This window comes from Coregonus clupeaformis, chromosome 23 (assembly GCF_020615455.1).
Source record: "Coregonus clupeaformis isolate EN_2021a chromosome 23, ASM2061545v1, whole genome shotgun sequence".
NCBI lineage: Eukaryota > Metazoa > Chordata > Actinopteri > Salmoniformes > Salmonidae > Coregonus > Coregonus clupeaformis.
Window position 1 is genome coordinate 2,493,798 of NC_059214.1, and position 144,179 is coordinate 2,637,976.

A 144,179-nucleotide genomic window follows, 5' to 3' on the forward strand; every position below is an offset into this window, starting at 1 on the left:
TAGTTCTTCCAAGGCGGTTGTCATGTTGACAGGACAGGAGGAACCTTTACTGTGCAGGAGTTGACTCTGAATTAGGTGGTCCTTACTGTCTCTGATGGTCTCTCAACGGCCTCAGTTGACACGTACTTAACCCCCAACTTCCAGCTCCCCTCGAACAGCAACACTTTCCTCACTGCAGCCTGCCTGGGTTGTTATGTAGGGATTTAGCTGGCTCGGAATTCAGCGACCAGGATGTGGAAGCCGGACATCTGAGCAGCAATCTCAGCGGAGCCTCCAAAATGTTACACCCCTGAAAAAGGGGGAGAAATAATCACGAACGTGACGCAGTTATGTTTCCTCACTGACAAATTTAGTGTAATGATTTTACAAAAATACCACATTTTACAGAACAACAGATCTACAGGAACCAGAGATTTGTAGGGTACAAAGCTTATTCAAGTCACAACAGCATAAACTGTAATTCACTAAAACATATACAAATGTTTCAATATAACTGTCAAACACAAAGTAGCTTTAGCTCAGTAACCCATAACTACATTTATCAACCATGTCAACAAAGTATTCGAAACACATTATACAAATAACCCCAAATATTATATTAACAACGCACATATTCATTCACAATTAGCATAAAATGGCAGCTACTCTCAGTACGAAGCTATCGCTGCAACCAAGCAGATTACAGTCACACACGCACCTAATAACTCTCTTCAACTTAACTCTAACTTCCTCAAGATGTTACTAACACATACCTTAAACTCTCTTCACAGGTTAGCAAGTTATTACATTCAAATTAACTCGTTTCATATCAATAACGTACCTGAAAAAGGGGAGAAATAATCACGAACGTGACGCAGTTATGTTTCCTCACTGACAAATTTAGTGTAATGAGAAAAAGACCGCGATTCCCCCAGGAAGTTGGGTGGAGACCAGAGCAATCGATCTCAGGCTCATAGATTAAGAGCATTTAGTAGATCACAGATGAACACTTTTACCCTTAAATTAGGCACCACAAACTAAAGTAGTCAATATAACATTTACACATTCCTCTTACAATATTAACCCTTTGACTCTTGACGGATTTTAAACACATTTATGCATTTTATCAATCTCTATGAACTAGTACTGGATGCATAATCTTTTTAACCTTAGATATTTTAAGATCCTTACATACCATGAACTTACTAATACTTTTTAGTGTATAACAGGCTATGAATATGTCCTTTAACCTGTCACACCTACTGCCATTATCAGTTTCATTTCGAATTATTAATGTGCATGTAAACGTATTTGCAAACAATCTCGCAATGTTAGACAACTGCGGGGGTTCAGCCACAAATTTGGTTTGTTTACAAATCGAATGCATATAATGTGGTCCTCTGTAGCTCAGCTGGTAGAGCACGGCGCTTGTAACGCCAAGGTAGTGGGTTCGATCCCCGGGACCACCCATACACAAAAATGTATGCACGCATGACTGTAAGTCGCTTTGGATAAAAGCGTCTGCTAAATGGCATATAATTATATAATGTTAACATTATCCATCTGTAAACTTTGACACACAGGCAGTAGGCTACTGTGTATAGCCTAAGGTGTGTAGCCTACCTACGCTGTCTTTTCTGTAGCTTTGTTTATAACTAAATGCATCGATTTAGTGCGTGTTTATGGGCCTAATGGCCCCCAGTTCACATGCTAGTCCAAACTAGGAAACTCTGACATTTCCGATTTGTTGAACACTGCACGTGTATAACTACAAAAGAGTTCCATTAGCAGGTGTGATGAGAACTCGATCCGGTGGAAAACACGATCCGAGCGCATATTTCAGAGAGCGCTCCGTAAGCCACGCCCCAGCGGGCAGAGCTAATATGATATAAAAGCCACTCATTTTACAGTTTGTCCGCCATGGTTCTGTGTAGCCTAGTTATGCTAATATATTTGAGACCAGTGTATTGCAGGTCATTTCGTCTTTGACTTAATAAGTAAAATATATTTGAGTAGTAAACAGGGAAACAATAACGAGTCCCAGACAGTTCGCAAAATAGAACATACCAGAGGCATTGTTTACTAGGCTACCTAAATTATTGGGATCATCTGGTTGCCACTAGTCTTTGGAATACATTGAGCGCGTTGACAAAACAGTCCATAGAACGCCTTTTCACACGAAGGGTCCGCGGTGGTTCTGTGTAAATTATGCGATTTGTGAGTTGAGGGGGAGAGCGAGAGTTGTTCCCCTTCTCAAAAAACCAACACTCGACCCCACTGATGTCAACAACTACAGACCAGTATCCCTTCTTTCTTTTCTTTCCAAAACTATTGAGCGTGCCGTCTTTAGCCAACTCTCTTGCTATCTCTCTCAGAATGACCTTCTTGATCCAAACCAATCAGGTTTCAGGACTGGTCATTCAACTGAGACTGCTCTTCTCTGTGTCACGGAGACTCTCCGCACTGCTAAAGCTAACTCTCTCTCCTCTGCTCTTGTCCTTCTAGACCTGTCTGCTGCCTTTGACACTGTGAACCATCAGATCCTCCTCTCCACCCTCTCCGAGCTGGGCATCTCCGGCGCGGCTCACTCCTGGATTGCGTCCTACCTGACCGGTCGCTCCTACCAAGTGGCGTGGCGAGAAGCTGTCTCCGCACCACGTGCTCTCACCACTGGTGTCCCCCAAGGCTCAGTTCTAGGCCCTCTCCTTTTCTCCCTATACACCAAGTCACTTGGCTCTGTCATATCCTCACATGGTCTCTCCTATCATTGCTACGCTGACGATACACAACTAATCTTCTCCTTTCCCCCTTCTGATAACCAGGTGGCGAATCGCATCTCTGCATGTCTGGCAGACATATCAGTATGGATGACGGATCACCACCTCAAGCTGAACCCTGGCAAGACGGAGCTGCTCTTCCTCCCGGGGAAGGACTGCCCGTTCCATGATCTCGCCATCACGGTTGACAACTCCGCTGTGTCCTCCTCCCAGAGTGCGAAGAGCCTAGGCGTGACCCTGGACAACACCCTGTCGTTCTCCGCCAACATCAAGGCGGTGACCCGCTCCTGCAGGTTCATGCTCTACAACATTCGGAGAGTACGACCCTGCCTTACACAGGAAGCGGCACAGGTCCTAATCCAGGCACTTGTCATCTCCCGTCTGAACTACTGCAACTCGCTGTTGGCTGGCCTCCCTGCCTGTGCCATTAAACCCCTACAACTCATCCAGAATGCCGCAGCCCGTCTGGTGTTCAACCTTCCCAAGTTCTCTCACGTCACCCCCTCCTCCGCACACTCCACTGGCTTCCAGTTGAAGCTCGCATCCGCTACAAGACCATGGTGCTTGCCTATGGAGCAGTGAGGGGAACGGCACCTCTGTACCTTCAGGCTCTGATCAGTCCCTTCACCCAAACGAGGGCATTGCGCTCATCCACCTCTGGCCTGCTGGCTCCCTTCCTCTGCGGAAGCATAGTTCCCGCTCAGCCCAGTCAAAACTGTTCGCTGCCCTGGCACCCCAATGGTGGAACAAGCTCCCTCACGACGCCAGGACAGCGGAGTCACTCACCACCTTCCGGAGACATTTGAAACCCCACCTCTTTAAGGAATACCTGGGATAGGATAAAGGAATCCTTCTACCCCCCCCCAATTGTAAAGTGGTTATCCCACTGGCTATAGGGTGAACGCACCAATTTGTGAGTCGCTCTGGCTAAGAGCGTCTGCTAAATGACGTTAATGTGCCCTTGAGCAAGGCACTTAACCCTAATTGCTCCTGTAAGTCGCTCTGGATAAGAGCGTCTGCTAAATGACTAAAATGTAAATGTAATGTAAATGGGGAGCAACAGGCAGGTGGCAAGTAGAGTGGGGCCAGGCACATCCAGGTGTAAGTAAAAATAGCCTATAAAGCCAAAAATAAAAACACAGTAGAAAATACGATGAAAATTCTGGTTCTTGATTCACATTCATGTCTCTACACAGCATGTCTTCCTCCATTTCTATCGGTCTTGATTTGAGTTATCACTAGTGAAGTGCAACATTGTATCAAATCAATCAACTGGATCTGTTCGGAAACTGTCTTTAGCGAACAGGCAACATTGTATCAACTTGCCTATTCCTGGCCCAGAGCGTGAGTGAGTTCGGTACAGACTGCTGTTTTTGTGCAAGGGAAAGGAAGGTATTTTGTTTTCACTGTGTGAGGTGAATAAAAAAATTACTGATAAGCTCAGCATATTAGTGGTGGACGTGGTGACTAAGACAATCAGAAATCATTAAAAATATATATATCTCAAACATTTTTTAAAAAGTGAAATGCGGCCGCAGTAAAAAGACCAAAAAACCTGCCTCCCGCGACCAATACATTTTCACCCGCAAACATCGTTTAAGTAGCCCAACTTGTTTGTGAAACCGCGAACATGGCAACCCTGCTCGAGTCACGTTACCACGGTAACCTCCAGCACTTAAAGCGCAGGTGAGCATTTTTGTGAAACGTGATATTTTGGTTAAGACTCAGGTCACAAAAAATGAAATGAAACAACATACCACTACTTCTTACTAGTTATATATTTGTTTTAGAAACATTACAAAGCATGCTGGAGTAATTTGTGAATAAAAGTATTATGGCTGGTAAAACATCTAAGTGGCTGGTAAAAATGTTTATCTACCTGACTGGTGGACCAGAAATGTAATTTTAGGCCCTGAATCCAAAATTGCCAAAGTTTCACAGACAACGTTTGTTAGGAAGGGTCAATGCTGTTGGTGGCTAGCTGACCATCTTGCTCAATATCCTAGAGGCATGTTAGCTAAAACTATTTAAAAATATTAGCCTAGCTAGCTAAGGTTATAACCACTCCCCACTGAATAAGCTTAATCTTCAATTTGGCCCATCTGTAATGTTCAGTAAAAAAGTAAATAAGCTTAATTCCGAAACACCTCTTTAGTTGTTCACTTGTAACACACATACATTAAATAGATATTTGAAATCGAACAAGGTTATCAGTTATAAAGCAACTTTCTTTCTAAAAGACAGTCTCCAGCATCTTCAATTTATTTATTGACAATAATAATTGTTAACCCCCTATTGTGAATTCTCAACAGAATACCATAGAGGGTGCTTATACAACCATAAAATATAATATTTATTATCTGTCGCCTCTCCCAAATTGTCAGACTTAATAGTTCTTCATATTTGTACCGTTTAGTTTAAGATGGACAAGTGTAGTCTCAATAATTTACACATTATGAAATCAATGTATAGCCTACACACAAAAAACACACCTAAAAGTATACACAGGCAGCAGGAACGCTGTCCCAAACGAACTGAGGTTGGTTTTTAAACAAGGTCTCAATAATCTTAATTAAAGACTTAATTACACAAAACAATGGAGTTCAGGCGCTTATGAAGGAACCAGCGCTGTCAACTCTTATTGGAACACATGCACAAAAAAAAAAGACCAAAAGAAAGTAGTCCATGTACATTATACACACAAATAAACGGTCTGGGGATTCACACAGGGACGTGCAGCCCTCCGGGTGCAGCAGGGAAGCAAGTGCAACACTGATCAGGAGACTCTGGCCCTGTCTCAAATGAAACCCTATTCCCCCCGTAGTGCACTACCAAAGCACTTAGTGCACTCCACTTGGGGCTCGGATCAAAAAGAGTGCACTATATGGAGAATAGGGATTAATTTGATATTTGCCTACTATAATTGTGCGCAGTTTGAAATCCTATTACTGTTCAGTCCATGACCAGAGAGAAGGCCCATAGCCGTCCAATCAGTGACCAAATCTCAGCCCTATAGTTGAGTTGTCCAGTCAGTGACCTGAGCTCAAGCTCTATAGTTGTCCACATTCAGTGATGACAATCTTCTTGCTGGGTTTGCCAGTCTTGGTGCCCAGCTCTCCCATGCTGCGGACCACATCCATGCCCTCTCTGACGAAGCCAAAGGCCACGTGTTTGAAGTCCAGGTGCTCAGCCTTCTTCAGTGTGATGAAGAACTGGGAGTTGTTGGTGTCTCGGCCGCGATTGGCCATGGACAGCAGCCCTGGGCCCGTGTGGCGCACATCAAAGTTCTCGTCCTCAAACTTGTCCCCGTAGATGGACTTCCCTCCTGTCCCGTCCTGGTTGGTGAGGTCTCCACCCTGAGTACAGAGGAGACAGACGTTAGGAAAGACTTATCTGGTGTCCCCACCATGACACATAAAAAAGCTAAGTTAGACAGAGCTGTGGTTTACAAACTGTTTTTGTGTTCCAAGAGGCACTGACTGACCTATTTGGGAAACATGGCATTGAAGGTTATGAACTCACTTTTTTGTGGGTCTGAGAATTGTCTGGTTTGAGTCCAACCTGGTCATCACTAGTTAACACAGCCACAAAGTCATAAACCCCACCTATTTCTACAATTTATCTTCTTAAAATCTGATTTTAAACCCAACCACACTGCTAATCTTATGCCTAACCGTAAATTAAGACCAAAAAGCACATTTAGGTTTTCATGAATTAGCCAATTTTGACTTTGTGGCTGTGTTATTTAGTGGAAACAGTCCAACCCCACACAGGCACTCCCCTCTCCTCACCTGACACATGAAGTCCGGAACGATCCTGTGGAAGACAGAGTTGCGCAGCCCGAAGCCTTTCTGTCCTGTACACAGCGCTCTGAAGTTCTCAGCAGTCTTGGGGACAATGTGAGAGAACAGTTCTATGGTGACCATTCCCAGGGGCTCGTCGTCAGCGGTGATCGAGAGGTACACCTGGGGGCAGAGTTTCATATAGATTATTTTACAAGCCATCATTTTAGTAAAATTTCAACAAATATTTTAGGTGGAGTGGACAAAAGTCGTAGGCTAGGCGCCCCACCTATACAATAGCAGGCTGGGGAAACACTGACCTGGGGGTTGGAGTCTCTAGAATGTTCCTGGACCCTGGACATCTGGGGGGAGGCCTCTGACTGGCTCATACGGCTCTGACACTCACAGAAGGTTTTCCTGAAACACTCAGCCAGCTCTGCTGTCTTGAACTTGGCTGCCAACTGCTCCACCTTACCCTCACCCTCTTGAGAGAGAAATCAGGATCAATACATCAACTATATAAGAATCAACATTTCTACATAGCGCTGTGTGTGTGTGTGTATATATGTGGGGGAGCTGTGTGTAGAACTACCTGCAAAGTCAGTAGCGGTCCAGACAAGGGCTTGGTTGGAGGTGTTCATGGGTTTGAGCTCCATGCTCTGGCAGATGGTGTGATTGGCACACACCTTCAGCACCTGCTCCCTCCTCATCAGCACCCGGTAGAACCTCTTATCAGGGTGGAAGAGGATCTTGATGTCGCCCACACCCCTCTCCTTCCACTGGCCCAGGGCTCTCTCCCAGCGGTACAGCTTGGTACGCTCCTTAAACAGGATCTCCTCATCCTCCTCCCCTGACTTAGTCTCCACCTAGATAACACAATTACAAGCAGGTTAATCAGGAGGGTGTAAGTTTACAGAACTCGTATAGAAATGTATCAAGTAGAACAGGCAAGATTCTCTGTCATAGATAGAATGTGGAGTCATGACAGCCTCCAACTAAAACACATTTACAGTCAGTTATAATGATGATGTGGAGTCTTCTTGGCACTCAGCATTAAGAAGATAGATTGGGGGTAAGGACCTGAAATAGACTAGCGTCCTGTTGAGGGGGTGTACTTGTACATCAAGCTGCCTCACGCTTCAGAAACAGGTGATAGGCTCCTGGTCCTATGAGCTGTTTCGGCTCGCACAAGCCATGGCTACTTTACTTTATAATGACGTTCCCAGTAAGGTTAAGTGGAGTTAGATTAATAAATACCTCTGGTAGGGAGACTATGGGTTCAAAGTCAATGTCCAGATTATTAGCGTCCTCTTCATCGCTCCCCTCCTCCCCTCCCTCAGCTTTGGGTGGGGCTGCAGCTCCAAACAACGTAGCACCGGCATTCGCCCACGAGAAGTTAGAATCTAACAAGGAAACATTTTAAAAGTTAACTGATATGTTTGTATTCACTGAAACATAGCTCACAGTTGTGTCATGTTAACTTGTAAAACCTTAAAATTAAGCACACATATTGAATTTCCTTCAGTCAATTGTATTCAGAAAACGTAGAAGTGCCAACCTTGTTTTCCGAAGGAGAATTCACCCCCGGTGTTCTGTGCCAGTTCAGCGAAGGAGAACCCTTCCCCTCCCAGATCACTCAAGCCCAAGGAGCCAAATGTGTTAGGAGCATCTGTAAAGGAGAAATAAAGGATGAGAAGGCAGGTTGCTGTACTGGTGTTAGAAGTGGGATTGTGCTGCTGTGAGGACATCGAGTGTATGCCCAAGAGGGACATGCTCTTCCTGATCAGTGTAGAATGCAAATGGTCTGCAATGATAAATATCTCATACCATGAGTAATGGTTGTAGTAAATGTCGACGTGGAGTCAGAGGTCTTCTTGGTAGACAGGTCTATGGGGCTGCTGCTGGTAGCTGCAGGAATAGAGTCTGACTGATCTGGATCCTGCTCACCACTGCTGGCTGCAGGGTTTGGAGTTTGACAAGAAACACAACTGCTTGCAGACTCCTCATTTCTAACAAGACATGTGTCACACTCCCACTGCCCTGGCTTTTTGCCAAACTGTGCACCAAATCCAAATAAGGGGGTCACCAAAGCTGGGGCACTAGCAGCAGGTTTTGCTGAAAGGTTTGGAGTTTGAGCCTGCTCCCCACTGCTAGAGACTGCAGTCTGAGTTGGAGTGGAGTGTGACTGATCAGGAGTCTGCTGCTCCTCTGTAGTGGTCTGGACCTCTGCCTCCTGGATGGTTACCGACTGAGCTGGGAACTCAGCCTCTGCAGTAGAGGACTGAACCTCTGCCTCAGACTGATCTGCAGCCTGTTCTTGGCTGCTGGGGGACTGGTCTGGGAACTGTTGTTCTGGCACTGTGTCGCCGGTGCTGGAGGACACAGCCTCAGATGAAACTGGGTGTGAGCTTCTCTCTGCGTCCTGAAACACAATAACCAAAACATCAACATTTTCTTGAGAGAACTATAGTAGTTTAAATTTCTTATATCCTAATGCCACATAAGATGTTTATCTACGTGTGCAAACAAATTTATATATTATAGAAATCTCAACAGGGACTCCTGTGCTTTACAGACCTCTGTCTCAAAGTCCTCTGTCTCAAAGTCCTCTGTCTCAAAGTCCTCTGGCTTAAAGTCCTCTGGCTTAAAGTCCTCTGGCTTAAAGTCCTCTGGCTTAAAGTCCTCTGGCTTAAAGTCCTCTGGCTTAAAGTCCTCTGCCTCGCCGCCTACACCACAAAAAGTTGGATGCAGCTGCAGGGTCTTGGCTTTCTGCTCCTCATCTGGAGTAGGCCTCTTCTCCCACACCACCTCAACCGCCGGGTACAAACCCTCAGCACCTGCCTCAGGCTCAACACCAATCTCCGCCTGAGCTGCTGAGAGGAGAAGGTTATTGGAGAGGTAACTTTTGAGGAGAAATTTCACCAACCTATCGATGGCTATTCATACATCTCTCTATAGCCACTATGGCCTTGAAACTTACCAGAACCTGCACTTGCAGCCTTTCTCTCAGGAGGATCCTGGTACAGTTTTCCATTCAGGGCTTTAACTGCTGTCTCAAAGTCCTCATCTGCAACACAAACTAACATTAGCAACACAGTCAACTACGATTAGTAAACCTTTGCTCATACAGTTAGAAAAGGTTTGCAAGAGAGCGTTGGTGTCATTTCTCACCGTCTGTCTGGTCGTCGCTAGTGTTTCCTGGTTCATTCTGGTAGCAGAAGAAGGTGAGAGGCAGCAGGAGTTCCCTGGCCAGAAGAGCCTGCTCCGCAGTCGGCTGCCTCTCATACACCACCTCCACCTCACCGTCATCATCAGCCTTCACCTGGGGGGGTGCTATAACAACACAAAGAGTGAGACAACTCACTCGGGCGACCCACCTTCCTACAGAACAGTCTACAGAACAGAGACATTGAAGGCAGTAACAGAATTATACAACTTTATTAACCTCCAAGGTGAATTTGTATAATATAATTGCAAAATACTGTACAATAATTGGATCTACAGAACATTTTATGACTTGACTGAATTATGCTGCAAGGTTATTGTTTGGTACTGTAGGGCAGTACATTTAACTTACTATCCTAAAATTGTTCACCTGCTAAAAAGTCACAACCATTTCACTAAAGAGGTAGTTGCATGTCTAGGGTTAGTTCCACACCGAAACACATGCATCTCAAAAATTGACATCATGCATTTCACCACACCGAGCAAGCAGTTTCCTATATCTGAGAATGCTATAACTATTGAGGAAGTGAATCTCAAAGGCATCATAAACATTAGAACCATGGATCTACAGTGTACTGTACATGAGGCCAACCATAGAAGATTCCAGTTTAACCATTTCCTACTGGTTCTCTAAAACCAATTAATATGCCAATTAGCATAATAAAAAATCCCCATAAAAATCTGTCAGTTTAAGCTAGAGACACACTCCATGGCCAAAAGTACATGGACACCCTTTCAAATGAGTGGATTCTGCTATTTTAGCCACACCCGTTGCTGACAGGTGTATAAACACAGCCATGCAATCTTCATAGACAAATATTGGCAGTAGAATGGCCCGTACTGAAGAGCTCAGTGACTTCATAAGATGCCACCTTTCCAACAAGTCAGTTCGTCAAATTTCTGCCATGCTAGAGCTGCCCCGGTCAACTGTAAGCGCTGTTACTGTGAAGTGGAAACGTCTAGGAGCAACAACGGCTAAGCCGCGAAGTGTAAAGTTTGGTGGAGGAGGAATAATGGTCTGGGGCTGTTTTTCATGGTTCCTTCCAGTGAAGGGGAATCTTAATCCTACAGCATACAATGACATTCTAGACGATTCTGTGCTTCCATCTTTGTGGCAACAGTTTGGCCCTTTCCTGTTTCAGCATGACAATGCCCCCGTGCACAAAGCAAGGCCCACACAAATGTTTTGTTGAACTCTGTGTGGAAGAACTTGACTGGCCTGCACAGAGCCCTGACCTCAACCCAATCAAACACCTTTGGGATGAATTGGAATGCCGACAGAGCTAAGCCTAATCGCCCAACATCACTAACGCTCGTGGCTGAATGGAAGCAAGTCCCCGCAGCAATGTTCCAACATCTAGTGGAAAGCCTTCCCAGAAGAGTGGAGGCTGTTATAGCAGCAAAGGGGGGACGAACTCCATATTAATGCCCATGATTTTGGAATGAGATGTTCGACGAGCAGGGGTCCACATACACTACATGGCCAAAAGTATGTTTTCTTGCATTGGATGCGTCTCAATGCACCTGCCTATGTGTCTCAATCAACTGCATCCGCTTATGTTGCACTTCCGCATCTGCGGTGAAAGGTGACAGAGCTAGAGTGATGTTTAGCCCACAAACTATTAAAACCCCTCTATGGAAAGATGACTCTCACGAACACGATGGTGTTCTCCATTTTGCTCTACGACCCCCACAAGCATCTTGGGACTCGTCTGAAGTAGGTACAGCCGATCTGCCAACTTCTGTCTGTAGTGTCCGAACAGTTTGGGCTACACACTAATATGACCCATCTGTGGAAAGGTGAGACACGAACATGTCGGCTGTTTTGCTCTAGGACGCCCACAGGCCTTATAAGACTTGTCTGAATGTCCCTGGGTACCAGTTGAAAAAAGAATCTCAGATATAGGACAGACCCTTCATAAACTTCATTTCAATTATTTTTTTGGGGGGGGGCTATCTGTTATTCAATGCTTTTGTATGTGGCTAATAGCACTAAGGCCAAATACATTTAAAATATATATATATATATATATATATATATATATATATATTTTACACACACTTCAAGGGTGCTTATAATTCCAAATCAAATTATCCTTGGTATGACCTTCTAAATAGATTACCATCCAGTGGTAGAACACAAACGCTTGTAACATACAGCAGCACATTCTACCTGGGTTTGAACTCTGGGACATACTGTAAATCTCTGGAACGAAACGGAACAGACGTTGCCTTTCACACTGTTGCTACCCATCCTGGACTAAAAATGTTTGTGACGTTGGAGTGTGTGTGACAGTACATTCCTGTCAGGAAGCATGGCTGGAATCTCCCAGTGTCTCCTTTCAACAGAGGGAGAAGAACTCTATCATCGTCAACACTCCATTGGCCGCTACCAGGAACTTAGTCCTTTCACCTTTCTATTAGCTAAACAGCTAGCCTAACATTCATTCGTAGTAAGCCTAACAAGCAAAGTTTGAAATGTGTTCTACCCTCTTGTGGCTTTGAGTCTCTAGTGATTTGTCAAGGAGTGCCCTCAAACTCAACTCTGGACCTCAAAGCCAGTTACACTGCATTTTTTCATTGTTCCCCTCTAATCAGGAACTGATTTAGACCTGGGACACCAGGTGTGTGCAATCAATTATCAGGTAGAACAAAAAAAACAGCAGTCTCCGGACCTTGTAAGGTAAGAGCTGACTACACCTGCTCTAGAGTAATAGTAACTGTTGAGTATAGATGGGCATGCAGCTCGGTAGGTTGTTGTACTAAAGGTTTGTATGTTCCACTCGTTGCGTGCGGGTTAAGACTGGCTACAAAGCAGGCCCAGCCGTGTAGGTGACGTGTCACAGCACACACACAGTGCAGTGTCAGAATACCTGGGGGCTCAAATTGGGTGGATGAGGCGCTGGTCCAAAAAGCCATTGGGTTATCTTTGAAAAGCCTAAAATCCAATCCTACAAAATAATGGTTGGCAGGTGAGAACCTAGAATTGGGGGTGGTTGGATTAAGAAATGAAAATGTGTTGAAATGAGTCTTCAGTGAGATTCAAGTTGCTGAACGTCATTACATTATCTAAGTGTAATGGATTATACAATCTTTCTATATTCTGTCCTGTCCCCATCTCTGCCTTCATGAAGATGTAGCTGCTATACCTCTTTGAAAATGGAGTGACTGCATTATCCTTAGGGGATTCGATTACTAGGCGAAGTGTACTGGATTATATAATTGGGATTACATCTGCTATCATATCAAACAACCTATATCAAAATACCAGGTGTGAGGAAGTGGATGTAAATTAGGCTAATGGGAATGACTGGGTTAAGTTAAGTGGTCCTCTGTAGCTCAATTGGTAGAGCATGGCGCTTGTAACACCAGGGTAGTGGGTTCGATCCCCGGGACCACCTATACGTAAAAATGTATGCGCACATGACTGTAAGTCGCTTTGGATAAAAGCGTCTGCTAAATGGCATATTATATTATTATTATTATAAATTCTGTTCTGCTAACCTAACACTGGGTGTGGGCTGGTGGAAGAAGCAATGAGATGAACCAATGGGACATGAATGGAATCACAACGGGGTCAAATTGTGTGAAAACTCCATCATTGGGGGGGTCACCATTCAAAAACAAGCAGTTCGCAGTTCACACTGAACCACAAGAACAACAAAATCAACCGAGAAAGGAAAACAATAAAAGGCTTACCCTTTTCTGGGATTTTGAATGCAGGTGAGGGCTGGGCGATCCGACCGCTGTCTTTAGCCTTCGAGCTCTCTGAAGAAACATCCTCCTTGGACGACGGGAGGCTGCTGCCGAAGATCTTCTGGAGAGAGTCGGTTCCGAAGAGGAACTTGGGAGGAGACACCACCATCTTAGAGGGGTTGAGAGGGCTGTGTGGTGTGGAAGTGGAGGCCTTGCTGTCAGGGGTGTGGAAAGTCTCAGAAGACAGCTCAGTCCGTTCTCTGGTGGTCTCCTCCAGGATGGCCACAGCAGCCTGTCCACACACTGTCGTCCCTGTGGCTGGAGCTGTTGCTACCTCCTGAGGGGCCTCACAGGAGGCTATGGGAGTGACCAGAATCTCATTCTCCTGGGCGGTTTTAGCTTTGTCAAAGATGTCTCTGAAGGAGTTGGCTACATCCTGCAGTTTGAACCTCACCGCTAACTGTTCCACATTTCCCTCCGCTACCTCAGCAAAGTCAACAGCACTCCAGACCCAGGCCTTCTCAGCACCCTTCATGGGCTCCAACTTCATAGAAGATGTGACCCAGTGGTTGGCGCAGATCTTCAGGACTTGGTCCCGCCTCATGAGGAGTCTGACTTGTTTGGTGTCGTAGTTCTGCAGTATCTTGAGGTCTCCGATGCCCCTCTCCTTCCACTGGTTCAGGTCTTTGTCATAGCGGTACAGCTTTGCTCTGTGGCTGAAACATACGTTTTCATTCTCCTCTCCAGTGGAGATCTCCACCAGGTCTGGCAGGGGAACCACAGGCTCAAAGTACAAGCCATCCCTCTCCTCCTCCTCCAGGGTCGCGTCCTGCTCCTCGTCCACAGACACCCCGCTCTGGTTCAGCTTGGCCGCCGACTTGGCAGGACTGATGACAGGCTGGAAGCTGAAGTTAAAGCCAGCTGTGGATTCTCCAAAGCAGAAGAGGTTCTTCCTGATTGGGCTGCTTGCTAGGGGTGAGGCGTAGACAGATGTGTCAGCACTGTCGTCCAGAGCCTCCTCTCTCAGGTCATAGTTGTCCCATTCTAAGGTAGGGCCAGTGCTCTCCGCGTGGGGCTTGATGATCAGACCTGAGGTGTTACTGGCTGTCGTGTTGTTAGCTTGGCTGTCGTCCTCCTTGATCTTTGTTTTGTCATCAGTCAGGAAGGATTTAAGGTCTTTCAGACCAGACTTCATCTCCTCTGCCTTCTGGATGAGATGTGCAGTTCTGCCTGTGTCGACAAGCTTGTGAGGAGTCTGCAGTGGGATGTCCAACAGGAGCCTCTGACACTCCTCAAATTTCAGCTTGAACTCCTCAGCCAGCTCTGGGGTTTTAAACTTGGCGGCGAGTTGCTCCAGTCTGGCATCTCCTTCTGAGAAGTCATTAGCCAGCCACATCCAGGCTTTGTTGGAGCCAGCCAAGGGCTTCAGGTTCATGGTGGTGGTGATCCAGTGGTTGGCACACACCTTCAGGACCTGCTCTCTCCTCATCAGCACCCTCAACCTGCCGTTGGTGGCGTTCTTCAGGAACTTGAGGACCCCAACACCCCTCTCCTTCCACTGGCTGATGTCTCCGTCAAACCTGAAGAGCTTTACTCTCTGTGAGTAAAGGGCCTGTTCATCCTCCTCTCCTGTGACCAGGTCCACTTTCTCAGGCATCTGGACCACAGGCTCAAACTGGATATCGTCATTCTCCTCTGTTTTGTATATGTCCTCTTCATCCTGGTCAGCAGATGTGTCTGCCCACTGGTTTGACTGAAGGGATGTGAACAGCTGCTCGCCAGCATGGGTGAAGCCTTTGAAATTGGAGTCGGTCGGTTTAAACTTGAAGTCTCCTTGTGAGTTCTTAGCCAAATCTGCAAAACTGAAGTCATTGGGTTTGCCAGTGAAGAGGAGATTCTCATCCTGATTGGTGTTGTCCACCGACAGCACTGATGCAGATACACTGACGCCAGATTCCTTCTCTTTCCCTCTGTGCTGCTCTGCGATATTCTTCAGGAACATGGACGCAGACCCTGAAGCAGGAGTCTGAGTTTCAGCTGGTGGGGTTTCCTTTGCAGTTTCCTGAGTGCCAAACTTAAAGCCACCTGCTGGGACGGGCATGGTGAAAGAGAAGCCTGCAGCATTGGGGCCACTGCTTTCAGCCTGAGGGGTCTCAAACTTGAAGGATGCAGTGCCTGCGGGCTGAGTAGATGTACTTTGACTTTCAAAGCTAAAGCTGAAGGATGAGCTGGAGGGGGTGGCTGTGCTCTTAGCATTGGGTGCCTGACAGGAGACACATTGACTAGCAGAGCCGTCGTTTCTGACTAGACATGTGTCACAGTCCCACTGTCCCCCCTGTTTGGAAAACATGGCCCCAAGAGAGGGGGTGCTGCTAGCATTGGGTGTCTGGCAGGAAATACACTTAGAGGCTGATGCATCATTCCTCACTAGACAGGTATCACAGTCCCATTGTCTGTCCTTCTTAGAAAAAAGATCACCAAAGCCCGACACTGTTGGCTTTGGTGGTGGTGCTACCTCTACTGTTGATTTTGCAGTGGGATTTGGAGTTTGACAAGAAACACAACTGCTTGCAAATTCCTCATTTCTAACAAGACATGTGTCACACTCCCACTGCCCTGGCTTTTTGCCAAACTGCACTCCAAATCCAGAACTAAATGGAATGGTTGAGGGCATTGATGCTGCTGCTCCATCTACAACAGTTTTGTCTGCTTGGTTTGGAGTTTGACAAGAAACACAACTGCTTGCAAATTCCTCATTTCTAACAAGACATGTGTCACACTCCCACTGCCCTGGCTTTTTGCCAAACTGCACTCCAAATCCAGAACTAAATGGAATGGTTGAGGGCTTTGATTCTGCTGCTACTTCTGCTGTGGTTTCTTTCTTCTTACCAGACTGGGCTCCAAAACCAGCAGCAGGTATAGAAGTGGTGCCACTCGTTCCAAAAGTAAAGGAGGAGGGTATTTGAGCTCCAAAAGCCCCAAATCCCTTTCCAATAGATCCTGCGCTGCTGGTGTCTTTTGGCGAGTCAGGTCCAAATCCAAAAGTAAATCCTCTCACTGAAGCTGCCCCACTAGTCAAGCCTTTGGTTTCAGTAGCCGGTTTGCTGTTGGTCTCTGACGGGGAATTAGGGTTGGCTGTCTGACAGGCAACACACTGCATAATTGTAGCAGCATTTCTTACACAGCACACGTCGCAATCCCACTCCCCGTCCTTCTTTGCAAACTGGGCAGCAAAGTTTGTCGCCTGAGGAGGAGATGAATTAGGAGAAGTTTCTTTCCTACCTGGCTGATCTTGCCGCTTTTCTGGAAATTTGGGAACGATCTTCTGAGCCTCTTCAAACTTTGTTTTGAAGAGCAATGCCTCGTCTGCCGTTTTGTACCGGATGGCCAGTTGCTCAGGCCTTGGTTCCTCATCTGCATAATCAATGGCATTCCAGACCCAGGACTTGTCAGAGCCAGCATTTGGTTTAAGGAGCATATCTGGCGTGATGTAGTGGTTAGCACAGATCTTCAGAACCTGCTCCCTCCTCATTAGCAGACGCACTTTCCCTGATGTATTGTGCTTTAGGATTTTGACTATGCCGATGCCCCTCTCCTTCCACTCTTTAGTCTCTGCATCAAATCTGAACAGCTTGGCCCTGTTACAGAACATCTCCTCTTCTTCCTCCTCTCCAGTCTTCACATCTACCTTGTCAGGGAGGGGCACAATGGGCTCAAAGTGAGGCCCATCCTCATCCTCCTCCACATGAGTGCTGTCGTTATCGCTCTCCGGTCCTTTCTCCACCGCTGTGTTTTCCAGCCCAAATACCGGCTTGGTCAGATCAGTGAAACTATTTGGCTGTTCAATTTTTTCAAACAGGTTTGGTTTGTCCCGACTCTGGGCTGCATCAGTGAAGGAGAAGCCTACTGCGCTTTTAGTGCCAAAGCTAAATATCCCTCCCTGGCTAGGAGGCTTCACCTCTGAAGGGCCCTCAAATTTAGTGGGAATGTCTGACGTCAGAAGCCCCAACAGGTTCTCACTGTTTTTGGCCTTGAAGGTGAAGTCCCCATCATTGGATTTGAAGTTGGAGTTGAATTTAAAGGCAGCAGATGATGGAGTGGACTGGGCAACTACTCCAGCACCAAAGCTAGGCACCGTAAGAGGCTCAGCAGGGACATGCTGGCCAAAGGAGATCTTCCCAAAGTCCACAGGCTTCCCCTCAATGCTCTTTGGTGGTTGAACAGGTACAACTGAGGGCTTGGTGAAGTAGCCAGGCTCAGGGAGGGGAGGGTTGGTGGTGGGCTGAGAGTGGCCGTAGAATTCCTCACTGTATGGGGAGAGTAGACTGGTTGCTGGTGACTCGAAGCGGAGGGGGACACCAAAGACCTGGTCTTGAGGAGGGTAGATGCAGGCTGGTGTTGACTGCAGGGGAGGTGTGTTAGTGGGCTGCTGGTACGCATACATGTGCTGCTGGGGTGGCAGGCGGTTGATTCCATACACAGGAGGCTGAGACAAAAGAGAAAGAAAATTTCATTGAAACTAAAACCTGTTCATTTCATATTTGCCACCGAAAAGACTCTCCCACTTCAAGTATCTAAACCATTCTGAATTCTCAAAGAAAAAGAAGATTCCCATGGTATAAACACCTACCTTTATTGGGGTAACATTGGCTGCAGGACGAAGGAGATACTGTCCGGAGTTATAAGCAGGGGATTGATTGAAATACATAGAAGGGGCCTGTGTGGTGGCAACTGTAAACATAAAGAGAAGAGGAAAGGTTATAATCAACGGTCATAATTTCATATTCTAGCAACATTGCTATTTCAGTATTCCTAATAATACAGCCTGAAACGACACAACCCAGTTGTGTACCGTGTTCCTACCGGTGAGGGGTGCTCCATGGAAGGTCTGTGTTGGGGGGTAGCCCTCCTGCATGTCAGGCCCATACCCATCTCCAAACATCCTTTGGTGGGGTGACGCCATGCTGTCTGACGAGTTATGTCTCAGGTCATGGACCTCATTCTGCAACACAACCACACAGCACAACACTTAACAGAAACCATGCATGGACATCTATAATTGAATTAATAGGCACACTTGACATGGGCAACATCTCCCATATCCTCAGACAACGAAGCTAGGGGCTGACCTTAAGGGCTTCCACCTGCTGGCAGAGCATCTGCAGGAGGGACTTCTGGTCCTCCGCCCAATGAGGTGGCGTCTTGGGGGAAATCTGGAAACAGAGGAGAAAAATAATGTTTCATTATGTCAAGTTATTTATATTATTTAGGTGAGAAAAACAACCTGTACAATAAATCAAAAAACTGAAGTACATAAATGACCAAAAATAGGAAGAGCATCAGTGTCTCACATACAGTGTACAAAATATTAGGAACACCAGCACTTTCCATGACAGTCTGACCAGGTGAAAGCTATGATCCCTTATTGATGTCACCTGTTAAATCCACTTCAAATCAGTGTAGATGAAGGGGAGGAGACAGGTTAAAGAAGGATTTTTAAACCTTGAGAGAATTGAGACATGGATTGTGTATGTGTGCCATTCAGAGGGTGAATTGGCAAGAAAATATTTAAGTGCCTTTGAATGGGGTATGGTTTTAAGTGCCAGGCGCACCGGTTTGAGTGTGTCAAGAACTGCAACGCTGCAGGGTTTTTCATTCAGTTTCCCGTCTATCAAAAATGGTCCACCACCCAAGGACATCCAGCCAACTTGACAACTGTGGAAAGTATTGGAATCAACATGGGCCAGCATCCTTGTGGAACGCTGTCGACACCTTGTAGAGTACATGCCCCAACGAATTGAGGCTGTTCTAAAGGCAAAATGGGGTGCAACTCAATATTAGGAAGGTGTTCCTAATGGTTTTGTACACTCAGTGTAAGTTTACAAGTTAACATTTATCGTACCAGGTGTCTTTTGGAGGGAGGGACAAAGCTGTTGCTGGGGGAGGGGGTTAAAGGGGCGAATTTGATGTGAGAGACTGAGGCAGCAGGCTCAGTAAACTGTGGGCTGAAGTGGACCGTTCTGCCCTCTTCCTCCTCTTCATCCATTGCTTCTCCACTCTCCCCTAGCTGCTGGTTCACATCGTTCAGGAGATCCATCACCTCTTCCATTGAAACGGGCAGCTGGAACAACACACAGTGAATATGGTTGAATGTCATGTCATGCTTCCAACTCTTAAATCTTTGATTAGATATTTGTCAAATATTCATGTGTATATATGCCGTATATTGACGTGTGTGTGTGTCTAACCTTGTCCATGTCGTCAGCGTTGGCGTTGTAGATCTTGGACAGGTAAGTTCTAAACTTCCTGAGGAACATGATGCACCTGTCCTGAGTCTCCTCCACCCCGCTACCGGCCTCCTCAGACAGACGCTGGAAGATCTACAAACAGAGATATATCAAATACACAATTCATAACAAATGCATTTTGTATGGTAAGACATTAAAAAATATACAAATTCTGCCTGTACACTATCAAAAATATATACAGTACCAGTCAAAAGTTTGGACACCTACTTATTCCAGGGTTTCTGTATTTGTACTATTTTCTACATTGTAGAATAATAGTGAAGACATCAAAACTATGAAATAACACATGGAATCATGTAGTAACCAAAAAAAGTGTTAAATCAAAATATTTTATATTTGAGATTCTTCAAAGTAGCCACCATTTGCCTTGACAGCTTTGCACACTGATGACAGCTTCATGAGGTAGTCACCTGGAATGCATTTCAATTCATACGTGTGCCTTGTTAAAAGTTAATTTGTGGAATTTATTTTGTTCTTAAAGCGTTTGAGCCAATCACTTGTGTCGTGACAAGTTAGGGGTGGTATACATAAGATGGCCTTTTACCAAATAGGGCTAAGTCCATATTATGGCATGAAGGTCAGGCAATCCGGAGAATTAAGAACTTTGAAAGTTTCTTCAAGTGCAGTCGCAAAAACAATCAAGCGCTATGATGAAACTGGCTCTCATGAGGACCTCCACAGAAATGAAAGAACCAGAGTTACCTCTGCTGCAGAGGATAAGTTCATTAGAGTTAACTGCACCTCAGATTGCAGCCCAAATAAATGCTTCAGAGTTCAAGTAACAGACACATCTCAACATCAACTGTTCAGAGGAGACTGCGTGACTCAGGCCTTCATGGTCAAATTGCTGCAAATAAACCACTACTAAAGGACACCAATAAGAAGAGACTTGCTTGGGCCAAGACACACGAGCAATGGACATTAGACCGGTGGATATTTGTCCTTTGGTCTGATGAGTCCAAATTTGAGATTTGTGGTTCCAACCGCCGTGTCTTTGTGAGACAGAGTAGGTGAACGGATGATCTCCGCATGTGTGGTTCCCACCGTGAAGCATGGAGGTGTGATGGTGCTTTGCTGGTGACACGGTCAGTGATTTATTTAGAATTCAAGGCACACTTAACCAGCATGGCTATCACAACATTCTGCAGCGATATGCCATCCCATCTGGTTTGCGCTTAGTGGGACTATCATTTGTTTTTCAACAGGACAATGACCCAACACACCTCCAGGCTGTGTAAGGGCTATTTGACCAAGAAGGAGAGTGATGAGTGCTGCATCAGATGACCTGGCCTCCACAATCACACGACCTCAACCCAATTGAGATGGTTTGGGATGAGTTGGAGTGCAGAGTGAAGGAAAAGCAGCCAACAAGTGCTCAGCATATATGGGAACTCCTTCAAGACTGTTGGAAAAGCATTCCTCATGAAGCTGATTGAGAGAATGCCAAGTGTGCAAAGCTGTCATCAAGGCAAAGGGTGGCTATTTGAAGAATCTCAAATATAAAATATATTTTGATTTGTTTAACACTTTTTTGGTTACTACTTGATTCCATATGTGTTATTTCATAGTTTTGATGTCTTCACTATTATTCTACAATGTAGATAATAGTATAAATAAAGAAAACCCCTTGAGTAGGTGTCCAAACTTGACTGGTACTGTATTTTTTTGTTTTTTACTGGCAGCTGCACTAGAAGGCATGGCGCTAAAGTGCAGAGTGGGAAAAGTGCAGGGGGGACTCCCAGAGCAAGGTAGAGCAGTGAACCCCTCACTACATACCCTAGCTAGGTGCCAGTTAGATGAGATGTTGTTGATTGTCTCCAGGGTAGTGACAGCCTCCTCTGTCCTCCCCTCGACGTCCAAGAGGGTCGCAAACGCTATCATGGCCTCCTCCTCAAAGCCCTTCACTGATGGGATCTGAGATGAACACGCAAACACAAACTCACTAACCAATGAAACTAGAGCAATGCATACATTAAGCCTGGACTCGTCAATTTTCACAATTGGCATCAGTGATATTAAAAGTCTACACGTGTCACACATGCAAATGTTTTAACTCAGCAGACTAACAAGTCTTGTGGAACGCTAGGTTCTAACCCAGTTGGTCAGAAAAGCAGCTGTGGTGGTAGCTCACCTGTATGTCTCTAGAGGGGAAGTGTATGAAGAGGGGGTCCAGGGGTTCAGGGATGCTGCGTCTCCGCTTGATCTTGTCCAGCAGGGGGAGCACCACCTTCCAGTAGTGGACACTACGCCCTATGTACTCCTTCTGGTCATAGTAGGAGTTCACACCAACCCCCTGTGAACAGCACAGCAGGTGTTAAATCTAAATGCAGAAATGGCATTACTTCAAATCAGCCATTATAAGTAAGGACTCATCGTTCTGAGTCGCATTCTCAGATTTAGTTTAATATAGACATAATTTACTGTACCAAAGGGAAATTGCTGATGTGGAATATTCTGACTAGACCAAGAGTTATAAATAATGACCATACACTAATTGGAAGTTATAAATACTATTGAGTAAATGGCAGAGGTAATCATTTCAGACAGACACCTAGTATATCATGTTGACTTATGGTAGTGTGTGATAGAAAAAGGCAGGTGTGCCATCTGGCCGAGGTGTGTACCGTTGAGCTGAGGTGCTGGGCCCAGTGTATGGGCAGGGCTGGTTGAAGGCCATGTTTCTCTCCAGCTCGCAGGGTGCTTAGTCCATGTTGAACAGTCATCCTTAGTTTGGCTGACATGCCAGGCCTAAAAAAAAAAAAACAGAGTATTATACATACTAGGACTGCAGACAGAACCAGAACCATAGTCATGTTAACCACAGAGCCATCAGTCAGCTTGACTTCTCCATCTTGGGCCTTTACATTTTAACACTCAACATATTATATCAGTGATCAGTTCATGTGAGGGATTGGGGAATAGTGCCTGGGTAACTTTTACAGAGCTTGTTTGGGTAGTAAAACACTTGATTTCAGCCATCTATCATACAAGTATAGAGATGAACCCGTAGTGACTCACGCAGCTCGTTTATGTATGAGGCTGTAGACGGCGTCCCACCAGTCCCTCTGTCTGTCTGTGGAAAGGAAGCGGAGGAGGGGCAGGGGCAGGCAGCGGGGCTCATTGAGTTGCTGTTGACCAGTAGAACTGATCCTGGCCCTCTCCTGGAGCTGGGTGTGACTGCACCACACCACCCCACACAGGAACACCTAGAGAGGAGAGAATCACACCAGTGTATTGCATTAGTTCTTAGAGCATTCAAGGTCATTGTATGAATGAAAAATTAAGCAAAAAGACAATCAACGATATCATTCGAAGGACAGTATTACAAGATTGTTATACAGTTGAAGTCAGAAGTTTAAAACTTGTTTTTCAACCACTCCACAAATTTCTTGTTAACAATCTACAGTTTTGGCAAGTTGGTTAGGACATCTACTTTGTGCATGACACAAGTAATTTTTCCAACAATTGTTTACAGAGATTATTTCACTGTATCACAATTCCAGTGGGTCAGAAGTTTACATACACTAAGTTGACTGTGCCTTTAAACAGCTTGGTAAATTCCAGAAAATGTCATGGCTTTATAAGATTCTGATAGGCTAATTGACATCATTTGAGTAAATTGGAGGTGTACCTGTTGATGTATTTCAAGGCCTACCTTCAAACTCAGTGCCTCTTTGCTTGACATCATGGGAAAATCAAAAGAAATCAGCCAAGACCTCAGAAAAAAATGTGTAGACCTCCACAAGTCTGGTTCATCCTTGGGAGAAATTTCCAAACGCCTGAAGGTACCACGTTCATCTGTACAAACAATAGTACGCAAGTATAAACACCATGGGACAACGCAGCTGTCATACCGCTCAGGAAGGAGACGCGTTCTGTCTCCTAGAGATGGACGTACTTTGATGCGAAAAGTGCAAATCAATCCCAGAACAACAGCAAAGGACCTTATAATAATAATAATAATACGCCATTTAGCAGACGCTTTTATCCAAAGCGACTTACAGTCATGCGTGCATACATTTTTGTGTATGGGTGGTCCCGGGGATCGAACCCACTACCTTGGCGTTACAAGCGCCGTGCTCTACCAGCTGAGCTACAGAGGACCACCTTGTGAAGATGCTGGAGGAAACGGGTACAAAAGTATCTATATCCACAGTAAAACGAGTCCTATATCGACATAACCTGAAAGGCCGCTCATTAAGGAAGAAGCCACTGCTCCAAAACCGCCATAAAAAGCCAGACTACGGTTTGCAACTGCACATGGGGATAAAGATCGTACTTTTTGGAGAAATGTCATCTGGTCTGATGAAACAAAAATAGAACTGTTCGGCCATAATGACCATCGTTATGTTTGGAGGAAAAAGGGGATGGCTTGCAAGCCGAAGAACACCAACCCAACCGTGAAGCACGGGGGTGGCAGCATCATGCTGTGGGGGTGCTTTGCTGCAGGAGGGACTGGTGCACTTCACAAAATAGATGGCATCATGAGGAAGGAAAATTATGTGGATATATTGAAGCAACATCTCAAGACATCAGTCAGGAAGTTAAAACTTGGTCGCAAATGGGTCTTCCAAGTGGACAATGACCCCAAGCATACTTCCAAAGTTGTGGCAAAAAGGGCTTAAGGACAACAAAGTCAAGGTATTGGAGTGGCCATCACAAAGCCCTGACCACAAAGCCCTGACCGCAATCCTATAAAAAAACGTGTGGGCAGAACTGAAAGTGTGTGCGAGCAAGGAGGCCTACAAACCTGACTCAGTTACACCAGCTCTGTCAGGAGGAATGGGCCAAAATTCACCCAACTTATTGTGGAAAGCTTGTGGAAGGCTACCGGAAAACGTTTGACCCAAGTTAAACAATGCTACCAAATACTAATTGAGTGTATATAAACTTCTGACCCACTGGGAATGTGATGAAAGAAATAAGCTGAAATAAATCACTATTATTCTGACATTTCACATTCTTAAAATAAAGTGGTGATCCTAACTGACCTAAAACAGGAAATATTTTACTAGGATTAAATGTCAGGAATTGTGAAAAACTGAGTTTAAATGTATTTGGCTAAGGTGTATGTAAACTTCCGACTTCAACTGTAAGTCTGTAACAGAGCTGCATAGATATTGTAGAGCAACCCCGGCCACACCCACCTCCAGGTCTAGCAGGCAGATGGACTCAGGTGTGTTGGTGTCCAGTTTGGAGGTCTCCAGGATGAGCCTGGGGAACAGCTGTTTGAGCCAGTCCCTCAGAGCAGGCCTCTGGGCCAGGAGAGACCACTGGAGGCCCAGCCAACACAGCTGCTGGAGGTCCCCTCCTTGGAGCTGGATGGAGCCTAGAGACAGGAGAGGAACAGGGTTACACAGGGAACTTGTGTGAGATCAGCTCATCTCCTCTTGTGTAGAGCCACACACATCATACCGTTGTCCCATTTGATGAGGTCAGATATTGCTGGAGCCTGTGTGTTGATGGAGCGGATGTCGTCGTTGCCAATGAAGGAAGTCCCAGCCGGAGCCTGAAGCCCAAACAAAAGCTCAAACAAAGAGCCCTGACCACTACGGTTACCAAACGCCTCCACCACCTCTCTGACAAAGGTATGTGTGTCAGGGTTGAGGTTAAGCAGCATGTGTCCAGCCTGGCTCTGTCTGTCACTGGCTAGCAGCTCCAGATGCTGAGGAGGAGACTGGTCCCCTTTAGTCACCTTGCTCTTCGGCCTGGGGACCTAAATAGGAAGAATGAAAAGAAGTTGGATACAACATGAAAGACAGTCATTTGCTAAATACAAAGCTTCTAGTTTGTGTGCGTTACCTGGTAAGCCAGTAAATAGCAGAGAGCAGCCAGGTCAATGACAGCCCTCCACTGCTCTTTTCTTTCCTGAGCCATCTTCAGCAGCAGAGTGCCAGCATGCAGGTACAGATGTCCCCTCATCTCCACATAGACCCCAGACAGATCATCGGTTACACTGCACGCTGTCTTCTTCAGGCCCTGCATCGCACAGTCAAAACTACACAGAGAGAGACAGGTGTTAAATAAGGTACAAACACTGCTACTAATCTAGTAGGACTCTACAGAGTGATGCTCTAATGCAGGAGCTCTGTTGGTAGGCTAAGAATGGATTAACTACAGCCAAGTGTCCAGCAGTCACGTTTCACTGCCTAGCCTGGTTCTGACAAACACGCACCTCCCGAGGGCCTTGATGCTAGGCTGCAGTCCTTTTCCCGACAGGGTCAGTCTCAGCAGGCTGCAGTGGGCCAAAAGTAGCTCTCTCTGCAAAGGTCTACTCGTCTTCTCATTGGATGAAACACTGGGCTGGGCTAGGAACTCCTGAGAAACACACCAAATTAAGCACTTTACCATTGTACATTCTTACATTCCATAAGTGTATATTGTATTGTGTGAGCATCCTGCTGACCTGTAGAGTGTGTACTACAGTAGAGTACCAGTCCAAGCTGGATTTAAGCAGGCCTCTCTTCTCTGTGGCCAGACAGTGTTTGACAGCCTCCTCCAGCCTGCCATCAGAAGAGAACAGCTGAACCAGCTTTACATTGATATGGGCATCGCCAGGTCGCATAGCCAGCTCTGCCTGCAGCAGGTCAAACAACTGGTTCCATCCCTGCTGGCCCTGTCGATTCAGTAGACGCTCCTATAGGGGGTAGAGGGAGAGTTAGCCAGGATTGTTAAACAACAGATTTTTTTTTAAATAGCCGTTTCTAGCCCCCGGAACCCGTCTGTTGCTCAACAACTGTTCCTGAGGGGGGGAGAAAGAGGTTGAGGAGGGCAACAGCTGCCAGCTCAACAGGCGGCTAGTGATCTTGGGTCAACCCTGTGCCACAGTTTGTAAACAATCCTCCAGTCATAATGCAGGCAGACTAACCTTGACACACTATTTCAGGTTAGGCACACCCTTTAAAAAAAAGCCTAAAAAGCTACATACAGGAAATCAATACTGTGTTAGAGCTCTTACCTTGAGGTTGAAGACAGCAGGGTTTCCTGGCAGCAACTTGGCAGCTTTCTCCACCCAGAACTCTGCTCTGCTGTCTCGCTCTGTCTTACCGACCAGCAGCTCAGCCACCTTCAAAACCAGGTCCCTCTGGGCTGGGTTCAGGTCCACAGACCGCTGGACACACACACACATAATTAAAGACCTGAAACCATCTTTACATTGTCAGTTAGTTAGGTTTGCAATTGGCGATCACAGCTAACTGGCAAAGCTGTTTCCCCCCCCCTTTTTTAGGGGGTAGATCAGCTTAAATATTACAGATAGATTATGGCTTCTATCAATGTAATTGTCTGCATCATTTCCAATCCCCCATATATTTAGCTGTTTCTTCAAAAATGAATCAATTATACAAAACTGGATGACTGAAGAAGCCTAATGGACAGACTAATCGGATACTATAACATTACTAAGTAAGTGAGCAACTGAGAGGGATATCATCTTACCTTGTAACATCCTACTGCCTTGTTGATATCTCCTTCCCTCTCATAAAGCTGGCCCAGGAACTTGTGTGCTTTGGGATCTCTCTCGGCCACAGTCAGATATGCCGATACATGTCTAAAAGTGGGGCCCATACATTCGGAATAAACACACAAAATATGTAGCTACCCAATTCAATATGTCAACGTGTTCAGGGCGTACCTTTTAGCAAGTTCATACTCCTTAGCCTCGAAGTATAATTTAGCAAATAAAAATCCTTTAATTGGTTTCTGTGGAAAGAGAACATATATAGGCCAAGTTTAAAATAAGGTTAGACTCATAGTTATAACATCTAGTTAGCTAACCACTGAAGTAAGACACGGTTACCTATTGTATGTTAAAGTTACCTAAACTTAGGTAGCTAACTAAATTAGTTGCCTAATAAATCAGACAGTCGTACCAGCTTTCTGGAAATTCCACAAGCTAGTTAATTAAGTTAATTAACTGAATCCATTCAAATATAAATTTCTAGCTAGCTAGGTACAAATGTCAAAAAAGGCGATTGTGGCTATTTTCCAACGGATCGTAGGAAGAGTGACACACAACTAACTAACTACTTAGCCGGTATGATCGTTTGCTAGGTAGTTAAACTAGCCGGCATAATGCAGGCTGAGGGCATGCGATGTTTCAAAAGATAGCCAGTCCTGCTGCCCGCGCGTTTTTCACACAAGGAAGTGTTCATTGCGAGGGATTAACTTGAGAAGTGTCACATTTCCCAACCTAGTTAGTTAGCTACGTTAGCGATCCAAAATGAAGGATCCGTTAACTACTTGTCGTTGTTCAGATTTAGTCTATTGCTAGTCTGTGGCTAGCTAGTTACTTCAATGCTTGCTGTATTGCTATCTATCATACCAGGCCATGATGGCCGCTAACTAATACACGCAGGATGAATTGAAGCCGGTTGGACTCACCTCTTTGAGTGAAGGAGAGGAACTCTGTACTGAAGAAATATAGCGTTCCACTTCGGCCTTACTTCGCCGCATGGCTGTGTAAAGAGTATTTTCTTGTTATTTCAAAACTGGAATTTCACCGAATGACAAAACTGCTTTTTCTCCACTCGTGCCATGAAAACATCAAATGGCAGCCGTACTTACGTTGTGCAAAGCTTCCATGAACCACGAGTTGTGATTGGTAGAGACTTAGCCAATCAAATTTGAAAAACCCACAGATGACGCACTTTCAATTTAGATTGGACGCTGTACAGAAAAAATAATATACTGTATGTGTACTAGCCGAAGGCTGGTTCAGTTTCTTGAATAAAAATACAATAGCCCATACCTCATTAGAGAAAATATGCAATCTGTTTTTGTTATTGCACAAACATAATCGAGTTAGTATTACTGTAGGATCTCATGTGATGGTCAATATTTGATTTATCATGCCTTCAGACATTCAGGTTCCCTGAAATTAAGAAAATACTACTTTTAAAAAAAAACATCAAAATGCACAGAGAAACATGTAGCTGGATTTTTAAAAATTCAGAAGTAAATAAGTTTAATATAATGACATCTAGAAACAAACCAAAATGAAAGTATCATGCATTTAAGGCGAACACTAATCAAGGCTTTGAATGTAGCATAGCATATTATATTGTAGTATGGCAGAGGAATAACACAGGGTTTTAAAATTCCCATTTAGCAGTGGAATGTGTAATTTTATCACTCTATGCAAAACAACACACTGTAAAATATTTCTTCCACGTATAGTTAAATACGGTGGCAAACTAAAACTTAACTAAACTCATGTTTTCAACAGGGATATTATGCTTTTTTCTCTAACCGGCAGTTCTCTACTTCCTATGAGGATCTAGATAGAAGAAGTCACACTGCCATAAGAGGATAGGTTTACTAAGCGTATACACCAAGGAAAAACCCACATTCCCACATCTTACAGTACTCATTCATCCGCTTTCATCTATAGGAAAAGGAAAAATGAACATTGCAGTTACAAGCAAATCCTAAATCAATGGAATTGTTTGTATCTGCTATGTTTATTTTCCCCTTTTAAAAGACAACATAATGCATGACATATAAAGCATGGAGAAAAGTATTTCCAGATATTGTTTGATTCCATTACTGTTAGATAAAAGTGGGTTATGTTTATTCTGAAAATATTGTCAAAAACATACAAACATCTGTCATCCAACAGTTTACAAAACGCCCTTCAGTGACATAATGTCTTACATATTTACTGTCTGTGTGATAAAAGCACAAAGGAAATGAAACAATTGTGAAATAATATGAATAGAACAATATAACACCATGCACAATGTTGTGGACACAAAAAAAGCTCTATATGAGATATGCATACACGTGTCACCTTATTCTGTACTATTTTTGGATAATATTTCAATACATCCTGAAAAATTTACACAAACCTCTGGTACAAATATTACTCTTATGTCTCTGTATGACCTCAACTGCTGGGATGGAGGCTACTCTCTCTCCCTCTCTCTCAAGAAGCTGCCAAGCAGATCTGGGTCAAATAGCACTGTACATACATCAGATACTTTCAAATACTTGACATGCTCTTGATTTAGCTTACCGGTATATAGGGTGGGAAGAGTTTGCAATTTTGGCATGTCAAGTATTTTGGTTCCGTTGTACCAAGCAAGAGAAATCAAACAGTCCTCAAGTATTTGACAGATTTAAATACATAATGTGTGTGTATATATATACACACACCACCATTCAAATGTTTGGGGTCCTTGTTTTCCATGAAAACATACATGAAATTAGTTTGAATAGGAAATATAGCAAAATTAATAGGAAATGTAGTCATTGACAAGGTTAGAAATAATGATTTTTAATTGAAATAATAATTGTGTCCTTCAAACTTTGCTTTCGTCAAATAATCATCCATTTGCAGCAATTACAGCTTTGCAGACCTTTGGCATTCTAGTTGTCAATTTGTTGAGGTAATCTGAAGAGATTTCACCCCATTCTTCCTGAAGCACCTCCCACAAGTTGGATTGGCTTGATGGGCACTTCTTCCGTAGCATACGGTCAAGCTGCTCACCCAACAGCTCAATAGGGTTGAGATCCGGTGACTGTGCTGGCCACTCCATTATAGACAGAATACCAGCTGACTGCCTCTTCCCTAAATAGTTATTGCATAGTTTGGAGCTGTGCTTTGGGTCATTGTCCTGTTGTAGGAGGAAATTGGCTCCAATCAAGCGCCTTCCACAGGGTATGGCATGGCGTTGCAAAATGGAGTGATAGCTTTCCTTCTTCAAGATCCCTTTTACCCTGTACAAATCTCCCACTTTACCACCACCAAAGCACCCCCAGACCATCACATTGCCTTCACCATGCTTGACAGATGGCATCAAGCACTCCTCCAGAATCTTTTCATTTGGTCTGCGTCTCACAAATGTTCTTCTTTGTGATCCGAACACCTCAAACTTCGATTCATCTGTCCATAACAATTTTTTCCAATCTTCCTCTGTACAGTCTGTGTTCTTTTGCCCATCTTAATCTTTTCTTTTTATTGGTCAGTCTGAGATATGGCTTTTTCTTCGCAACTCTGCCTAGAAGGTCACCATCCCGGAGTCGCCTCTTCACTGTTGACGTTGAGACTGGTGTTTTGCAGGTACTATTTAATGAACCTGGCAGTTGAGGACCTGTGAGGCGTCTGTTTCTCAAACTAGACACTCTAATGTATTTGTCCTCTTGTTCAGTTGTGCACCGGGGCCTCCCACTCCTCTTTCTATTCTGGTTAGAGCCAGTTTGCGCTGTTCTGTGAAGGGAGTAGTACACAGCGTTGTACGAGATCTTCAGTTTCTTGGCAATTTCTCACATGGAATAGCCTTCATTTCTCAGAACAAGAATAGACTGATGAGTTTCAGAAGAAATGTATTTGTTTCTGGCCATTTTGAGCCTGTAATCAAACCCACAATTGCTGATGCTCCAGATACTCAACTAGTCTCAAGAAGGCCAGTTTTATTGCTTCTTTAATCAGCACAACAGTTTTCAGCTGTGCTAACATAATCGCAAAAGGGGTTTCTAATGATCAATTAGCCTTATAAAATGATCAACTTGGATTAGCAAACACAACGTGCCATTGGAACACAGGACTGATGGTTGCTGATAATGGGCCCTTTCGAAAACAAGGACATTCTATGTGACCCCAAACCTTTGAACGGTAGTGTACATATACATACACACACACTACTTGTCAAAGGTTTTACACCTCCTAATCATTCAAGGCTTTTTCTTTATTTTTACTATTTTCTACATTGTAGAATAATAGTGAAGACATCAAAACTATGAAATAACACATGGAATCATGTAGTAACCAAAAACGTGTTAAACAAATCAAATAATATTTTATATTTGAGATTCTTCCAATAGCCACCCTTTGCTTTGATGAGAGCTTTGCACACTCTTGGCATTCTCTCAACCAGCTTCATGAGGTAGTCTCCTGGAATGCATTTCAATTAACAGGTGTGCCTTGTTAAAAGTTAATTTGTGGAATTCCTTTCATTCTTAATGCGTTTGAGCCAATCAGTTGTGTTGTGACAAGGTAGGGGGGGTATACAGAAGATATACCTATTTGGTAAAAGACCAAGTCCATATTATGGCAAGAACAGCTCAAATAAGCAAAAATAAACGACAGTCCATCATTACTTTAAGACATGAAGGTCAGTCAATATGGAAAATGTCAAGAACTTTGAAAGTTTCTTCAAGTGCAGTCACAAAAACCATCAAGTGCTATGATGAAGCTGGTTCTCACGAGGACCGCCACAGGAATTGAAGACCCAGAGTTCCCTCTGCTGCAAAGGATAAGTTCATTAGAGTTACCAGCCTCAGAAATTGTAGCCCATATAAATGCTTCACAGAGTTCAAGTAAGAGACACATCACAACATCAACTGTTCAGAGGGTCTGTGTGAATCAGGCCTTCATGATCGAATTGCTGCAAAGAAACCACTACTAAAGGCCACCAATAAGAAGAAGAGACTTGCTTGGGCCAAGAAACACGAGCAATAGACATTAGATCGGTGGACATTTGTCCTTTGGAGTCCAAATTGGAGAGTTTTGGTTCCAACCGCCATGTCTTTGTGAAACACGGTGTGGGTGAACGGATGATCTCTGCATGTGTATTTCCCACCGTAAAGCATGGAGGAGGAGGTGTTATGGTGCTTTGCTGGTGACACTCTCTGTGATATTTTTAGAATTCAAGGCACACTTAACCAGCATGGCTACCACAGCATTCTGCAGCGATACACCATCCCATCTGGGTTTGGGCTTAGTGGAACTATCATTTGTTTTTCAACAGGACAATGACCGAACACACCTCCAGGCTGTGTAAGGGCTATTTGACCAAGAAGGAGAGTAATGGAGTGCTGCATCAGATGACCTGGCCTCCACAATTCCCAGACCCCAACCCAATTGAGATGGTTTGGGATGAGTCGGACCACAGAGTGAAGGAATAGCAGCCAAGAAGTGCTCAGCATATTTGGGAACTCCTTCAAGACCATTGGAAAAGCATTCCATGTGAAGCTGGTTGAGAGAATGCCAAGAGTGTGCAAAGCTGTCATCAAGGCAAAGGGTGGCTATTTGAAGAATCTCAAATATAAAATTTGTTTAACACTTTTTTGGTTACTATGTGATTCCATATGTGTTATTTCATAGTATTGATGTCTTCACTATTATTCTACAATGTAGAAAATAGTAAAAATAAAGAAAAACCCTTGAATGAGTAGGCGTTCTAAAACTTTTTAATGGTAGTGTATATCACAGGAGGTTGGTGACACCTTAATTGGGAAAAACGGGCTTGTGGTAATGGCTGGTGCGGAATAGGTGGAATGGTATCAAATACATTAAACACATGGTTTCAATGTGTTTGATGCCATTCCATTTGCTCAGTCCAGCCATTATCAGAGCCGTCCTCCCCTCAGCATCCTCCACATACATATATATATACAGTGGGGAAAAAAAGTATTTAGTCAGCCACCAATTGTGGTGGAAAATAAGTATTTGGTCAATAACAAAAGTTTCTCAATACTTTGTTATATACCCTTTGTTGGCAATGACACAGGTCAAACGTTTTCTGTAAGTCTTCACAAGGTTTTCACACACTGTTGCTGGTATTTTGGCCCATTCCTCCAGGCCCATCCATTCTCCTCTAGAGCAGTGATGTTTTGGGGCTGTCGCTGGGCAACATGGACTTTCAACTCCCTCCAAAGATTTTCTATGTGGTTGAGATCTGGAGACTGGCTAGGCCACTCCAGGACCTTGAAATGCTTCTTACGAAGCCACTCCTTCGTTGCCCGGGCGGTGTGTTTGGGATCATTGTCATGCTGAAAGACCCAGCCACGTTTCATCTTCAATGCCCTTGCTGATGGAAGGAGGTTTTCACTCAAAATCTCACGATACATGGCCCCATTCATTCTTTCCTTTACATGGATCAGTCGTCCTGGTCCCTTTGCAGAAAAACAGCCCCAAAGCATGATGTTTCCACCCCCATGCTTCACAGTTGGTATGGTGTTCTTTGGATGCAACTCAGCATTCTTTGTCCTCCAAACACGACGAGTTGAGTTTTTACCAAAAAGTTACATTTTGGTTTCATCTGACCATATGACATTCTCCCAATCCTCTTCTGGATCATCCAAATGCACTCTAGCAAACTTCAGACGGGCCTGGACATGTACTGGCTTAAGCAGGGGGACACGTCTGGCACTGCAGGATTTGAGTCCCTGGCGGCGTAGTGTGTTACTGATGGTAAGCTTTGTTACTTTGGTCCCAGCTCTCTGCAGGTCATTCACTAGGTCCCCCCGTGTGGTTCTGGGATTTTGCTCACCGTTCTTGTGATCATTTTGACCCCACGGGGTGAGATCTTGCATGGAGCCCCAGATCGAGGGAGATTATCAGTGGTCTTGTATGTCTTCCATTTCCTAATAATTGCTCCCACAGTTGATTTCTTCAAACCAAGCTGCTTACCTATTGCAGATTCAGTCTTCCCAGCCTGGTGCAGGTCTACAATTTTGTTTCTGGTGTCCTTTGACAGCTCTTTGGTCTTGGCCATAATGGAGTTTGGAGTGTGACTGTTTGAGGTTGTGGACAGGTGTCTTTTATACTGATAACAAGTTCAAACAGGTGCCATTAATACAGGTAACGAGTGGAGGACAGAGGAGCCTCTTAAAGAAGAAGTTACAGGTCTGTGAGAGCCAGAAATCTTGCTTGTTTGTAGGTGACCAAATACTTATTTTCCACCATAATTTGCAAATAAATTCATTAAAAATCCTACAATGTGATTTTCTGAATTTTTTTCCTCAATTTGTCTATCATAGTTGACGTGTACCTATGATGAAAATTACAGGCCTCTCATCTTTTTAAGTGGGAGAACTTGCACAATTGGTGGCTGACTAAATACTTTTTTCCCCCACTGTACACATATGTACAGTGGGGCAAAAAAGTATTTAGTCAGCCACCAATTGTGCAAGTTCTCCCACTTAAAAGGATGAGAGAGGCCTGTAATTTTCATCATAGGTACACGTCAACTATGAAAGACAAATGAGAAAAAAAATCCAGAAAATCACATTATAGGATTTTAATGAATTTATTTGCAAATTATGGTGGAAAATAAGTATTTGGTCAATAACAAAAGTTTTGTCAATACTTTGTTATATACCCTTTGTTGGCAATGACACAGGTCAAACGTTTTCTGTAAGTCTTCACAAGGTTTTCACACACTGTTGCTGGTATTTTGGCCCATTCCTCCATGCAGATCTCCTCTAGAGCAGTGATGTTTTGGGGCTGTCGCTGGGCAACACGGACTTTCAACTCCTTCCAAAGATTTTCTATGGGGTTGAGATCTGGAGACTGGCTAGGCCACTCCAGGACCTTGAAATGCTTCTTACGAAGCCACTCCTTCGTTGCCCGGGCGGTGTGTTTGGGATCATTGTCATGCTGAAAGACCCAGCCACGTTTCATCTTCAATGCCCTTGCTGATGGAAGGAGGTTTTCACTCAAAATCTCACGATACATGGCCCCATTGATTCTTTCCTTTACACGGATCAGTCGTCCTGGTCCCTTTGCAGAAAAAACAGCCCCAAAGCATGATGTTTCCACCCCCATGCTTCACAGTAGGTATGGTGTTCTCTCAGCATTCTTTGTCCTCCAAACACGACGAGTTGAGTTTTTACCAAAAAGTTATATTTTGGTTTCATCTGACCATATGACATTCTCCCAATCCTCTTCTGGATCATCCAAATGCACTCTAGCAAACTTCAGACGGGCCTGGATATGTACTGGCTTAAGCAGGGGGACACGTCTTGCACTGCAGGATTTGAGTCCCTGGCGGCGTAGTGTGTTACTGATGGTAGGCTTTGTTACTTTGTTCCCAGCTCTCTGCAGGTCATTCACTAGGTCCCCCCGTGTGGTTCTGGGATTTTTGCTCACCGTTCTTGTGATCAATTTGACCCCACGGGGTGAGATCTTGCGTGGAGCCCCAGATCGAGGGAGATTATCAGTGGTCTTGTATGTCTTCCATTTCCTAATAATTGCTCCCACAGTTGATTTCTTCAAACCAAGCTGCTTACCTATTGCAGATTCAGTCTTCCCAGCCTGGTGCAGGTCTACAATTTTGTTTCTGGTGTCCTTTGACAGCTCTTTGGTCTTGGCCATAGTGGAGTTTGGAGTGTGACTGTTTGAGGTTGTGGACAGGTGTCTTTTATACTGATAACAAGTTCAAACAAGTGCCATTAATACAGGTAACGAGTGGAGGACAGAGGAGCCTCTTAAAGAAGAAGTTACAGGTCTGTGAGAGCCAGAAATCTTGCTTGTTTGTAGGTGACCAAATACTTATTTTCCACCATAATTTGCAAATAAATTCATAAAAAATCCTACAAAGTGATTTTCTGGAATTTTTTTTCTCAATTTGTCTGTCATAGTTGATGTGTACCTATGATGAAAATTACAGGCCTCTCTCATCTTTTTAAGTGGGAGAACTTGCACAATTGGTGGCTGACTAAATACTTTTTTTCCCCACTGTATATGTATATATGTGTGTGTATATATATATATATACACATACATATTCACATATATATACACACACACACACACACACACACACACACACACACACACATACATATATATACATACACATACATATATATATACATACACATATATATATATATATATATATATACATACATACATATATACACATACATATACATATATAGTACACACACACACACACACACACACACATACATATTCGACCCAGTTCTGCTGCACAGTAATGTGGTTGTGAGTAGCATCAGTAACATAGCCCAGGTGTCTGTCTGTTTCTACTTGTTTCGCATGACAATGATAAAGTAGTTGGCTAAGGCAGAAACAGACCAGCACAGTGGCAGTAACAACCTTATTAATACTCTTTATTCATATGATGAAATACCAGGACACTGATGCATACTTAAATAAGTTGGGTTTTGAAGTGACATTTTAAGCTAAAATAACAATTAAATATATGAGATACGCATCTCAAGGATAAATATGAATCTAATATGAATATGTCTTTAGACAAAAGCACTGATTTGGGGAGGACCCTTCTTTGTGTACAGTCTGTCTCTCTGCTCATGGGTTGCCACTATTTGGCCAAGCATGAAAAGATAGAAGGAAACTGCAAATGTGATTTTCATCAACATAACCTTAACCCTAATCCCTAAACTTACACCAAGAACAAATAGCTCATGTGGTTGCTCAAACATTCTGATGATATCACTTTTGTCCGTTCTAGCTTGGCCATCTAGTGACTATAGGCTTCCTGTCTGTCTGTGTCTGTGTCTGTGTCTGTGTCTGTGTCTGTGTCTGTCTACTTCCGGCCCACGGTCTCCGCCAGCTTCTTCAGCCTCTTCTTAAGTTCCAGAGGAAACTTCTCGTAACACTTCTTACACACCGGCTTCATGTCAAACTCCACAAACTTGTTCCTGTAAGGCAGAGTCAAAGATACTGTATGAGCAGGGTTCTGACTTTCATTCATCTATATCAAGAGTCCTACACTCAAGCACTACTTTCCCTCCTGCTTCCTCTCTTTCCCTCCTGCACCCTCTCTTTCCCTCCTGCTCCCTCTCCCCCACTCCATCTCTCCCTCATGTTCTTTCCCCCTCTCCCTCCTGCTCCTGGAAAGAGGTCCTTTGAGCATATTCAACTCTACAGTGTTTAGGCTTTAGCAGCGAGAGCACATGTGAAACACATTGGGGCCTGTAAAAATCAGACAGCCAGTCACACAGCCAACCATCCAGTACACAGAGACAGGAAAGGATTAGTGTTTTAACCATAAACAAACCAGGAACTGGTGAACAAAGCCTTCTCTTTACACTGATCTGAGGAAATACACACTACCGTACTGTACATGCCTCTAGCCTCAACCAACTGATCAGAGAGAACTTCTGGTCGGATTATTACAGAGTTACGTTATTATGTTAAGCCAACAGTGTGTCTGGCTGAGAAATGGCCATATAGAGTAACCATTTCCTGCAGAGTTTCTAAATATGGTCAACACTGCACGGGAAACCGGCACTGACGCAAAGAACAGCTTAGGCGATTTTACAAACCTGTACCGGTAATTATTTATGATCTGTAGCTAATCTCTACTTCTCTTGATTATTCTTACTCTAAAACTGATCAATTACAGTGATGGTGAATGTGATGTAATCAAAAATGAATGATTCAAAGTTGAATGTTTAACACATATTTGATCTCTGTGTCTAAAACCCTCTTAACTGACTTGTCAGAATGGACGGATGAAAAATAGATAGGAAACACGAAACCATGAAAGTAAAATCACAACACAGGAAAAAGAGAATGAAAGGAGATGAAAACTAACCAATGAATGGAAAGTGGAAGTGAGGAGAAAGGAAGGACAGAGGTTTACAGACACATGGGCATTTTCTTCTTCTTTTCTTTTTCTTGTTTGGCAAGACGACGCTTCATGTCATCTGGCAGGTGCTCGTAGCAGTGTTTACACACAGGCTTCAGATCCACCTCTACAAACTTATCCCTGGTAGGACCAGGAGGGAGGAGAAGGAGAGAAGAGGTAGGAGGAGAAGAGGAGAGAGGAGGGAGGATATGGACAGACAAACAGGGACAAGTGAAACAGAGGGACAGAGAGAATATAGGATGACACAGGTAGATGGAAAAGCTACAGGTACAGTGGAACACATATTGTAGAGACAGATGATAGAGACAGAAGAGGATAGTGCTAATGCTTCAGAAACCCTAGTCTCAAAGATAGTCTAAAACCATGTAAGACAATGTGGGAACACAGGATGTTTTTGTTGTGTTAACGCAGTCAGCCTGACTTACTTTAGGGTGAGCTTGGTGTTGCAGGTGGAGCAGGCGAAGCAGTTGACACACCATGCCTTGTTCAGGGCTGACACCACTAGAACACACAACACAAACACGCATTTCATAACAAATAATGTATACACTAATATGACATACAATATGTGTTTAATATGACGATATTAGATTATGTAATATAATATCCTACCATCACCCTCAATGACACGGTTGCAGTGATAGCAGACATCTCCAAAGAGCTGTAGGAGAGGAGAGGAGTCAAGAGCCTCAAAATTCACTTGTTTACAAATGACAATTTCTTTACTGTATTTTTCAAAACAACCATGCAATTTACTTCACAATGTCCACAGTATTTTGTTGCATCAGCACCAATAATATAGAGATAAATACTATACATCTACCACTAGATGGCCCCATAGAACTAAACAAGAATGGCGGTCTCATTCACATTATATACAGCAAGACGCAATCGTTCTCTTCAGGCTCATATTCATGTTACATTTTAAATTTTAGTCATTTAGCAGACGCTCTTATCTTACAGTTAGTGAGTGCATACATTATAAAAAAAAATCATACTGGCCCCCCGTCGGAATCAAACCCACAACCCTGGCGTTGCAAACGCCATGCTCTACCAACTGAGCTACATCCCTGCCGGCCATTCCCTCCCCTCCACTGGACGACGCCAATTGTGCGGCGTCCCATGGGTCTCCCGGTCGCAGCCGGCTACGACAGAGCCTGGATTCGAACCAGGATCTCTAGTGGCACAGCTAGCACTGCGATGCAGTGCCTTAGACCACTGCGCCACTCGGGAGGTTAATTATTTATGTTCAAAGATTTGTTCAAAGATAAATAGAGAATAAGGTGCCTGGATTGGATTAAGTTACTGAGTAGAGATGTGATTGTGTGACTTCTCTTCCCTTGGGCTGTGTGTGCAGCCTTCCCCTACATTACCTGGTTGTAGTGAGTCTCACAGTAGGCCAGTCCTTTGCGTTCGTAGTGGCGATGGCCCAGGAAGGGTTTCTCACACTTAGCACACACAAAATGCTGCAAACACACACACAACATGGCCCCACACAACAGGTTAGTACAGACAGAACAGCACAGGTCAGTTCAATCCAGTTCCGTCTAGCTCAGTTCAGACCAATCCAGTCTAGTCTAGTCTGAGATTAGTGGGTTCAGAGGGCAGCAGCAGGGCAGGAGCGCACCCCTGTGAAGCACTCACCCCTACAGACAGACAGACAGGAGCCTTGTGTGTCTGTGAGGGGGATTCCACCAGGGGGCAGAATGGAGCACAGACACAGAGCAGGACAGGATGCAGCCAGCACAGGTCTCCTCTCAGTCTCTAACTAACCCCTCACCATGTTAAAGTGTTTTTCACAGTAGGCGTGGTCCCCACGCTCATAATACAGGTGGCCGTGAAACGGACGTTCACACAGAGCACACACATGGTGCTGCAGGAGGGAGGGAGGAGAGGAGTAGGAAGAGGATGGGAGAGGAGTGATAGCAAGTAGGAGAAAAGTAGAGAGGAAAGAAGGCAGCAGAGATATGAACAGAGGGGTGGCAGAGGGAAAGAAAGAGGAAGGATGTCCTTCATTCTGAGATAATCCAAACATGGCCACAGAGATGATATGAGAGCAGGGTAGAAACACCACAGAGGAGGCTAGAATAACATTCATTACACATACAAACTCCCTTGAATACATTTCTACTTTGATGTTCTGAGGAATTATAGTTATTCAGAGACAATGACAGACATAAAGCAGTGTATATCGAAGATAATAAAGTATTCTGCTTTAAAAAAATATATATATATATATATATATTCTGCTTTGTAATAATCATGTCATGTTACAAAATACTATAATCATATACAATACATTTCTATCTGAATGATCTGTTCCATAACGTTGCAACCTCCTGAACAGTAGTGATGTGCTCTTCGTGAACGATTTGTTCTTTTTAAACTATTTGTACTGACTGGAGAGTGATGATTCATTTTTCAGAGTAAATCGTTCATTTGTCATTCGTTTGACCTGCTGGCCGCAATGACTCCTACAGCAGGATTGATACACACTCCTCCGGTTCTGCGACTCCAGAGATGTGCTCCGACCTACAACTGTCTATCATGTGCGTGCAGGAAAATAGATCATGCTGCAGGCAGCATAGAGAAGAAAAAGGCATGTTTAGAACTGATAATTGATCGCATAGTGCAAGAATTAATGCAATACATTGATTATTGAATGTTATGATGGTCACAGCTTTGTAAACATACACAGCCTGCCTCTGCTCAACAACTCAAACTCGAGAATGAATCGTTCGAGGGGCTGCTGCAGTACGGGAATGATATTGTGCCCATCTCCCTCGCGCACTCAATAATTGCCTTCCGTCAAGTGTCGTTCACAATATAGTCCGGTTGCGGCTTGTAGAATCATGATTCTCATTTGAGTTTTCAATTCATCGTTCGCCGGTAGGGGGTCCTGCATGGTCTGGGCATTACTGAATCAAATGAATGAAATGAGTCGAAAGATTTGTTCTTATAACGAGTTGAAAAGATCAGAGTCAGTATAAAGAGCCGAACTTCCCATCACTACTGAACAGGTCCATATTGTATAAGTGATGTCATCATACCTCAACGTGCCACTGCTTGCCCATGGCATTGACCACACGGCCCTCGATGGGTCTCCTGCAGGCGCCACAGATGGGAACACCCATCTTGTCATGGCAGGGCAGGCAGTACAGCTCTCCCTTCAGCTCCCTGGCATCAGCCGTCAGCTCCTTACTACAGGGGGAGAGGAGGGACCATTACATCATAACTAACTCCATCACTCTTTTCCATCGTTTTGGAGAACATGAATATTGTGTTAGCTAGCTCAGTTTTGAATACTGACAGTGATCAATCAATTCATGTTAGTGACCTGAGACACCAGGTTACCCAGATTGAATAGCTAAACTAAAGACTAAAAGCAAGTGATAAAATCTAAAACCAGTAGATATTGCAGCCCTGAGTAATGGAGTAGTGAAGAACTGTAACAGCGGAATGCTGCTGACCACACCTCTCTTCTCGATCTGTGATATTCAATGTGTTAGTATGAGTCATCACTGAGTCAGCTCCTTGCCTAATCTGGTGTTCCCTGATGTGTGTGTGTGTGCAAATGTGTGTGTGTGTGTTTGTGGATGTGTGTCTGTGTGGGATGCTGGCTAAGCTTGTTTTGTTTAGCATCCTGCCAACAGTGTGCCCCTCTGTGCTTCCTGGTCTTGGTGAGTTCTACCTTATTAGGGGATAATAAGTGCACTGTATTCAAAACACAAACACACACCCAGTGTCAGTGATGCATAGGGGAATGAGTCGCCTGCACTGACTTCCTGACTGAATATTCATTATCACAACCTCTGCCTCAAGCATGGGACAGGCTGACAACTGTAGGTTTGTTTAAGAACAGACAGTCTTACAGGAAAGGTTTGGTTAGATTGGAGGTGCCTCTCAACTGCCATCTAAAAGAGCTACTCAGATAATCATTCTTCTATCGTCACTCACTCTCTCCCTGATATCTTCCTCTTCCACCTCCTACCTCTGCTCTCTTCCTCCTCCTCCCTCTCTCCCTGAGCTTCCTCCCTCTCTTTTCTCCTTTGGCTGACTTGTACAGGGGTAAACTCTAGTGAACCCAACCCTGAGGAGGCCCACCCTGCTACAGAGAACAAACCCTGTCTATAACAGCTCTTCAGTTTCAACCACTGACAGGCTACAGTACGTGTATAGGTTGCATAGAGGTTAGTGTAAAAGTTGTGTTTATACTAGGTTGTGTAGAAGTTGAGTAAAGATATGTTAGTGGTTGTATACAGACCACTAGGTTTGTGTAACGGGTGTGTTAAGTTTGTGTGGTGATTTAGCAGTGGTTGTGTTTAGGTTGTATGCAGGTTGTATAAATATAGTGTTTCGGTTGTGTAGTGGTTGTATATAAAGTTTGCGGAGTTGTTTCCAGTGGTGTAAAGTACTTAAGTAAAAATACTTTAAAGTACTACTTAAGTCATTTTTTGGTGTATCTGTACTTTACTTTACCATTGATATTTTTGACAACTTTTACTTCACTACATTCCTAAAGAAAATAATGTGCTTTTTACTTCATACATTTTCCCTGACACTCAAAAGCACTCGTTACATTTTGAATGCTTAGCAGGACAGGAAAATTGTCCAATTCACGCACTTATCAAGGGAACATCCCTGGTCATCCCTACTGCCTCTGATCTGGCAGACTCACTAAACACACATGCTTCCTTTGTAAATTATGTCTGAGTGTTGGAGTGTGCCCCTGGCTAGCCGTAAATTTAAAACAACAAGAGAATTGTGCCATCTGGTTTGCTTAATATTAGGAATTTGAAATAATTTATACTTTTACTTTTATGCTTAAATATATTTGAGCAATTACATTTACTTTTGATACTTAAGTATATTTAAAACCAAATACTTTTAGACTTTTACTCAAGTAGTATTTTACTGGGTGTCTTTCACTTTTACTTGAGTCATTTTCTATGAAGGTATCTTTACTTTTACTCAAGTATGACAATTGGGTACTTTTTCCACCACTGGTTGTTTCTATATTGTTTGCATGTGTACCCGCAGTTGTTGCAGTTGAAGTGATCGGGGTGGTAGGGGTCGTTCTTGAACAGCAGCGGCTGCTCCTCAATGATGGCGTGACACTTCTGACAGATGTACTTCCCCAGACCACGGGCCTTCTCACGGTTATGACACGGGCGACACAGGTGTCTGAGGGAGAGAGATACATGTTAATAAAGAATGAGATCAGCCTGACCCAGAGGCTGAAATAATGTTGCTACATTCAGTGGCGTATTCATGGATGCCAAGGGAAGCCAGGCTTCCTCAAGAAATGGACAAAGAAATAAATAAAAAAAACTTGAAAATAATGTATCTTTCATCTCTCTGGGTCTCATAATTATCCTTCAATTCGCAGGAGACAATGTATCTCACCAGAGAAGGCATCCGAGCGAGCGAAACAGTGCTCCTCTGTCTCTGTATGTGTAGGCCATCTATCTGATGCTGTCTGGTCCTAAAGAGTATGACATTGTTGCCGCCCAAAGCGAGCACTCGGCCTCCCTTGATAAAAAATAAATAGAATAATAGCCAATCAGCGTTGAGCTAAACTGAGTGAGCTCAACTGTGAATGGTGCTGGCGGACCAAAAAAAGTGTCAAGGGAAGCTAGTTTGGATTTGGCTTCACACCAATCACATCGCATCGAAGGCATACGTCACTGACAGAAACTCGTTGTGCATCTTGTTGTGTTGTTGTCCTCCGGTGGCTAGCTAGCTAAAATTGGCCCTTTCCTAAATTAGCCATGTACGGAGATAGGAATTTCGACTTGTGGTTTTACTTAATTCTCTGTACTGGCCAATGATTATAATAGCAATTCTGATCCAAGCATAAATTCATACATTGTGCCCCTGGCCTGAGAGGATGGAAGTTCAATATGTTGCTATATGTAGAAGGCTAATGTTAACTAGCTAACTGTTGCCCATGAAAGGAAGTTAGGCTAGCGAGCAAGACTTTTAGCCAGGTAGCCTAGGACAACAAAAAAATGAAAGCGTGTACTGTATGACAGAGTGATAGACCGTTTAGAGAGGAGGATGGCATTGGCGTTTCCCTACAAGTAGGGTGAGTCAACATGTTTTTTTTACTTGCATGAACGCGCACGTACACACACACAGAAATCAGAACCATGGACAGCCACATCATATTTAGGTTACGTTGATTGGGCTAAATATTTTTCTTTTAGTTGTCACGGTATTAGACTAAGCATAGGTGATTTGATGATGTTGAAATGTTGAAGATGAAATGGTGCTGGAATAGTGGAGGCAGCTCCTGTTTTCTTTGCAACTTGCGGTAACTCTCTGTGGTTCTAAATCAATAGTTGTTTAGTGGTCTGAATATATCGGAAACATTAACTTACTTGACCATGCTGTAGGTCATGTAACTGTTTGTTACATGCAATATGCTTTGTGGACTTCACCGGACAGAGGTTGCTCTCCGGTTTTGTGATAAAACAAAGGTGTGGGTGTCTTCTTATTGTCTCGGCCTTAGACCTATATATCACGGTCACAAGGCATATGAACTAAGAGGTTATAGAGCAAACAATGCAATTATCACAACACATAGGTTGCAATATGGCTTTTTTTTCTGGCTTTGCTTCTCCAGTGATTATACCCACGCACCGCTACTGGCTACATTAAAACTATTGTGGGGTGTAAACAGTGTGTGTGATTTCTCCTTGCTTTCTAAAAGCTATGAAGTGGAAAAGTTGCTGTCCCCCGGTGTTAGATCAGTAATGGCTGATCAGTGATCCAGCCCAGGTCTCTGGACTGACCTGCCGGCGTTCTTGACGAAGCCCACGTCAGCCAGCACGGCCTGGCAGAGGTCACAGCAGAAACAGTCAGGGTGCCAACTGTTGTTCATCGCCTTGATCACACGACCAATGATAAACTCCCCTGGGAGGAGGAAGAGAAGAAGGAAGTCAGGGACAACACACTGGCAAGACTATAACATCCCCCCTGCACACACATGTTAATGTTAGGGCCGGGACGATACCAGTATCACAATACACGTTAGTATCTTGGCAAGGAAACAAAATATGGTATGTTTCTTGGTTGTTTCTATATTGTTTGCATGTGTACCCGCAGTTGTTGCAGTTGAAGTGAGGAATGGGCCAAAATTCACTTATTGTGGGAAGCTTGTGGAAGGCTACCCGAAACGTTTGACCCAAGTTAAACAATTTAAAGGCAATGCTATCAAATACTAATTGAGTGTATGTAAACTTCTGACCCACTGGGAATATGATGAAAGAAATAAAAGCTGAAATAAATCATTCTCTCTACTATTATTCTGACATTTCACATTCTTAAAATAAAGTGGTGATCCTAACTGAACTAAAACACTGAATTTTTACTAGGATTAAATGTCAGCAATTGTGAAAAAACTGAGTTTAAATGTATTTGGCTAAGGTGTATGTATACTTCCGACTTCAACTGTATATGTATATATGTACTGTATATATTACTATTATTTTATTGTTTCATTCACACCTGCACTGTTGGAGCTCGGAGCTTAAGAATTTCACTGTACACTGCAACTACATCTGCGACCCTGTGCATGTGACTAAATCAAAATCGAATCTCGTGCTGCTATGTAGGTGCAGTTCCTGTACTCACCACACTGGTGGCAGCAGGGAGCAAACAGCATCTGGAAGTCGTGCTCGCAGTACTTCCTGCCCTCAAACTGCAGAAAAAAAGTTTGTTTCAATAAAGTTTAGGTGTAGTTTGGATGGGCCAGCTGGGCAGGCAACTATTGTCTTATAGTCAGAAAATACACTTATTTTAGTAGTTACAGTCTATACGCTTCTGGATCAATCAATACAGAACATAAGCATGTCATTGATTAGAACATACAGTAGCCATAGATACACCTATACCTCTACAGATCTGTCTGTGGCTTTGATCTCCCTTTCAGGGAAGAGCTCTGGGATCCCTAGGGTCAGTTGGAGATGTGTCTGGCCTCCTGTCTATTCTGCTGGCCACTGACCAGCCAGACAGAGAGAGGGATATCTCACCAGAGACAAGCCTCTAATGGGCCAGTAATGCATTGGAAGGAGTGCTGTGAGTTTGGGAGTCGATCCAGCTAATACACTATACCTAATATCGAATTTGTGACAGGAGGGAGGCTAAAGCAATAATTGTCTCTAGGACAAGGGGCTTAGGGTTTATTTCAGGCTGGACAATGTATAGGATGAGATGGGTGAGGTAGAGCGGAAGAGTGGAGAGAGGGTCTGATGGTGAGAGGGCAAAGACAGTATGATGGTGAGGGGGAAAAGAGAGGGTCTGATGTTGAGAGGGAGAGGAAAGAGACAGTATGATGTTGAGAAGGAGAGGAAAGAGAGAGGGTCTGATGTTGAGAGGGAGAGGAAAGAGACAGTATGATGTTGAGAGGGAGAGGAAAGATACAGTATGATGTTGAGAGGGAGAGGAAAGAGAGAGGGTCTGATGTTGAGAGTGAGAGGAAAGAGACCGTATGATGTTGAGAGGGAGAGGAAAGAGACCGTATGATGGTGAGAGTGAGAGGAAAGAGAGAGGGTATGATGTTGAGAGGGAGAGGAAAGAGAGAGGGTATGATGGTGAGAGGGAAGAGACAGTATGATGGTGAGAGGGAGAGGGAAGAGAGAGGGTCTGATGGTGAGAGGGAAGAGACAGTATGATGGTGAGAGGGAGTGGAAAGAGACCGTATGATGGTGAGAGTGAGAGGAAAGAGAGAGGGTCTGATGTTGAGAGGGAGAGAAAAGAGAGAGGGTCTGATGGTGAGAGGGAGAGGAAAGAGAGAGGGTCTGATGGTGAGAGGGAGAGGAAAGAGAGAGGGTATGATGTTGAGAGGGAGAGGAAAGAGAGAGGGTCTGATGTTGAGAGGGAGAGGAAAGAGAGAGGGTCTGATGGTGAGAGGGAAGAGACAGTATGATGGTGAGAGGGAGAGGGAAGAGACCGTATGATGGTGAGAGTGAGAGGAAAGAGAGAGGGTCTGATGTTGAGAGGGAGAGGAAAGAGAGAGAGTCTGATGGTGAGAGGGAGAGGAAAGAGAGAGGGTATGATGTTGAGAGGGAGAGGAAAGAGAGAGGGTATGATGTTGAGAGGGAGAGGAAAGAGAGAGGGTCTGATGTTGAGAGGGAGAGGAAAGAGAGAGGGTCTGATGGTGAGAGGGAAGAGACAATATGATGGTGAGAGGGAGAGGGAAGAGAGAGGGTATGATGTTGACAGGGGTATAGTAAGAGAATGTCACCTCATAGAAGAGACCTTCAGGGAACTGTTGGAAGCACTGAGCACAGACGAAGCACCCCTCATGGTACAGCTCCCCGTTACTGTTGACGATCTTCTCCGCCGGGGCAAAGCCGCTCTTACAGCGCTCACACATCGCATTGGCCAGGGCATTGGCCATGTTGCTGAGAGGAGAGAGCGGTGAGAAAGGTGCCCAGAGTGTTATCATGAGTATTATTCTTCTCTTTTCTAAAAGGGGAAAGAACAGGTCATAGAGTAACGTCACAATGAACACAGTGTAGAACCCTCTTGGCAAGGTCTTATCAGCAGCCACACCACGGCTGAAGTACATTCATCACCCATCGTACAGAAAGAATAGTTTCTCTCTGACACAACACACCCAGCAGGAGGCTGTATTCAGGGTTTGGAGATCAGGGTGGGGGGAAATGAGTGAGGAGAGCTGAGATCACACATTCCCTCACACACATACAGGCACGTACACACATATGGATTCTCAGGTCAGTTCCCACAGTAACCTCTGGTGTGTTTGTTGGTCCATCTCTGCCCACCATAGCCTCAGGCGGAGAAGGAAAATCTAGATGCTGTGTTTTGAGAAACAGGGAGAAGCGCCCTCCCATCTGTCCTGAATTAACACATACTGTATCAACAGAGATGCACACTCTACAGTCACAGCCAGACCATGCACTGAGTGTGTGTGTGCGTGTGTGTGCATGTGTGTGTGCGTGTGTGTGTGTGTGGCCCAATCGGAGCCAATATTGCACAAACCCTGCCAAGGAACACCAGGTAAAAAAAAATTCTCACATTTGTAGCCATAGTGAAGGGTATGTGAGAGACACTGTGTGTACAGTATGTGTGTGTAGGGAGGAGAGAGGAGAGAATTAGTTCAAATAAGGGCATCTCTCTCCATCTCAGAGCTACAGGGCAGGCTGCTACTCCTAGTCCCACACAAACTCCACGTTCATGTCACCAGACTTAATGGATAACAGAGGGGTTTTTCAATGACAGCCAGGGAGCTGTCTCTCCAAACAGCCTGTTGTTATTAGTTATTAATGAAAGGAGAGAAAGAGAGGCAGGAGGTGAAGGAGGGAGGGAGGGCTGCTTTGTTTAAAAGGTCAGAATTCCAATGTGTGTCCAGGAGACTAGGAGACACACACGCTCATGCACACACACAAACGCAAACACAAACTCACACACACTACATGACCAAAAGTATGTGGACACCTGCTCGTAGAACGTCTCATTCCAAAATCATGCGCATTAATATGGAGTTGGTCCCCCCTTTGCTGCTATAACAGCCTCCACTCTTCTGGGAAGGCTTTCCACTACATGTTGGAACATGGGGACTTGCTTCCATTCAGCCACAAGAGCATTAGTGAGGTCGGGCACTGATGTTGGCCAGTTAGGCCTGGCTCGCACTCGTCGTTCCAATGGGGATGAGGTCAGGGCTCTGTGCAGGCCAGTCAAGTTCTTCCACACCGATCTTGACAAATCATTTCTGTATGGACCTCGCTTTGTGCACGGGGGCATTGTCATGCTGAAACAAGAAAGGGCCTTCCCCAAAGTTGGAAGCACAGAATCGTCTAGAATACCATTGTATGCTGTAGGATTAAGATTTCCCTTCACTGGAACCAAGGGGCCTAGACCGAACCATGAAAAACAGCCCCAGTCCATTATTCCTCCTCCACCAAACTTTACAGTTGGCACAATGCATTGGGGCAGGTAGCATTCTCCTGGCATCAGCCAAACCCAGATTCGTCTGTCGGACTGCCAGATGGTGAAGTGTGATTCATCACTCCAGAGAACGCGTTTCCACTGCTCCAGAGTTCAATGGCGGCTAGCTTTACACCACTCCAGCCGACGCTTGGCATTGCGCATGGTGATCTTAGGCTTGTGTGCGGCTGCTCGGCCATGGAAACCCATTTAATGAAGCTCCCGACTAACAGTTCTTGTGGTAACAGTTCTTGTGCTATTTCCAGAGGCAGTTTGGAACTCGGTAGTGAGCGTTGCAACCGAGGACAGACGATTGTTACGCGCTACGCGCTTCAGCACTCGGCGGTCCCATTCTGTGAGCTTTGTGTGGCCTACCACTTTGCGGCTGAGCCGTTGTTGCTCCTAGACATTTCCACTTCACAATAACAGCACTTACAGTTGACCAGGGCAGCTTTAACAGGGCAAAGATTGGACGAACTGACTTGTTGGAAAGGTGGCATCCTATGACAATGCCACGTTGAAAGTAACTGAGCTATTCAATACACCTGTCAGCAATGGGTGTGGCTGAAATAGCAGAATCCACTAATTTGAATGGGTGTCCACATACTTTTGTATATATATATACACACACAGTGAGGGAAAAAAGTATTAGATCCCCTGCTGATTTTGTACGTTTGCCCACTGACAAAGAAATGATAAGTCTATAATTTTAATGGTAGGTTTATTTGAACAGTGAGAGACAGAATAACAACAAAAAAATCCAGAAAAACGCATGTCAAAAATGTTATAAATTGATTTGCATTTTAAATGAGGGAAATAAGTATTTGACCCCCTCTCAATCAGAAAGATTTCTGGCTCCCAGGTGTCTTTTATACAGGTAACAAGCTGATATTAGGAGCACACTCTTAAAGGGAGTGCTCCTAATCTCAGCTTGTTACCTGTATAAAAGACATCTGTCCACAGAAGCAATCAATCAGATTCCAAACTCTCCACCATGGCCAAGACCAAAGAGCTCTCCAAGGATGTCAGGGACAAGATTGTAGACCTACACAAGGCTGGAATGGGCTACAAGACCATCACCAAGCAGCTTGGTGAGAAGGTGACAACAGTTGGTGCGATTATTCGCAAATGGAAGAAACACAAAATAACTGTCAATCTCCCTCGGCCTGGGGCTCCATGCAAGATCTCATCTCGTGGAGTTGAAATGATCATGAGAATGGTGAGGAATCAGCCCAGAACTACACGGGAGGATCTTGTCAATGATCTCAAGGCAGCTGGGACCATAGTCACCAAGAAAACAATTGGTAACACACTACGCCATGAAGGACTGAAATCCTGCAGCGCCCGCAAGGTCCCCCTGCTCAAGAAAGCACATATACATGCCCGTCTGAAGTTTGCCAATGAACATCTGAATGATTCAGAGGAGAACTGGGTGAAAGTGTTGTGGTCAGATGAGACCAAAATGGAGCTCTTTGGCATCAACTCAACTCGCCGTGTTTGGAGGAGGAGGAATGCTGCCTATGACCCCAAGAACACCATCCCCACCGTCAAACATGGAGGTGGAAACATTATGCTTTGGGGGTGTTTTTCTGCTAAGGGGACAGGACAACTTCACCGCATCAAAGGGACGATGGACGGGGCAATGTACCGTCAAATCTTGGGTGAGAACCTCCTTCCCTCAGCCAGGGGATTGAAAATGAGTCGTGGATGGGTATTCCAGCATGACAGTGACCCAAAACACACGGCCAAGGCAACAAAGGAGTGGCTCAAGAAGAAGCACATTAAGGTCCTGGAGTGGCCTAGCCAGTCTCCAGACCTTAATCCCATAGAAAATCTGTGGAGGGAGCTGAAGGTTCGAGTTGCCAAACGTCAGCCTAGAAACCTTAATGACTTGGAGAAGATCTGCAAAGAGGAGTGGGACAAAATCACTCCTGAGATGTGTGCAAACCTGGTGGCCAACTACAAGTACTAAGTCATGTTTTGCAGAGGGGTCAAATACTTATTTCCCTCATTCAAATGCAAATCAATTTATAAAAAAATGTACATGCGTTTTTCTGGATTTTTTTGTTGTTATTCTGTCTCTCACTGTTCAAATAAACCTACCATTAAAACTATAGACTGATCATTTCTTTGTCAGTGGGCAAACGTACAAAATCAGCAGGGGATCAAATACTTTTTTCCCTCACTGTATATATATATATATATATTACACTGAACAAAAATATAAACGCAACATGTAAAGTGGTGGTTTCATGAGCTGAAAAAAAGATTCCAGAAATGTTCCATATGCACAAAAAGCTTATTTCCCTCAAATGGTGTGCACAAATCTGTTTACATTCCTGTTAGTGAGCATTACTCCTTTGCCAAGATAATCCATCCAACTGACAGAAGTGGCATATCAAGCGTGCAATTGGCATGCAATTGGCATGCTGACTGGAGGAATGTCCACCGGAGCTGTTGCCAGAGAATAGAATGTCCATGTCTCTACCATAAGCCGACTCCAACGTCGTTTTAGAGAATTTGGCAGTACGTTCAACCGGCCTCACAACCGCAGACCATGTGTAACCACGCCAGCCCAGGACTTCCACATCCGGCTTCTTCACCTGCGGGATGATCTGATGAAACTGTGGGTTTGCACAACCAAAGAATTTCTGCACAAACTGTCAGAAACCGTCTCAGGGAAGCGCATCTGCGTGCTCATCGTCCTCACCAGGGTCTTGACGTGACTGCAGTTCGGCGTAATAACCGACTACAATGGGCAAATGCTCACTTTCAATGGCCACTGGCACGCTGGAGAAGTGTGCTCTTCATGGATAAATCCCGGTTTCAACTGTACCGGGCAGATGGCAGACAGCGTGTATGGCGTCATGTGGGCGAGCGGTTTGCTGATGTCAACGTTGTGAAAAGAGTGCCCCATGGTGGCGGTGGGGTTATGGTATGGGTAGGCATAAACTACGGACAATGAACACAATTGCATTTTATCGATGGCAATTTGAATGCACAGAGATACCTTGACGAGATCCTGAGGCCCATTGTCGTGCCATTCATCTGCCGCCATCACCTCATGTTTCAGCATGATAATGCACGGCCCCATGTCGTAAGGATCTGTACACAATTTCTGGCTGCTGAAAATGTCCCAGTTCTTCCATGGCCCGCATACTCACCAGACATGTCACCCATTGAGCATGTTTGGGATGCTCTGGATCGACGTGTACGACAGCGTGTTCCGGTTCCCACCAATATCCAGCAACTTCACACAGACATTGAAGAGGAGTGGGCCTGATCAACTCTATGCAAAGGAGATGTGTCGCGCTGCATGAGGCAACTGGTGGTCACACCAGATACTGACTGGTTTTCTGATCCACTCCCCTACATTTTTTTTTTAAAGGTATCTGTGACCAACAGATGCATATCTATATTCCCAGTCATGTGAAATCCATAGATTAGGGCCTAATGCATTTATTTCAATTGACTGATTTCCTTATATGAACTGTACCTCTTTGAAATTGTTGCATGTTGCATTTATATTTTTGTTCAGTGGGGAAAAAAAGTATTTAGTCAGCCACCAATTGTGCAAGTTCTCCCACTTAAAAATATGAGAGAGGCCTGTAATTTTCATCATAGGTACACGTCAACTATGACAGAGAAAATGAGAAAAAAAAATCCAGAAAATCACATTGTAGGATTTTTAATGAATTTATTTGCAAATTATGGTGGAAAATAAGTATTTGGTCAATAACAAAAGTTTCTCAATACTTTGTTATATACCCTTTGTTGGCAATGACACAGGTCAAACGTTTTCTGTAAGTCTTCACAAGGTTTTCACACACTGTTGCTGGTATTTTGGCCCATTCCTCCATGCAGATCTCCTCTAGAGCAGTGATGTTTTGGGGCTGTCGCTGGGCAATACGGACTTTCAACTCCCTCCAAAGATTTTCTATGGGGTTGAGATCTGGAGACTGGCTAGGCCACTCCAGGACCTTGAAATGCTTCTTACGAAGCCACTCCTTCGTTGCCCGGGCGGTGTGTTTGGGATCATTGTCATGCTGAAAGACCCAGCCACGTTTCATCTTCAATGCCCTTGCTGATGGAAGGAGGTTTTCACTCAAAATCTCATGATACATGGCCCCATTCATTCTTTCCTTTACACGGATCAGTCGTCCTGGTCCCTTTGCAGAAAAAACAGCCCCAAAGCATGATGTTTCCACCCCCATGCTTCACAGTAGGTATGGTGTTCTTTGGATGCAACTCAGCATTCTTTGTCCTCCAAACACGACGAGTTGAGTTTTTACCAAAAAGTTCTATTTTGGTTTCATCTGACATTCTCCCAATCCTCTTCTGGATCATCCAAATGCACTCTAGCAAACTTCAGACGGGCCTGGACATGTACTGGCTTAAGCAGGGGGACACGTCTGGCACTGCAGGATTTGAGTCCCTGGCAGCGTAGTGTGTTACTGATGGTAGGCTTTGTTACTTTGGTCCCAGCTCTCTGCAGGTCATTCACTAGGTCCCCCCGTGTGGTTCTGGGATTTTTGCTCACCGTTCTTGTGATCATTTTGACCCCACAGGGTGAAATCTTGCGTAGAGCCCCAGATCGAGGGAGATTATCAGTGGTCTTGTATGTCTTCCATTTCCTAATAATTGCTCCCACAGTTGAATTTCTTCAAACCAAGCTGCTTACCTATTGCAGATTCAGTCTTCCCAGCCTGGTGCAGGTCTACAATTTTGTTTCTGGTGTCCTTTGACAGCTCTTTGGTCTTGGCCATAGTGGAGTTTGGAGTGTGACTGTTTGAGGTTGTGGACAGGTGTCTTTTATACTGATAACAAGTTCAAACAGGTGCCATTAATACAGGTAACGAGTGGAGGACAGAGGAGCCTCTTAAAGAAGTCTGTGAGAGCCAGAAATCTTGCTTGTTTGTAGGTGACCAAATACTTATTTTCCACCATAATTTGCAAATAAATTCATTAAAAATCCTACAATGTGATTTTCTGGAAACATTTTTCTCATTTTGTCTGTCATAGTTGACGTGTACCTATGATGAAAATTACAGGCCTCTCTCATCTTTTTAAGTGGGAGAACTTGCACAATTGGTGGCTGACTAAATACTTTTTTTCCCCACTGTATATGGCACTGCTCTCCCCTCAGAGAGAGAGAGACCTCACCTTCTTTCTCTCAATATTACGTCCCTCTTTTGTCTTCCTTCCGATCTCATCATATAGCAGCTGTACATCCTACAGCAGGATCACCACTACAGTAACTCACTACATTCCAGAGCACACAGAATGTATTGTCACAAGATGTGGAATCAATGCAGAGGTTCCGTCAAGCTATTCTACAGCTATCATCACACTGTCTGATGTAATGTGTGTACGTATGGGCGCCATATTGTCAGGACCCTGGCGTGACATCAGACAGAAGGAAGGACTCAGAAGCCCTGTTCTGGCCTTGCTGGAAGGAAGTGACAAAAGCCTCAAGCATTTCCCCCCAGAGACAGGAAGACAGAACGACTATTAAAGGAGGTGCTGAGCTGCTTGGTAAATACTTAATGATACTAACTTAGTGAGTTTGTGTCACAGGGAGAGAGAGAGGGAGGGAGACAGACCGGTATCATAATGTTTCACGGGGTTTTGATCTTATGACCCACCCTGTTGTCTATAGTGCTCATGTTAATAAAATGACCAGGTTGTCATCACACGTCAGAGAGGCTGACAAATCAGAGCTTCTGTTTTATTAACCATACTGGAGTATTAATGGCTATTCTGTCCCATCGGTTGAAAGATACTATATGGTCTGTGCTAGAGTATCTGAGGCATCTAAGGATCGGACTTAGCCTCCCCGAATAAGTCAAAGCTTCAAACTGTGTGAGCCTCACTTCCTTATAGGCTTGCTAATGATTAGCATTCCAGACATATTCACTGACTCAAGTTTTTCACTGATAATACTTCTAATGCTGACAACATTACCCCCAATGGCCAACATTATCTGAGTAACACCCATTCTCACTATTGACAGGGGCACAACATAAAAAAAGCTAACATATATTTAGCCTGCCCTCATCCCCTAGATCCCTTCCTTTCACACACACACACAAATGCATGCACGCATACACTGACACATAGTTCTCATGCCTACCGGCATATTTCACTTTGCATAACAAACTCCCCCAACATTAAAATAGCCCAGGGTCTCTGAGCCACTGTCTACTACCATACCATGGTACCATACCATGGTACCATGACCTGGAGCATGAAACCAGCCAACTGTGTGTTCATGTCAAATAACACTTTATAGAATTCAGATCATCCAACTGTTCCTTAAACTGCTGTAATACCAGAATTATTCACATCCTAATACCAGAATTCTTCACATTCTTAACATTTCCAATACGCTTTTACAAACTAACGTCAACCACAGTCAATTGTGATAACCTTAAACCATAAATCAACTAAGTGGGTTTAAACCTAAAATTATTTATACTACTCAGATGTTATACAGATCTGTAATGCTATCACTGGATCACACAGGTGATTTCAGAGATCCACACCAAGGATCCACTCAATCCTGTTACACACACTTCCTCCCCCAGTGTGTGTAGCATGTATCATGGCTCCGGGACTTACAAGCGTGCGTAGAAGTCACAGAACTCCTTGTAGACTTTGACATCGCTTCGTCTCCTCTGAGACTTGGAGACAGGCAGCTCTGCCTCCCCACCGTTGGCATGATGATGACCGTTGACCTCCGTGTGGGGTTCAGGGTCAGGGGCCACCCCATTCTCCGGGATGGTGGGTGGCAGAGGCCGACTCTGGACATGAACCTCCATAGGACACGACTCGGTAGTCCAAATACTAGTTAGTACATGCTCCCAGTCCAAGACACACTGCCCCAGGCCTATCCTTTAAATACAAGCTCTTTCCCAAACACTCAGTCCCAGAACAATCCAATCCAAAGGGCAGGAGTAGCAGTCCAGAAAGATGGTCTGAGCAGCACTGAGACTGAGAAGGAGACTGACTGACTGACCTGACTTCACACAGATCCCTGATCTACCTCCCTCTCTCTCTTTTTCTCTCCCTTGCTCACACTCTCTCATTCCCTTTCACCCTCCCTCAACGCTCTCTCTCACACACACACCCTGTCTCTAGACGCTGTCTCTCTTGCCCTACCTCTCCCTTCTTCTCTGTGTCACCCTTCCTCCCTCCCTCCCTCCCTCCCTCCCTCTCTCTGTTAAGGGGTGTGTCTTTCAAACTAAGAGCCCACCCAGCCACCGGACTAGAGCAGACAGAGGTGACTGGACACACACACAGTGAAGGGAGACTTCACGGGGTGCCTGCCATCTCTATCTAAAAGGGGGGCTGAGTATGAGTGGATGTATGAATGTATATTGTTATGTGTTTATCCTTTATTCCACTGGTCAGTAGATACATTTGTATCATAATCCATATTTCATCAATGTACAGTTATATGCATACTTTCATCATTACACCCTGACCTGTTATTCTTAAATAGGAATGAATGGGAGTTATGTTTTGTCATTATCTTGTGTTATCATTTGCTCTCTCTCTGTTCCCTCTCTTTCCTCCCTAGATCCCTGATCACAGGTGATGAGCTGAACCTGTGACCGATGGGGAAGTGCATATATATATATATATATATATACAGTGGGGAAAAAAAGTATTTAGTCAGCCACCAATTGTGCAAGTTCTCCCACTTAAAAAGATGAGAGAGGCCTGTAATTTTCATCATAGGTACACGTCAACTATGACAGACAAATTGAGAAAAAAAAATCCAGAAAATCCCATTGTAGGATTTTTAATGAATTTATTTGCAAATTATGGTGGAAAATAAGTATTTGGTCACCTACAAACAAGCAAGATTTCTGGCTCTCACAGACCTGTAACTTCTTCTTTAAGAGGCTCCTCTGTCCTCCACTCATTACCTGTATTAATGGCACCTGTTTGAACTTGCTATCAGTATAAAAGACACCTGTCCACAACGTCAAACAGTCACACTCCAAACTCCACAATGGCCAAGACCAAAGAGCTGTCAAAGAACACCAAAAACAAAATTGTAGACCTGCACCAGGCTGGGAAGACTGAATCTGCAATAGGTAAGCAGCTTGGTTTGAAGAAATCAACTGTGGGAGCAATTATTAGGAAATGGAAGACATACAAGACCACTGATAATCTCCCTCGATCTGGGGGCTCCACGCAAGATCTCACCCCGTGGGGTCAAAATGATCACAAGAACGGTGAGCAAAAATCCCAGAACCACACGGGGGGACCTAGTGAATGACCTGCAGAGAGCTGGGACCAAAGTAACAAAGCCTACCATCAGTAACACACTACGCCGCCAGGGACTCAAATCCTGCAGTGCGAGACGTGTCCCCCTGCTTAAGCCAATACATGTCCAGGCCCGTCTGAAGTGCATTTGGATGATCCAGAAGAGGATTGGGAGAATGTCATATGGTCAGATGAAACCAAAATATAACTTTTTGGTAAAAACTCAACTCGTCATGTTTGGAGGACAAAGAATGCTGAGTTGCATCCAAAGAACACCATACCTACTGTGAAGCATGGGGGTGGAAACATCATGATTTGGGGCTGTTTTTCTGCAAAGGGACCAGGACGACTGATCCGTGTAAAGGAAAGAATGAATGGGGTCATGTATCGTGAGATTTTGAGTGAAACCCTCCTTCCATCAGCAAGGGCATTGAAGATGAAACGTGGCTGGGTCTTTCAGCATGACAATGATCCCAAACACACCGCCCGGGCAACGAAGGAGTGGCTTCGTAAGAAGCATTTCAAGGTCCTGGAGTGGCCTAGCCAGTCTCCAGATCTCAACCCCATAGAAAATCTTTGGAGGGAGTTGAAAGTCCGTGTTGCCCAGCGACAGCCCCAAAACATCACTGCTCTAGAGGAGATCTGCATGGATGAATGGGCCAAAATACCAGCAACAGTGTGTGAAAACCTTGTGAAGACTTACAGAAAACGTTTGACCTGTGTCATTGCCAACAAAGGGTATATAACAAAGTATTGAGAAACTTTTGCTATTGACCAAATACTTATTTTCCACCATCATATGCCAATAAATTCATTAAAAATCCTACAATGTGATTTTCTGGATTTTTTTTTCTCATTTTGTCTGTCATAGTTGACGTGGACCTATGATGAAAATTACAGGCCTCTCTAATCTTTTTAAGTGGGAGAACTTGCACAATTGGTGGCTGACTAAATACTTTTTTTCCCCACTGTATATATATATATATATATTTGGGTGCTATGGGGGGGTCTTCAGGTCTCCTGGGTTCCGGGCCACTCTCCGAGAGGAGGCCTTCTTATTGCCCCCAGCACCATGTGTGTTATATTTTCAGCCTGAGGGCCATGTATTTGTAATAAATAAACATTATGTATTTGTAATAAATATCCCTTTAACTTTCGCATCAGACAACATGGTCCTGCGATTCCTTTCATAGATACGGTCCAGGCAATGGGCTGTCGTAACACACACATACACAGTATAACACATTCTCTCTGTACATTGTCACCTATAGAGATATGTTGTGATTTCACAGCTCCAGGAGAGATACAGATGGTTTGGCTTATGTCATAAATGTGTGTGTTTCTGCTCTCAGGGAGATCCACCACATGAATCCGAGTCAGAAACACTACAGGCTGAGTTGAGCAACTCAGTGTTTTGCTCAAGGGAGATTAAGGAATGAAACATGAACTCTGCCAAATGAAAACATTATGAACAGATAAAAGTAATCTCATCCATATTCTGCCATTTCTAATCTAGTGAATAAACACGTTCAGAAAAGAATTACAAAAATGTAAACTAAATTATTAATATTATTATTTGCTCTATGCCATCAGAATGATTGATAGTTGTTTTTGTGGCAAAACTCATCACATCTTACTGCTCTGACTGCCCCTCCTTAAATGAATGACACTCCTACACCACCAAAAGGCCAGGAGAATAAATCTACAGGAAACGCTCAAATAACTCTGATTCAGTGGGAACATATTAATCCTCTGTAAGAAAAACAAACTATTTGTCCCTCTGAAAACCCCTTCAATTACTTTAAAACCAAGGCAGTGTCCCAGCTCCAAATCTCAATGCTGTGTGTAAGCCTGTGTGTCTCTCTAGCATGGAGTACTGTGGACATGTGCGTCTCTCCACAGAGTGTTGGACCGTAAACCAGGAGGGCAGAGGCATTCCTCTCTGCTATTCCAATCTACTGCGTGTTTCCATCATTCTACAAATAGATGCCTGGGAAATTCTCATCTCCAAACCAGGCTCTGGCAGCTGACGCCAGCCCCAGTGTATGTGGGGGGCCAGCTTTACCCTCCTTCCTGTCCCTGGTGAGAGAGGCTGGTGTGTGACTTACTGCTAGTAGGTTCTTACTCACACACACAACATGGGTCCTTCTATTCTCACTACTGATCCAGATAAAGAATGGATTTAAATGGTCATAGGAAACAGACTGGGAACCACTGGTGTTGACTGACAGGACAATGGGCGGGACAAAAACAGGAAACACTAAGCTGCCACCCTGATTACAGAATACTGATTATACTGAGGAGTAGAGAGGAGAGTTTCTATGTGGTCGTGTCTCTGTTGTTCAGGCCCTAGCCTATTCCTGACTGCACTGTTCACATTCCACGACAACAGGTGAAGCTTCTCTCTCTTTCTCAGCCTTTGTCTGAGAGAGAGAGAGAAAGATGGCGAGACGAAAATGAGAGAGAAAGAAAGGGACAGAGAGAAAGCCTCTAGCCCGCCAAATCCCTGCATTTCCCATGAAGCCCATATGGAGGTTTATTATGAGAGAGAGAGAGAGAGAGAGAGAGAGAGAGAGAGAGAGAGAGAGAGAGAGAGAGAGAGAGAGAGAGAGAGAGAGAGAGAGAGAGAGAGAGAGAGAGAGAGAGAGAGAGAGAGAGAGAGAGAGAGAGAGAGAGAGAGAGAGAGAGAGAGAGAGAGAGAGAGGAGGTTGCTATGAGTTGGACGGGGGTGCATGGGGGTTGTGATCGTAGATTCTGCCAGATCCACTCTACTAAAGCTGTTCACAGGCTATAGATCCTGTCAGAACTGGAGCTTATATTTACATGATGTCTCTCTCTCTCTGTGTGTATATCAGTGTGTGTGTGTCAGTGGAGACTGCTGAGGGGAGGACGGCTCATTATAATGTCTGGAACGGAGCAAATGGAATGGCATCAAACACATGGAAACCATGTGTTTAATGTATTTGATACCATTCCATTAATTCCGCTCCAGTCATTCCCACGAGCCCGTCCTCCCAAATTAAGGTGCCACCGACCTCCTGTGGTAGGCGCGTGTAGGGCCTGTAGTACAGCCTGTTCTGAGGTAATAGGGGAGAGTAAACAAATACAGCATCTGACTGACACACATCCAGACTGGGAGAGTGTGTGTAAGTGTTAATGTGTAAGTGAGCTAAGATGTTTGCGAATGTATAAATGTCTGTGTGTTCACTTGATATCAGTGTGTGTGTGTGTGTGTGTGTCACCTCACCAGTAGCCTTTAATTAATGAGGCCACCCAGAGGGGCACCAAGGGGCTAGGGCCTAAAAATGTCCTTAGCAACTGTCACCAGCAGACAGTGTGGCTCTGGAGTGCATTCTCTGCATTGGGACATGGCTCTACAGGACTCTAAAGAGATGGGCAATTACATGGTAACAGAATGATGATGAGACTCCAATTCTTCACTTTAAAAAGTATGCCAAACAAAAACCAACGATTGCAAAAATAAACAAACCATACAAGTCTACGCACAAGGACTACTTTCAAAGATGTCCACTGAACATTTTACAAAACAAATATGCTTGAAGAACAGTGTCTAACCATCTAACAAACCAACTAAACGGCCTGATTCCTAACCTGAGATCCATGCACATTACCTGAGTATCCACACAAATCTTCAATTGACATCAATGTATGATTTCTGCAATTGTTGAGCTACATTATATTGGTCACCTACAAATGGACCCCTAGCCCCTATTGGGTATTAGCAACTTGTTAATATGTTGATAACTTCACCCTGGGCTTTCTCTCCTGCAGGTCGAATCCAGGGTTACTCTCAACAACAGGCATACAGAGGAGGCTCCAGTAAACAGCAGTCAGGACAGGGCCAACTACAGAGAGAAACCCTGCCACCTGGGGGTCTGAAGTACAGAGAGAAACCCTGCCACCTGGGGGTCTGAAGTACAGAGAGAAACCCTGCCACCTGGGGGTCTGAAGTACAGAGAGAAACCCTGCCACCTGGGGGTCTGAAGTACAGAGAGAAACCCTGCCACCTGGGGGTCTGAAGTACAGAGAGAAACCCTGCCACCTGGGGGTCTGAAGTGCAGAGAGAAACCCTGCCACCTGGGGGTCTGAAGTGCAGAGAGAAACCCTGCCACCTGGGGGTCTGAAGTACAGAGAGAAACCCTGCCACCTGGGGGTCTGAAGTAAGAAACCCTGCCACCTGGGGGTCTAAAGTACAGAGAGAAACCCTGCCACCTGGGGGTCTGAAGTACAGATAGAGGTGACAAGAAACATTCCAGGATGCAGGAGTTTAGACTGCACTGTGAGAAAATTCATCTAGTTGTGATGATGATGATGAGAAAAGCAGCTTTAGATGGGTTTAACATCAATACAGAGATAATACAAACAAAGGAAGACTTTGCTGTGACCGAAGAGGGACAGTCTGACCTTAAAGCTAATATAAAAGTTTATTTTATACCAACCCTGGCTGTGGATACATGATGAATAACAGTTTAGTCTGAGGCTTAGTTAGGTATTTTGAAGGGGAAGGTATTACAAACAGTCTCTCTGGGGTTAGTTTGTCAAGTGCACGTTCTAGAGTAAATACTCTGATTGGCAAGACAACACACAGCAACACACACTAACACACACAGCACTGGTGAGATAAATAAAGGAACTACAGTATTTTACAGATGTGTTGTCAGACAGGCATGGTATTACGAAGTCAAACCGAATAGCAGTATAAATCACTATGGTGATGGTATTTCCTGTTGGTGAGAAAGTGGTGCAACAGCACAGCTGCAAGGTCTCATTGCTCAACCAGAGTACTCCACACCTGGGCCAGGGCCAGAGGCAGGGTTCTGACATACCTTCACACACTCTCCCAGGCAACGCCAGGCCAGGCCGTCCCAAACTACCCCAGCTACAGGCTCCACAAGGATCTCCCAAGGCCCCCTATAAAATCGCCCCAGGCCACCTGGAAAACTCTGGCTCCCCAGGAATCTTCCAGGCTTCCAGGCTAATGATTTCTAAAACCAAAGTTATTGTTTAGTTGTGATAGCCATACTGTAACACAACTGTAACTGTGTACTTTGCCCTCCCTGCCAGAGGCGAACGCTGAGTTTGACAGGTATGTTTCCTAGACAACGCTGAGGCAGTTATGGTCTCAGCGAGGGCTCCGCACACAGATCAGACTGGAGCTACAAGCTAAGGCTGCTAGCACTAAGGAGAATGATAACCAAACAAACCCCTATCTCCCCCTGGCTGTGTCAACAGTAGCCATGGTAAGGGAGCGTGGGGTAAGTTGATCAGTTTTTTTACATTCAGCATCACTCTGTCAAGGGAAATATAGTATTCTTTCTAACAAAGATATCTACATATATTTCAGGATGTTGTGTATCCATGGAAATAATCAGAATTCATGTAAACATTACAGTTTTGAAAACATAGCTTGTCCCAAAAAAAGTGGTCTCTTGGCACAACCTACCCCAGGTATGGGGTAAGTTGAGCCATGGGACAGGGTAAATTAAGCCCCCTACAAATTTCTGTACTGAATTAAATATTACCACTACCTTTTTAAAACTATGTCTATCTTTATTTCCCAAACACAATTCAACATAATCACTTTGTCTTTTAATAACCGCATTAAAAGCATCTTTTAACACAGGCTTAACGCCTAACATACACTTTGTACTTTTTGGAACACTTAACATAGGCCAGGCCCTGTTGTTACCTCATATCTTAGCTATAATTCATTCCATTACACCTGGGAAGAAAACACTTACATTTGCTCAACTTGCCATTGACTCAACTTACCCCAAGGCAAACATTTTGACTATACTAGCCCACACAGCTACAAGGATGCACTTTCACGCTAGGTTTAGGACCTCATATTGAAGCTTATAGAGACTCCAACTGATGAATAGAACAATCTTTAAATTATCTTCTTTGTTTTAGATACAAGCATCATCAAACCTCATTTGACTTGGAGAAAATCTTTTTTTTGGACCTAACTTGCTTACCACTTTTTCCATGTGGTTTCCTCCTTCACAGACTCCATAAAATGATGACTTCTTTCTAAATATTAGGTCAAATTATTAATTTTGTGTATGGTTTCCCTAGAAACGAGGTTGACTCAACATACCCCTTTGGCTCAACTTATCCCACTCTCCCCTAATGGAGAAATATAAGGGCTGTATTGGCATTACATGCTACACAACAACAAGGGGAAAACCTGTGGCTGTGCACCACAAACCAACAGCTCAGAAAAGTGGAAGAAAGTATAATGTAGGTGCTCTTTTTAGATGTTATTTTTGTGCTAAGTGTACTGTATCTCACACATTACCCTCCCTGTTTTGCCTTTTTTCCTAACGTTCATAAAACCTCCGCCCTGCCCCTCTGCCCTACTGGCATGATTTCAGTGTTCCATTTCCTGCTGATGGCAGAGGGCTGAGTGAAAGGAGGAGTGAGGGTTTGGGAGGATGTGTTGCAACCTGGGAAGCGAGCTGCATGGTCATATGTGAAGGACACATCACATAGCAGGGACACACCACTACAACCAATGATGTCACAGCAGAGAGACCAGGTGACCTTATGTTCTGTTCTGTCACTAGCTCAGTTCTGCTGACCAAGCTCTCTCTCTCTCTCTCTCTCTCTCTCTCTCTCTCTCTCTCTCTCTCTCTCTCTCTCTCTCTCTCTCTCTCTCTCTCTCTCTCTCTCTCTCTCTCTCTCTCTCTCTCTCTCTCTCTCTCTCTCTCTCTCTCTCTCTCTCTCTCTCTCTCTCTCTCTCTCTCTCTCTCTCTCTCTCTCTCTCTCTCTCTCTCTCTCTCTCTCTCTCTCTCTCTCTCTCTCTCTCTCTCTCTCTCTCTCTCTCTCTCTCTCTCTCTCTCTCTCTCTCTCTCTCTCTCTCTCTCTCTCTCTCTCTCTCTCTCTCTCTCTCTCCGCAGCAGTAATCTGTCGTTCTCAGGTCACCTCTAAAGAGCTATGTCTGCATTCCTGACATTACAGACCTCTAATCATTGCAGGATCAGGGGTGAAGAGAGGTGGGGGGGATAGGTGCAATAAAATGTGTTGTTTTACAGGGTCAGCTATAGTAGTATGGTGCCCCTGGACCAAATTAGGGTTAAGTGCCTTGATCAAGGTAACATTGACAAATGTTTCACCTTTTCATTAGTGGCACAATGCTCTAACCGCTAGGCTACCTGCCGCCCCAGGGGCAGGTAGAAGCCGGGAGAGAAGAGAGAGAAAGAGAGCAGGAAGAGATTGATAGAGAGAATAGGGATGCTATTTTCCAAAGTTGGTACCTTGTTTTAAAAACAGCCACTCTTTTGCCCTTTCAACATGCCTATCAGTAGGTATTGCTGGAACAGTGAGGACAGGGGTGTATTCATTAGTCTGATTCCATGGCAAAACGTTTTGTCTGTTGCAAAATGTTTCGCAACGGAAACCGTTTACTCTAGGAACCAAAAGGAAGCAAACAGAGCAAACGGAACAAAACGTGGCGGGCCCAACCTGAATTTGTCCAATAGAAACTCTTGTTTTCGTTGCAAACGTTTTACGTTTCGCAACAGAATCTGACTAATAAATACACCCCTGTTCTAAACCCCCTCAGGACACAGACAGGATCCTCACACAACCCATAACCAAAGTTTACATACACGTTGTCTAAACATCAGACTGTTACCATGGTTACTCCATGAATATCAGTCTGAAAGAAGTCACTGTAAAAAAGACAATAGTCTCTACAAGCCAGAATGTTGAATACGATGATATTTAAAATGTACTTTACAGGTTGTCCATGCTATTGGTCCTTTTGGCGGTAGGAAGTGTTGTTTACCCAACTTTTTGCGGCGCCGGTAGGTTCTGTTGCTTGTTTTTTTCATCTCCTGATGCATTTCACGTGATGAACAATATGTAAACAATAGCCGAATGTAACCAAACGTTGTCGACCAAAGCGGGTTCCCTCGCAATCAGCTGGAAGTGCTTGTGAAATGTGTCAGCTGATTGCGTGGGACAGCCTTTTTTTTTGGTCTGTGCTTCGGTTAAACTCGGCCATTGTTGACATATTGTGCAAGTAGCGTGCGAATTGCGTCAGCATTGAAAATTAAAACCAGAAATACAAACCGCCATACAGACCAGCGTACTGAAAGTCAGGTTAAAAACGCTACTCTGTGGATATTCTGTCTCAGATTACCTCCTACATAAGGACAAAATCAGTGGACAACAGGTAAATACGTTCAATTGAAGTTTATTCAACAGTCTGACTAGCGATGGGACTGTTCACAAAAAGTGAGCCTACATGTTAGAGACGAGAGAGGAGTCTTCCACTCTCAGATTCGTTGAGGCTAACATACACTCTACACAGGTGTCACCTCACAGTCATACTATCAGGCCACACAGACCAGGTTCTCTGCCTCTCTACAACACAAAGGACACCAACAGATGGTGACTCATCAAATGTACCCAAGTATTAACCCTAACTATCCCCCACTACAGTACACTTTTCTGACCTGCTGCCTGTTTGCTCTGCAGTCTGATCAAATAGAGAAAAATCAGAGAAAGGGGGGAGGTAAAGAGAGAGAGGAGTCTCACCTGAGGCTGTTAGTAGCTATGCTTCCATAGCTGTCAGGTCTCTCCTGTCTGCGTCTGTACAGGTCTGAGTTAGACAACTCCTTCAGCCGCAGAGAGTTCATCCCTCCTTCCTTCCCTCCCCTCCCTCCGTCCACCAGGGCACGGATACACACTCACAGTCAGTAATCCTCCTCGTGTGTGTGATCAGTAAGTTCCAAGACTCGACAGGCCGACAACCACCACTGACCTGCACCAGTCTCCTCTCCAAGCCCAGAACAGCAGCTCACACCTGGGAAGCCCTTGGCAGAAGAGTCCCCTCTCTCTCCTGGAACAGCAGGCTACTACATTCCACACTCCCTCTATCTCTGATACACACACACCGCCAGGCACACATCCAGAGGAATGACCTATCAGGGGTGTGGCTCTGATCCAACACACCTATCAGCTCCTCGCTCCGCCCCAATCCTCAGCCTTAAGGCAGGGGCATATTCATTACGCCGATTCCGTTGCAAAACGTTTCTTAAACGGAAGCAAACGGAACAAAACGGGGAGGGACCTAACTGAATTTGTCCAATAGAAACTCTAATTTTAGTTTCAAAAGGCAACTGTTTGGACTAATGATAGAGATTGGGGGAGGAGGGAGAAAGAAAGAAAGAAAGAAAGAAAGAAAGAAAGAAAGAAAGAAAGAAAGAAAGAAAGAAAGAAAGAAAGAAAGAAAGAAAGAAAGAAAGAAAGAAAGAAAGAAAGAAAGAAAGAAAGAAAGAAAGAAAGAAAGAAAGAAAGAAAGAAAGAAAGAAAGAAAGAGAGATCCCTTCCACTGATCAATCCAACATGACGGTTAGTCTCTGTTGATATGTTGTTGATAACTTGTTGATAAATTGTCTACAGTGCAGCCTCTCTATCTTCCTGTAGTCTCTCTGTCCCCAGTCTCTCTCTGTCTCTGCATCAGTCTGCCTAAGAGAGAGGAGGTCTCTGTGATAGAAGAGGGCAGTGTGTTTCCTGCCCATTGTTCAGTTAATTGATAAAAGCATAAACAGTCAGAGTGGCCACTTCACAGGCCTGGGATCTGTAGTAAATACTAATAAATATCAGCAGAGATTAACTAAACTGACAATATAGATGTATTCATAAGGACTATTACATAATAGAACTTATCATCCTCACAGATTTCCTCAGATACCAAACAGCGCCATTGGAGCCCCAAGTAATGAACCTATCCAACCTCTGTGTGTACTGTGTATTCAGCTCCCTATGTATTCACACCCTCATAGCACATTTGTAAAACTGTACACTGAACTCTTCACACAGAGCAAACACACACACACACACAGGGCCAGAGCCATGCCAGAAGAGTTCAGAGTTTACATGGTCACTATGGTGTAGTGACAGAGTGATGGCTACTCTGATCCTACAATAACACCTTTTCCTCTTCCTGTTTGGGACTTTAGTGTGTGTGTGTGTCAATTCATGTTACTGCAGCCGATATCACAATCCCTAACCCCACCCATATCAGACCAATGTCAATCTCTACACCAACATGAGAACAACCCAATCAAACACTTGCATTAGGGTAAGAGAGCCATACACGACCTGTAACATCACAGCAAATAAAGAGTTGTCACAAACAAATAAACACACAGACAGAGAGCGGAGCAAAGAGAGGTCTACACAGAGGACCACAGACACAGGCAGGCCCTGGTGTAGCAGAGTACTAGACTGGCTAAAACATTTGACGGTATGGGTCTACTGTAACTGAACAATGACACACACAGGGAAAACACAACTGTCCAAAATGAAGAAGATTGAAATGTAATGAAGTGGTATACTTGCCTTTTACTCAGTGTTGATGTGTTGTGAGTCTGCCTTCAACATATTATTATGTTATTATTAACGCTTTAATTTGATATTGTTCCTCTTGCTCAGAGGATGTTATTGGCTAATACAGTGAGAGAGTGAAGTGTGTGTGTGTGAAGAGAGAGATACCCATTCCCTAAGGATAGTTCCGTCTCTAGAGTCAACACACCCAGCAGCTTTCACCTTCACTAGCCTGCCTTAACCTGCACTATATTCCACACACACAGAACATTAATTTATATGAAATTCAAGCATGATTGCAACTATTACATTTATATGACAAACTAGCTGCAACAGGCTCACTATAAAATATCTAACCTGTGGGATGATTGCTGTAATTCGATCATAATAAAAGTGCATCTTATGATCGTTATTAGCGGGTAGGCTAATGCCCAAAATGACATTCACAGTTAGTGAGAGTCTCTCTAGTCTCCTGAGAGGCCAGAGGCTATCGGGATATCAGCTGGGTACGATAATGAACCATGTTCAGCAGGAATGTGATGACTGGCTGAAAGACACTCACTACACGCACACATGCACAAACCTCCCCTTAAGGTCCTCTTAATGCTGCCTTTGTAGCCACTACATTCCAGTACCAGTTGAGAGGATAGAGCTGGGGTGTAGGCCACACGCCACTTTCTAACTGACTGACTGCAACACTGACACAGTTGAGTACTGTGATCAACTGTCCGTGAGATTTACTTGGTTGCTTTCCCAGATATAATTCATTATTTCTATGGAACAACATGTGATTTCTGCATAGATTTCGCCAAGACAAATAAGAGTGGTATCAGCCATTGGAGGAAAGCCAAGTAAATGAATGTCCAAATCTACCAAAACATGAAGGTACTGCCACTTTCTGGATATCACAGGTACTGCAGTCTTATAGACTAACACTGCCCTCAGATCTTGCAGCCATCTGGTTGGAAATGTATTTTGACATTTCTTTCAAAGAGACATTGAATTAACATAACTAAGATGAAGAGTGGGCTACTGAGCTACAAACACACTAATACTTTATTCAACAATCAAGATCTGAAGATATGATACTGCAGATTGTGTAGGTTGCATGTAGAAGAAACAGAATACTATAACAAAATATGAATGTCTTACCAAAGTATTTTGATAGGCTGCTGTGAGGTTGCTGTTGTTATTGTTGTCCCTACTGTGTCTTCTTCTACTGTGTCTGTTGCTATCTTTCGCTCTGCTCACCCACATCACTTCCTATTTGGCTGCCTGGAAGGCCTGCCTGTGGTTGGCGTGATGATGGAGTGTGTGTGTGTGTGTGTGTGTGTGTGTGTTTGTGTATGCGTGCATGTGTGTGTGTCTGAGTGTTGGTGGCTGACTGACTCACAGGGTGCAGTCTGTTCAGTGATTGAGGACAGGGATAGGGGTGGAGAAAGCTGGCTGTGTGTATCACTACGGCCATAGTCAGGGCTAGAGTAGGGTCAGGGCTAGAGTAGGGTCAGGGCTAGAGTAGGGTCAGGGCTAGAGTAGGGTCAGGGCTAGAGTAGGGTCAGGGCTAGAGTAGGGTCAGGGCTAGAGTAGGGTCAGGGCTAGAGTAGGGTCAGGGCTAGAGTAGTGTCAGGGCTAGAGTAGGGTCAGGGCTAGAGTAGGGTCAGGGCTAGAGTAGGGTCAGGGCTAGAGTAGGGTCAGGGCTAGAGTAGGGTCAGGGCTAGAGTAGGGTCAGGGCTAGAGTAGGGTCAGGGCTAGAGTAGGGTCAGGGCTAGAGTAGTGTCAGGGCTAGAGTAGGGTCAGGGCTAGAGTAGGGTCAGGGCTAGAGTAGGGTCAGGGCTAGAGTAGGGTCAGGGCTAGAGTAGTGTCAGGGCTAGAGTAGGGTCAGGGCTAGAGTAGGGTCAGGGCTAGAGTAGGGTCAGGGCTAGAGTAGGGTCAGGGCTAGAGTAGGGTCAGGGCTAGAGTAGGGTCAGGGCTAGAGTAGGGTCAGGGCTAGAGTAGGGTCAGGGCTAGAGTAGGGTCAGGGCTAGAGTAGGGTCAGGGCTAGAGTAGGGTCAGGGCTAGAGTAGGGTCAGGGCTGGAGTAGGATCAGGGCTAGAGTAGGGTCAGGGCTAGAGTAGGGTCAGGGCTGGAGTAGGATCAGGGCTAGAGTAGGGTCAGGGCTAGAGTAGGGTCAGGGCTAGAGTAGGGTCAGGGCTAGAGTAGGGTCAGGGCTGGAGTAGGATCAGGGCTAGAGTAGGGTCAGGGCTAGAGTAGGATCAGGGCTAGAGTAGGGTCAGGGCTAGAGTAGGGTCAGGGCTAGAGTAGGGTCAGGGCTAGAGTAGGGTCAGGGCTAGAGTAGGGTCAGGGCTAGAGTAGGGTCAGGGCTGGAGTAGGATCAGGGCTAGAGTAGGGTCAGGGCTAGAGTAGGGTCAGGGCTAGGGAGGGAGTGTGCTGTGTGCATATGATCTTTGTTTATTGTGTGGGTCACAGGAAGATACCAGGAATAGGTTTTTGTGTTGGATCACTCACAATACCAGACTGACAGCACAGAGACATTTGGGAAGCAGAGCCACTGCTCCTCTCAACACATTTCACCACTGCTGTTGTCTACTGTGACCACCAGAGTGCGCTGTACACATGAACCCACACAGACTGAAAAGGAGACTGAAATGTGGGAGTTAGCCAAGTAAGTGCAAATGTAACGGTTTGGTGAACCATTGCTAACGTGATGAGTAACCTTGCCTGAGACCTAAATAGTTACATTAGCTCCAGAAATATTTCACACCGTTATCTCAATGTCATGCTAGGAACTTGTGACTAATAATGTTCTATGCCATTCTAATGCAAGACAGAGACTGGGAACCTGCCTGGTAAGCCTTGATTGTGTAAACAGACATGATTCAGTCTAAATCCAGAATCTGCTAAGACTTGTCATACTACTAAGGCCCTAGTTTATTCAGGCCCTTGCCAGAAATTCTACTATATTAAAGGTCAAAACTGCTAATAAACTGGGCAGGAAAAGTACAAATATGCACAATTCCAAGAAAAAACAAGGTATACCAAATGTATAAATGTATAAATATCTGACCGACAGTAGCTCTGATGTCCAATGTTCCCACAGAGCTCATTCCTAGTCAGGGTGGAGCACAGACAGAGAGAGAGACAGAGAGAGAGGGAGAGAGAGAGAGAGACACTCAGGAGACTAGAGAGAATTTTCCCTCCCTTCCTCCATCCATCCCACTTCCCCCAACAGCAGCTCAGGACAGGAAGTTATATACAGAGTGTGTGTGTGTGTGTGTGTGTGTGTGTGTGTGTGTGTGTGTGTGTGTGTGTGTGAATGTTTGTGGGGGCAGACAGGCAGCGCAGGGGAGACAAAATGCATCACAGAGCCCGTTGTATGTGTGTTGGGTGAATGTGGCCCGGTGAACTAGTACAGGATAAAACGGTGTCCTTCCTGATAGGAGCAGAGATCCCTTGATCTAAATTTTTACATTTTAGTCATTTAGCAGACGCTCTTATCCAGAGCTACTTACAGTTAGTGAGTGCATACATTTTTTCATACTGGATCTAAATAAAGTAACACACACGTTAGTGGTTACTTTATTTAATTAACAGGACAGGAAGTGGATCTGCTGAAACGTGTCTCAAGGGGCAGAATGGAACTACAGTAACCCCTAACAACTGGATGGAGGGAGATAGCATCATCACATTCACTGCGTCAGACCTTGACAGCATGGAAATGCAGCTCCTGGCCTGTACTGTATGTCAGTATACTACAGACTGAATTTACATAGGCTGACCAGTCTTTTGACCAATCGCATCAGCTCTTTTCACATCAGATCTGATTCGCAAAAAAAACTATTAGTGAAAAAAATATCAGAATTGGGCTGCCTGTGTAAACATAGCCTAAACACTGTTGTCCTAATGACCACAACAAGTTGTCAGATGGTCCCAGGCCTAGGCTACTTCAGCCTAGTCTCGTAGACTAGACGTACCATAGTAAATGTAAATCCGGGACACTCAAATTAGTATGATATGTTACATTTGATATGGTTACATAAGATAGAAGGTTACTTGTTCAGTAGGCTATGTTGTTCAGTAGGCTATCTTATGTATCACAATCCGGCCCTGATTGGGAGTCCCATAGGGCGGCGCACAATTGGCCCAGCGTCGTCTGGGTTTGGCAGGGGTAGGCCGTCATTGTAAATAAGAATTTGTTCTTAACTGACTTGCCTAATTAAATGAAGGTTAAATTAAAAATTTAATAAAAAGAAACTCTATAACGAAAGTAGGCCGCGTTGTGATTGTTACATTGTTTCACCAGTGATCACACACTACACTGCATCAACTCTTCTGTGCGCAACTCTACACCCCACAGACAGACAGCGCTGAGCCAGGTCATTGAACGCAACAGGCTGCAGTTTTGTTTGTCAAGAGTCAGACTGCGAATAATTGTCTACAAACTCTTTATAGAAGCAGATTTGGACCATCATACAGTTATTTTCTGTTCAGTACTCACCCATTGCCGTTGGTCATTTCTTCAACCACCCCCAACATCTTCTGGACTGTAGGGGGGTTCGTCTCCAGTGGTTCTTTCTTTCCAGATGTTTGGATCTCGAGGAGATTTATTTTAGACAGACTACTGTTTACAAGCGACACTTTCTTTGTAATGGCGAATGAGCCTCGCCTGTTTCTCTCTCTGTCTGTGTACAGTCATTGGTCTGGCTCCTGCGCTAAAATGTAATTTAACCGGACTAGACCCGCCCTCTCTGAACTTCACATTTCAGTCAAGTCATCCATGTTGGGACCACAGTAGGCAAGCCTTTACTGTAAATACCGACGAGACAGATGCATATCAGGAGGTTAATATCCTACCTATAAATACATGTAATGGAAAACTTCAACCCTCATGCACTAACTGTTCTTATTTAATTGCGCGGTTTAGGTCGATTTTCAACATATTTTCCAGCTAAACATGGCGGGATGTGCGCTGAAATCTTCCCGAGCAGCACCAGTAAAAAATATATATTTGACAAACTATTTCACAGGAATTTGACCTCTACTGTTCTATCATTCCTGCGTGCCATTGGAGAAAATAACGCGGCTCAATAGGGCGCTCCTCGAAAGTGTAGCCTATTTTATGTTTTAATAAGCATTCGGTCAAATTAACAAAACATTACATTCAACCATAAGACAGGCTACATTAGTGTCTATAACTTTAAAATACATAGCCTACTAGTGCTCATTGTGCTTACGTCATGTAATTGGGAAAATATTTCCTTAAAAGGAAGTATTTCCCGAATGAGACGAGGAAAACATCTGGAAGGTCTTTCTCTAGGCTATCCCTTAGAAATACAGAGGAGGTACAGAATGAGTGTGTGTTATAATGGACATTTTCACTCCAGATCACTTTATTCAATGAACTAAAATCTTTAACACAGTAAATATTTATTTAAATTGTAGTGTTTATTCACAGTTAAAGAATAAGGATGGTGGTTAGGCTACTTATTGCAGGTCTCTTCATAAAATGGTAGATCTAAAACGTAAGCTTACATTTGGATTTTTTTGTCCTTTTGTAAAACACTTCTTAACCTGGAGTACTACAAGACATCAACTTCAACCAAACTGTGAGGACTGGAAACCCTCACCAGTGTACAACAAAATCAGTAATCATTTTTAATCTTAGGCTATAGCCTAATAATCTTTTTAAATAACATTATTTTCATCATTAACACAATACTTTCCCTAATGATTCATTAAAAGTACATTCCATTATTCCCATGTATTACTGGTCCCCCCAATCTGGCCTCATTCGTTAATAAGAAGCATAAGCAGCTGCCTTAGGAATGATACAGAACAATGATATTATCATATAACCCTGGGTAAGAGATGGGCAAATCTGAATTGGCACCTTATTTCCAATATATGGGAACTAGGGTGCAATTTCAGATATAAAGCACTCCAATGGGACTACAGAGCAAAGCAGAGGCTGGTATTTTACCCAACCATTGATATCCAGAACCATTTCTGCATGTTTGGTTAACTTGGAAAAGAAGCAGCCTCACATTTTAATAACATGGTCATTACACAGTAAATAGATAGTAATTACTATATTTACACTGAGTGTACAAAACATTGGGAACACCTGCTCTTTCCATGACAGACTGACCAGGTAATTCCAGATGAAAGCTATGATCCATTATTGATGTCACCTGTTAAATCCACTTCAAATCAGTGTAGATGAAAGGGAGGAGACAGGTTAAAGAATGATTTTTAAGCCTTGAGACATGGATTGTGTATGTGTGCCATTCAGAGGGTGAATGGGCAAGACAAAATATTGAAGTGCTTTTGAACGGGATATGGTAGTAGGTGCCAGGCCCAGGCGCACCGGTTTGAGTGTGTCAAGAACTGCAACAAGCATGGTCCACTACCCAAAGGACATCCAGCCAACTTGACAACTGTGGGAAGCATTGGAGACAACATGGGCCAGCATCCCTTATAGAGTCCATGCCCCTACAAATTGAGGCTGTTCTAAGGGCAAAAGGCGGTGCAACGCAATATTAGGAAGTTGTTCTTAATGTTTTGTACACTCAGTGTATATTTACATATATTTAAGATGTTCCCAATTACAGATTATGTACCTACATATTACCAGAGCATCCTTTGGTATGTAATATCGATACATCAAAATAAATGAAACAGGTGTGAATTAGAACATGTGAATATTGTCAATTCATCGCATTACATTTTTTAAATGTTTTTGTCATTTAGCAGACACTTATCTAGAGCGACTTACAGGAGCAATTAGAATTCAATGCCTTGCTCAAGGGCACATCAACAGATTTTTCACCTAGTCGACTCTGGGATTCTTTCGGTTACTGGCCCAACACTCTTAAAGCAAATTTGCGCTTGATCCGAAAATGTGGTAAGAGGCTCCGTATGTAGGATGTGACAATTGCGGAGCCTCCGGAGGCATGAAGAGGCCAAACTAAGCTCCGTACCACATTGCCGTGTGCCTCCAAAATGTATTAACAATGTGGAGGGTTCCATATAGCTCTGCATTGACATGACTGGTTGACGGTAGGTGGGGGCGGTAGGTCCTGTATAAACACAAACTCACTTCCTTGACAACTTCCTTCACAACAGCTCTGCGCTGCTCTCCGAAGTGCAAGAAGTATGAATGCCCTGACTTCTGCAGAGGCCATATCACTTTAAATGCTGCACGGCCAATGCAGATGTCCGATTGACCATGCAGCGCCTTTTAACTGCTAGGCTACCTACTGCCCTGTATCAGACCTATAATGAGTGAGCAATGAAAACAGGTGGTCAAATCTGTAAAAACAGTCATAGTTCACTTCTTTAACTGTTGTAAAACTTAAGCGTTGCTTGGAATTGATTGTTACAAGCAACAAAATCAATCTTATAAAATAATCCCAGTAATGACTGTTAGGTATTGGTGAATTAACCCATCATGAATGGTTCAGTAACGTACCATCAGCTAAAAATAGTACTGGCTTGCATTGCTGACTACTGGCTTTTTTTTCAAGTAGATGGATGATCATCAATATATAAAGACTTTTTAATAACTCCAGTTGATCAGACATATTAACCAGATGAAAGTGAAGGCAGGTAGAAAGACGACATTCGTTGATGTGTGTGTGTTCATCTGATGCCTGACCAGCTGTGTAAGTAGGAGGTCCATCCTGAGCCTCTAGCTCCTCCCACTTCCTCCTCACCTGCAGCAGAAAGAGGCCGGGTCAGAAATACAGGAAAGACACTGCAGTACCAACTAGGGCTTTGGCAGTCACGAAATTTCATCAGCCGGTGATTGTCAATGTCAAGCAAATAACTGTGGGTCTCACGGTAATTGTGCGTTAATTAACAAACACATTTAGCATCTCCTGCCTTCCACACATAGCCTACAAGCCACTGATGCAGACCTTTGGAACTTCTACATTTAAAAAAGTATAATAAAACCATGTAATATAGCCTACACTGTCACAATAAATCCATTATTTATTTTAGACAGGTCTTAAGAAGCATGATATGAAGAAAATGTAGTCTCTCTCAGAAGAACAGAATAGCATACTCTGAGTTGTGCTTATGTTAGGTCCTGGTGTGGCTATGCCAAATGGCTGTGGGCTACACTAGTTCATTTAACAGACAAGATTTGCTTAGAATTCCGTGGCATTCATTTATAGTATGAAGATTACAATTGAACAAAGCTGAATAAAATATAAACATTTTCTCAAAACTATTTGAGGGAGTGCGCACATGCGGCTTTTCTGTGTTGAGCGGTTAACAAAGAAATAGGTACTCCTATATGCTTAATTTAGAGTTATTAATGTAACTTTAGTTGTTCTACAAACGTTGGGCTATATGTTTTGATTTTTAATACATTGTAAGGCTGCATGATGAGATTCTAATGATGATTTGAAAAAAGTTGCTTGAAAGGCATGAGCTCTGCTTTGTTTTTTGCGCAGGCTGTACACACTTCCTTAGTCTCTCATTCACAATTTGACAAGCACTTGATAATGCCTTGAATTTCACGACGGCGTCCCCTTTGTGGCTGTAATGCACCCTAAAAAAATCCATGCCTTTGTTGTGCCCTCCTCCCTGAGCGCGCGCTCTCCATCACGTGATCGGGTCTATCTCACAGGCTACAAGTGAAGACAGACACGTCGGGGACGCAACTGCGCGCGTCCTTATCCAATTCCGAGGTGCATATTGAAGATATTGGAAGAACTGTCCACATTTACATTGTCAGCCAACAAGATGAGTAGGCCTAACGAACAGCAAAAGCACTAGCCTATGTCAATCTACTATCCCCCATAGTACATAAGTCAACCTATTCTATTCTGTGCGAGAAATAGATATTCCAAAACATAGTCTGGGACAGTTGTGGGATGCAATAGATCCCAAATTAATACCACCACTAGCATAAAAAAAATAATTTAAAAAATGTATGCAATGTGGCTGACACAACAGATCAGAACGTTTAGTTTAAAATGTTGATAAACTATTAGGCTATTTCTTCACATTATAAGCGCAGCAATGCACACATGACAGTAGGCTATAAGCGGGAATGTTCCATTAGCGGGAAAACTCCATTATCAAAAGTGACCGCAAATGCGATTATGCATGTAATGCTTTTATTATAAAATGTGCATTTTTGGGTGAAAATAATCTTCCCCAAACTTGAAACTCACCCGCTGCTTATGTATGCCAGTTAGGCTCTATAACCCCTTGTAAAGCGGATTAATGTGCTCAATTAAGACATTATTTGGCCTCAAACCTTATCAAAAACATATAGGCCTTTGTGCTAGGCTACATGAGGTGTGCGACTATGAAAAAAGGCTTTTTCTTATGCTGGGCATCATTCACAAGTGATAGGCTAACGTTGTCACCCATCAGACTATTCTTGATTTAATATTGTCTTTACATATTGTCACACTCTGGCTCCAGGACTGTGTGTTAGAGCCAGGGTGTATCTCATTTGGTGGTGTTGGGGTTGGGTGAGTTTCATTTTGTTTGTGGTTAGTGGTGATTGGTCAATGACTCCCAATCGGAGGTAACGAGTGTCAGCTGTCGGCTCGTTATCTCTGATTGGGAGCCATATATATACTGTTGTGTTTCACTGTTTGTTTGTGGGTTTTTGTTCCAGTGTTGTATGTTCTGTCGGTGTCACAGAGGACTTCACGTATCGTCATTTGTTGTTTTTTCGTGGTTGCTTTAATTAAATAAAGTCATCATGTTCACTCCACGCGCTGCGTATTGGTCCGCTCCTTCAGACGATCGTGACAGAATTCTGTCACGATCGTCTGAAGGAGCGGACCAATACGCAGCGCGTGGAGTGAACATGATGACTTTATTTAATTAAAGCAACCACGAAAAAACAACAAATGACGATACGTGAAGTCCTCTGTGACACCGACAGAACATACAACACTGGAACAAAAACCCACAAACAAACAGTGAAACACAACAGTATATATATGGCTCCCAATCAGAGATAACGAGCCGACAGCTGACACTCGTTACCTCCGATTGGGAGTCATTGACCAATCACCACTAACCACAAACAAAATGAAACTCACCCAACCCCAACACCACCAAATGAGATACACCCTGGCTCTAACACACAGTCCTGGAGCCAGAGTGTGACACATATACTAAATAATATGTGTGAAATTTGTTTTGATTTAGGATGGACCATTATCATGCACCTGTCTCGAAACAGGGGCAGCGGGAAAAAAATACATGTCATCTATTAACTTAAAATTGCGAATGGAGGACGCTTTTCCCATGATTCATTTTCATGTCAGCCGGGTAGGCTATACTTCTGTTGTAAAGAACAGCAATGTGCTTAATATTAGGAAAGTTGAGAAATAAATATAGTAAGCCTATAGAAAGCTGATGGGATCCTCTTTTTAATAGAGGCCATCACGCTTTCTCACACAATTGCCTAGCCTATAGAAATGTTGCGCAACATGGGCTCATGGCCTCATGAAGTGTTTGATTAGATTTTCGAAGATATTTGCATTGATGTCAGAGTGATTAGAGGGACAATAGTGTGCTGAGTACCAGGCAGTTAGCAAGTTTGGTAGGCTACTAATGACAATTAACGTGACTACACACTCACGTGGAATTTGACTGCCGGTGTGGCGGTAATACGGTCACCGCAACAGCCCTAGTACCAACACAGTATTTACTATACATTCCGGTGTTGACCTACATAGAATGTTGACGATATCTCTGCAATTTCACTGACCTTTTACTCACACTGAGCAATCGATGGGTGTGTGTGTGGACATACAGTACCAGTCAAAAGTTTGGACACACCTACTCTTCAAGGGTTTTTCTTTATTTTTACTATTTTCTACATTAAAAGAATAATAGTGAAGACATCAAAACTATGAAATAATGTAGTAAACAAACAAAAAAAGTGTTAAACCAAAATATATTTTATATTTGAGATTCTTCAAATAGCCACCCTTGCCTTGACGACAGCTTTGCACACTCTTGGCATTCTCTCAGCCAGCTTCATCTGGAATGCTTTTCCAACAGTCTTGAAGGAGTTCCCACATATGCTGAGCACTTCTTGGCTATTTTTCCTTCACTCTGCCGTCCGACTCATCCCAAACCATCTCAATTGGGTTGAGGTCGGGGGATTGTGGAGGCCAGGTCATCTGATGCAGCACTGCATCACTCTCCTTTTTGGTAAAACAGCCCTTACACAGCCTGGAGGTGTGTTGGGTCATTGTCCTGTTGAAAAACAAATGATAGTCCCACTAAGCCCAAACCAGATGGCGTATCACCGCAGAATGCTGTGGTAGCCATGCTGGTTAAGTGTTCCTTGAATTCTAAATAAATCACAGACAGTGTCACCAGCAAAGCACCCCCACACCATAACACCTCCTCCTCCATGCTTTACGGTGGGAACTACACATGCAGAGATCATCCGTTCACCCACACCGCGTCTCACAAAGACAGTGGTTGGAACCAAAAATCTCAAATTTGGACTCCAGACCAAAGGACAAATTCCCACCAGTCTAATGTCCATTGCTCGTGTTTCTTGGCCCAAGCAGGTCTCTTCTTCTTATTGGTGTCCTTTAGTAGTGGTTTCTATGCAGCAATTCAACCATGAAAGGCCTGATTTACACAGTCCCGTCTGAACAGTTGATGTTGAGATGTGTCTGTGACTTGAACTCTGAAGCATTTATTTGGGCTGCAATTTCTGAGGCTGGTAACTCTAATGAACTTATCCTCTGCAGCAGAGGTAACTCTGGGTCTTCCTTTCCTGTGGCGGTCCTCCTGAGAGCCAGTTTCATCATAGCGCTTGATGGTTTTTGCGACTGCACTTGAAGAAACTTTCAAAGTTCTTGACATTTTCCGGATTGACTGACCTTCATGTCTTAAAGTAATGATTTCGCTTTGCTTAATTGAGCAGTTCTTAATATGGACTTGGTCTTTCACCAAATAGGACTATGTTCAGTATACCCCCCCCCTACCTTGTCATAACACAACTGATTGGCTGAAACGCATTAAGAAGGAAAGAAATTCCACAAATTAACTTTTAAAAAGGCACACCTGTTAATTGAAATGCATTCATGGTGACTACCTCATGAAGCTGGTTGAGAGAATGCCAAGAGTGTGCAAAGCTGTCATCAAGGCAAAGGGTGGCTACTTTGAAGAATCTCAAATATATTTTGATTTGTTTAACACTTTTTAAGTTACTACATGATTCCATCTGTGTTATTTCATAGTTTTGATGTCTTCATTATTATTCTACAATGTAGAAAATAGTCCCCCAAAAAATGAAAATGGAACGAGTAGGTGTCTAAACTTTTGACCCAGTGTGGGTGTGTGTGTGTGTATATACAGTGGGGAGAACAAGTATTTGATACACTGCCGATTTTGCAGGTTTTCCTACTTACAAAGCATGTAGAGGTCTGTAATTTTTATCATATGTACACTTCAACTGTGAGAGACGGAATCTAAAACATAAATCCAGAAAATCACATTGTCTGATTTTTAAGTAGTTAATTTGCATTTTATTGCATGACATAAGTATTTGATACATCAGAAAAGCAGAACTTAATATTTGGTACAGAAAACTGTTTGCTATTACAGAGATCATACGTTTCCTGTAGGTCTTGACCAGGTTTTGCACACACTGCAGCAGGGATTTTGGCCCACTCCTCCATACAGACCTTCTCCAGATCCTTCAGGTTTCGGGGCTGTCGCTGGGCAATAAGGACTTTCAGCTCCCTCCAAAGATTTTCTATTGGGTTCAGGTCTGGAGACTGGCTAGGCCACTCCAGGACCTTGAGATGCTTCTTACGGAGCCACTCCTTAGTTGCCCTGGCTGTGTGTTTCGGGTCGTTGTCATGCTGGAAGACCCAGCCACGACCCATCTTCAATGCTCTTACTGAGGGAAGGAGGTTGTTGGCCAAGATCTCGCAATACATGGCCCCATCCATCCTCCCCTCAATACGGTGCAGTCGTCCTGTCCCCTTTGCAGAAAAGCATCCCCAAAGAATGATGTTTCCACCTCCATGCTTCACGGTTGGGATGGTGTTCTTGGGGTTGTACTCATCCTTCTTCTTCCTCCAAACACGGCGAGTGGAGTTAAAACCAAAAAGCTCTATTTTTGTCTCATCAGACCACATTACCTTCTCCCATTCCTCCTCTGGACCATCCAGATGGTCATTGGCAAACTTCAGACGGGCCTGGACATGCGCTGGCTTGAGCAGGGGGACCTTGCGTGCGCTGCAGGATTTTAATCCATGACGGCGTAGTGTGTTACTTTGAGACTGTGGTCCCAGCTCTCTTCAGGTCATTGACCAGGTCCTGCCGTGTAGTTCTGGGCTGATCCCTCACCTTCCTCATGATCATCGAGGTGAGATCTTGCATGGAGCACCAGACCGAGGATGATTGACCGTCATCTTGAACTTCTTCAATTTTCTAATAATTGCGCCAACAGTTGTTGCCTTCTCACCAAGCTGCTTGCCTATTGTCCTGTAGCAATTGTATCCCTGATGTCCTTACACAGCTCTCTGGTCTTGGCCATTGTGGAGAGGTTGGAGTCTGTTTGATTGAGTGTGTGGACAGGTGTCTTTTATACAGGTAACGAGTTCAAACAGGTGCAGTTAATTCAGGTAATGAGTGGAGAACAGGAGGGCTTCTTAAAGAAAAACTAACAGGTCTGTGAGAGCCGGAATTCTTAATGGTTGGTAGGTGATCAAATACTTATGTCATGCAATAAAATGCAAATTAACGACTTAAAAATCATACAATGTGATTTTCTGGATTTTTGTTTTAGATTCCGTCTGTCACAGTTGAAGTGTACCTATGATAAAAAATTACAGACCTCTACATGCTTTGTAAGTAGGAAAACCTGCAAAATCGGCAGTGTATCAAATACTTGTTCTCCCCACTGTATATATATATACACACAGTTGAAGTCGGAAGTTTACATACACCTTAGCCAAATGTAAAATGTAAAACTGAGTTTAAATGTATTTACATTTTCACAATTCCTGACATTTAATCCTAGAAAAAATTCCCTATCTTTATTTTAAGAATGTGAAATGTCAGAATAATAGTAGAAACAGTTATTTATTTAAGCTTTTATTTCCATCATCACATTCCCAGTGGGTCAGAAGTTTACACACACTCAATTAGTATTTGGTAGCGTTGCCTTTAAATGGTTTAACTTGGGTCAAACGTTTCGGGTAGCCTTCCACAAGCTTACCACAATAAGTTGGGTGAATTTTGGCCCATTCCTCCTGACAGAGTTGGTGTAACTGAGTCAGGTTTGTAGGCCTCCTTTCTCGCACACACTTTTTCAGTTCTGCCCACAAATGTTCTATAGGATTGAGGTCAGGGCTTTGTGATGGCCAGTCCAATACCTTGACTTTGTTGTCCTTAAGCAATTTTGCCACAACTTTGGAAGTATGCTTGGTGTCAGTGTCCATTTGGAAGACCCATTTGCGACCAATCTTTAACTTCCTGACTGATGTCTTGAGATGTTGCTTCAATATATCCACATAATTTTCCTTCCTCATGATGCCACCTATTTTGTGAAGTGCCCCAGTCCCTCCTGCAGCAAAGCACCCCCACGGCACGATGCTGCCACCCCTGTGCTTCACGGTTGGGATGGTGTTCTTCGACTTGCAAGCACCCCCTTTTTCCTCCAAACATAACAATGGTCATTACGGCCAAACAGTTCTATTTTTGTTTCATCAGACCAGAGGACATTTCTCCAAAAAGTAAGATCTTTGTCCCCATGTGCAGTTGCAAACCGTAGTCTGGCTTTTTTAATTGCGGTTTTGGAGCAGTGGCTTCTTCCTTGCTGAGCGGCATTTCAGGTTATGTCGATATAGGACTCGTTTTACTGCGGATATAGATACTTTTGTACCTCTTTCCTCCAGCATCTTCACAATGTCCTTTGCTGTTGTTCTGGGATTGATTTGCACTTTTCGCACCAAAGTACATTCATCTCTAGGAGACAGAACGCGTCTCCTTCCTGAGCGGTATGACGGCTGCGTGGTCCCATGGTGTTTATACTAGCGTACTATTGTTTGTACAGATGAACGTGTAACTTCAGGCATTTGAAAATTGCTCCCAAGGATGAACCAGACTTGTGGAGGTCTACAATTCTTTTTCTGAGGTCTTGGCTGATTTATTTTCATTTTCCCATGATGTCAAGCAAAGAGGCACTGAGTTTGAAGGTAGGCCTTGAAATACATCCACAGGTACACCTGCAATTGACTCAAATTATGTCAATTAGCCTATCAGAAGCTTCTAAAGCCATGACATCATTTTCTGGAATTTTCCAAGCTGTTTAAAAGGCACAGTCAACTTAGTGTATGTAAACTTCTGAGCCACTGGAATTGTGATACAGTGAATTATAAATTAAATAATCTCTCCGTAAACAATTGTTGGAAAAATTACTTGTGTCATGCACAAAGTAGATGTCCTACCCGACTTGCCAAAACTATAGTTTGTTAACAAGACATTTGTGGAGTGGTTGAAAAATGAGTTTTAATGACTCCAACCTAAGTGTATGTAAACTTCCGACTTCAACTGTAATATATATATATATATATATATATATATATATATATATAGTGAGGGAAAAAAGTATTTGATCCCCTGCTGATTTTGTACGTTTGCCCACTGACAAAGATATGATCAGTCTATAACTTTAATGGTAGGTTTATTTGAACAGTGAGAGACAGAATAACAACAAAAAAATCCAGAAAAACGCATGTCAAAAATGTTATAAATTAATTTGCATTTTAATGAGAGAAATAAGTATTTGACCCCTCTGCAAAAGATGACTTAGTACTTGGTGGCAAAACCCTTGTTGGCAATCACAGAGGTCAGACGTTTCTTGTAGTTGGCCACCAGGTTTGCACACATCTCAGGAGAGATTTTGTCCCACTCCTCTTTGCAGATCTTCTCCAAGTCATTAAGGTTTCGAGGCTGACGTTTGGCAACTCGAACCTTCAGCTCCCTCCACAGATTTTCTATGGGATTAAGGTCTGGAGACTGGCTAGTCCACTCCAGGACCTTCATGTGCTTCTTCTTGAGCCACTCCTTTGTTGCCTTGGCCGTGTGTTTTGGGTTATTGTCATGCTGGAATACCCATCTTCAATGCCCTGGCTGAGGGAAAGAGGTTCTAACCCAAGATTTGACGGTACATGGCCCCGTCCATCGTCCCTTTGATGCGGTGAAGTTGTCCTGTCCCCTTAGCAGAAAAAGACCCCCAAAGCATAATGTTTCCACCTCCATGTTTGACGGTGGGGATGGTGTTCTTGGGGTTATAGGCAGCATTCCTCCTCCTCCAAACACGGCGAGTTGAGTTGATGCCAAAGAGCTCGATTTTGGTCTCATCTGACCACAACACTTTCACCCAGTTCTCCTCTGAATCATTCAGATGTTCATTGGCAAACTTCAGACGGGCCTGTATATGTGCTTTCTTGAGCAGGGGGACCTTGCGGGCGCTGCAGGATTTCAGTCCTTCACGGCATAGTGTGTTACCAATTGTTTTCTTGGTGACTATGGTCCCAGCTGCCTTGAGATCATTGACAAGATCCTCCCGTGTAGTTCTGGGCTGATTCCTCACCGTTCTCATGATCATTGCAACTCCACGAGGTGAGATCTTTCATGGAGCCCCAGGCCAAGGGAGATTGACAGGTATTTTGTGTTTCTTCCATTTGCGAATAATCACACCAACTGTTGTCACCTTCTCACCAAGCTGCTTGGCGATGGTCTTGTAGCCCATTCCAGCCTTGTGTAGGTCTACAATCTTGTCCCTGACATCCTTGGAGAGCTCTTTGGTCTTGGCCATGGTGGAGAGTTTGTAATCTGATTTATTGATTGCTTCTGTGGACAGGTGTATTTTATACAGGTAACAAACTGAGATTAGGAGCACTCCCTTTAAGAGTGTGCTCCTAATCTCAGCTCGTTACCTGTATAAAAAGACACCTGGGAGCCAGAAATCTTTTTGATTGAGAGGGGGTCAAATACTTATTTCCCTCATTAAAATGCAAATCAATTTATAACATTTTTGGCATGCGTTATTCTGGATTCTTTGTTGTTATTCTGTCTCTCACTGTTCAAATAAACCTACCATTAAAATTATAGACTGATCATTTCTTTGGCAGTGGGCAAACGTACAAAATCAGCAGGGGATCAAATACTTTTTTCCCCTAGCTGTGTGTGTATGTATATACAGTGGGGGAAAAAAAGTATTTAGTCAGCCACCAATTGTGCAAGTTCTCCCACTTAAAAAGATGAGAGAGGCCTGTAATTTTCATCATAGGTACACGTCAACTATGACAGACAAATTGAGAATTTTTTTCTCTCCAGAAAATCACATTGTAGGATTTTTAATGATTTTATTTGCAAATTATGGTGGAAAGTAAGTATTTGGTCACCTACAAACAAGCAAGATTTCTGGCTCTCACAGACCTGTAACTTCTTCTTTAAGAGGCTCCTCTGTCCTCCACTCGTTACCTGTATTAATGGCACCTGTTTGAACTTGTTATCAGTATAAAAGACACCTGTCCACAACCTCAAACAGTCACACTCCAAACTCCACTATGGCAAAGACCAAAGAGCTGTCAAAGGACACCAGAAACAAAATTGTAGACCTGCACCAGGCTGGGAAGACTGAATCTGCAATAGGTAAGCAGCTTGGTTTGAAGAAATCAACTGTGGGAGCAATTATTAGGAAATGGAAGACATACAAGACCACTGATAATCTCCCTCGATCTGGGGCTCCACGCAAGATCTCACCCCGTGGGGTCAAAATGATCACAAGAACGGTGAGCAAAAATCCCAGAACCACACAGGGGGACCTAGTGAATGACCTGCAGAGAGCTGGGACCAAAGTAACAAAGCCTACCATCAGTAACACACTACGCTGCCAGGGACTCAAATCCTGCAGTGCCAGACGTGTCCCCCTGCTTCAGCCAGTACATGTCCAGGCCCGTCTGAAGTTTGCTAGAGTGCATTTGGATGATCCAGAAGAGGATTGGGAGAATGTCATATGGTCAGATGAAACCAAAATAGATATTTTTGGTAAAAACTCAACTCGTCGTGTTTGGAGGACAAAGAATGCTGAGTTGCATCCAAAGAACACCATACCTACTGTGAAGCATGGGGGTGGAAACATCATGCTTTGGGGCTGTTTTTCTGCAAAGGGACCAGGACGACTGATCCGTGTAAAGGAAAGAATGAATGGGGCCATGTATCATGAGATTTTGAGTGAAAACCTCCTTCCATCAGCAAGGGCATTGAAGATGAAACGTGGCTGGGTCTTTCAGCATGACAATGATCCCAAACACACCGCCCGGGCAACGAAGGAGTGGCTTCGTAAGAAGCATTTCAAGGTCCTGGAGTGGCCTAGCCAGTCTCCAGATCTCAACCCCATAGAAAATCTTTGGCGGGAGTTGAAAGTCCGTATTGCCCAGCGACAGCCCCAAAACATCACTGCTCTAGAGGAGATCTGCATGGAGGAATGGGCCAAAATACCAGCAACAGTGTGTGAAAACCTTGTGAAGACTTACAGAAAACGTTTGACCTGTGTCATTGCCAAGAAAGGGTATATAACAAAGTATTGAGAAACTTTTGTTATTGACCAAATACTTATTTTCCACCATAATTTGCAAATAAATGCATAAAAAATCCTACAATGTGATTTTCTGGAGAAAAACATTCTCATTTTGTCTGTCATAGTTGACGTGTACCTATGATAAAAATTACAGGCCTCTCTCATCTTTTTAAGTGGGAGAACTTGCACAATTGGTGGCTGACTAAATACTTTTTTCCCCCACTGTATATATACATACATATACATACACATATATGCATACATACACATATATGCATGTTCGTTTACAGTGTGTGTGTTTACCCACCCATTGCGATAGCAGCCAGTTTATTTTTCTCCTCAGGGCTGAGTTGTAACATGGTGTGTATGACGGGGAGTAGAGCCTGCCTCTCACTGCCTGACTGCAGGAAGATGAACTGTAAGAGGACATTCTTCAGATACTCCAGGTTGGCTACACTCTTCTCTCTCTCATGGTTACGCTCCAGACGACGCACTTCAGACTTCAACAGCTAGAGAAGAAAGAAGAAGTACACAAAGAAACAAGTATGAATGTGTGAGCGAGCACTGTATATGTAAGTGAGAGAGAGTCTGTGAAAGAGAGAATATCTGTTTCATCAGTACTGTGTGTGTGTGTGTACGTACATTGACCTGTTCCATCAGAACAGCATTGGTAGCCTCTGTCTCATGCAGTAGACTGTTCATGTGTTCCATACTGCGTGTAGCTGTGGTCAACTTCTGATTCAATTCCTCTTTAGTCGGCTCCACCTGCCACACAAACGGCTCTACAACCAATCACACAAACAAATGGTGCTTTAGCAGACAGTTGTATTCGAAGACACAGTTCACAGTATGTAAAATAAGTGTCCCTTGTGGGAATCAAACCAACAACTCTGTAGCCATTGGAGACATGCATGTACAGTTCATTCGGAAAGTATTCAGACCCCTTGACTTTTTCCACGTTACGTTACAGCCTTATTCTAAAATTGATTAAATTGTTTTTTCCCCCTCATCAATCTACACACAATACCCCATAATGACAAAGCAAAAACAGGTTTTTAGAAATGTTTGCAAAGTTATTTCAAATAAAAAGCTGAAATATCACATTTACATAGGTATTCAGACCCTTTACTCAGTACATTGTTGAAGCACCTATTGGAAGCGATTACAGCCTCGAGTCTTCTTGGGTATGACGCTACAAGCTTGGCACACCTGTATTTGGGGAGTTTTCCCATTCTTCTCTGCAGATCCTCTCAAGCTCTGTCAGGTTGGATGGGGAGCGTCGCTGCACAGCTATTTTCAGGTCTCTCCAGAAATGTTCGATCGGGTTCAAGCCCGGGCTCTGGCTGGGCCACTCAAGGACATTCAGAGACTTGTCCCGAAGCCATTCCTGCGTTGTCTTGGCTGTGTGCTTAGGGTCGTTGTCCTGTTGGAAGGTGAACTTTCGCCCCAGTCTGAGGTCCTGAGCAGGTTTTCATCAAGGATCTCTCTGTACTTTGCTCCGTTCATCTTTCCCTCGATCCTGACTAGTCTCCCAATCCCTGCCGCTGAAAAACATCCCCACAGCATGTTGTTCTTGGAGACCTTCAATCCTGCAGACATTTTTTGGTGTCCTTCCCCAGATCTGTGCCTCGACACGATCCTGTCTCGGAGCTCTAAGGACAATTCCTTCGACCTCATGGCTTGGTTTTTGCTCCGACATTTACATTTTTAGTCATTTAGCAGACGCTCTTATCCAGAGCGACTTACAGTTAGTGAGTGCATAAATTTTTCATACTGGCCCCCCGTGGGAATCGAACCCACAACCCTGGCGTTGCAAACGCCATGCTCTACCAACTGAGCTACAGGAGGAACGTGCACTGTCAACTGTGGGACCTTGTATAGACAGGTGTGTGCCTTTCCAAATCATGTCCAATCAATTGAATCTTCCACAGATGGACTCCAATCAAGTTGCAGAAACATCAAGGATGATCAATGGAAACAGGATGTACCTGAGCTCAATTTCAAGTCTCATAGCAAAGGGTCTGAATACTTATGTAAATAAGGTATTTCAGTTTTACACACAACTTTTTTTTTGCTTTGTCATTATGGGGTATTGTGTGTAGATTGAGGAAAAATATTGATTTAATCCATTTTAGAATAAGGCTGTAATGTAACAAAATGTGGAAAAAGTAAAAGGGTCTGAATACTTTCCGAATGCATTGTATGCACACGTACCCTGTTTGGGGTCTGGGGAGGTGAGTAGGTGTTCCAGTGAGGGTAGGTGTGTGTGTGTGGGTGACAGGGACTCTGTCTCGGAGGTCTCCATGCCCTCCCCCTCCTCTCTAGCCATGGACTGGAGATCACTGAGGCCCAGGCCCAGCCCCCCCATTCCCCCCTGGTCCACGGGCCGGCGGTCCACCACTGGTTTACGACTGGTCTGGACTGGAGCTGGACCTGGAGGGAGACGGGGAGGAAGGCAACACATATCATACGGTCATGCTGGGCAGAGAGCAACAATGTAATTCCCTATTTCACGAGTGTGAAATCCAGAAGCATAGAAGACTGGGGGATACATTTATAAACAGAGGATGATTTTTTTTTTAAACTGTGCTGAAAAATAGCAGATTTCACAGGTAGGTGTGTTGAGTGTGTGAGCGAGAGAGAGAGAGGCAGAGAAAGAGAGAGGGCAGGTGCCCGTGGGCAGTGTCTGATTGATGGACTGAGAGAGCGTGAGAGACGTGTGGGTAGAACCACCTGCAGCCCACCTTGCCCTTCACACCCTAGAGAACACACACAGCTTTGTCTTACTATACTTGTGAGGACTTTTTGGGGACCAACAATTGATTCCCATTCAAAATCCTATTTTCCCTAAACCTAAAAACAGCCTTTTTACAAGTCAGGGCAGGCAAAATGTCCTCACTTCTTTGAATTTTTGTTGGTTTACTATTCTTGTGTGGACTTCTGGTACTCACAAGTATAGTAAAACGTGTCCACACACACGCAGAGTCTCTGGAACCTCTTGACCATAATTTGCACTTGAGGTTAACATCATTTTCACTTTGAGATTCAATCAAATCTAGAACATTTTACAGTTCAGATGAAGGAAGAGAGACAAGGAGAGGAAGCTAGTTAAGACTATAGGAAGGGATCCAGCCCTGCTGTCTCCAGAAGTACTGCTTGGCCCAACTATGTGTGTTAGGGTGGCACTAATGACCAGGCTCTCCAGATGCCAGTGTGCTAGTGCCACCCAGAGGGGCAGGCAGAGCAGAGCTGGTTAAGGCTGGATGGGCTCTCTGTACCCTTCATACTAACTAACACCTGGCTAGGCTGCTGAGATGAAGTGTGTCCCATCTTTACACAGCTGCACTACAACACTGGACGAGTAAGATGAAGAGACAGAGGGAGGGGGCGAGAAAGAGAGTGTGTGTTTACTCTGAGTGGCTCCTGAGAGCAGGTGTATGGGAGGTGATATATTAGCTCTTTCAGCTCTGCTCTCTCATACTCAACTAGGGCTGTTACGGTGACCGTATTACCGCCACACTGGCGGTCACGAGTCATGACGGCAGTCAAATTCCACGTGACCGTTTATTCCAAGGTAATTAGGCTTCTCCGAGCTCTGATGCTGCTGATGGTGATTAGCCTACCAAACTTGCTAACTGCCTGGTAATCAGCACTCTATTGCAAATGTATTTGAAAATCTAATCAAACACTTCATGAGAGCCCATGAGCTCATGTTGCGCAACATTTCTATAGGCTATGCAATTGCTTGATAAAAAACAGTTTTGATGGCCTCTATTAAAAAGAGGAGCATCCCATCAGCTTTCTATAGGCTAGGCCTACTATATTTAATTATCAACTTTCCTAATATTAAGCACATTGCTTCACTTTACAACAGGAGTATAGCCTACCTGGCTGGCATGAAAATGAACCACAGGAAAAGCGTCCTCCAGTTGCTATTTAAGTGCATAGATGACTTTGTATTTATTTACTGTTTATGCCCCTGTTCCTAGACAGGTGCATGATAATGGTCCATTCTAAATCAAAACAAATCCCACACATACTATATAGTATATGTAAAGAAAACATTAAATTAAGAATAGTCTGATGGGTGACAATATTAGTGAATTATGTATTATCACTTGTGAATGATGGCCAGCTTGTACAGTAAGGCAAAAAACAGTGCATGCCTTTTTCTCTCTTGACTTTTTCAAATCATAGTCACACACCTCATGTAGCCTAGCCCATAGACCTACAGTATATGTTTTGATAAGGTTTGTATCACAACTAAAGTGGCCAAATAACTTTTTTAAATTAAGCACATTAATCCGCTTTATAACGGTGTAGAGCCTAACTGGCATACATAGGCTGCAGGTGAGTTTCAAGTTTGGCGAAAACATGCACCTTTATAATAAAGCATTACATGCATAATTGCATTTGTCGTCACTTTCAAGAACAGTGCAAATGCAATCGAAAATCACATCAAACACTTGTCTGACACGTAATTGGTCTAGCCTTTGAGTGTGGCCAGTATTATTATGCATATTGGATGGACCGGTTACCTTATGCTATGCTCCAAAATGTATATCCATGAGTCTGGGAGAGAACATATAGCCCTAGGCGATGCTGTTGGTTCATGGATTGTGCAGGGCGGCTTACAGTTAGCCTACAATTAGTGAATTTGTATTTGAATAGCCTAGTGATAGGGAATTTTTTATATTTTCATAATGAATAGGCTGACACATTACCTTTAGCTACAGAATCTCACCACCATGTGTTTCCATCTCCTCCTTTCACTCCTTTATTCCTTTCTTGAGCGCGCAGACGGGCTGTCAACAGTTTAATGAATTATATTTCGTTGCGAAACCACGTTACTATCGATGTTCCTGAACAGATTTCACTTGGTTTCCCAAATGAAGCACTGGGTAGCTGCAGGGACAGGGTTGGAGAGCCCATGGCGTACAGAGTCTGGGTGGAATATCACCTGTCGGGCAGCGAGAGCATGCTCCTCAAACAGTGGTTGATGCGTGGAGTGAAATAAGTGTTTTTGTATTTATTTTTCTGCTGCTCATATTAAAGCACATGCTCCACTATAAAACCGAAGTAGCCTACAAAACGGACTGGTGGGAAAGCTCATGGCCTCCATTCCCTATTTGAGTGCATACAGATGACATGTCTTTTTTACACTGTCCCCCTGCCCATTTGATAATGGGCCATTCTAAATCTAAACTAATTTTACATATTAGTAAAGACAATATTACATTTAGAATAGTGTGATGGGTGTATATCACTTGATGGGTGTATATCACTTGATGAGAGAACAGCTGTGCAGCCTGAGGCAAGGAACAGAGCGCAAGACCTGTTTCAATCACTTTTACGCGCAATATAGTCATGTAGTACGCACACTTGCTCCGTAATGGGAAAAATCTATTATATTCTTCTTACTATAAAATAAAATAATGGCATGGGACTTATAAGCATATCTTGTCAGCTAAATGAACAAGCCTACATCATATGGCATGGAGAATAACCAGATAACATACAGTAGGCCAACTCATATTCTGTTTTTCTGAAATGCATTTTCTTCATATCATGTTTCTTTAGACCTGACTAAAATAAATAATGGATTTATTGTTACGTGTATATTAAATTGATTTATTATACTTTTTTTAATGTAGTATGAAAATGTATGCACTCACTAACTGTAAATCGCTCTGGATAAGAGCGTCTGCTAAATGACTAAAATGTAAAAAAAAAAAAATTATAAGTACCCAGGAGGGGACACATATTATTATTGTATTCTATAGCAGCTGACAAAGTCAGTGCCTTTTGTTTTGACTTCCTACAAGCCTCTTGGCTGGTGATTACAGTGTGGAGGCCTGGAGATGCTAAAGTGTTTATGTTAATTAACGGTCAATTACCGTGAGACCGGCAGTCTTTTGCATGACCGCCACAGCCCTACTCACAACCCCTCGCGCTACCTTTCCCCTGGCCTCCATCCATCTCCCACTCTCCCCTCTCCCTCTTTAACCCAACACTCACCCCCCTTCCTGTCTTTTTCTCTCCCCTCTTCTCTCATCCTTTCCAAAACCCCACTTTCCTCTTTCCCTCTCTCAACCAAATCATGTTCTCTCCCTCTACTCTCCTCTCCCTCCCCTCCTGTCTTACTGGTCTGTTTCTGCAGTGTAAACAGTTGGTTCTCCAGCCTGGTCATCTGGTTCTGCAGGGTCTCTACTGTAGTTCTGTGTTCGTCCTGAAGATGGCGGATCTGCTCCCTGAACCCTGAGCGCTGGGCCTCGGCCTGCGAGGTTAGCTGACCCACCGTCTGAGCATGCTCTGTCCGCGTTGACATAATCTCAGCCTGGAGAGACATGAGTCTGGGGGGGAAGCGAGGGAGTATGAAATACAGAAGAAGGGGAGAGGGGGAAACAGGGGTTTTTGAAGATGAGGGCTGTTACTGTGGACTCAGTTGACTGTTAACAGACTGATATAAAACATTAGCTCTGAGAGCTAATACAAGTATTCAGGGACACATACACCCGTACCTCTCTCTGAGTTCGGCCTCTTTAGTGACGGTCTCCTGCAGTATCTTGTTGTGTCGTTCCAGCAGTGTGTCATGTTCCATCTGGAGCTGTTGTAGTTCTGCAGTGCTCACGGCCAGACTCTGCTGACTGTCCTGCAGCTTGGCTTTATACTGGTCCACCATGGACTCCATCTGGTCCCTGTGACACACACATTATTATCATATAACACACACACACACACACACACACACACACACACACACACACACACAATCTGTAGCTATACCTCTCCTGTTTAGTGGCGTCTCCGTCGCTCTGTGCTGAGGTTTTGTTCTTCTGTTGTTTGAGGACGTTGTGAACTCTGACCTTATAGCTGTCAAACTCAGCAGTGACAGATGACAGCTCAGCCTGGAAATAACATTCACATCACACATTAATTTATGTTTTACTTAATTAAAAGCCTAACACTGTTTGTAAGCACACATATATTAGAAGCACATATTATGTGGTACCGGTTTTCATATTACATCTGTATTTTCACCCTGAACTGCATGTAGTTGTGTTTCTGCAGACCAGCAGTTAATTAATATGACGGTGTATTGTGTGTGCCAGTGTATCGGTATTGTAATGAATAGTACAGTGTTAGTGTGTACATCCCTGAGGTAGGCAACCCAGCAGCACTTCCTCTACCGTGGAGCCAGACCGTACCATTCATCATCACCCACTAGACCCCAGGGGGACACCCCCATAATGTTTGGTTTCAACCATTTAGCAAAGCTGCACACCAACACTCAACTGATGAGAAATCCATAACACTATTTCTACTGCCTGAGCTGAGAGAGAGGATGAGAGGGAGAGGAGAGAGAAAGAGAGAGACCGAAGGAGAGAGATAGGGTTTAGGGTAGAGGAACGGAGAAGAGAGATAAATGGAAGGTAGAGAGAGAGAATAAGATGAGAGAGAGGGAGGAGAGAACTGGATGTAGGATGGTGTGTGTGTGTGTGTACCTTGGCAGTGTTAGCCTCCTGCTGTAGTGTGGTCAGTCTGTGTTGCAAGGAGCTGCTTGTTCTCTGCTGTTGTTCAGTCAGAGTCCTCAGCTGCTCCTGCAGTCTGTGGCGCTCCGCAGTCAGTTCACAGTACTGGATCTATACAAGAACACAAGAGCCACTGATATAATAACTGATACAACACATCGGGACAGATAATATTGTGACACAGTATGTACTCATCCATTACCCCTTTCAGACACAGGGTGTTACCTTTAAAGTCCTGTCTTGTTGCAGGCTCAGGTGTCTGTATTTGTATTTATTATGGATCCCCATTAGCTGCTGCCAAGGCAGCAGCTACTCTTCCTGGGGTCCAGCAAAATTAAGGCAGTTATACCATTTTAAAAACATTACCATACATTCACGACAGATTTCACAACACATTAAGTCTGTCTGAATGGGTTCAGGGACTGCCATCTTACCTTGCTGTTCTCCAATTGCTGTTGATGTGCCTCCAGCTCTCCCTTCAGAGAGGCTAGCGTCATCATCTGAATGGCTTCCTGCACACACAAACACACACTTATTAATACACTATTTACGTGCACAGACACTACACATTCAAGGAAACCAACTCCAATGTATTACAGAACACTGTAAACACTCATTTGACTAAAATGTGATCCACTGGGACCCTCTCCCTGTACTCCAGGTAATCAGGTCCCTGGGGTCTGACCTGTCTCTTGGTGTCAGCCAGGTCTTTCTTGGTTTTCACCAGCAGCTGTTTCATCTTGGAGCTCTTGTCCTCCCCCTGGTCAAGCTGGGACTTCAGACCCTCTGGGAGAACACACAGAAACAGGTTAGAAGAATGGATTACAGTACAAAGGCCATTGTTATAATGAATGAAACACATTATAGAGACGTATAGGCCTTTGATTTGCAGTAAACTGATTTAGTGCTGCTTCTTCAGTTAGTGGGTTGGCTGTAAAAAAAGTATGTCAGTGGGGCGAATGGTAGGGATCAGTGTTTGTGTGTACCGATCTCCTGGTTGAGTGAGACTTCTTGCTGTGTGTGTGTGTTTATCTGTGTTTTCAGCTCCTCCACACACACGTCTTTCTCTGACAGTTTAGTGTTGAGTTCTTTGACCAGGCGTTCATAGTCTGCCATCTCCATGTCCAACAACGAGCTCTGCTGGGCCTCCTGGAAAGACAAAAACACACATATTCACAACATATACACACACTGAATCCCATTTCTACACAAATCTTATAATGAGTAATGGAAAAGCAGCTTCCAGTGCTTGAGGGTAAACTGTTACTTTGACATCCTGCTAGATTCTGAGTGTTGTTTTTTAGGACTAGAGGCAACACGACACACAACATCACGACACACAATTCCCGGTGAGGGTTAGAAGTAAAGGCTTTACCAGCTCTTTATTTGAGTGGCCTTGCCATGTTCGTGTGTGTGTGTGTGTGTGTGTGTGTGTGTGTGTGTGTGTGTGTGTGTGTGTGTGTGTGTGTGTGTGTGTGTGTGTACCTTGCGTAGCTGCTCCAGCTCCTGTGTTGTCTGCTGAGACTGCTGCTTCTGTCTGCGGAGCTGAACTGTCAGCTCCTCTACCTCCTTCTGCAACGACGACAGCTCCTGGAGACACACAACACAGTTATACTTGTGAGGACTTTATGGGGACCAACAATTGATTCCCATTCAAAATCCTATTTTCCCTAACCCCTAAAGATAACCCTAAGCCTAAAATAGCCTTTCTAGAAGCGATGACTGGAAAAAATTTCCTCACTTCTCTGAATTTTAGGTGGCTTACTATTCTTGTGTTGACTTCTGGTACTCAGAAGTATAGTAAAACGTGTACACACATTTAGGTAATTTAGCAGACGCTCTTATCCAGCACGACTTACAATCAGTGCATTGAACTAAGATAGTTCTCTCTCACACACACCTTTGTCTTCTGTTCCTTCAGTAGTCTCTCAGCCTGCAGGTCTCTGTTCAGGGTGTCTGTCTGTCTGTGTAGCTCTGCTGTCTGTCCTTCCATCTGTCTCACTGTACTCCTAAGAGTCTCCAACCCAGTCATCAGGTCCTCTCTCTCCGACCACAGTTGTTCATGCTGGACACAGAACACGCATTCACTCAAACATCACTCATGAGTTCTTGGCAAACACCAGTCCCCTTGGCCATATAATCAGCCAGCCAGAATTCACATCAACAATAACATCACATCAGGTAAACATATCTAACAAAGACATCCAGGGAAGTCTCAGACACTGTTATGAGTTTGTCTGTATTTCCAGTCTGTATTGTCCCAGGGGAGCTCTCAGCTCACACAGCCAAGACCAGCATCTGTCTCAGTAGACTGACAACGCTACAACAGCAGATGGAACCAGCCACTGTTTAATTTACACACACTCCGTTACTTCACTAGAAACAGACAATTAGGAAGAGAAAAATATAATCATAAGAAAAGGAGGAATTAAAAAGAATGAACTAATGGACAGTTTGTATTTGGACTGGGGGGGAAACTATCAGTCTGGTTGAGCACGCTGGATGACTTCTGAGCATGGTTTGTGTGTGAGACTGTAGTGTGTGTGTCGGTGTTACCTGTTGTACGGCAGTGTTGAGTCGCTTGGTCAGCTCGGAGATCTGTTTCTCAGCTCCCTCCACCTTCTCTCTCTCCTTATCCAGCTCCTCTGTCTGCCTGTCGTAGTCCAGCTGCAAGTTCTGTAACACACATACACTTAATAATAAACACATTCATTATTGAATAGGCGTTGTGCAGCTTAATTAAGCAATAAGGCACGAGGGGGTGTGGTATGTTCTTACGCGCGACGCAACGTGGAGTGCCTAGATACAGCCATTAGCCATGGTATATTGGCCATATACCACAAACCCCCGAGGTGCCTTATTGCCATTATAAACTGGTAATTAGAACAGTAAAAATATTTGTTTTCTAAATATATGGTCTGATATACCATGGCTTTCAGCCAATCAGCATTCAGGGCTCAAACCACCCAGTTTATAATGCAGAATAACACCTGCGCATATATCAAGCTGCCTGTTCTACAGTGACAGGGTATTCATCCATTCAGGTCTAGAACAAAACTCCCATTAAACACAGAAGAGTGATTTAATCTCTAATGGCTTCCAAAGCCAATTCATAAAGACAACCGTCTGAACCCGTTTAATGTGGCTGTTGTGCATTATACTAAATGAAACACAAACAGAAAGCTCCCTATTGAACAGACACACTTAGCAGCCCTGGCCAGCAAGCTAGAGCATTAGGGGAAAATACACTTATTTTCCTCTTCATCTCTTCAGGTGTTTTTTTGCAATGAAACAGATTTGTACCACCAGCCAAATAAGCAATTCACTATTGATTTCTGTGTTGTTCATTCTGTATAAGGTAGGGATGTAGTGAGGGGTCAGGGCTAAGGGTCAGGGGTTACGGGTGAGTAGTACCTTGTATCCCTCTGCTCCATGGATGATGTCTTTCATTGAGCTTGTCACCCTCTCTCTCTCAGCCTTCAACACCTCCACTTCCTCCTTTAGAGACACAGCCTCTTTCCTGCTGGTGTCCAGCTCCTTCCTGGCTTTCACAGCCACCGCCTTGATCTTATTCATCCTCTCATCCTTTTCTTTGCGCTCCTTCTCCAGCAGGGCTGAGATGGAGGGATGAGACATCATCACACACAGATCATTGGAAGAATCAGAATCCCTCAAATGATTGGCACTTTGCATCTGTCATTCTTATATGAGCTTAATAAGCATCTAGGAAGATCTAAAAACAAACAAGAATGACATTTTTTGTATTGCTCATCTGTCATAGGATTATTACACATTAGATTCCTGTTCTGTTCTCCATTAGACAGTAGTAATTAGGAACGTACCAATTTTCTCAGTGAACACATTGGCTGTGTTCTCCTCTGAGACAGGAGACTGGGTTGTAGACTAGTGGGGGGAGAGAGAGACAGAGAGAGAGGAAGGGAGAGGGTGGAAGGGAAAGAGAGGGAGGAAAAGTAAATCTGTAGCTCAGTTGGTAGAGCATGGCGCTTGCAACGCCAGGGTTGTTGGTTCGATTCCCACGGGGGGCCAGTATGAAAATGTATGCACTCACTAACTATAAGTTGCTCTGGATAAGAGCGTCTGCTAAATGACTAAAATGTAAATGTAATGAAAAATACCACAGCAGTCACTTTGACAAACCATAGCTTGGGAAAAGAGCTGGGGGCAAAAAAGCAATCCCTTTTTGTCCTTTAGATGGTGTGTGCATGTTGAGAAGGAAAGAAGCCAGAAGAACTCACCTGTAAGCCAGCCATCTCACTTCTCAACTGAGATATCACGGTGTCCTTCTCTGTTAGCTGCTGTTGTAGCTCTCTCCTCTCCTTCTCCGCCTGTTCTTCCTCCACCTCTCCCTCCCTCTCTCGGTCTGCCAGTGTCTCTGTAGCCTGGCTGACTTGTGTCAGTAGTTCTTGGTTCTCTGTTCTCATCTTCTCATTGACCAGTTTCATCTCCCTCAGGTCTCTCTGTAGAGCTTCAGTATCTCCCACCACCTCCCCCAGATTACTCCTCAGGAGGCTCCTCTCCTTCTCCAGCTCCTCTATACGAGCCTGCAGCTCCTCCACCTCCTCCCCTGGGCTCCCCTGCACCTTCTCAGACCTCTCCCTCTGCACCTCCTCTAGATTATTCTTCAGCAGGCTCCTCTCCTTCTCTAACTCCTCTATATGAGCCTGCAGCTCAGCCACCTCCTCTCTTTGGCCTTGACTCTCCTCCACCTCCCTCTCCCTTTCCTCCCTCAACCTCACCACCTCCATCTCTCTGTCCTGCAGTGCTGACAGTGTTATGTCTCTCGCTGTGCTCACCACATTAAGTGTCTCCTCTAACTCCTGAACAGCACTCTCCTTCATCTGCAGCTGAGAGACGATCTCCCCGTTCTGCCTGATCAGATCCTCCACCGAAACCCTTAGCTCTACGGCTAACGCGGTCTGCACCTCAAGAGATGCCTTTAGCTCAGAGGCTAACACTGTCTGCGCCTCTACGGAGTCCTTTAGCTCGAGGGCTAACGCATTCTTCTCCTCCAGAGACGTCTGCAGCTGCTCCTTCAGCCCCTCGGCTGCCTGTGTCTGCTCCAGGAAGCTCTCCAGCCTCTTCTCTAGGCCCTGGACCTTCTCCAGCAGGCTCGCTCTGTCTTCATCCAACCCTCTCACCCTCTCCACCAGACCATCTCTCTCCTCAGTAAGCCCTGTGACTCTCTCCTGTAGCTCCTGGACTGCAGAAGCCCCCTGTTCCTTCATAGCTTCATACTGTCTGGCGATGTCCCCGGTCCTATGACCTAGCTCAGTCTCCAGGCCTCTCAGGATGTCTCTGGTGCGTTCGTACTCAGCCACCGCCTGGCTCCTGTCTATGGCTAGGGACTCACATTCTGCCACCACCTGCCTCCTCTCTCTGGCTAGGGACTCACATTCACCCACGGCCTGGCTCTTCTCCCTGGCTAAGGTCTCACACTGGGCCCTCAGCTCCTGGACCTCCAGGATCAATCTCTGCTGTTCTTGCAGGGTCAGGCTCTGGTGGTCTGCACCAGGGACAGGGCTAGACAGGCTCTGTCTGGGGCTAGAAGGGCTGGCAGGTAGGCTGTCCACTGGGTCTCTCTGTGGGCCGCTCAGCTGAAGCTGAGTGAACGCTTGAGCCTCCTGAAGTTCACGGTTAGGGGTTGCAAGGATCAGAAGGTCACGGTTAGGGGTCATATTTACGTCAGGGGTCGCAACCTCCCGGGTCATCAGCAACTCTTCGATCTTAAACTCTAGTTCCTCCTTCTCTGTCTGAAACTCCTCCCTTACCCTCTCAAGCTCCGCCTCCAGTTCAGTCTTCACATTGCCCAGGAAGATCAGCTCGTCTTGCAGCATGGTATTCTGTGATTGCTGGTCCTCCAGGGCAGATCGGAGCTGTCCGCGCTCAGTCTCTCCATCACTGGCATCAATCTGACTTACACCAGACAGCTCCAACATCCTGGCTATCCCTGAGCTGCGGCCACTAGGCTCCTCCTCTTCCTCCTGCACATCCTGCAGGAAGCTGTCATAACAAGAAAAGGAAGAAGATTGGATTAATAAAGCACTTTTTCTAGTTGCTCAAAGCGTTTTACTGTACATTGTATGACTCTTCTTGTCCATCCTCAATGTGTAGCACTATGACCCACCTGTCTTTGAGAGCCAGCTGCTCACTGAGCTCCTCTTGGAGGAGTAGCAGTCTCTCTCTCTCCATCTCAAAGTCCTCCTCCAGAGCTCTCAGCTCCTCTTCATGTTGCACACTATGCTGAGCCAACTCCTCTCTCAGGTTCTCTACTTCCTGCTGGGCCTGAAAGTAAAATAAACACACACACACAGTTTATTGCAACATTTAAAGCAGAAGGTCTTCATCAACTGTCAGTTTACAACAGTGTAAGGGTTTTTCGTTTGTGACATTTTTCGTACACTACTTTTCAACTAACCTCTGTCAGTGCCCTCTGATGGTCTTCCTGCAGCGCTGCAGCCTCCTGGGCGCTCCGCTCCATGGCTGCAGCTAGCTCCGTCTGCAGACTCAGGATCTGTGACTCCAGGCTGCGACTTACGGCTTCTACACTCTCGCCCGAGTCTTCCCTTTCTCTCTGCTTTTCTTTCTCTCTTTCTCTCTCTTTCTCTCTGTCACTCTCTTCTTTCTCCCTCAGAAGCCTCTGGAAGAATTCAACTTCTTCTTTGTGTTTGGCTTGGGATGCGTCCAGGCTCTTCTCCAAGGCTGCTATTTTCTTCTGGTGGTCTTCCTTGGCCTGGTCCAACTCTCCCAGCAGGGTGGCCAGTTTCCCTACTGCATCCTGGTCATATTCAACAGAAAACAAAGTTAGAGCTGGACTGGAACAAAAGGCTGAACACCCTGTAGTTATCCAGGGCCAGGGTAGGTGACCATTGGTCTGGCAGTTTACCTGTTCCCGGTGCTTGATCTTCTCATTCTCCTTCCGCAGTAACACTGCACTCTGCTGGGTCTCAGCCTTTTCCAGCAGCAAGGCACTCATCCTCTCGGTCAGCTCCTGGTAGAACAGAATAGAATACTACAGAATTCAACAGAATAGAATGGAAAACACATTACTGACAAACACTTCCAAAGCACTTCAGCAGCTGCAAAGCATGAGCTTATTAATTTTCTCATGTAAGAATTTAAGACCACAAACCTGTATGATGGAGTCACCTGAATTGCCTTTTGGCTGAGACTTGAGGGTGTCAACCTCCGTTTCCAAATCTGGAAAAAAATATTGAGAAACAGAAAGGACAAAAATTATTACAAAAGGAAATCCAACTAGCTACTGTATTGATTTATCAATGATCACAACATTGAATGGTAAACAGTGTATGACAGATGCTTCATGAACCTGCACATTTGGACTTCATCTTCTGTATGGCAGCCATCTGCTTCTTGGCAAACTTGATGAGGTCATCCTTGGACAGCGTGTCCAACTTCATAGAGGTAACAGTAAGACAAAGAGGTAACAGTAAGACAGAGAGGTAACAGTAACACAGAGGTAAAAGTAAGACATAGAAAGCATTATTTGCTGCACCTTTGACTTAGCGCCAGCTGGAGGTGATGAGGCCACAAACCCTGGGCTGGTGTCCTGCTATTGTGGAGAAAAAAACTATTACATAAAACAGGATACAGTTACGACACACACACACCTTGTTCGATATCGACTGAATTGCAGTTGACGACTGCCAACTGAATGATCTACATATCACCTTTGATACACTGGGGCCCCTCAGGGGTGAGTGCTTAGTCTCCTCCTGTACTCCCTGTTCACCTACGACTGCGTGGCCAAACACGACTCCAACAACACAATTAAGTTTGCTGACGACACAACAATGATAGGCCTGATTACCGACAACGATGAGACAGCCTATAGGGAGGAGGTCAGAGACCTGGCAGTGTGGTGGCAGGACAACAACCTCTCCCTCAATGTGAGCAAGACAAAGGAGATGATCGTGGACTACAGGAAAAGGAGGGCCGAACACGCTCCCATTAACATCGACGGGGCTGTAGTGGAGCGGGACGAGAGTGTCAAGGTCCTTGGTGTCCACATCACCAACAAACTATCATGGTCTAAACACACCAAGACAGTCGTGAAGAGGGCACGACAACACCTTTTCCCCCTCAGGAGACTGAAAAGATTTGGCATGGGTCCCAGATCCTCAAAGAGTTCTACAGCTGCACCATCGAGAGCATCCTGAACGGTTGCATCACCGCCTGGTATGGCAACTGCTCGGCATCTGACCATAAGGCGCTACATAGGGTAGTGCGTACGGCCCAGTACATCACTGGGGCCAAGCTTCCTGCCATCCAGGACCTATATACTAGGCGGTGTCAGAGGAAGGCCCAAGTCATAGACTCTTCTCTCTGCTATCGCACGGCAAACGGTACCGGAGTGCCAAGTCTAGGACCAAAAGGCTCCTTACCAAGCCATAAGACTGCTGAACAATTAATCAAATGCCCCCCCCAAAAAGAAACATATTTTCAGTGTACTGAGGGGGAAAAGGTGTTGTAGTGCCCTCTTCACGACTGTCTTGGTGATGTGGACACCAAGGAACATGAAACTCTCGTCCCGCTCCACTAAGCAGTTGTTACAACAACAAGAAAATTGCTTTGTCCAAATACTGATGGATTCGACTAATAAAAGAATGGACGACCAGACCAGAGAGGTCCAGCACCTAAAGAACAGTTTGCAGTTCTCCCAGGGTCAGCTCGATGAGTTGAAACAGGAGAACGGCAAGATTACAGCAATCTGTAAGTCATTGAGAGAGGACATCAGTTCTGTCTGTGAATCCATGATACCAACGACGGATAAATCTCGAGGGACAATCAAGGCGTAACAACATGGTTGTGGACAGAATTGCAGAATCTCCACGAGACCTGGATGTAGTCTGACGACCAAGTGAGGGAAATGATCTCTGAGAAATTGAAGATAGACCACAGGAAGATTGAGGTGGAGCGTGCCCACAGGACTGGAAAACCCACCACCAGCCCAGGTGACAGGCCCAGGCCGATACTGGTCAAGTTCCTGAGGTTCTGTTCTGGAAAGAGCCAAGAACTTTAGAGGAACGTATATATTTCTCAAAGAGGACTATCCTGAAGCGGTGCCCCAGAAGAGGAAAGAACTTATCCCAGCCATGAAAACTGCCTGAGCGCGTGGGGACATTGCTTACATCCGCTATGACAGGCTCATTGTCCACCCTCCCTCCCAGAAGCCTGGAAGGGATGAGAGAGCCAAGCCTATGGGTTCGTAGCTTCAACCCCGCAGCACACACACAGACACGCCAATTGATTAATGGACTGCTGAATGTATATTTTTTTTATCTTGCTTTGTTTGCCCTTTCCAGTATTATGTCTATCTCTGATAAGCTACCCAGGAAAGGGCTGAAAATAGCCCATATTACTATATGTAGCCTTAGAAATAAGGTTCATGAAATCAATAACTTCCTAACATCAGATAACATTCATATATTAGCCCTTTCTGAGACTAATTTGGATAATTCATTTGATGATACAGCAGTAGCAATACAAGAATACAACATCTATAGAAGAGACAGAAATGCTTATGGGGGAGGTGTTGCTGTGTATATATATATATATATATATAGTGGGGGAAAAAAGTATTTAGTCAGCCACCAATTGTGCAAGTTCTCCCACTTAAAAAGATGAGAGAGGCCTGTAATTTTCATCATAGGTACACGTCAACTATGACAGACAAAATGAGTAAATAAAATCCAGAAAATCACATTGTAGGATTTTTAATGAATTTATTTGCAAATGATGGTGGAAAATAAGTATTTGGTCAATAACAAAAGTTTCTCAATACTTTGTTATATACCCTTTGTTGGCAATGACACAGGTCAAACGTTTTCTGTAAGTCTTCACAAGGTTTTCACACACTGTTGCTGGTATTTTGGCCCATTCCTCCATGCAGATCTCCTCTAGAGCAGTGATGTTTTGGGGCTGTTGCTGGGCAACACAGACTTTCAACTCCCCTCCAAAGATGTTCTATGGGGTTGAGATCTGGAGACTGGCTAGGCCACTCCAGGACCTTGAAATGCTTCTACGAAGCCACTCCTTCGTTGCCCGGGCGGTGTGTTTGGGATAATTGTCATGCTGAAAGACCCAGCCACGTTTCATCTTCAATGCCCTTGCTGATGGAAGGAGGTTTTCACTCAAAATCTCACGATACATGGCCCCATTCATTCTTTCCTTTACACGGATCAGTCGTCCTGGTCCCTTTGCAGAAATACAGCCCCAAAGCATGATGTTTCCACCCCCATGCTTCACAGTAGGTATGGTGTTCTTTGGATGCAACTCAGCATTCTTTGTCCTCCAAACACGACAAGTTGAGTTTTTACCAAAAAGTTATATTTTGGTTTCATCTGACCATATGACATTCTCCCAATCCTCTTCTGGATCATCCAAATGCACTCTAGCAAACTTCAAACGGGCCTGGACATGTACTGGCTTAAGCAGGGGGACACGTCTGGCACTGCAGGATTTGAGTCCCTGGCGACGTAATGTGTTACTGATGGTAGGCTTTGTTACTTTGGTCCCAGCTCTCTGCAGGTCATTCACTAGGTCCCCCCGTGTGGTTCTGGGATTTTTGCTCACCGTTCTTGTGATCATTTTGACCCCACGGGGTGAGATCTTGCGTGGAGCCCCAGAACGAGGGAGATTATCAGTGGTCTTGTATGTCTTCCATTTCCTAATAATTGCTCCCACAGTTGATTTCTTCAAACCAAGCTGCTTACCTATTGCAAATTCAGTCTTCCCAGCCTGGTGCAGGTCTACAATTTTGTTTCTGGTGTCCTTTGACAGCTCTTTGGTCTTGGCCATAGTGGAGTTTGGAGTGTGACTGTTTGAGGTTGTGGACAGGTGTCTTTTATACTGATAACAAGTTCAAACAGGTGCCATTAACACAGGTAACGAGTGGAGGACAGAGGAGCCTCTTAAAGAAGAAGTTACAGGTCTGTGAGAGCCAGAAATATTGCTTGTTTGTAGGTGACCAAATACTTATTTTCCACCATAATTTGCAAATAAATTCATTAAAAATCCTACAATGTGATTTTCTGGAGAAAAAAATTCTCAATTTCTCTGTCATAGTTGACGTGTACCTATGATGAAAATTACAGGCCTCTCTCATCTTTTTAAGTGGGAGAACTTGCACAACTGGTGGCTGACTAAATACTTTTTTCCCCCACTGTATGTATGTATGTATGTATGTATGTATGTATGTATGTATGTATGTATATATGTATATATATATATATATATATATATATATATATATATATATATATATATATATATTCAGAGCCATATTCCTGTAATGCTTAGAGAAGATCTTATGTCAAGTGTTACTGAAGTGCTGTGGTTGCAGGTTCACTTGCCACATCTAAACCCTTTTCTTTTGGGGTGTTGCTATAGGCCACCAAGTGCGAACAGTCAGTATCTAAATAATGTGTGAAATGCTTGATAGTGTATGTGATGTAAACAGAGAGGTCTACTTTCTTGGGGACCTGAATACTGACTGGTTTTCATCAAGCTGTCCGCTCAAGAGGAAGCTTCTTACTGTAATCAGTGCCTGTAATCTGGTTCAGGTTATTAATCAACCTACCACGGTGTTTACAAACACTACAGGAACAAGATCATCCACATGTATCGATCACATTTTCACTAATACTGTAGAACTTTGTTCTAAAGCTGTATCCGTACCCATTGGATGCAGTGATCACAATATAGTGGCTATATCCAGGAAAGCCAAAGTTCCAACAGCTGGGCCTAAAATAGTGTATAAGAGATCATATAAAATATTTTGCTGTGACTCATATGTGGATGATGTAAAAAATATTTGTTGGTCTGATGTGATTAATAATGAGCATCCAGATGGTGCCCTTGATCAATTTATGAAATTGCTTCTTCCAATTATTGATAAACATGCACCTGTTAGGAAATTGACTGTTAGAACTGTTAAGGCTCCATGGATTGATGAGGAATTGAAAAACTGTATGGTTGAAAGAGATGGGGAAAAACGAGTGGCTAATAGATCTGGCTGCACATCTGACTGGCTGACTTACTGCAAATTGAGAAATGATGTGACTAAACTCAACAAAAAGAAGAAACTGTATTATGAAGCCAAGATCAATGATATAAAGAATGATGGAAAAAAACTTGAGCACTTTAAATGAAATTATGGGTAGAAAGACAAATTCAACTCCATCTTTCATCGAATCAGATGGGTTATTCATCACAAAACCATTTGATTTTGCCAATTATTTTAATGATTACTTCATTGGCAAAGTGGGCAAATTTAGGCAGGAAATGCCAGCAATGAACAGTGAGCCATCGTATTCATGCATAAAAAAACGAATAATGAAAGCATTGCAAGTTCGAATTTTGTAAAGTTAGTGTGGGAGAGGTGGAAAAATTATTGTTATTGATCAATAATGACAAACCTCCTGGCATTGACAACTTAGATGGAAAGCTACTGAGAATGGTAGCTGACTCTATAGCCACTCCTATCTGTCATATCTTTAATCTGAGCCTAGAGGAAAGTCTTTGTCCTCAGGCCTGGAGGGAAGCCAAAGTAATTCCGCTACCCAAGAATGGTAAAGTGGCCTTTACTAGTTCTAACAGTAGACCTATAAGCTTGCTGCCAGCTCTTAGCAAACTGTTGAAAAAATTTGACCTAATACAATGCTATTTCTCTGTAAACAAATTAACAACAGACTTTCAACATGCTTATAGGGAAGGGCACTCAACATGTGTGACTGACACAAATTACCGATGATTGGTTGAAAGAAATTGATAATAAGAAGATTGTGGGAGCTGTACTGTTAGATTTCAGTGCAGCCTTTGATATTATTGACCATAACCTGTTGTTGAAAACGTATGTGTTATGTCTTTTCAACCTCTGCCATATCGTGGATGCAGAGCTATCTATCTAATAGAACTCAAAGACTTTTCTTTAATGGAAGCTTCTCTAATGTCAAACATGTAAAGTGTGGTGTACCACAGGGCAGCTCTCTAGGCCCTCTACTCTTTTCTATTTTTACCAATGACCTGCTACAGGCATTAAACAAAGCATGTGTGTCCATGTATGCTGATGATTCAACCATATACGCATCAGCAACCATATCTAATGAAGTCACCGAAACCCTTAAAGAGTTGCAGTCTGTTTTGGAATGGGTGGCTACTCATAAACTGATCCTGAACATCTATAAAACTAAGAGCATTGTATTTGGTACAAATCATTCCCTAAGTTCTAGACCTCAGCTGAATCTGGTAATGAATGGTGTGGCTGTTGAACAAGTTAAGGAGACTAAATTACTTGGCGTTACCTTAGATTGTAAACTATCATGGTCAAAACATATAGATTAAATGGTTGTAAAGATGGGGAGAGGCCTGTCCATAATAAAGAGATGGTCTGCTTTTTTGACACCACACTCCAAAAAGCAAGTTCTGCATGCTCTAGTTTTGTCTAATCTTGATTATTGTCCAGTTGTGTGGTCCAGTGCTGCAAGGAAAGACCTAGTTAAGCTGCAGCTGGCCCAAAACAGAGCGGCACGTCTTGCTCTTCATTGTAATCAGAGGGCTGATATAAATACTATGCATGCCAGTCTCTCTTGGCTAAGAGTTGAGGAGAGACTGACTGCATCACTTCTTATTTTTATAAGAAACATTAATGTGTTGAAAATCCCAAATTGTTTGCATAGTCAACTTACACACAGCTCTGACACACACACCTACCCCACCAGACATGCCACCAGGGGTCTTTTCAAAGTCCCCAAATCCAGAACAAATTCAAGAAAGCGTACAGTATTAAATAGAGCCATTATTGCATGGAACTCCTTTCCAGCTCGTATTGCTCAAATAAACAGCAAACCTGGTTTCAGAAAACAGATAAAGCAACACCTCACAGCACAACGCCTCTCCCCTATTTGACCTAGATAGATTGTGTGTATGTATTGATATGTAGGCTGTGTGTGCCTTAAAAAAAAAGTATGTAGTTCTGTCCTTGAGCTGTTCTTGTCTATTAATGTTCTGTATTATGTCATGTTTCATGTTTTGTGTGGACCCCAGGAAGAGTAGCTGCTGCTTTTGCAACAGCTAATGGGGATCCTAATAAAATACCCCATTTGTTTTTACAGAACATTAATAGACAAGAATAGCTCAAGGACAGAACTACATACATTAGGCAGAAACTTAGGCAGGAAATGCCAACAATGAACAGTGAGCCATTATATTCATGCATAAAAAAACAAGTAATAAAATACCCCATTTGTTTTTACACTGCTGCTACCCGCTGTCTATTATCTATGTATTTACAAATTACATCGACTAACCTGTACCCCCGCACATTGACTCGGTACTGGTACCCCCTGTATATAAACTTGTTATTGTTATTTTCTAGTGTTACTTTTTATTATTTTTTACTTTAGTTTATTTGGTAAATATTTTCTTAACTCTTTCTTGAAATGCATTGTTGGTTAATGGCTTGTAAGTAAGCATTTCACGGTAAGGTAAACACCTGTTGTATTCGGCGAATGTGACAAATAAAGTTTGATATGATCATACATTACTAGCTACTCATTATTACTTTCTAAATCAGTCAGTTATAATTTAACTACAATGCATCACGGATTTTAAGCTGCTCTCGAACAATGCAACACACACACACCAGTGGAGGCTGCTGAGGGGAGGACGGCTCATAATAATGGCTGGAATGGAGTGTAATGGCTGGAATAGAGTGAATGGAATGGTATCAAACGTATGAAAACCATGTGTTTGATATCATTCCACTCACTCCATTCCAGTCATGTGGTCCTCTGTAGCTCAATTGGTAGAGCATGGCGCTTGTAATGCAAGGGTAGTGGGTTCGATCCCCGGGACCACCCATACGTAAAAATGTATCCACACATGACTGTAAGTCGCTTTGGATAAAAGCGTCTGCTAAATGGCATATTATTATTATGAGCCATCCTCCCCTCAGCAGCCTCCACTGACACACACGCGCGCGGAAACATCATGCATAGCAAATTCCTTAGGCAACAATCTCACCTTTGCAGCCTAGGTAAACACTACAAAAGCGATGAGTAGGTATCACGTAGCTAATCTCATCTAGCTAGCTATCTTTGCCTGGTGATACGGAAGCATGTGAATTCTTCTGGATAAGGAAAAAGCTAGCTAGTTGTCCATGGCTAACATTACAGTACCTTAATAGCTAGCTAACTACACCAGTAACTTTGGCAAGATGTATGACTTAACTATAATTTATTGTTACAATGGCGATTTAGTTGTCATTACTAGTATTAACGTTAGCTATGCCAGCTAGCCAGACATGCTACAATCACTTCCTTGGAGACGTCGTTGGACCAAACTTACCTCCATCTTGATCGACGCAATGTAAGTACCCAATCGTTAACGGAATCGGTAGTCTGTAACTAAATATCTGATATATGTTCTTATATTGCACAGTTCCTTTGGTTACTGTACGATTTGAAAACTAAAGGATTTCAATATTTTGATGCGCTCCAAATGCTAAGCTTCAGCTCATTTCCGCTTCGTCAACCAACCGTACGTACGTACGTCACTATCTATATTGGCGATCACACAATTTAATGTGAACCCCGCCACCGACTATTCGGGATGGAAACAGGATTCCCCCAAAAACTGAACAACGAAAAAACGACCAAAAAATAAATAAATAAAATAAGCTAAATAAAAAAATCAAACACATCTGATCCCTACACAGGCTCTAGGGGAACCTGGGAGGGTGGTTCTTCCTGCGCCAGTACCCCTTGCAAATCTTCAGATGTAAAATCCTTAAATCCCAAATACCTTTCTGCTGCAGCCACAACAATGTCCAGTTTCTTAGACTTCTTTGAGACTTGTGCTGTACAGTTTATAACTGTGGCAATGAACGCAACAAAATCCATATTTTTAACACACAGGGTATATTTTGTCTGGAAGCAAACATGTACTACAGGCTGTGGTGTATCCACTACCATATCTTCACTAGCTTCACTTGTTTTCTCAATGCTTTTAATCGCTTCCGCATAGGAGATTCGATTGACCGCTCTAACTTTTGCCACCTCAATCCAGGATCATGATCCCTACAGCTCTTACGGCGTATCTTACATAACCAAGCTTCACATGTGTAGGTATTTGCTCTTTATCAAAAAACAACAGGACCGACAGACTTTCTTATTTTTCTCCATTCGCCCAGCGGGTCAGACGCCAGACAACAACCACACCAGGAATTCTCTTCAGGTATTCAACCTGAACATCTGTCGTCACCCCTGAGATGACTCCTTTGACGGGTGCTCTACTCTGAAGTTAAAAACACTTCTGTTGTCTGGATTCTTTTGAGGCTCATTGCAATCTTCCTCTGTTCTTCAGAAATACAATGAATCAAAATAAGACCACTTCTGGTCACTCTGACAGACTCCACTTTTCCAAGCGCGTACTTCACCATTTTCGACACCTCAAACGGTTTTCCCACATATGCATCCTTACTCAACAAATGCATCCCAACAAGAAGCGATTCATTATAATTCACACATGTATCCTCCACTCCAATTTTAGACAATTTCATTTTTTTTCTCCTCCAGCTTTTGATGCTACTGTTGTCCATTCAGAACATTCGTCTTCACCAAATTTGCTCGACGCGCCGCTTGATTCGAACTCAGCATCCACTTCCGCCATCTTCCCACCAGATCAATGATTGTGTATTGGCATTACATTGATTTTCACATCTAATGTGCTTGAAATAGCAGTACAAGGGGGATATCTGAACTTCTACAAATCAGTCAAGTTTCACCTTCATACCTGAGCTTCTTCTCATGACTCTTGAGTAACCCAAACTGACAGCCGTAGGCCTACTCGATAGTGCCTACCAGACTTCAGACTATCCAATAGTCAAAAGTGCAGAATTTCAAAGTAACATGAGTTATTTATACACTGTAATAGCCATTTCCAGGTGAACAAAATAGAAGAGCAGTTGCAGATAAAGTAAATCATAAATCAATCAGATTAATTACAAGTTGCAAGAGGGAGACACCTCCAGCACTAACCTCCATCACAGAAGCAGAGAAAATGTCTAACTGGCCCCTTGGAGACAGGTCCATTATATCCTAATCCGACAGCAAAATAATACTGTAATCACCAGCCAAGAGGCTTGTAGGAAGTCAAAACAAAAGGCACTGACTTTGTCAGCTGCTATAGAATACAATAATAATATGTGTGTCCTCCTGGGTACTTATACATATTTTTTTTTTTTTACATTTTAGTCATTTAGCAGATGCTCTTATCCAGAGCGACTTACAGTTAGTGAGTGCGTACATTTTTCATACTGGCCCCCCGTGGGAAACGAACCCACAACCCTGGCGTTGCAAGCGCCATGCGCTACCAACTGAGCTACAGGGGACCCTGTGGCATAAATAACTAGTATAAACATATGAGTTTAATTCATAACATACCACATCTGGTCTAGTGACCATCGACCTGAGTGTTACAAACAGAACACTGGAAATCATGTGTATTACAGAAAGGGAAAATATATACACTGCTCAAAGAAATAAAGGGAACACTAAAATAACACATCCTAGATCTGAATGAATGAAATAATCTTATTAAATACTTTTTTCTTTACATAGTTGAATGTGCTGACAACAAAATCACACAAAAATTATCAATGGAAATCAAATTCATCAACCCATGGAGGTCTGGATTTGGAGTCACCCTCAAAATTAAAGTGGAAAACCACACTACAGGCTGATCCAACTTTGATGTAATGTCCTTAAAACAAGTCAAAATGAGGCTCAGTAGTGTGTGTGGCCTCCATGTGCCTGTATGACCTCCCTACAACGCCTGGGCATGCTCCTGATGAGGTGGCGTATGGTCTCCTGAGGGATCTCATCCCAGACCTGGACTAAAGCATCCGCCAACTCCTGGACAGTCTGTGGTGCAACAATGATGTCCCAGATGTGCTCAATTGGATTCAGGTCTGGGGAACGGGCGGGCCAGTCCATAGCATCAATGCCTTCCTCTTGCAGGAACTGCTGACACACTCCAGCCACATGAGGTCTAGCATTGTCTTGCATTAGGAGGAACCCAGGGCCAACCGCACCAGGATATGGTCTCACAAGGGGTCTGAGGATCTCATCTCGGTACCTAATGGCAGTCAGGCTACCTCTGGCGAGCACATGGAGGGCTGTGCGGCCCCCCAAAGAAATGCCACCCCACACCATGACTGACCCACCGCCAAACCGGTCATGCTGGAGGATGTTGCAGGCAGCAGAACGTTCTCCACGGCGTCTCCAGACTCTGTCACGTCTGTCACGTGCTCAGTGTGAACCTGCTTTCATCTGTGAAGAGCACAGGGCGCCAGTGGCGAATTTGCCAATCTTGGTGTTCTCTGGCAAATGCCAAACGTCCTGCACGGTGTTGGGCTGTAAGCACAACCCCCACCTGTGGACGTCGGGCCCTCGTACCACCCTCATGGAGTCTGTTTCTGACCGTTTGAGCAGACACATGCACATTTGTGGCCTGCTGGAGGTCATTTTGCAGGGCTCTGGCAGTGCTCCTCCTGCTCCTCCTTGCACAAAGGCGGAGATAGCGGTCCTGCTGCTGGGTTGTTGCCCTCCTACGGCCTCCTCTACGTCTCCTGATGTACTGGCCTGTCTCCTGGTAGCGCCTCCATGCTCTGGACACTACGCTGACAGACACAGCAAACCTTCTTGCCACAGCTCACATTGATGTGCCATCCTGGATGAGCTGCACTACCTGAGCCACTTGTGTGGGTTGTAGACTCCGTCTCATGCTACCACTAGAGTGAAAGCACCGCCAGCATTCAAAAGTGACCAAAACATCAGCCAGGAAGCATAGGAACTGAGAAGTGGTCTGTGGTCACCACCTGCAAAACCAGTGCTTTATTGGGGGTGTCTTGCTAATTGCCTATAATTTCCACCTGTTGTCTATTCCATTTGCACAACAGCATGTGAAATTTATTGTCAATCAGTGTTGCTTCCTAAGTGGACAGTTTGATTTCACAGAAGTGTGATTGACTTGGAGTTACATTGTGTTGTTTAAGTGTTCCCTTTATTTTTTTGAGCAGTGTACATATGCTAAACATATACATCCTAAATATCTCCATTACATACACCAACGACTTTAAGTCAATCAGTCAAGGTGTGGGATTGTGTGGGATGCGAGAAACTATTGATGTTCTGTAGACTGGACTAGGTAACGCAAATCAAATGAAAAAAAGGGCCTGCCCTGCCTCAGATTTGTTTCTCAGGCTAGACAGCATTGGTACATGTAGCTACTAAATCATTACCCGTCTGTCTGTCATTCCCTACACGCTATTCAGCAGGCTCCAGGAGTGAAGTTACTCGATCCAGTCAACACAGTGGGTATTACCACCGGATAGCCCATACAGGAAAAGGTTAGTGTTATCCATTCACAGAGAAAAGCTATGAGAGTGGCCTGAGATGGTTTCAGTGTGTTTTAATCATTGAGTATTAATACAGTGTATTAACCCTGCATGGCTGCTAGGTAGAGCGAGAGAGAGGGCTGGTTGTAAATGAGATTCCTGTTGGGATGGAGAGCATGAGTGGGCCTAACAGTATAACCAAAGGGCATTAGAGTAATGATTAACTACCATAAGGGTCACTATGGTCATCTTACTGCTGCTAAAACAACTAATGGAAGAAAAAATATATATATTCTTGATTGTATAGGCCTGTGTGCTGTGATATTGAGAGGCATCATTCTTTGACAACAGTGTGATAAAAGGATAGTAGTATCTGTAGCTTAAAAAAATGACGTACCTAAATGTTCAATATAATGTAGCTGTAACAGAGACCCCTCTGTCCCCTCTGACCATGGATGGACACCACTGACACCAGTGTTCAGAATATATGGAAATGTTAAAAATGTCTTTACGTTTCCAGGAAGAGAGGAAGCACTAAGGAAGATTAAAAGGGGTCAGAACCTGGCAGAGAGGAAGGGCTGCCAAGACGTAGATCAATAGCACACTCATCTCAGTCATCTCTGTCCCAACATCAAGCAACTCCCATACATGAACACACCTGTAAATGTGCTCTGCACCATTTAAAACAAGTTCATTAAAAGACATACAGAAACATTCAGAACATACATATCATACAGTATTTGCTTTACAATCATCCATACAAATTATGAACTTGTGAAATAAGTACATCAAGAAGGAGGGGCTGTGGTTATATCAAAAACAAGGTGAGAAAAAAAGGACATGGGTCCAAAATGACATGAGTTTGGTAGTATAAAGAACAGTTTAATTAACGGCAACAGCAAATATATCAGGTCCCAGAATCTGAAGATAGGCTAATTTGCTCAGTCACTTGGGCATTGACTTTGGCAAGCTGTGACAATGTCTCAGAGCTAGTGTCTCCTCTTCCTGACACAAACAACAAAGCTTAGCAGAATAGTTATCACCACCATCATAGTCAGTGGAACTGAAAGCACAGCTAGGCTGACTCTGTCTCTGCCTGGCTCAGGTACCCAGCTGACATCCAGCTTGTTGTCCAGACTGAGGTGGGAGACAGTGCAGGTATAGTTGTGTCTCTCTCTCAGTTCCTCTGCAATGACCTCAGCTGGTACGCCCCATCTACATTGGGCAGCAGCTGCCCCCCTGTCAGCTCCTGTTCTGTTATTGGCTGGCCGTCAATCAGCAGGTTCAGGTTGATGTGTCGTGGTTAAAAACCAAACGCCAGACAGCTCACATGGAGCCCTCCAGACTTGGCTTTCTTTCTGAGTCTGATTATGGGACGCACTTTACGCATCACAATGTAATTTTCTCTCTCCAGGAAAATCTTCAATGTTTTTTATGCAAAGGGGAAGGTCAACGTGCGCATAAAGCATTTTCACATATTCTAGCTTCACCTCATCCCATGCTAACTGTGGGTTTCCAGTATAGTATGTATACTGAGTCATGTTATATCACATCCCATCTGCAATAATCTTATTGAAAGTGTCTCTGGACAGCATTAGGACCGGTTTATCATTGTTCAACATCTCACAGCCAACCATTCTCTGCTGTACATGAATACCTTCTGTGAAATTAAAGCGTTGTTTTAATTAACTGAAAATATTTGGCATGGGTCCCCAGATCCTCAAACAGTTCTACAGTTGCACCATCGAGAGCATCCTGACCGGTTGCATCACCGCCTGGTATGGCAACTGCTCGGCATCCGACCGTAAGGCGCTACAGTGGGTAGTGCGTACGGCCCAGTACATCACTGGAGCCAAGCTTCCTGCCATCTAGGACCTATATAATAGGCGGTGTCAGAGGAAGGCCCAAAAAATTGTCAAAGACTCCAGTCACCCAAGTCATAGACTGTTCTCTCTGCTACCGCACGGCAAGCGGTACCCGAGCGCCAAGTCTAGGTCCAAAAGGCTCCTTAACAGCTTCTACCCCCAAGCCATAAGACTGCTGAACAATTAATCAAATGGCCACCCGGACTATTTACACTGCTGCTACTCGCTGTTTATTATCTATGCATAGTCACTTTACCCCAACCTACATGTACAAATTACCTAGACTATCCTGTATCCCCGCACATTGACTCGGTACCGGTACCCCCTGTATACAGTACATTCAGAAAGTATTCAGACCCTTTGATTTTTCCCACATTTTGTTAAGTTACAGACTTATTCTAAAACTGATTAAATTACTTTTTTTCTCTCATCTACACACAATACCCCATAATAGTAGTTTTTTTTACATTTTGGCAAATGTATAAAAAATAAAAAAACATAAATATCTTATTTACATAAGTATTCAGACCCTTTGCTATGAGACTTGAAATGTAGCTCAGGTGCATCCTATTTCCATTGATCATCCTTGAGATGTTTCTACAACTTGATTGGAGTCCACCTGTGGTAAATTCAATTGATTGGATATGATTTGGAAAGACACACTATATAAGGTCCCACAGTTGACAGTGCATGTCAGAGCAAAAACCAAGCCATGAGGTTGAAGGAATTGTACCTAGTGCTCCGAAACAGGATTTTGTCGAGGCACAGATCTGGGGAAGGGTAAAATGTGTGCAGCATTGAAGGTCCCCAAGAACACAGTGGCCTCCATCATTCTTAAATGGAAGAAGTTTGGAACCACCAAGACTCTTCCTAGAGCTGGCCGCCCGGCCAAACTGAGCAATCGGGGGAGAAGGGCACCATCCCTACGGTGAAGCATGGTGGTGGCAGCATCATGCTGTGGGGATGTTTTTCAGTGGCAGGGACTGGGAGACTAGTCAGGATCGAGGGAAAGATGAACACAGCAAAGTACAGAGAGATCCTTGATGAAAGCGCTCAGGACCTCAGACTGGGGCGAAGGTTCACCTTCCAACAGGACAACGACCCTAATCACTCAGCAAAGACAACATAGGAGTGGCTTCGGGACAAGTCTCTGAAAGTTCTTGAGTGGCCCAGCCAGAGCCCAGCCTTGAACCCGATCGAACCTCTTTGGAGAGACCTGAAAATAGCTGTGCAGCAACGCTCCCCATCCAACCTGACAGAGCTTGAGATGATCAGCAGAGAAGAATGGGAGAAACTCCCAAATACAGGTGTGCCAAGCTTGTAGTGTCATACCCAAGAAGACTCAAGGCTGTAATCGCTGCCAAAGGTGCTTCAACAAAGTACTGAGTAAAGGGTCTGAATACTTATGTAAATTTGATATTTCATTTTGAAAAAGAACAACAATTTACCAAAAATGTTTGAGTGTATAGTGTGTAGATTGATGAGGAAAATCTATTTTAGAATAAGGCTGTAATGTAACATAATGTGGAAAAAGTCAAGGGGTCTGAGTACTTTCCGTATGCACTGTGTATATATATATATATATATATTTACACTGAACAAAAATATAAACGCAACATGTAAAGTGTTGGTCCCATGTTTCATGAGCTGAAATAAAAGATCCCAGACATTTTCCATACGTACAAAGCTTATTTCTCTCAAATTTTGTTCCACAAATTTGTTTACATTGCCAAGATAATCCATCCACCTAACAGGTGTGGCATATCAAGAAGCTGATTAAACAGCATGATCTTTACACAGGTGCACCTAGTGCTGGGGACAATAAAATGTGCAGTTTTGTCACACAACACAATGCCACAATGTCTCAAGTTTTGAGGGAGCGTGCAATTGACATGCTGACTGCAGGAATGTCCATCAGAGCTGTTGCCAGATAGTTTATGGTAGAGAAATTAACATTAAATTGTCTCAAACTTTGTTTTAGAGATGTTTTTGAAGTATGTCCAACCGGGCCTCACAACCGCAAACCACCTGTATGGTGTTGTGTGGGCGAGCGGTTTGCTGATATCAACGTTGTGATTCCTATGGTGGCGGTGGGGTTATGGTATGGGCAGGCATAAGCTACGGACAATGAACACAATTGCATTTTATCGATGGCAATTTGAAGGTACAGAGATACCATGACGAGATCCTGGAGGCCCATTGTCGTGCCATTCATCCGCCGCAATCACCTCATGTTTCAGCATGATAATGTACGGCCCCATGTCTCAAGGATCTGTACACAATTCCTGGAAGCTGAAAATGTCCCAGTTCTTCCATGGCCTGCATACTCACCAGACATGTCAAACATTGATCCTGTTCGGGATGCTCTGGATCGACGTGTACAACAGAGTGTTCCAGTTCCCGCCAATATCCAGCAACTTCGCAGAGAGGAGTGGGACAACATTCCACAGGCCACAATGAACAGCCTGATCAACTCTATGCGAAGGAGATGTGTCGCGCTCCATGAGGCAAATGGTGGTCACACCAGATACTGACTGGTTTTCTGATCCACGCCCCTACTTTTTTTAAAGGTATCTGTGACCAACAGATGCATATCTGTATTCCCAGTCATATGAAATCCATAGATTAGGGCCTAATGAATTTACACTGAACAAAAATATAAACACAACATGGAACAATTTCTAAGACTTTACTGAGTTACAGTTCATATAAGGAAAATCAGTCGATTTAAATAAATTCATTAGGTTGTTGATTGTTTCCTGTGGAATGTTGTCCTCTCCTTAAATGGCTAAAATGTACAGTCTGTTGGGTGCTTTAGGGATTAAATTGGTAAAAGTTAGGAGTGGCCCAGTCAGAGCCCTGACCTAAATCCAATCGAAAGTGTGTGGCATGATGACTTGAAGATTGCTGTCCATCAACGCTCCCTAAGGAACTTGACAGAGCTTGAACAGTTTTGTAAAGAATGGTCAAATATTGTCAAATCTAGGTGTACAAAGTAGGTAGAGACCTATCCCAACAGACAGCTGTAATTTCTGCAAAAGGTACTTCCACCAAGTAATAACTTGAGACTATTTCAGTGTTGTATTTTTTATGTATACTTTTTTTCAACAAAAAAAAACTCCCCTTAAAAGTCCTTCTTTAAATGCATGAAACTCTGAGGCACTGACAACAAAATGTGAAGAAAAGTTCAAGAGGTTATAGACTTTCTATTTTCACTCTTTATGCTATCGCACACACTCTGTCCACTTGTGACAACCAGCCCCATCGCGGGGTTGGATGTCACACAGTATGGTATTGGTTGTCACAATGTTTGCTAGTAGCTTATTCCTTTTGTAACAGGAAATGAAGCAATATTGCATACAGTCTTAGAAATAGCTAGGTCATTCTTTGATCAAACGATAACATATGACATTTTGCGTGTGTATGCGTGTGTTTGCACATGCATGTGTGCGTGCATGGGCGTGTGACAGAAGGAATATGTGTGTGTGAGAGAGAGGCAACGAAGGGAGCACAAGCACAAAAGAGCTTGGGATTTAATCAGTAATGTAGTGGTAAAAAATCGGTGGGTAAACTCTGATCGCCGGTCACGGTGAAAAAAGTTCAGCTTCCTATACTTTTAATGCATTTTGTTGCAAAAGTTTTGTAAACTGTTGGGCCCAAAAAAAAGTGGGTAAACTGCGTTTATTTGCGTTTACCCTACACTACACCACTGGATTTATTATAATGGTGTTGAAATTATAATGGAGTTGAAGGTGATAACCAGCCCCACATTCCATATAACAACCATCCCCTACAACAATGAACAATCTGCCCAGATTATTTACTGTACCTAAAAATCATCACACCTTCCAGGAACTAAGTATTAATATATTCTTATGATGGAAACAAAGCATACCTTTGAACAGTCTGCAATATAAACTGTTTCTCAAACACTGCGGACATTTTTAATGTTTGGTTTAGTTTTTTATTCCTTTTGTCTTGCAGAGAGATGATGTTCCCTCTGGCCTCTGTTGATTAAGGCATTTAGTGTGCCAAACTATTTGTTTCTCAAATATGATGCTGCTTGGTAATAAGCATCCCCCTGGGCACAGACGTCAGTTCAACATCTAGTTTTGATTTACATTTGGTTGTTTTTTCAACTAATGTAAAATCAATGTAAAATCAACAAAACATTTCAGGTTAAAGGTTTGGGGAAGAAAATACGAAATGCCCTTAAATTGCAGAATTTTTGCAAATCCAATCAGTTTTCCACGTTGATTCAACATCATCACATTGATTATTTTGGATGAAATTGCATGGCTGGAAAAATCTTGGACTAAATTGGGTAGATTGGCAGGTCGGTTCTGCTTGTGTATTCCCGTAGCATGGCAGCTTTCTTTATCTGTTGAATATGGAGTCTGTCTGTTTTGACATGGAGCCGAAGGAGCACTGACGGAACCTCCTTAGTGAGCCGCTCTCAGCTTGACACGACTGGACTGCATGGTCTCGCTCTCTGTGTGTGTGTTCATTCTCGCTCCGCTCTGGTCGGTGGATCAGGAGGTGGTGTCGTTGTGTGTGTGTGTGTGTGGGCTCTCAACTATAAAAGCCCACGGCTGCCTCACCCCCTCCTCTCCTCTTCTCACCCCGTCCGCCTGGGTCACACAGCCATCCATCACAGCCCCGCTCTCCCCCATCCCTCTCTACCCTCCCTCCCACCCCTCTCCACCCTCTCCAGGGAACTCATAATGTTTTGGTGCCATTTTTCTCTCTCCACTCAGTCAGGCTGTGGTCGGCTGTGATAGAAGTGACAGTGTGTGTCTTTAGAGTGTAATGAAGAGCCCTGCCTGTAGTGCCTGGCTCTATGAGCCATAGCAGCAGACACTCTACTCTACGTGCTTCTCTCTGCTCCTCACTCAGCAGTAGTGGCAGCATTGAAGTCGTTTCAGCTTAGATTGAGATGTACTTTAGTCTCCTCAAACAGCTATGTGTCTAACGTCATAGTATGCTACACTTCCTCTCTAAGTGAAGAGGCTCAGGCAGATGGAGGAATAGAAGCAGCCCTTCAGGCAGACAGTACACTGCTGTGAGTAGTAAAGCAGTGTGTTTATACCGCTGAGAGTTGAGACTGTAGCATACTGGTAGTATCTTTCAATGCTTCAGTAAATATATACCTTTCCTCTCCTTCTCCTTCTCTCTCTCTCTCTCTCTCTCTCTCTCTCTCTCTCTCTCTCTCTCTATCTCTATCTCTATCTCTATCTCTATCTCTCTCTCGCTTTCTCTCTCTCCATTTTCAATTTAAGGGACTTTATTGGCATGGGAAACATATGTTTACATTGCCAAAGCAAGTTAAATAGATAATAAACAAAAGTGAAATAAACAAAAACAAATGTTTTGACAGTAAACATTACACTCACAAAAGTTCCAAAAGAATAAAGACATTTCCAATGTCATATTATGTGCAAATAGTTAAAGTACAAAAGGGAAAATAAATAAACATAAATATGGGTTGTATTAACAATGGTGTTTGTTCTTCGCTGGTTGCCCTTTTCTTGTGGCAACAGGTCACAAATCTGGCACACTGTGGTATTTCACCCATTAGATATGGGAGTTGATCAAAATTGGATTTGTTTTCAAATTCTTTGTGGGTCTGTGTAATCTGAGGGAAATATGTGTCTCTAATATGGTCATACATTTGGCAGGAGGTTAGGAAGTGCAGCTCAGTTTCCACCTCATTTTGTGGGCAGTGTGCACATAGCCTGTCTTCTCTTGAGAGCCAGGTCTGCCTACGGCGGCCTTTCTCAATAGCAATGCTCACTGAGTCTGTACATAGTCAAAGCTTTCTTTAAGTTTGGGTCAGTCACAGTGGTCAGGTATTCTGCCACTGTGTACTCTCTGTTTAAGGCCAAATAGCATTCTAGTTTGCTCAGTTTTTTTTTGTTAATTCTTTCCAATGTGTCAAGTAATTATCTTTTTGTTTTCTCATGATTTGGCTGGGTCTAATTGTGTTGCTGTCCTGGGACTCTGTGGGGTCTGTTTGTGTTTGTGAGCAGAGCCCCAGGACCAGCTTGCTTAGGGGACTCTTCTCCAGGTTCATCTCTCTGTAGGTGTTGGCTTTGTTATGGAAGGTTTGGGAATCGCTTCCTTTTAGGTGGTTGTAGAATTTAACGGCTCTTTTCTGGATTTTGATAATTAGCAGTATCGGCCTAATTCTGCTCTGCATGCATTATTTGGTGTTTTACGTTGTACACAGAGGATATTTTTTCAGAATTCTGCAAGCAGAGTCTCAATTTGGTGTTTGTCCCATTTTGTGAATTCTTGGTTGGTGAGTGGACCCCAGACCTAACAACCATAAAGGGCAATGGGTTCTATAACTGATTCAAGTATGTTTAGCCAGATCTTAATTGGTATGTCGAATTTTATGTTTCCTTTTGATGGCATAGAAGGCCCTTCTTGCCTTGTCTCTCAGATCGTTCACAGCTTTGTGGAATTACCTGTGGCGCTGATGTTTAGGCCGAGGTATGTATTGTTTTTTGTTTTTTTTTCTAGATGGAATTTGTATTTGTGGTCCTGGCAACTGGACCTTTTTTGGAACACAATTATTTTTGTCTTACTGAGATTTACTGTCAGGGCCCAGGTCTGACAGAATATGTGCAGAAGATCTAGGTGCTGCTGAAGGCCCTCCTTGGTTGGTGACAAAAGCACCAGATCATCAGCAAACAGTAGACATTTGACTTCAGATTCTAGTAGGGTGAGGCCGGGTGCTGCAGACTGTTCTAGTGCCCTCGCCAATTCGTTGATATATATGTTGAAGAGGGTGGGGCTTAAATTGGCCCTCGCCAATTTGTTGATGTACAGTGCCTTGCGAAAGTATTCACCTGCCGTGGTATTTTTCCTATTTTGTTGCCTTACAACCTGGAATTAAAATGGGTTGTATCATTTGATTTACACAACATGCCTCCCACTTTGAAGATGCAAAATATTTGTTCTTGTGAAACAAGCAAGAAATAAGACAAAAAAACAGAACTTGAGCGTGCATAACTATTCACCCCCCCAAAGTCAATACTTCGTAGAGCCACCTTTTGCAGCAATTACAGCTGCAAGTCTCTTGGGGTATGTCTCTATAAGCTTGGCACATCTAGCCACTGGGATTTTTGCCCATTCTTCAAGGCAAAACTGCTCCAAGCTCCTTCAAGTTGGATGGGTTCCGCTGGTGTACAGCAATCTTTAAGTCATACCACAGATTCTCAATTGGATTGAGGTCTGGGCTTTGACTAAGCCATTCCAAGACATTTAAATGTTTCCTCTTAAACCACTTGAGTGTTGCTTTAGCAGTATGTTTAGGGTCATTGTCCTGCTGGAAGGTGAACCTCTGTCCCAGTCTCAAATCTCTGGAAGACTGAAACAGGTTTCCCTCAAGAATTTCCCTGTATTTAGCGCCATCCATCATTCCTTCAATTCTGACCAGTTTCCCAGTCCCTGCCGATGAAAAACATCTCCACAGCATGATGCTGCCACCACCATGCTTCACTGTGGGGATGGTGTTCTCGGGGTGATGAGAGGTGTTGGGTTTGCGCCAGACATAGCATTTTTCTTGATGGACAAAAAGCTCAATTTTAGTCTCATCTGACCAGAGTCCCTTTTTCCATATGTTTGGGGAGTCTCCCACATGCCTTTCGGCAAACACCAAACGTGTTTGCTTATTTTTTTCTTTAAGCAATGGCTTTTTTTTGGCCACGCTTCCGTAATGCCCAGCTCTGTGGAGTGTACGGCTTGAAGTGGTCCTATGTACAGATACTCCAATCTCCGCTGTGGAGCTTTGCAGCTCCTTCAGGGTTATCTTTGGTCTCTTTGTTGCTTCTCTGATTAATGCCCTCCTTGCCTGGTCCGTGAGTTTAGGTGGGCGGCCCTCTCTTGGCAGGTTTGTTGTGGTGCCATATTCTTTCCATTTTTTAAATAATGGATTTAATGGTGCTCCGTGGGATGTTCAAAGGTTCTGATATTTTTTTATAACCCAACCCTGATCTGTACTTCTCCACAACTTTGTCCCTGACCTGTTTGGAGAGCTCCTTGGTCTTCATGGTGCCGCTTGCTTGGTGGTGCCCCTTGCTTAGTGGTGTTGCAGACTCTGGGGCCTTTCAGAACAGGTGTATATAAACTGAGATCATGTGACAGATCATGTGACACTTAGTTTGCACACAAGTGGACTTCATTTAACTAATTATGTGACTTCTGAAGGTAATTGGTTACACCAGATCTTATTTAGGGGCTTCATAGCAAAGGGGGTGAATACATAAGCACGCACCACTTTTCCGTTATTTATTTATTTGAATTTTTTTGAAACATGTTATTTTTTTCATTTCACTTCACCAATTTGAACTATTTTGTGTATGTCCATTACATGAAAGCCAAATAAAAATCAATTTAAATTACATGTTGTAATGCAACAAAATAGGAAAAACGCCAAGGGGGATGAATACTTTTGTAAGGTACTGTATATGTTGAAGAGGGTGGGGCTTAAGCTGCATTCCTGTCTCACCCAATGGCCCTGTGGAAAGAAATGTGTGTGTGTTTTTTTTGCCAATTTTAACCGCACACTTGTTGTTTGTGTACTTTTGTGAATTGGGGTGATCAGTCCTTGGTTCCAAATATTGGGGAAGATGCCAGAGCTAAGAATGATGTTAAAGAGTTTAAGTATAGCCAGTTGGAATTTGTGGTCTGTATATTTTATCATTTCATTTAGGATACCATCAACACATGTATTCGGCGAGATCAGTCATATTAGAAGAATGATCTGGGACAAAAGTACAACATTCATCGCCAATGATGGCACAAGTGCCTCCTTGACCTGTCAAAAGATAGTCAAGAGCCTCTCTGTTTTGCAGACCCAATTTACGCAATTCTTTTAGCATTGCCAATTTTCTCTAAGGCTCTAGAGATCTCCCGAATATGGTCTAGGGCACATTGTTTGGTCATAGTCTTTCTTATCAATGCTATAGTAAAGTTACCACTTAACCGGACCCAACCCAGGGCCCAGTAGGGCTCTCCTTCCACGATGACCATCTTCTTCTGGGCCTCTACTCCGGGCCGGCGTTGGTCCCTTTCGCTCAGGACTCAGGACTCAGGACTCCAAAAACATTTGCACATAAATCATTCCATCTAACCCATAACACATTAATTGCTCCACTTATATAGTTATAAACATACTAAAAACTTGCTCAAGTCAATTAGTCAGTTACAAAAAAATTGTCAGTTTCCAACAAACCTTCATCTGGAACTCCATGTACCTCTCTCTCTCTCTCTCTCTCTCTCTCTCTCTCTCTCTCTCTCTCTCTCTCTCTCTCTCTCTCTCTCTCTCTCTCTCTCTCTCTCTCTCTCTCTCTCTCTCTCTCTCTCTCTCTCTCTCTCTCTCACTCACTCACTCACTCACTCACTCACTCACACTCTCTCTCTCTCTCCTGGGTTCTCTGCTCAATTGTTAGTTTGTCTCAGCAGAGCCATGACCCTGTCCTCTCTGTACCCCACCTAGGCCTGCCCACTGCCCCTAGCCCTTTCTGACCCCCCAGAGCAGCCAGACCCCTACTGGACTATAGTAATTATGGATGGGCTGGTGCTTGACATCCCCCCCCAACCTCTCCCCCTCTTACTGAGAAGGTACAGTAGACCCCACACTGTGTGATTGGAACAACTCTTCTTAGCAGGGGGCTCAATCACAAACACACACAATCCACTGATTGTAGTGTTAATCAGTAAGTGTGTACTAACCTTTCTTAGGTTGGTATTTGTGACATTGAATATCATTTTCTTATGGTGAGCCATGAGAAATTAGCCTAATTGACTTTAGGTTAATTGTTAATTCGGTTAATTGTAATTGAGTTGCTGTTGACTACAATAAGGTCAACCTTGATTATACCAGCAGGCCTATCTTTAATTTACATGTTGAAATACAACATTATCTTACTGAGACTGGTAGTCAATTTGACAAAAATCCAAAGACTCACTTGTGTTGGTACAGCAACACCAGGCTACATCGTTCACCCCATTACCCACTATGGCAGCATTAAACTTTCCTTGAATACTCAGTCTGCTTTTATTTCTGAAGCCTTCTGTATTTATTCCCAGCTTGGCATTTTTCTTCCTGCGCCTGGCAGGACCATTAATAACCAATAGGCTATGTCCTGACATTTTAATGTATTTCTGGGGAATTGAACCACTCAGACGGTTTATGTCCCACAATAGCCACTCTGAGAGAATGTTACTGTAATGAATGATCACAATGTCCCTCCCTGGAGACTCCTGATGGTCTTCTACTGGAATATCTGCATCTCATCTCTGCTCTGCTAATAGATCCTAATTCTAAAGATCCATTCAGTTGGTCTTATTAATAAGCAAGGCAGAAGGTCAGCAGCAGTTAGAGGAAATAGGAGAGGGAGAGAGATAAAGAGATAGAGAAAGAGCTCTCTCTCTCTCTTTTTCTCTATGTGAAACGAAGGTGTTAGAAGTGACCACAAGTGAGGCCTTCCACAGGGCAGTAGTCTGGCAACTAGCTGCATCCTCTCTGTCCCCCCTCATTATTGAGGATCCTCTCAGGTGGGGTTTAGAAATAAAAATACATATTCACCTTTTAATCTGAGTGTTAGTTGATCATCGCCCCATCTCAGCCCTCTGGGATGAAAACCTCATCCACTACCAGTGTAATACCCCCATGTTTCCAGCCAGGCCACTCACTCCAGATCCAATGCAATATTTGAGGTTTGTCCAGGTCCCCAGGATGTTGGGAGATTATTTCAATACCGGCCACTAGGGGCAACGGTGAGCACTATTACCATCAAGTAGGCTCACATCTTGCTAAGGTGTTGCGGATGGGGATGACGGATGGGTGTAAGCAGCGACCTCCGGCTCCGAGGATCGTGGGTTCAATCCCAGTGCTCTGCACAGTTATTTTTTTTTTGTGCAGTTTTTTTATTACCCTTACCTTAACCATTCGGAATGAATGCCTAAACTTAACCGTCTTGTTGTTTTAGTTTTAACCCTATCCCAAACCTTAAACCTTAACCAATCAGAATTACTGTCTGAACTTAACCGTAAAAAATCCTGCATTCACCTATTTGGGAGAAGGAAGGTAGCAGCTATATCAACTCTAGACTGTCTATGTGTGACAGTGGAGGCTACTGGGAGGACCTATAGGAGGACAGGCTCATTGTAATTGCTGGAATGGAATTAATGGAACGGAGTGAAACGTGGTTCCATTCCATTCCATCCATTACAATGAGCCCATCCTCCTATAGCTCCTCCCACCAGCCTCCACTGACATGTTAATAGCTAAAGCCAGACATAACTGTGACGTATGGTCTGCAGGACACCTCTGTAAACAAATTAGGGCAGTACTGGAGTGTTACACACATGCACGCACACACATACTCTCTCTCGCGCTCTCTCTCACACGCACACACACACACACACACACACACACACACACACACACACACACACACACACACACACCATTCTCCATTCTCCCTTTCCTGATTGTAAAAAAAACACTGCCTGGTTTCTTCTTACCATCTTCTTCTTCTTCCTCCTACCTACCTCTTATTTTCTCCGCCATCCACAATTCTCCCCTCTCCCTTCATCCATCATTTTCCCCTCTTCCTTCATCCACCATTCTCCCCTCTTCCTTCATCCACCATTCTCCCCTCCTTCATCCACCATTCTCCCCTCTTCCTTCATTCTCTATTCTCTCCATTTACAGTCTGATCCCTCTGTTAGCCTCTAGTGACACAGCTGTCCAGTGCACAGTGTGATGGAGGCATGAGTCACCGTATCTATTGTGAGTCTCAGTAGTCTCACCCAGGTACAGGATCACTGCAAGGATCCCATTACACTCTGTCTGTATCCTCTCACCACTCTCACACACTACTGTTGATCAATTGGTTGTCACTATTTGGCCACGCTAGAATGGACAGAACCGTTAGTTCCACAAATACATTTGCTATTTTTTCCTCGTTTGACTCTTACGACTGATTAATTGTGAACAAGTTTTCTGTCCCATGTTCTTTACCATACATGCAATATATTCAGATATCTGTGGCTGTAATGCGCTGAGTGCCCTGTATAGTATTTCATCCTCCCTGACATGTTTTTCTCACTCTCTCTTACTCTCTCTCTCTCTTTCTCTCTCTCTCTCTCTCTCTCTCTCTCTCTCTCTCTCTCTCTCTCTCTCTCTCTCTCTCTCTCTCTCACTCTCTCCATCGCTTTCTCTCTCTCTCTCTCTCTCTCTCTCTCTCTCTCTCTCTCTCTCTCTCTCTCTCTCTCTCTCTCTCTCTCTCTCTCTCTCTCTCTCTCTCTCTCTCTCTCGCTCTTCATCAATCCAGTGAAGCGCTGGCCTGTGATCGTCGGCCCATAACTCTGTGTTTGTCTGACGCATGTGTGTGTGACAAGCTGAGTGTTTGTGTTTTTGTGTGTGTGTGTGTGTGTCTGTCTGTCTGTCTGATGAGCTCAGAGAGAAACTCTTCACCTTCACTGAAAATGTAATCTGTGTTGCCTCACCTTCAATCAGAGTTAATGGAGCCGCTGGCACCCACTCACTTCAGTCTCTGTAACACCAGTACCCCCCTCCCAGCCCCCCTCGCCTAGACCAGACCCACCCCCCAACCAAATGCTGCCAGTAAGCTGCCTAAGGAAGCCCCCATACCATCCTTCTTGTATAGAAATGGACTCTGCCAGCCAAGATTTACTGTTGAACAGACAGACATTAGCAGAGGATGTGGATGTGAGTGGGTGTTGTGTTGGAAGAGTTCCATACACACATTTTATTTATGATTCAGAAGCTATTTATACTGTATATCCAGCTGGTCTGGCTGGCTAAAGGCACTTCATCAGACTGAGACCTTAGCTGACCAGTGGTTGACCAGTGGCCGACCAGTGGCTCTCCTGGCCAGTGGCTCTCTTGACCAGTGGCTCTCCTGACCAGTGACTCACCTGGCCAGTGGCTCTCCTGACCAGTTGCTTTCCTGACAAGTGGCTCTCTTGACCAGTGGCTCTCTTGACCAGTGGCTCTCCTGGCCAGTGACTCTCCTGGCCAGTGGCTCTCCTGGCCAGTGGCTCTCATGACCAGTGGCTCTCCTGACCAGTGGCTCACTTGACCAGTGGCTCTCCTGGCCAGTGACTCTCATGACCAGTGGCTCTCCTGACCAGTGGCTCTCCTGACCAGTGGCTCTCCTGGCCAGTGGCTCTCCTGGCCAGTGGCTCTCCTGACCAGTGGCTCTCCTGACCAGTGGCTCTCCTGACCAGTGGCTCTCCTGGCCAATGGCTCTCCACCAAAGTGTTGCTTGGTAACTAATGCAGCAGGCACCACTTCTCTCATAGTCACTCACGCATGCACACACACACACCACGACCCCTTCGAGACCCCCACCAGGAAGTACAGAGGTATAACCGAGTTGTAATTATAAGGTCCTGCACCACTTTTCTACAGCTGTATACTTCCCCTCAGCAGGAGAAGGATTAAATATTTCTTTAAGCAGTTAAGGAGCATCGCTTACTGGCTGGCAGGAATCTGGCCTGAATACAAACCTTTCCATTAGAGAAATTACCCTGATAGATAGAGAGTGAGATATGGAGAGAGACAGAGATGGAGGGAGAGCGAGAGAGAGAGGGAGAGAGATAAAGAGAGAGATGGAGAGAGAGATGGATAGAGGGAGGGAGAGTGAAAACCAGTCCTCCTTAAAACATTCTCAATATACAGTATCTGTTGTGACTCATTGTGTAATGGTAATCCAATGTGATCATGGGTAGTAGTTGGACAGATAGATTCCAGAATGATCTAATGCAGAGAATTTTCTTAGCACCAGTGAATGTCAGTAAGAGAACCTTAGTGTGGGGTAAATAATGATGTCCTCTACTTATTGTGTTTGTCTGAATGTGCTTGAGCAGAAACACCAATTAGCGTGAACAGCCAACGATACGCAGCAGCTGAACAGAGCTCTCCCTTCACTGAATCTATCTACACTGAACAAAAATATAAACGCAACATGTAAAGTGTTGGTCCCATGTTTCAGGAGCTGAAATAACAAATCCCAGAAATGTGTGGTGGGGGGGGGGTGGGATGAGCCTATGCCCTCCAAGGCCCACCCATGGCTGCACCACTGCCCAGTCATGTGAAATCCATAGATTAATGCCTAATGCGATTATTTCAATTGACTGATTTCCTTATATGAACTGTAACTCAGTAAAATCTTTGAAAATGTTGCGTTTATATTTGTGTTCAGTATATTACTGTGTCTTCTAATTGTGTGTGTGTCCTCTGTCTGGTCTAATTTACCACCAAATTTGTCCTATTGAAGAGAATTATAGTTACTGTTTCACTCAGGTAAAGATGAGGAGAGAAAGCGGATGTGTTGTATACGGTTCCCCACATGTGGCACCACTGTACTGTGAGCAGATTTTGTGTTCATGGAAGGCTGCTTGCTCCTGAAATGTTGATTTGCGCGACCAGGCTCACTCTCATTGAACAATTGAACAAATCAGTCATTTTTATAATACCTGCAATATATCATCTTGGCATGCCATTCAGTGTAACCCATAATAACTATCTGCCTCTCTGCTGTATATGAGTCATAAGGCTTCCTGTAAGAGTGTATCCCTAACCAACCGTCTCCCCAGTGTGTTGTGATTGAGAGAAACCGCTGCGCACACACAGCCCAAATCATCTAATCCAGTGAGAATTACCATCCATAATATATTTGAGGCCGATTAGCAGCCTAAAGATATCTGTATTGATCTTCTAGTCCTGCTCTGCCTCTTTAGACTGAGAGACAAATAGCCTGTGTGTGTGTGTCTCTGTGTGTGCGTGTGATTTTTAGACTGAGAGACTAATAGCTCTTCCACCTTTCTCAAGGAACCCCTTTAATTTCGCATTGGTGAGGGAAAGAGAGAGAGAGAGTGTCATACTAAGAGCGCCATACTGATGTTTTCATTGACGCAACCGAGTCTGTGTTACTTTGGCCTGGGCTAAAATTATACGAAGAGGGATTGGACAGTAGGTAGTGTCATAAAGAGACCAGGAAGTAGACATCGGAGCCAACTGGTCAAGTAGTTTCATTGAGTTCCATTCAGTTTCATTCAGTAAGGAGTCCCATTGGCTCCCAGTGTTATCTTAGTCCTGGAACAATGTCTTTGATTGCCCCTTCCTCTCTTCTCTTCTCTTCTCTTCTCTTCTCTTCTCTTCTCTTCTCTTCTCTTCTCTTCTCTTCTCTTCTCTTCTCTTCTCTTCTCTTCTCTTCTCTTCTCTTCTCTTCTCTTCTCTTCTCTTCTCTTCTCTTCTCTTCTCTTCTCTTCTCTTCTCTTCTCTTCTCTTCTCTTCTCTTCTCTTCTCTCCTCATTCGTTCCCTCTGTTATGCATGGTAAAGTGTGTGTACTGTGTGAATTATACTGCCATCTTTTTCTATCACCCAGTTATTACGTAACATCATCCTTCTCTCCTTGATGTCTTTTTGTCAAATCAATCAATGCTCAGAAGACATGTTTATCTATTAAAGAGTTTAAAATCATTGACCGGCCGATGAAACACTGAAGTAGATTTTATGATATATTCAATTTGGTTGATGTATCACTCTGCTTCTGGAAACCAAGCACATTTTCCCTTTCACTTGATTCACTTCTTCCTTTGGATAACAAGGTTTGAGACAGTAAATACTCTTCTCTGTGTGTTTGAAGACATTTGTTGTCGTCTTCACACACCCTGTTTATATGAAGCAGACCTGTCAGTCCAATATTAACCTGTCTATGGTGGGTTTCTGAGGTGAAGATGTCAGTGCCCTTTTTACTAGGTCATAACTACCTGGGATTATAGGGCTCTGCTCAGATAGTGTGTTGAAACAAAAGCATGTTGAACTCTATGCTTGTTAGTGCTCTGTTCCACGACCGGTCCTTATTAAATATCCTAAATTGGTTTCCAGTCTTTGTCGTTTTGTACTCATTATCTACATATCATCAAATATTAGAACCCTACAGGCAGAAATCTAGGGCAGCCCCATCCTGGACACACACTGCACTAAGATGTGTGTGTACTGACCCCCTCCCCCCATCTCTCTCTCTCTCTCTCTCTCTCTCTCTCTCTCTCTCTCTCTCTCTGTCTCTGTCTCTGTCTCTGTCTCTGTCTCTGTCTCTGTCTCTGTCTCTGTCTGTCTCTGTCTCTCTCTCTGTCTCTCTGTCTCTCTCTCTGTCTCTCTCTCTCTCTCTCTCTCTCTCTCTCTCTCTCTCTCTCTCTCTCTCTCTCTCTCTCTGTCTCTCTCTCTCTCTCTGTCTCTCTCTCTGTCTCTCTCTCTGTCTCTCTGTCTCTCTCTCTGTCTCTCTCTCTGTCTCTCTCTCTCTGTCTCTCTCTCTCTCTCTCTCTCTCTCTCTCTCTCTCTCTCTCTCTCTCTCTCTCTCTCTCTCTCTCTCACAGACACACACACACACACACACACACACACACACACACACACCCCTACAGCGTCCCCCTCTGCTTCAGACACACGCGACAACAGCCATTCCTCTGCATGTGTGTGTGTGCATGTACCTGCCAGACTAGAGGCTATTCCAATACGTAACAGTGCGTGTAACTGGGTTAGCCCCTGTTAGATTGAATTATCTCTCTGTGTTCAAAACCAGCAATCAGATTAACATCCATGGCTTCCTGTTTGGGCACAAACGAAAGGAGAGAGAGAGATTAATGAGAGAGGAGTGGAAGGCATGAGTGTGCAAACTATTCTGTCCCACCCACCCCCTCTCTCTCTTTTTTCTCTCTCTTTGTCGCTCTCTCTCTCTCTTTCTCCCTCTCTCCATCTCTCTCTCTATCTCTATCTCTCCATGCAGTAATTACATTGTAGGAGACATCACTTAAGGAAACCATAAATATTTTCTCCATCCCTGCGTGGGCCGCTTCTCAGAATGAGATGGCTCTGAATCCATATGCTTTTATACCAGGCAGAAAACTGTCTTAATAAAATGGATGGTTACTGCACCACTTTAGATACACTCTCCCCCTGTGTTATGACATTGAGGAACTTTGGCTGAAGAGGGCTGTATAATGTTTGTGAAGGCTGTATGGGCTCTGGTCAAAAGAAGAGCATTACATGGGGAATAGGGTGTCATTTCAGTCACGGACTGTTACATAGCTGGTACTTTCTTCCTGGCAGTGTCAGAGTAAGAAGCTGAGTGGAGCAGGTCAGGCTGGCACTAATGTCCTCTTACTCTCCTCCTCTCTACCTTACAAGCTAACTGGGCCTTATATAAGACAGTAGCATGACTCTATTCCCTATTATAGTGAGGTCAAGGATTTTGGTTATAGAAGTTTTGCAAATGTAGTGCTTTCACGAACATGCCATATTAGACTGTATTAGCCTCAGACCCCAGTAGTTGAACCAGCGACTGTGTTCATGGGACATGTGAACTGCCAACTATGCCATAAAGATGTCATGAATCCCGCTTCCTGAGTCGGTTTCTGCCTGAGTTGCCTGTTTTCTGTCCTGGAGTTTTTTTTCCTGAGTTTCCTGAACGCACCCTGTCTGGTTGCCGGGCGATGAAGCAAGGCGGGAGATCTCTCCATTACCCGCACCTGCATCTCATCAGCTATCTGCACACCTGGTTCTGATCATCACCTCTCCACTTCATAAGCTCTGACCTGCCATCCATTCCCTGCCGGATCGTTAGCCATGAACAGTATGTTGTGCCTGCGTATCAGCCTCAGATTACTAAAAGTTACTTTTTGCTTGCTATGAACTCACCTTCGTTTCCTCTGTCTACAGTTACTCTCCCAGAATATTCACTCCACCTCTGCCTGGTCGTCTGTGGCTTCAGAAACATCATTGGATCTGCCCATTCACTCCCACCAACTCACCTCCACTGCCAGCTCCGTCACCTGGATTCTCCTGCTTCCACATTTAAGTCTTTAAATAAATACTCACCTTCATTCAACTCACCTTGTCCTGGTCTGCTTCTGGGTTCCGCTTTAGAGAATCGTGACAAAATACCTATTGGCAGCAATACAGTTGGCATACAGAGAGGCTACGTTTACAGTATCTATAAGTCTGTCTGAGTATATATATATGTGTGTGTTTTATTGTCACATACACCAGAGAGGTGCATTGAAAATGTGGTGTTTTACAGGGTCAGCCATAGTAGTACAACACCCCTCGGGCAAATGAGGGTTAAGTGCCTTGCTCAAGGTCACATCGCCAAATTTTGACCTTGTCGGCTTAGGTATTTGAACCAGTGACCTTTTGGTTACTGGCCCAACGTTCTAACCGCTAGGCTACCTGCCTTGTGTCTCCCTCCAGCTTAGCTTTATAATTAGTGTGTGTTACTGTGTTGTGCCTCTGGATTCTGTTTCCTCTCATTAATTGGGGCCGTGGGGCCAGGAGGGCCAGGGGGTGAGATGTTTCACTGCAGCTGGACCTGAAATATTCCCTCATAGGGGCCCCTAATACACTCACACACACACATGCGCACGTGCACACCCACATCCAAAACACACACGCACATTTGTTTTACTATCCTTGTGGGGACCAAACAGTTGATTCCCATTCAACATCATATTTTCCCTAACCCTGACCCTTAACCTTAACCCTAACCCTAACCTTAACCCCTTAACCCTAACCCTAAACCTAGCCCTAACTCCTTACTCTTAACATAACCCCTAACCCTAATTCTAACCCTAACCCTAAAATATCTCTAAAATAGCCATTTTCCTAGTGGTCCCCACAAGGATAATACAATTAAAAACACACCCACCCACGCACGCATACACAAACACACACCTTACTAGAGCTCACCTGAATGGACCTTAGACAACCAAGTCATCATTCAACGTCCATCCATGTCGGAGGACATCTGGAGATGACGTGGAAACCGGCCACTATAGGCAACAGTGAGGCGTAAGTGGGGTGGTGGTACAGGAATCCTCATCTCTCCCAAGTGGACATTCTCAATTCTCAATTTTTCCCCTAACCCATCTGTCTATCTCCTCATTTGAATTCCATGCTGTCACAGTCACTAGCCCATTTAAGCTTAATATCCTTGTCATCTATCGCCCTCCAGGTTCCCTTGGAGAGTTCATCAATGAGCTTGACGCCTTGATAAGTTCCTTCCCTGAGGATGGCTCACCCCTCACAGTTTTGGGGGATTTCAACCTCCCTATGTCCACATTTGACTCATTTCTCTCTGCCTCCTTCTTTCCACTCCTCTCCTCTTTTGACCTCACCCTCTCACCGTCCCCCTACTCACAAGGCAGGCAATACGCTTGACCTCATCTTCACTAGATGCTGCTCCTCTACTAATCTCACTGCAACTCCCCTCCATGTCTCCGACCACTACTTTGTTTCCTTTTCTCTCTCACTCTCCTCCCACACTACTCACTCTGCCCCTACACAGATGGTAATGCGCCGCCGCAACCTTCGCTCTCTCTCTCCCACTACTCTCTCCTCTTCCATCCTATCATCTCTTCCCTCTGCTCAATCCTTCTCCCTCCAATCTCCTGATTCTGCCTCCTCAACCCTCCTCTCCTCCCTTTCTGCATCCTTTGACTCTCTGTGTCCCCTATCCTCCCGGCCGGCTCGGTCCTCCCCTCCAGCTCCGTGGCTTGATGACTCATTGCGAGCTCACAGAACAGAGCTCCGGGCAGCGGAGCGGAAATGGAAGAAAACTAAACTCCCTGCCGACCTGGCATCTTTTCACTCCCTCCTCTCTACATTTTCTTCATCTGTTTCTGCTGCTAAGGCCACCTTCTACCACTCTAAATTCCAAGCATCTGCCTCTAACCCTAGGAAGCTCTTTGCCACATTTTCCTCCCTCCTGAATCCTCCCCCTCCTCTCTCTCTGTGGATGACTTCGTCAACCACTTTCAAAAGAAGGTTGACGACATCCGATCCTCGTTTGTTAAGTCTAATGACACTGCTGGTCCTGCTCACACTGCCCTACCCTATGCTTTGACTTCTTTCTCCCTCTCTCTCCAGATAAAATCCTGCGACTTGTGACTGCAGGCCGCCCAACAACCTGCCCGCTTGACCCCATCCCCTCCTCCCTTCTCCAGACCATCTCCGGTGACCTTCTCCCCTACCTCACCTCGCTGATCAACTCATCCTTGACTGCTGGCCATGTCCCTTCCGTCTTCAAGAGAGCGAGAGTTACTCCCCTTCTCAAAAAACCAACACTCGACCCCACTGATGTCAACAACTACAGACCAGTATCCCTTCTTTCTTTTCTTTCCAAAACTATTGAGCGTGCCGTCTTTAGCCAACTCTCTTGCTATCTCTCTCAGAATGACCTTCTTGATCCAAACCAATCAGGTTTCAGGACTGGTCATTCAACTGAGACTGCTCTTCTCTGTGTCACGGAGACTCTCCGCACTGCTAAAGCTAACTCTCTCTCCTCTGCTCTTGTCCTTCTAGACCTGTCTGCTGCCTTTGATACTGTGAACCATCAGATCCTCCTCTCCACCCTCTCCGAGATGGGCATCTCCGGCGCGGCTCACTCCTGGATTGTGTCCTACCTGACCGGTCGCTCCTACCAAGTGGCGTGGCGGGAAGCTGTCTCCCGCACCACGTGCTCTCACCACTGGTGTCCCCCAGGGGATCGGTTCTGGGCCCTCTCCTTTTCTCCCTATACACCAAGTCACTTGGCTCTGTCATATCCTCACATGGCCTTTCCTATCATTGCTACGCTGACGATACACAACTAATCTTCTCCTTTCCCCCCTTCTGATAACCAGGTGGCGAATCGCATCTCTGCATGTCTGGCAGACATATCAGTATGGATGACGGATCACCACCTCAAGCTGAACCCTGGCAAGACGGAGCTGCTCTTCCTCCCGGGGAAGGACTGCCCGTTCCATGATCTCGCCATCACGGTTGACAACTCCGCTGTGTCCTCCTCCCAGAGTGCGAAGAGCCTAGGCGTGACCCTGGACAACACCCTGTCGTTCTCCGCCAACATCAAGGCGGTGACCCGCTCCTGCAGGTTCATGCTCTACAACATTCGGAGAGTGCGACCCTGCCTTACACAGGAAGCGGCGCAGGTCCTGGTCCAGGCACTTGTCATCTCCCGTCTGGACTACTGCAACTCGCTGTTGGCTGGGCTCCCTGCCTGTGCCATTAAACCCCTACAACTCATCCAGAATGCCGCAGCCCGTCTGGTGTTCAACCTTCCCAAGTTCTCTCACGTCACCCCCCTCCTCCGCACACTCCACTGGCTTCCAGTTGAAGCTCGCATCCGCTACAAGACCATGGTGCTTGCCTATGGAGCAGTGAGGGGAACGGCACCTCTGTACCTTCAGGCTCTGATCAGTCCCTACACCCAAACGAGGACATTGCGTTCATCCACCTCTGGCCTGCTGGCTCCCTTCCTCTGCGGAAGCATAGCTCCCGCTCAGCCCAGTCAAAACTGTTCGCTGCTCTGGCACCCCAATGGTGGAACAAGCTCCCTCACGACGCCAGGACAGCGGAGTCACTCACCACCTTCCGGAGACATTTGAAACCCCACCTCTTTAAGGAATACCTGGGATAGGATAAAGTATTCCTTCTAACCCCCCCCAAATTGTAAAGTGGTTATCCCACTGGCTATAGGGTGAACGCACCAATTTGTGAGTCGCTCTGGCTAAGAGCGTCTGCTAAATGACGTTAATGTGCCCTTGAGCAAGGCACTTAACCCTAATTGCTCCTGTAAGTCGCTCTGGTTAAGAGCGTCTGCTAAATGACTAAAATGTAAATGTAAATGTAAGCATCTGCCTCTGGTGTTCGAATCCAGCGATAGAAAGTTGTTTTAGAGATTTTTGTTAACCCTTACCTTAACCATTCGGAGTTAATGCCTAACCTTAAGATTTTGGAGTTAATGCCTAAACATAACACTGACCTTAAAAATTCTGAGTTATTGACTAAACTTAAGCATCTGCCTCTGGTGCCAAAGGTTGCATGTTCGAATCCAGCGATAGAAAGTTGTTTAGAGATTCAGAATTAATGCCTAAACTTAACCTTAAACACTTTGGAATTTGACGTTTGGAAGAGCTTCAAAATTTGACGTTTAAGAAACATGGATGAACGTCTAATTCTGACTGAGACTGTGAAAGCTAGTTGTAGACAATAGCCCTTAGCCATCAAACAGAGATTGACTTGGGACTTTCTGTTTCATATAAATCCAGCTAGTTGCGTAGTTGTCTCCTCTGACACCACAATGACAAATGAAAACAGTCCTCCTCTCCAGAGCAGAGCTGGTATCAGCCGTTAACTCTGCTGTCTCTTAAAGCTTAATTATGGTCAGATATGTAAATGAGAGGTGGAGGAGCAGATGTCCTGTTAGTTAGAGCCAACATGTCCTCTCTGGTAGCACAGTAAAGACTTATGGACCTCTGGTCAGTCCTACGGACTATGTCTCTGTCTCTGTCTCTCTCTGTACCTCTATCTCCTTCCATCTCTCTCTCTCCTTCCATCTCTCTCTCTCTCTCTGTCTGTCTCTCTCTCTGTCTGTCTCTCTCTCTGTCTGTCTCTCTCTCTGTCTCCCTCTCTCTAAGTACTGACAGATCTTAATGGAGAACGTAAAAACTGCTCAAATAATCAAATAAATAAACAGTGCCGGTTGTCATGTAAAAAAGCTCACAGTGTGAAATAGACTAAGCTTTTTCACACTTATAATGGTCAGGGCACACACACACACACACGCACACACACACAGTCCACACACAAACTCACACAAACTCACACACACACACACTCCGCAGCTGCCCATCCATCTCTGCCTGCCTCTGCCTCGTCTGCAGCACCAACAGTGTGTGTGTGTGTGTGTGTGTGTGCATGCGTGCTTGTGTGAGTGTGTAGGGGAATATTGGCCAGCTAAATCCTGCCCTATCATGTGTCATCTTTAAATGACAATGTCGTAAAGCATTATGGGCACGCGGAGAGCTGTGCTGCTGCCAGGGGTTTGTTAGTGTGACGGATGAGGCTTTCTCACAATGTGTTTCCCCTGGAACAGAATGACTAGGAAGCCAATATCAGTTACAGATGCAGGTAAATACACAGACAGCGACCTGGGCAACAGGTGCTCTCTTCTTTCCTGGAACTGTAGAGAGAAAGAGAGGGTGAGTATAGGGGAGCAAAGGGGAAAGAGGGAGAGTAATGAGAGAGAGGAAGGAAAGAGAAAGAGAGTTAGAAGAAGGAGAGAGAAAGAGACAGAGCGAGATGTGTCAACGGTGTGAGAGACTCATCTGTGTGTTGTTATTATTGTTGATAGTATAGAGTTAGTTAAGAAGAAATTGACCCCCTCTTTAGGAAACATTTAACCCATTCCCTGGTAATGGGTTGATTCCCCTGGCTGCCAGAACTGCTATATTCTTTCTCAGAATCAGTGAGGTGGAAAAGACATCTGATTTACTACAGACTCCTTCCCAACACTATGTCTCAGGCATCGCTCCAAGGCCTGCCCCTCAACCTCCCCCTCTCCTCCCCTCCCCTCCCAGTTGAGCTGCTGCTGGGAATTACCTAAATCACTCTCCAAGATGGCCGCCCCCTCCTCTCTCCTGCGTAATGTAATTTGTGCATTGAAGGTCAGCTGATTTCAGTACCATGGCGAGTCATTACTCTTGCTACTGTTGTTGCCGTGACGAGTCAGCGCCTGTTGGAGATGGAAACAGAAACTGATGATATGGGGATGTATGTTTATTTCAACTAGTGTTAACGATTCAGTGTTTTTCTTTCAATGGTTGAGTTTATTGTACTGAAAGGGAGGCTCACTATTTGCATCCGTTTTCATTGTATCATTGTATTAATCTACACAGTGGATGTTTAAAACATATATATTTACAATGCTAAATAAAACCTCAACCCATTGAAAAATACGAGAGGCACCACACCCAAATAGGGTCATTTTCCCCCCTTAATCAAATCACAATGAACCAGATGAATACAGACAGCAATATAATACTTTTTTTATTACAACTTTTTTGAAATATTGTATTGTGTGTTTTCTCCATCCCATATTTATCTCATTAAATATGTGCATATTTGCATATACCACAAATCTGGACACTGGATGAAGTCAGCCTAAGTATTTGGGTTTCATTTTGTTAAGACACTCGAGGACCGGACATTCATAGAGCAGATTGAGGATACAGTATACTTTTTTCATCTTTCTATCTGTAAAATACTAAAGACATGTACGTAAACAGTATTTTTGGCGCATATTTCCAAATAAAATGTTATCCAGAATCAAAATCTGACAATATATCAACAATTCCCTCAACACAAGTCTGGAGAATATTTCTAAGGGTAACCACACAAAATGTTGTGAATGCAGATGCTTCTGAAGCTGAGAAAAATTTGATGGAGTGTGGGAAGAGTCTGACTTTCGGGAAATGGCAGTTAAAGAGAAGTACAATGAATTTAGCCTCCCAATCACCAAATGCCTATTGATACCTGTGATGAGTGTGATAGAAGGAGTCAGGCGCAGGATGATAATCACCGAATGCAGAGTTTATTCCATCGTACACAAATAGCGCTGGATAGCGACAAACGAAACAGGCACAGGGGAAAATCTACCCTGGCAATACAAGGTAACGGTAGCTCCAACAATAACAGGCTAAATCTACCCCGGCAATAACAAGGTACGAGTAGCTCCACCGAGCTACACTACTCTCACGAATAAACAATCACCCACAAGGACAAGGGGGGCAGAGGGAACACGTATACACAGACTAATGAGGAGATAAGAACCAGGTGTGTGTAATTAACAAGACAAGACAAATGGAATGATGATATATGGAGCGGCAGTGGTTAGTAAGCTGGTGACAACGAACGCCGAAGCCTGCCCAAACAAGGAGGGGAGGCAGCCTCATCGGAAGTCGTGATAGTACCCCCCCTTGACGCGCAGCTCCAGCAGCGGGGACGGCCAGCTCCAGCAGCGGGGACGGCCAGAAGGGACGCGGAGCAGGGCAAGCCAGATGGCGACGGTGGAAATCCTGCAACAGGGAGGGATCGAGGATATCCCTCACCGGGACCCAGCACCGTTCCTCTGGACCATACCCTCCCACTCCACAAGGTACTGAAGGCCCCCCACCCGATGCCTCGAATCCAGGATGGAACGGACAGAGTACGCTGGGGCCCCCTCGATGTCCAGAGGAGGTGGAGGAACCTCCCACACCTCAGACTCCTGGAGCGGACCAACCACCACCGGCCTGAGGAGAGACACATGAAACGAGGGGTTAATACGGTAATCAGGGGGAAGTAATAACCTTTAAGTGACCTCATTGATTCTCCTCAGGACTTTGAACGGCCCCACAAACCGCGGGCTCAGCTTCAGGCAGGGCAAGCGGAGGGGCAGATTCCGGGTCGAGAGCCAGACCCAATCCCCCGGTACGAAGACCGGGGCCTCACTGCGGTGGCGGTCAGCGTTGGCCTTCTGACGACGCACACCCTCACGTCCTTAGCCAAGGTAAGCCACCAGTACTTTCCGGTCAGGCAGCACACTGTACGACTGATACCTGGGTGACCAGAGGAGGGTGACGTGTGTGCCCAGTAGATCAGACAATCACGGATAAGAGCAGGCACATACCGCAGCCCAGCTGGACACTGAGGTGAAGATGGATCTGTGCGTAATACCTGCTCTATATCCGCATCCATCGCCCATACCACCAGCGCCACAATGCAGGAGGCCGGGAGTATGGGGGTGTTGTCTCTGGGCCTCTCCTCTGTGTCATACAGCCGGGACAGTGCGTCTGCCTTCACGTTCTTCGTACCCGGAATGTATGACAGTGTAAAATCAAACCGGGTGAAGAATAGGGCCCACCTGGCCTGGCGAGGATTCAGCCTCCTCACTGCCCGGATATACTCCAGGTTACGGTGGTCCGTCCAGACGAGAAAAGGGTGTTTCGCCCCTTCGAGCCAATGCCTCCACACGGTCAAAGCTCGGACAACAGCCAACAGCTCCCGATCACCAACGTCGTAGTTCTGCTCCGCTGGGCTGAGGTTCTTTGAGATGAAGGCACAGGGGAGGAGCTTGGGTGGCGTGCCGGAGCGTTGAGACAGGACAGCGCCTATCCCTACCTCGGACGCATCCACCTCCACTACGAATGGTAGTGATGGATCGGGGTGGGCCAGTACCGGTGCTGAGGTGAACAGACCCCGCAGTTTGCTGAAGGCCAGGTCAGCCTCAGCAGACCAGCAGAGCCGGGATGGCCCACCCTTCAACAGTGATGTAATGGGAGCTGCGACTTTGCCAAAGCCCCGGATAAACCTCCGATAGTAGTTGGCGAAGCCAAGGAAGCGCTGCATCTTCTTAACCGTGGTTGGAGTCGGCCAATTACGCACGGCTGAAATGCGATCTCCCTCCATCTCCACACCTGAGGTGGTAATGCGGTATCCGAGGAAGGAGACGGACTGCTGGAAAAACATACACTTCTCTGCCTTGGCATAAAGGTAATTTTCCAACAGTCGGGCCAGCACTTTGCGAACCAGGGACACATGCTCGGCGCACGTAGCAGAACACACCAGGATATCATCGATGTAGACCACCACACCGCAACCAAGCATGTCCCGAAACACCTCCTTCACAAAGGACTGGAAGACGGATGGAGCATTCATCAAACCGTAGGGTATCACCAGGTATTCATAATGCCCCGTGGTTGTGCTGAACGCTGTCTTCCACTCATCTCCCTCCCGAACACGCACCAGGTTGTATGCACTCCTGAGATCTAATTTAGTGAAGAAGCGCCCCTCATGCATTGACTCAATCACTGAAGGAATGAGGGGGAGAGGATAACTAAATCTTATAGTCTCCTTGTTCAGTGATCGATAATCAATGCACGGGTGCAGACCGCCGTCTTTCTTCTTCACAAAGAAGAAACTCGAGGAGGCAGGTGAAGTGGAGGGACGTATATACCCCTGGCCCAGGGACTCGGTGACATATGTTTCCATAGCTTCCGTTTCAGCCTGCGACAGGGGGTACACACGACTCCTGGGAGGTACAGCGTCTACCCAAAGGTTTACCCCGCCCGATGAGGTGGTAATTTTGTCGTCTGTGTCTTAGAAAACACGTGCGCCAGATCATGGTATTCGGGGGGAATGCGCACGGTGGAGGTACCGTATGGACTTTCCTGTCACGATCGTCATAATGATTGGACCAAGGCGCAGCGTGATATGCGTACATCTTTTTAATAGTGTACTGGCAACACGATACAAAATACAAAACAACCAAACGAAACGTGAAGTCCTCGGTTAACAATACAAACCAACACGGAACAAGATCCCACAAAACACAAGTGCACAACAGGCTGCCTAAGTATGGTTCCCAATCAGAGACAACAAGCAACAGCTGATTCTCGTTGCCTCTGATTGAGAACCACCCTGGCCAACCTAGAAAACACATGAACTAGAAACTGAACATAGAACACAAAACATAGACCCTACACACCCTGGCTCAACATATAAGAGTCCCCAGAGCCAGGGCGTGACATTTCCACCGTGGTTGCATCAACGGAAACACCTAGACACCTACCCTGACACTCTCGTGACCACCCCGTGAGAACCCTCTGCGGCCATGAGAAGGTGGGGTTGTGGAGTGCTAGCCAAGAGAGACCTAATACCACAGGGAAAGCAGGAGACTCAATAATCGAAAAAGTAACCTGCTCACAATGAGTCTCTTGGGTGATCATGGTGACTGGTACAGTGACTTCCTTTACAAACCCGGACCCTAATGGTCGATTATCAAGTGCTCTGATGGGGAGTGGAATGGATAGGGGAACCAATGAAATGCCTTGACGGCGTGAGAATGCCCTGTCCATAAAGTTCCCTGCTGCGCCTGAATCGACTAGCGCCTTACACTGGGGAACTACCATGTGATCGGGAAAGTGGATAGGTAGGGTACAGTGCACAGCAGAGGGCTCTAAACGAGTGTGGGTGTTCGATACCTGGGGTGATGCGAGAGTGCCCTGCCTGCCGCCTCCAGGCCCAAAAGAGCGTTGACTACGACATGTGGTGTACTGTCCCTTCGTGCCACCAGAGTGGCACTGTCGCTGTCGTCCTCCGCTCTCTCGGACGGTGGCTCCACCCAGCTCCATCAGCTCGGGATCCGAGTCGTCCGGGGTGGAAACGGGCAGACACCTACCCGGACGTCCTCTGGCTGCCAGCAGGTTGTCCAAACGGATGGCCATGTCCACCAGTTTCGTGTCCCAGCAGGCTAGCTCCCGTCGGACGTCCTCCCACAGATGGCACCGGAAATGGTAGATCAGGGCCTGCTCGTTCCACCCGGACCCCGCTGCCAGAGTCCGAAACTCCAACGCAAAGTCCTGTGTGGTCCTCGTCCTCTGCCTCAGGTGGACCATCCGCTCGCCCGCCTCTCGACCCTCTGGTGGGTGATCGATTCGCGTAGTCCTCCTTCGTTCCAAACCGCGTTGGCCCACTCCAGGGCTTTCCCTGAGAGGCAGGAAACAAGGACGGACACCTTCTCCCGCTCCGATGGCGCCGGCCTGATGCTGGAGAAGTAAAGCTCCAGTTGGAGGAGGAATCCTTGGCAGAGCGCCGCCGTCCCGTCGAACGCCCGTGGTCGGGATATCTGGATCCCTCTGGGTGCTGGGGTGTAGGTGGCTGGATCCGGTTGCCCAGCTGGTCTCGACAGATCGAGTCCTCTCCTCTCCACGACTCCAGGCATGCGCTCTTCTCCCGCTGACTCCATAGTGGGTGGGTGATTATGTGATGAGTGTGATAGAAGGAGTCAGGCGCAGGAGTGTAATCACCCAATGCAGAGTTTATTCCGTCGTACACAAATAGCGCTGGATAGCGACAAATGAAACAGGCACAGGGGAAAATCTACCCTGGCAATACAAGGTAACGGTAGCTCCAACAATAACAGGCACAGGGGAAATATCTACCCCGGCAATAACAAGGTACGAGTAGCTCCACCGAGCTACACTACTCTCACAAATAAACAATCACCCACAAGGACAAGGGGGGCAGAGGGAACACTTATACACAGACTAATGAGGGGATAAGAACCAGGTGTGTGTAATTGACAAGA

At 44.5% G+C, this 144,179-nt stretch overlaps 3 protein-coding genes and 1 pseudogene across 15 annotated transcripts; all 4 read right to left on the reverse strand.

Moving 5' to 3' along the window:
* Nucleotides 1-5,007: 5,007 nt before the first annotated feature.
* LOC121536923 (E3 SUMO-protein ligase RanBP2) lies at nucleotides 5,008-28,329 on the reverse strand. 5 transcript variants are annotated; one of them, XM_041844576.2, is made up of 31 exons: nucleotides 28,150-28,329; nucleotides 27,401-27,468; nucleotides 27,205-27,316; nucleotides 26,726-26,878; nucleotides 26,174-26,404; nucleotides 25,943-26,085; nucleotides 25,570-25,765; nucleotides 25,183-25,483; nucleotides 24,915-25,096; nucleotides 22,786-22,973; nucleotides 22,392-22,515; nucleotides 21,899-22,060; nucleotides 21,544-21,681; nucleotides 19,708-19,839; nucleotides 19,362-19,580; nucleotides 18,589-18,672; nucleotides 18,323-18,461; nucleotides 18,090-18,190; nucleotides 16,208-17,945; nucleotides 13,463-16,033; nucleotides 12,637-12,714; nucleotides 9,710-9,871; nucleotides 9,519-9,605; nucleotides 9,116-9,411; nucleotides 8,366-8,960; nucleotides 8,097-8,207; nucleotides 7,796-7,941; nucleotides 7,131-7,404; nucleotides 6,859-7,022; nucleotides 6,548-6,721; nucleotides 5,008-6,112 (listed from the first exon to the last, which is right to left on the reverse strand). In XM_041844576.2, exons 1-31 carry the CDS (start codon nucleotides 28,219-28,221, stop codon nucleotides 5,807-5,809), a joined length of 9,447 nt encoding a protein of 3,148 aa, XP_041700510.2. In that variant the 5' UTR covers nucleotides 28,222-28,329; the 3' UTR covers nucleotides 5,008-5,806. The 5 variants fall into 5 exon arrangements, with proteins under 5 accessions (XP_041700510.2, XP_041700506.2, XP_041700508.2 ...); XM_041844572.2 differs by having other exon boundaries at nucleotides 9,116-9,408; nucleotides 13,463-17,945; XM_041844574.2 differs by having other exon boundaries at nucleotides 9,269-9,411; nucleotides 13,463-17,945.
* Nucleotides 28,330-36,609: 8,280 nt separating this feature from the next.
* On the reverse strand, nucleotides 36,610-72,491 carry LOC121536921 (LIM and senescent cell antigen-like-containing domain protein 1). 8 transcript variants are annotated; one of them, XM_041844567.2, is made up of 12 exons: nucleotides 72,226-72,491; nucleotides 70,795-70,836; nucleotides 47,386-47,545; nucleotides 45,774-45,840; nucleotides 44,933-45,053; nucleotides 43,170-43,319; nucleotides 41,186-41,336; nucleotides 39,509-39,601; nucleotides 38,748-38,796; nucleotides 38,561-38,636; nucleotides 38,082-38,255; nucleotides 37,095-37,182 (listed from the first exon to the last, which is right to left on the reverse strand). In XM_041844567.2, the coding sequence occupies exons 1-11, from the start codon at nucleotides 72,261-72,263 to the stop codon at nucleotides 38,126-38,128; spliced, it is 1,077 nt and encodes a 358-aa protein (XP_041700501.1). In that variant the 5' UTR covers nucleotides 72,264-72,491; the 3' UTR covers nucleotides 37,095-37,182; nucleotides 38,082-38,125. The 8 variants fall into 8 exon arrangements, with proteins under 8 accessions (XP_041700499.1, XP_041700501.1, XP_041700502.1 ...); XM_041844568.2 differs by lacking the exon at nucleotides 70,795-70,836 and having other exon boundaries at nucleotides 72,226-72,489; XM_041844569.2 differs by lacking the exons at nucleotides 70,795-70,836; nucleotides 72,226-72,491 and adding an exon at nucleotides 68,883-70,287.
* A 2,420-nt stretch (nucleotides 72,492-74,911) lies between these two features.
* Nucleotides 74,912-109,424, reverse strand: LOC121536920 (GRIP and coiled-coil domain-containing protein 2). Of its 2 annotated transcripts, XM_041844562.1 has the most exons (25): nucleotides 109,254-109,424; nucleotides 101,401-101,457; nucleotides 101,215-101,299; nucleotides 101,017-101,084; nucleotides 100,771-100,875; nucleotides 100,303-100,662; nucleotides 100,012-100,169; nucleotides 99,656-99,887; nucleotides 98,123-99,508; nucleotides 97,709-97,769; nucleotides 97,281-97,480; nucleotides 96,423-96,542; nucleotides 95,767-95,931; nucleotides 95,352-95,456; nucleotides 94,853-95,015; nucleotides 94,552-94,652; nucleotides 94,301-94,378; nucleotides 93,840-93,977; nucleotides 93,121-93,242; nucleotides 92,856-93,032; nucleotides 92,479-92,687; nucleotides 88,549-88,767; nucleotides 86,977-87,116; nucleotides 86,642-86,843; nucleotides 74,912-75,442 (listed from the first exon to the last, which is right to left on the reverse strand). In XM_041844562.1, exons 1-25 carry the CDS (start codon nucleotides 109,257-109,259, stop codon nucleotides 75,369-75,371), a joined length of 4,731 nt encoding a protein of 1,576 aa, XP_041700496.1. In that variant the 5' UTR covers nucleotides 109,260-109,424; the 3' UTR covers nucleotides 74,912-75,368. The 2 variants fall into 2 exon arrangements, with proteins under 2 accessions (XP_041700496.1, XP_041700495.1); XM_041844561.1 differs by having other exon boundaries at nucleotides 98,123-99,887.
* A 1,935-nt stretch (nucleotides 109,425-111,359) lies between these two features.
* LOC121536138 lies at nucleotides 111,360-114,983 on the reverse strand (annotated as a pseudogene).
* Between the last annotated feature and the right edge of the window lie 29,196 nt (nucleotides 114,984-144,179).

What these genes read in the sequence shown, in the direction of transcription:
- LOC121536923 (XM_041844571.2), bottom strand. Translation starts at nt 28,221, where the DNA reads ATGCGGCGAAGTAAGGCCGAAGTGGAACGCTATATTTCTTCAGTACAG. An exon ending in GAGTATGAACTTGCTAAAAG is followed by an intron (nt 27,317 to 27,400) that starts GTACGCCCTGAA and finishes CCCCACTTTTAG; the next exon opens with ACATGTATCGGCATATCTGA. An exon ending in CTAACTGGCACCTAGCTAGG is followed by an intron (nt 19,840 to 21,543) that starts GTATGTAGTGAG and finishes CTCTGTTTGTAG; the next exon opens with ATCTTCCAGCGTCTGTCTGA.
- LOC121536921 (XM_041844564.2), bottom strand. Translation starts at nt 55,912, where the DNA reads ATGGAGGTTCATGTCCAGAGTCGGCCTCTGCCACCCACCATCCCGGAG. An exon ending in TCCCTGCTGCCACCAGTGTG is followed by an intron (nt 45,054 to 45,773) that starts GTGAGTACAGGA and finishes TCCTCCTCCCAG; the next exon opens with GGGAGTTTATCATTGGTCGT. An exon ending in GTGAAAAACACTTTAACATG is followed by an intron (nt 38,797 to 39,915) that starts GTGAGGGGTTAG and finishes CCTCTCCTACAG; the next exon opens with CTCTTTGGAGATGTCTGCTA.
- LOC121536920 (XM_041844561.1), bottom strand. An exon ending in CTCACTCAACCAGGAGATCG is followed by an intron (nt 94,653 to 94,852) that starts GTACACACAAAC and finishes GTGTTCTCCCAG; the next exon opens with AGGGTCTGAAGTCCCAGCTT. An exon ending in TTCTGATGGAACAGGTCAAT is followed by an intron (nt 86,844 to 86,976) that starts GTACGTACACAC and finishes TTTCTTCTCTAG; the next exon opens with CTGTTGAAGTCTGAAGTGCG.